This window comes from Lactuca sativa, chromosome 7, assembly GCF_002870075.4.
Source record: "Lactuca sativa cultivar Salinas chromosome 7, Lsat_Salinas_v11, whole genome shotgun sequence".
NCBI lineage: Eukaryota > Viridiplantae > Streptophyta > Magnoliopsida > Asterales > Asteraceae > Lactuca > Lactuca sativa.
The window spans coordinates 175,137,822-175,282,000 of NC_056629.2; the positions used below are offsets into that span (position 1 = coordinate 175,137,822).

General features: G+C 37.0%; 8 protein-coding genes and 3 non-coding genes across 12 annotated transcripts; 5 read left to right on the plus strand and 6 right to left on the minus strand.

The window, feature by feature from the left end:
* The first annotated feature begins 12,514 nt into the window (after positions 1-12,514).
* Positions 12,515-13,163, plus strand: LOC111902846 (cytochrome b561 and DOMON domain-containing protein At5g47530). The gene has a single exon (XM_023898660.3). It carries the CDS (start codon positions 12,556-12,558, stop codon positions 13,129-13,131), a length of 576 nt encoding a protein of 191 aa, XP_023754428.1. The 5' UTR covers positions 12,515-12,555; the 3' UTR covers positions 13,132-13,163.
* Positions 13,164-13,444: 281 nt separating this feature from the next.
* On the plus strand, positions 13,445-14,547 carry LOC111902845 (cytochrome b561 and DOMON domain-containing protein At4g17280). Its single transcript, XM_023898659.3, has one exon. It carries the CDS (start codon positions 13,726-13,728, stop codon positions 14,311-14,313), a length of 588 nt encoding a protein of 195 aa, XP_023754427.1. The 5' UTR covers positions 13,445-13,725; the 3' UTR covers positions 14,314-14,547.
* A 1,123-nt stretch (positions 14,548-15,670) lies between these two features.
* Positions 15,671-21,260, minus strand: LOC111902847 (uncharacterized). Of its 2 annotated transcripts, XM_052765341.1 has the most exons (5): positions 21,080-21,260; positions 20,757-20,829; positions 20,390-20,596; positions 16,176-16,275; positions 15,671-16,065 (listed from the first exon to the last, which is right to left on the minus strand). In XM_052765341.1, exons 3-5 carry the CDS (start codon positions 20,570-20,572, stop codon positions 15,809-15,811), a joined length of 540 nt encoding a protein of 179 aa, XP_052621301.1. In that variant the 5' UTR covers positions 20,573-20,596; positions 20,757-20,829; positions 21,080-21,260; the 3' UTR covers positions 15,671-15,808. The 2 variants fall into 2 exon arrangements, with proteins under 2 accessions (XP_052621301.1, XP_052621300.1); XM_052765340.1 differs by lacking the exon at positions 20,757-20,829 and having other exon boundaries at positions 21,080-21,257.
* A 15,117-nt stretch (positions 21,261-36,377) lies between these two features.
* Positions 36,378-37,551, plus strand: LOC111902848 (thymidine kinase). The gene is made up of 4 exons (XM_023898662.3): positions 36,378-36,651; positions 36,774-36,918; positions 36,998-37,119; positions 37,203-37,551. Exons 1-4 carry the CDS (start codon positions 36,467-36,469, stop codon positions 37,408-37,410), a joined length of 660 nt encoding a protein of 219 aa, XP_023754430.1. The 5' UTR covers positions 36,378-36,466; the 3' UTR covers positions 37,411-37,551.
* Positions 37,552-40,545: 2,994 nt separating this feature from the next.
* Positions 40,546-43,978, minus strand: LOC111902864 (BTB/POZ domain-containing protein At5g48130). The gene is made up of 4 exons (XM_023898674.3): positions 43,848-43,978; positions 43,688-43,757; positions 42,023-43,117; positions 40,546-41,266 (listed from the first exon to the last, which is right to left on the minus strand). Exons 1-4 carry the CDS (start codon positions 43,946-43,948, stop codon positions 40,589-40,591), a joined length of 1,944 nt encoding a protein of 647 aa, XP_023754442.1. The 5' UTR covers positions 43,949-43,978; the 3' UTR covers positions 40,546-40,588.
* Positions 43,979-46,598: 2,620 nt separating this feature from the next.
* LOC111902849 (probable serine/threonine-protein kinase WNK11) lies at positions 46,599-49,635 on the minus strand. Its single transcript, XM_023898663.3, has 3 exons — positions 49,448-49,635; positions 48,368-48,895; positions 46,599-47,278 (listed from the first exon to the last, which is right to left on the minus strand). Exons 2-3 carry the CDS (start codon positions 48,869-48,871, stop codon positions 46,892-46,894), a joined length of 891 nt encoding a protein of 296 aa, XP_023754431.1. The 5' UTR covers positions 48,872-48,895; positions 49,448-49,635; the 3' UTR covers positions 46,599-46,891.
* A 12,212-nt stretch (positions 49,636-61,847) lies between these two features.
* Positions 61,848-63,793, minus strand: LOC111902850 (uncharacterized). The gene has a single exon (XM_023898664.2). It carries the CDS (start codon positions 63,515-63,517, stop codon positions 61,982-61,984), a length of 1,536 nt encoding a protein of 511 aa, XP_023754432.1. The 5' UTR covers positions 63,518-63,793; the 3' UTR covers positions 61,848-61,981.
* Positions 63,794-63,820: 27 nt separating this feature from the next.
* TRNAL-UAG (transfer RNA leucine (anticodon UAG)) lies at positions 63,821-63,900 on the minus strand. The gene has a single exon. It is a non-coding gene; the product is annotated as a tRNA-Leu (tRNA).
* An 18,400-nt stretch (positions 63,901-82,300) lies between these two features.
* On the plus strand, positions 82,301-82,395 carry LOC111902887 (small nucleolar RNA SNORD96 family). The gene has a single exon (XR_002853992.1). It is a non-coding gene; the product is annotated as a small nucleolar RNA SNORD96 family (small nucleolar RNA).
* A 1,994-nt stretch (positions 82,396-84,389) lies between these two features.
* On the plus strand, positions 84,390-84,484 carry LOC111902888 (small nucleolar RNA SNORD96 family). The gene has a single exon (XR_002853993.1). It is a non-coding gene; the product is annotated as a small nucleolar RNA SNORD96 family (small nucleolar RNA).
* Positions 84,485-94,704: 10,220 nt separating this feature from the next.
* On the minus strand, positions 94,705-96,824 carry LOC111902851 (scarecrow-like protein 21). The gene is made up of 2 exons (XM_023898665.3): positions 96,414-96,824; positions 94,705-96,304 (listed from the first exon to the last, which is right to left on the minus strand). Exon 2 carries the CDS (start codon positions 96,261-96,263, stop codon positions 94,797-94,799), a length of 1,467 nt encoding a protein of 488 aa, XP_023754433.1. The 5' UTR covers positions 96,264-96,304; positions 96,414-96,824; the 3' UTR covers positions 94,705-94,796.
* Between the last annotated feature and the right edge of the window lie 47,355 nt (positions 96,825-144,179).

Below are 144,179 nucleotides of genomic sequence, written 5' to 3' on the forward strand. Positions count from 1 at the left end.
CCTTCCTTTCATTATGAAACTAGCCTAGACTCGTACCCTAATGTATGTAGGACTTGAAAACACAAAAACACCATTTCCATGAGATATTACGGTCGTAATCTCTAAGGGATTTGGTCCTAGGGCCGTGAACTCCTCAAAGGAGTTGAAAGGTGCCCTAATCTCTTCCAAGGACTAAGCCATCAAGTAAAAATACTTCTAAGGGACATGTAAGGCTTCAAAACATCAAATGAACTAAGGCTTAGGAGATTACGGCCGTAAACTCAAGATTTTACGACCGTAAACTCATTTTGTTATGGTCTTGGAGAGTAAACTCAAGAATGGGGTTCTTTGGAACCCTAAACCCACTAGCCTTGTCCTACAACAACTTAGATGCAATCCTTAGGGATTATAACACTTATATAAGGTGTTTAGTATGTTCTAGGATGTCTTAACATTTTCAATTAGTATTTTAAGACTAATTAGGTACATATATGTGTGATTATATGTTAACTAGGATCTTTGGGTGTGTACAAGTTTTCACTTGACACTTAGCAATCCTACATCGTTCAGTTCATCCAAACCACCCTCTACAGGTGAGTTCATACCCCTTAATAAATGTTTTAAATAATTTTAAATGCTTTAATGGGGGAATACAAGTAGAAAATAGCATGTTAATGAATCAATCATATGTGATTTATAACTGTGTTTTCATCCAACAGATTTCACATACTTCAAAATGTGATGCATGAAATGGTTTTCTATCTTAAAAATACTTTGTTATCAAATGTATTACTTTTGAAATGTTATTAAAATGACATCAAGTCATTGTTAATTATTGTTCAAAACTCTTAAATGCCTTATAAAACCATTTTCATCTTCTTGATCAAAACTATATCTATACACTTATGTTCTTATATATGTATTGGTATGATAGCTTCCATCCTTCATTTAGTTCCCACACTCTTGTGTAGCAAGGGTGTATAAACCTTCTTGGACAATCAATTACCTTCCAGTTAACTATTATAGTGATAGTTAGGAGATACAAAACATTATTCCTATTGCAAGGAATTACACCAGAGTCAGTTCATTCATGAGTCTATACTATACATTACATGCTACATGAATACGTCTACATAGATACGCCTACATGAATACATTTACTTGTATACACTTACATGGATACTTGTACCTAGATTCTATATGATGAGTTACTAGTACATACCATACGTGTAAATTTGTTCTGCCTATCCTAGTGCTAAAGGATAACTAGACGGGACTAACCATTCCGGCACCCACCTGTTAGCAACAGAGGTAATGAACATCTAAGGATGCCTACGGTTGACACTTATATTAGGGGTACCTTTACGGGACTAACCATTCCTTAAACCTGCTGCCAGCTACAGAGGAAAATGAACAATCTACGGATGTTCAAGGTTAATAAATTTCGGCAGTCGCGATGTCGAGTTGATCCTAATACAAAAGGATAACACTTACATGGCTATATTTTTCCTACTACTTTATTTTGTGATACCTTCACATAAACGATGAGGTAGACTAGGTACTGTTATTAGTAGTCAAAAAGAGGAAAAACATACAGGTCTTGGTAGAAGACTACTTTCAAAACATACAAGTCTTGGTAGAAGACTACTTTCAAAACATTCGGGTCTTGGCAGAAGACTACTCTTATACTAATAGGAAATATAGGATTTTCTAGGGTTTTCATACTTATATCAAATGTTTCATTTAAAAGATTTACATGGCATTCATAACAGCTTTCCAAAACAAGCAATGACACTTAAATACTTATGAATTCACCAGCTTTATGCTGATACTCGCTTTCAAAATAAGTTTTATTCTCAGGTCACCAGTAGACAGGTACGATGGTCAGGTTTTTGAGAAGACGGAGCACAGACAAGACTCGTCTTTTATTTTGATTACATATTTTGGTGTCATTTTACTATCAATGAACACACATGTATTAAAACTTTACTTTTAATGCAATGGATGATGTTGTTGCTTGTTTACTACTTTACACTGTTATGATACTTCACATGACGTCCTTCACCCCTGAACGTTTCCGCCGTTCTTGGTTTTGGGGTGTGACAGTACCCTTGCCATGTAGGGAGGGTTGCTGACTTCAGACTCAGCTTCTGATTTTTCGTCCTCCTCAATCTCTTCTTCGTCCTCTTCCTCGACCTCCTCATCGATGTCTTCCTCCTCAAACTCTACCAACTCTTCAGTATCTTCCATGGGTTCCTCGGGGTCTTCTTCTGGGTCTTCCTCAATCCAACCCCCATTCCTCGGATTGGGAAAGTATGGGTCGCCAGGGAGGTGAAAGCCTGCCATGATGTCTGTGCGAGGATATATAAGTACGAGAAAATAGATAGGATGCCAAAATACTCCTATAGTATTTTAATTATTTTAGGTTTGGTTCTTAAAACTTTTGGATAACGAGTTAGGAGGCTTTAGGCTTGTTGCAACACTACTATCACTCCCAAACACATGTTGGTCATATCTCAAATAAATATAGTTGATCAGGCTATATTTATCCCAGATATGATTACATAACTTTCTAAGTTTGACTGTAGTATTCAACAATTTAAGTTATCTTATCTGTTCTTGTTATGATATAATCCTAGAAATTATGTATACTTTTAGTCAGAGTGTTTTAGTCCCATTGTATTTATATTTTTATATCTTGTATGGTTAGATATACTAGTTCACTATAAACAATGCTCTGATACCAATCTGTCACACCCCCAGACCAGAATGGCGGAAACGTCCGGAGGCGGGTGACTTCATTGTGTAGTATCATAACAATTGCATATAAATGAAACATGGCAAATCCAAAACAACATACATAAATATAACAAGCTTACATTGTTTTACATCATGTTTATGTTTTCAAGTGTACACAAAAGAAACATCAGTAAGCAAATTTCCCAAAATACAGCAAAATAAGCTTGAGTCCGCAATCCATAAACTGTTTATTGATTTCCTGAGAATACAAGTCGTTTAAAAAGCGTCAACATAAAATATGTTGGTGAGTTCATAAGCATTTGAGTATAAAAACTTTGATGATAGTTTAAAAATCCAGAAAATCCAATATTTTCTTATAAAGTGGTTGTAATTCTTGTTTCAAATCGAGTATAGTTGCATGTGTGTCTTAATTCATTATTTTCCAAAATCGTACGAATCGTTTTGTCCAGAAAATCCTATATTTTCTGATGTATAAAATAGTAATTTTCGTAATAACATACACGGGTGCGAAAAAGCCTCATTGAGGTAGTCAGAATAGTTGATTTTTAACCGAAGACGAAATCTGTATAATTACATTTTTGATATATTCTAGTGAGTCGTTATAACCATACGAATATGACGGAGTGCCTGTTATGATGTTCTTCAGGCGTCAGTTTTGTTCAAGACATTTGTCACTCTAGACTGGCCGGTCTAGCTGTAGCGAACAGCAAAGGTGCGGGTGTCAACCCCGTATAGATCTATACACAAATTCCCGCTCTCCCTCCAGGAGACTCTAGTTATAACTCTTACATGACTTAAGCTATACAATATTGTATATAATATGTGTACTGTGAAGATTTCGTCTGACTAGAATACTAGTAGTTTCACGCAAAGCGTTGAAATTCATTATTTACCAAATAATTAATACTAGTTGTACTTGTTGACTAGATATTCTGTTTCGTTTCATTTATTGAAAATGATTCGCTCTAAATATTTATCAAATCAATTCAATATTAGCGATGTCGGCTAAAATGGCTCTCCTCTCTATATGTTACTGAGTGAGACCCCATTTACTGGGAAAATGTCAAGTTATGATTTGTGTAAAACTTATGACTTCTGTGAAATTATGACAGTAGCTTTATGACATGCAAAATTTCATGTCATAAAAGCTCTATTTGCATATATTCTAGGTGAAATTACTTATATCCAATTTTTATAAATAACTTGACATGCAAAATTTCATGTCATAAAAGCTCTATTTGCATATATTCTAGGTGAAATTACTTATATCTAATTTTTATAAATAACCCCTTAATAGTTTGCAAATAGTCATTTATGGAACACCAAGTTCAAATTTCGAAGTTCTAGACTTAGTGTGAACCTTTCAAGGTCTATTTCAACAACTTTTATCTCTAAATATGAAGAGAATGGATACAAGGATGCATGTTAAACACCCCCAAAAACTTGTGAGGCTCCTTTTGTAAATTGTATTACTCATATTATGATTAAAATATTGTTTATTTTCATGGGTTCTGTGAGACTTCACGTTCACAGAGAGTTATAAATACAAAAAAAAAATATGATAATATTTCAACACACATATTAAACACACGTACACATGTAATCATTCAAGAATTTAGAACAAGAGGTGACTTGTACTCTCCCCCAAAATCAACAAAAACTAAGGAAAAAGGTGGGGTATGAAGCTCACCTTGGTTTAGTTTGCAGGAGAATTGAGGAGATGATGAGGAGCTTCCAAGTTTCCCAACACTTGAAAGGTTCTTGGGACTTCAGAATAATTTATGTGTGAGTATAGTGAAATCTTAGGAATGGTGAGGAAAGATCACTATTCAAGGAGGATGAACACTTACCAAAGATTCTGGAAATTTTCCTTGAAGGAATGAAGCTTAAGTCTTGAAGGAGTTTGAGAGAATTCCTAGGAGTTTACTGATGAGAAAGTAGGAAGTGGGATGGGGGAGGAAAAAAGATTCACGTATCTAAAGGGGAAGGATAAGGAATGACTTGACATTTGCATGGAAATCTGGTGGGTAGGGCTTATTTTCTAAGGTTAATGTGTGTTTAACTAGGATTTGCATGGGAAAATAGAGGATTTGAGCATCACATCACAAAGTCAAACCCCTTTATCTTCTTAGGATCCTCTTAAAATCTTGGGTGTTTATTTTATAAAAATTTATTTAAAATATTTAATTTTGGCATAAAATAGGAGTTTCAGGTGCTTAGGACATGAAAATTACGAGTTTGGTGTGATTTCCGACGTCAAAATGCCTTAAAATGGTGAAAAGTCCGAAAATGGTGAAAATCCGAAGTCATTATGAAATTTCCGGAGCAAAGGAGGAAATTCTGAAGCAAACAATGAAGTTCCGGAGCAAATCTCGCAAATTCCGGAGTGCTCTTCTCGGATCTGAAGTCGTCTGATCAATTCCGAAGCCATCCTCCAAATTTTGGAGTCATGCGAGTGAGGTCTGGTCCGTCCAGTAGCCTTCCGAAGCGAAGTTCCGAAGCAAGAAGGGGGGAAGTTCCGAAGTGGTGAGTACCTTCTGATTCCTTACAAGGGTGTCCGGACTAAGAGGGTTCCAGACCAAGAGGAGTCCTTTTGGGTTCTCTCTCCGGTTTTGGGCTGTTTTCGACTAAGGCAGATGTTTAGGGAGATTTGGGAGAGATTTCACATACTTGGAGAGATTTGGGAGAGATTTCACATACTTGGAGAGATTTGGGAGAGATTTCACATACTGGGAGAGATTCCATATTCTTGGAGAGATTTGATATTCTTGGAGAGATTTGAGAAAAGACTTCATTTTCTTGGAGAGATTTGGGAAAAGACTTCATTTTCTTGGAGAGATTTGGGAGCGAGAGAGATACAGTGGGAGAGATTGGGAGAGACTTTGTCGGGAGCCTTTATTAGTGTTTTTCTTCATAGTGCAAGGTCCTTAGACTTAGATACATTCTATTTTGAGTGTTATACACCCCCGAAGGGCACTCAATAGTGCTTTAAAAAGCTGTTACTTCCCTAAATCAAATTAGGGTTTTAAATTTTCGAACTTTTGAGACTTCCAAGTGTTACTTTTCATTAGGAATTATAGTTGAACATTAGGAAACATAAAGAATATCCTAACATATAAGCACTACTTGAGTTGACCATATGGTCCGTTGACCTTGACTTGACTTTGACTTTGACCAGAAGTTTGCCGATTGTCACAAAGGGGTAGGCCAGTACCAAGGTATGCTAGGTGGTAACCGGTTGAAAGTGACCGAAGGGGTAGACCGGCACCCAGATATGCTCGATGGTAACCGGTTGAAAGAGACCGAAGGGGTAGGCCAGCACCCGGATATGCTAGTCAGTATGTTTATTGTATGGTATGTGGTATGATGGGGGAACTCACTAAACTTCGTGATTACGGTTTACAGTTTTTGTTTCAGGTACTTCTACTTCGAAAGGAAAGGAACCGACATGATCGCAGCGCATCACACTATGATTTTCCGCACATGAGATCTTTTGGAGTTGTACTCTGATGTTGTTTTCTTATGACATGTTTTGGTTATTGAGATATGGTTTTTGATTATGATATGGGATGAAACTATTGATGTTTTATAACTATTGGTTTTTATAATTACGTAATTAAAAATGAAATTTTTGGTCATGAATTTTGGGATGTTACATTCACACTTGAATTCATGGGAGTACTCATAGGAAAACAATCATTGAAATTAAACTGTTTGAGAATTTTCTCAACATAATGACTTTGAGTCATCACTAAACCTTTGTTCAACCTCTTAATTCTTATACCAAGAATCACATCCGCCTCTCCCAAATCTTTCATGGAAAACTTAGATGACAACAATTTCTTTATTTCATCCACTTGTTCTTAGTTAGTACCAAAAATCAGCATATCATCTACATATAAGCAAATGATCACTCCTGCACCATTAGCATCATTGAATCTACTGTAAACACATTTTTTTGCATTAGTTTAAATTAAAACTAGAAGACAAAATAACCTCATTAAACTTTTGATGCCATTGTTTGGGTGCTTGTTTCAACCCATACAAAGATTTTACTAGTTTACATACCATATGCTATTTATCGGGCATAACAAAACCTTCTGGTTGTTTAATGTAAACTTCTTCATCTAATTCACCATTTAAAAAGGTTTTTTTGACATCTATTTGATGGATAATCAGATTGTTAATGCTTGCCAAAGCAATTAACAATCTAATAGTACAAATACGTGCAACCGGAGCATACGTATCAAAATAGTCAACACCGGGTTTTTGCTTAAAACCTTGAATGACCAACTAGGATTTGTACTTGTCAGTAGTCCTATTAGTATTCATTTTCTTTCTGAAAATCCATTTGCAACCAAGTGGTTTAGAACATGAAGGTAAATCAGACAACACCCAAATGTTGTTCTCAAGAAGGACATTTCATCATCAATTGCTTCTTTCCAAAAGACGACATCCCGAGAATCCATGGCCTCTTGATATCTCTTAGAATCATCTTTAATACTATACCAGTATGAGTATTCAAGACTTATTTTATCCCTTGGACCTTCCACCAAATACAGTTGGAAGTCGGATCCAAAAAATTTTGTAATTCGGCCTCATTTGCTTCTGCGAAGCTCTTGTGGTTCTTGACCATTACTACCATCTTGAATCTCTTTATTTTGCACTTCTTTAGTGCCAAAAGTCAGATCCTTAGGCCTTTGAATCGATGAAAAGTGCATCTCATTAAAATTGCATCTCGTGACTCGATAACGGTGTTAACCGGTACCAAATCATTAAGTTCTATTACATAAAACCTATAGGCATTGGAATGTTCAGCATATCCAATGAATATAAAATTAATTCTGCGTTCTGCCAAAGTTTTCCTTTTGGGCTCGGTGAGTTTTACAACTGACCGACATCCCCATACCCGCAAATAGCTCAAATTTGGCTTTTTCTTGAACCAAAGTTTATATGGGACTGTTTTGTTCCTTTTTTTGGAACCCTATTCAGCAAATAGTAGGATATTAACCTGGCCTCTCCCCATAATCCCTCACTCAATCCCAAGTAAGAAATCATCGAATTTACCATTTCCTTTAAAATTTCATTTTCACGTTCGGCGATTCCATTTTGTTAGGGCGGGTATGGTGTCGTGGTTTCATGAATGATAACCACTGATTGGAAGTATATAGGATCCATATATTCACCTCCCTAATTAGTTTTCAGACATTTAACCAGATTGCCCAATTGCAATTCCACCTTAGTTTTAAATCTTTTAAACTTTTTCCAATGATTCATTTTTAGCATTAAGCAAATACAAATAGCAAAACCGAGTACAATCATCAATGAATGTGACCATATACTTTTTATTTCCCAAAGATGGAGTAGTGTGAAAATCACACAAATCACTGTGTACAACTTCCAAAATAGCCGATTTAATTTCCTAGAAACACTGGGAAATGGTTGTTTTGTAACTTTCGTAAGCATGCATGTTTTACATTTTTCAAGATTTATGTCAAATGGTGGTATAAAACCATCTTTTGACATTTCATGCATCCTTCTAAAATTGACATGACCCAATCTAGCATGCGAAAACATGGAGTCTTTAATTTTAGAAGAAGTCGACACAAATGCAGAATTTTGATTAGATGACAATTTATCAATAACATTCAAATGAAGCATTCTATTATTTAAATATCCAAAACCAACAAATAATCCACCTCGAGATAGGATATACCTATCCGATTCATAAACTTGTTTATAACCATCATAATTCAAAAAACTACCACTAACCAGATTCTTTCGAATCTCAGGAACAAAAAAAACATCAAAAAGTTTAACAATATTTCCAAAAGTAAATTCAAGATTAATGACACTGACACCACAAATAGGTTTAAAAGAATCGTTTCCCCATGTGCAACACATATCCATCTTCCAACGGTGTTCATGTTTCAAACAACCTTTATCCTTGCATACATGGTTTGTTAGACCCGAGTCAATCCACCAAGCAACATCATCATCATGTACATAAAATGATTCAGGAACAAAGGAAACATGATAAACATAATTCTAATTAGAATTATCAAAGTTAGTCAGAAACTGACCTCCTTTCACTTGGTCCTTGGACCCGTTTCTACCTCTATTGGCTCCACTGTTTCCAGCACCATTATTGCCCAGATTCACATGAAAATCACGCTTGCAATGTCCTACCCTTAAACACCTCCAACAAACCATTTCATTTTTCTTTTTGTTGGGGTTATTTGGGACATGTTCCTGCTTGCATTTTCCTTGACCTTTTTCGTTCGGATTTCTTGGGTTGTTTTCAATCATATGAACTGAGGGTTGTCCAGATTCAACTTTTCCCTTATTTTTATCACTTTCCTATGCACAAAGGGATTCCTCAATGCGCAAATGACTACCAAGTTGAACCATGGACAGTTCCTCCTTTTGATGCTTCAGGTTATATTTGAAGTCTTTCCATGATGGTGGAAGTTTGTCGATTACACTCGACACACCAATGGTTTCATCCATATTCATGTTGTGCAGTTTGAATTGACCCAAAATGTGAAGGAGTTCATTGTATTGTTCCATGAAAGATCTTGAATCAATCATTTTATAGTTATTACAATCACTGACTAGAAACTTCTTGCTATAAGCATCCTCAGCCAGTAATTTGATTCAAGAGTGTCCCACAACTCCTTTTCACTTTTAGCCTTAGAATGGATATTAGATAAAGAATCAACCATACCATTCAGAATGTTTCCTCTGCAGATGTAGTCATCATTGTCCCGCTTTCTCCTCCTTCTGGTTTCTTCCAATATCTCATTCTCCACCACTTTTGGTCTTGGAGTACTTAGTACATACGCAGCCTTCAGCGTGGTCAGCATGGATAGCATCTTCTTCTGCCATCACCTCAAATCATTGCCTTCAAACTATTCCAGATTCGTGAACTTTTTGGTTAACTCACGGGTTGATTCTGGCATCTCCACTAGACGAAGATATCAGTTCAATTATTGGAGGATATTGAGTAGGGTGATGGTGGAGAACCGGAATTCTCTTGGATCGTGTAAGTTAACTTTCTGAACTAATACTTCCACCCTATGCTTGGGTTACAGGAAATCCAGTCTAGGATAATCCAAGGGGATACTTATGTATCTAGGCACAGAAACACAAGCCAAATCTCCAAAGAGAGCCAAGAAAAGGGTATATCACGGCTCAATTTAGGAGTCGTATTTATTTTAGACAGATTAGGGTTTTCGTCTTCTAAATTAGTTAGGTGAATCATGAATTTAATGTCATAATCAATGGTTACTAAAATTGATAATATTTATCAGTTTTACCATAACCACCCACTAGAATTTGTATTTACCATAATGTAACCAATCTAAATTTCCGAAGACCTTTTGGGGCGCTACCCCTCGACCCTACCCGCTGACTGGTCAGCAGGACCATCGCCAGGGGTTCTGTCCCTTAGACCCCACTAGGGGTGTTGCCCCTAGGACCCTGCAAGGGGGCGCGGCCCCCTTGACCCCCACATTTCTGTCATACCAACTTATAATTCGATCTTATATATGCATGCACTCCACATTCTCCAAACATATAATATAGAGTACAAATGATAAGCTCCTTAGCTCACATGTCAGTTCCATTTACATAAAATTCCTGGTGACACTAAAATCACCAACAGTTTGTATCACTTTTAGTAAGGTGGAAGATGTTGCAGGAGTCATCGGTTGTGATGTGACTCGGATTTTGTTTGTGTATCTTGGTTTGCCTTTGGTTTGCCTGTAAGAGACAATATGAACCACGCCGACTCTTGGAAAGTTGTGACAAAAAGTTTCCATTGAATTTATCAACTTGGAAAAACGAAAACTCTGTTGATTAGAGGTATATTAACCCTTACTAAGTCAGTGTTGGGTAGTTTGGCCATATATCCTTTGTTTCTCTTTAAGCTTCCTAATTTGGTGTTGAAAATGTTGAAATCCCTTAGGGGATCAGTTTTTTTAGGGTTTCAAATTAGGGGAAAGAAATTTTATTGGCTTAGTTGGAGTAAAGTCATGGAAAGCAAGAATGAGGGAGGTGTTTGAATTGGCAAACTTTTTTCTTTCAACCGGTCTCTTCTGTTTTAATGCCAATATCATTTTTAGCAACATCATGCTTTGTGGGTTAAAGTGATTAAAGTGTTGCATAAGGATAAAGGTATTCTCGGTTCTAACTCTATTAGAATCGATCTCAATGAGTTGTGGATTATTTTAGTTCAGGCTACTTCTCATTTATGTTTGAAAGGTCTTGATTTGGAAGATTTTGCAATATTAAAGTAAGAAACAATCAACATACCAAGTTTTGGTTTGATATTTGGATCGAGTGTTCTCCATTTACCCAAAAAATTCCTAGAGCTTTTGATTTAGATGTAAAGCATGATTGTAGGTTTCGGAAAGATCTAATGTGGAAGATTGGCATCTTTGTCTTATGAGAAATTTGATAGGTGGTGTTAAGGAGGGTCATTGGCATCAATTCACTTCCTTACTTAAATTTTTTGTTTTCTTGAATCAAAGGGATTGCTTGGGCTCGACTTTTGACCTGGGAGAGTTTTCTTTCTCCTCTATGAGAGTTGTTTTTGGATGGTGTGACTTTAGCTACTAGTAAGGTTTTAACTAGACAAAACAATTACATTCCTTTCAAGTTGAATATTTTACTTTGGGGGGTTGCTCTTAATTGGTCGCCTACACGTGCTAAGCTTGTTGATGTGGAGTACACGTTTTGTCCTTTATGTGACCTTGCTCTTGAAATTGTGTCTCGTTTGTTTGTTTTATGTTCGATGATTGTGGATATTTGGCACCTTATCGGAAAATGGTGGGATATCTAATACCCAATCAAACGGTACTTCAAGTGATAGTCGGATAAAGTGGGCGGACAACATACCACTTAATGGAGGGCAACACAAATGTATTGATGCGGTGATCATAACTATTATTTGGATAGTTTGGAGGTCCATAAATAACATTATCTTTAGAACATTAAAGCCAAAAAAAAAAATCAAGGATTTTCTATTACTTAGTTTTGTACACTTTTCATTGAGATTAGCAGTAGACGCCAACTGTATAATCTAAATTGGTCGGTGACTTTAAAACCGCTCTTTTGCTTATTTGACTTTGTAATATTTTTCTAGCATATTGCTAGTTTAATACAAATCTTCCGTTTTAAAAATAGTCAAAATTTCTAGTTAATCTTATGTTTATTGTAGACAAAACTGATTATATTATGTCTAGGACAAAACTTAATTGATTATGTGATGACTTCTTTATGGTTTTAACAAAATAATAGACCTGGTTCTTTCAGCACCGAGGATCACCCATGCACGTCATGCCAAAGCTACACCATCTCAAAATCCAACCCCAAACCTAAAAGAATATGAAGCAAACAGATGAGATTCATTTTCCTCAACACAATCACAAAGTGATCATTTATCACATTCTTTACAACTATGGAAGGTTTTCATGTTTCCAACTCAAAAACCAAGAATAACACATAGTAATAGCGCAAAAAAAAAAAACAAGTTTTCTAAAGATAACAAGTAGTATTAGAATTTTCCTCAACATACGATGGTTATATTGACAATAGCCTAGTAGGTTTATTTGCCATATTATCGAAAATGCCATACCGTTGGAAGGTAATAGCTCCAAAGAACCAATTTTTCTAAGGATTGTTTAGTGATGGGTGGGATGAATCATCTATGCACTAAAGTCCTTCATGATGTGAAATTACAAATATACCCTCTCTCCACAATAAATTAGAACACCTCAAGATTCTATAGTCAAAAGCTCAACAAACTCCACCATGGCTATAGGTTTAAGCTCTCCATCCATTCTATATATCTCCACCATTCTTATTTCTCTTTTCTTCTCTACATCTTCTCAAACTTGTTCAAATCACACTTTCACGTCCAAAAGAACCTTCACTTCCTGCAAAGACCTTCCATATCTCAATGCTCATCTTCACTGGACTTACTTCAAGTCCACAAATCAATCCAAGATCGCATTTCGGGCCCCACACACTCCAAAGGGGTGGATCGCATGGGCAATCAATCCATACAGAAGAAGCATGGTTGGATCACAAGCACTCATAGCTTTTCGGAATACTAAAGGCATGATGTCAGCATACACAACAACAATCACAGGGTACAACCCATCAATGCAGCCTAAAAAACTCTCCTTCCATGTTTCAAAGCTTTCAGTCGAGTATTCAAACAATGAGATAACCATTTTTGCGGTTGTGGGCCCACTTGCAAATGGGCCGGTTGTTAACCAAGTGTGGCAAGTTGGGAGCTTGGATCAGAATGGTGTTCCTATGATGCATGAAATGGAGTTTCAGAATCTTCAATCGAAAGATGTTATTGATTTTTCGTCTTTTTGATTTATTGAAATTTATAAAATCTCATACACTTATGTTGATGGTGTTCAATGATTGGTAAAATGCACATGTGATCATGTTAACGATGGTAAAAAGCATGGCATGCCATCCTTCTACTAAGATTCCCTAATTGAGTATATGCTATATAAAAGTGAAAATGCCTTTATCTTAAACTTTTTTGCCTTCCCAAAAGATCTTTTTCTTATAATTGTGCCACCATACTTTTACATAATATGTATACCCCATGTTTGTCTTAATGATAAGGATAAGATACAATAATCATAATGATACCAACCTGTAAAGAGTACAAGAGTTAAATTACAAGTACTTTTCATAGGTAAGCTTCGAAAGTATTCAACTTAAAAGTTAAAATAATAATAATAAAAATCTTTAAAGTTGACTTTTTTGTGATGAAGTCATGTAATTTTTCACACATTTACTGCTTTGATCACATCAAGTAGTTGGTTTATCACACATGATGCACCTCCTATGAGTAAATAAAAGTTTCATGACAACCTACATACACTTATTACAATCAATATAAGTTGTTATTAAACATTAACAAGATCAATAACCAAAGTTTTTATAATTCCATCAATGGCCATAACTATAACCTCCGCCTTCGTTATATTTTTTTATATTCTTGCATTTCATTTTGATATATCATATGCTCGAATGTGTTCAGAATACAAATTCACATCCAGAAGAAGCTACAGTTCTTGTAGGGATCTACCCCATCTATCTGCAGAGCTTCATTGGACATACAATTCATCAACGGGTATAGCCCGGATCGCGTACCGGGCCCGCCAGGGCCCACGCGGGTGGGTCGCATGGGCGGTTAACCCAAACCAAATAGGCATGGTTGGGTCGGAAGCAATTGTGGCTTTTCATAATGGTAATGGAAGTATGAGAGTGTATACGACATTGATAAATAGTTATAGTCCTTCAATGGTGCCGGGAAATCTTAGTTTTCAAGTTTCGGGTTTATCTGCTGAGTCATCGGTTAATGAGATTGCTATTTTTGCTGATGTGGGCCCGTTTGAAGGTGGGTCCGTTGTTAATCAAGTGTGGCAAAGTGGGAATTTGGTTTTGAATGGTGTCCCTCAAATGCATGCGGTTTCACAACAAAATCTTCAATCAACGGGGGAGATTGATTTCTTGTATGATCAAGAAAAGCATAGATAAGAAGTTTGTAAAAAAAATATGTCAATTTTCTGAGTTAAATGTAACGCCATATTCAACTACCAAATGTTGCTAAATTGAAGTGAAATTGAAAGAATATTCTATAATAACAAAGATGGGAAGTACTTGTAGGCATATAAGAATATGTAATCATTTTACCCACTACTTGATGGAGATTGTCCTACTTTTGCTTTTTCTTGTTGGTAGCTCCACAATCACTTGTTCAATAAATCAAGAAAAGATGGACGATATTTTCCAAGAAAAATCTTTAAGATTATTTATTTTCTTAATGATCGGAAATCAATTTGGATACCGAAATGAAAACTCCACAGGGTGGCAGTTAGGTCGGTATGTTGTACGTAGAATGATGGTGGATAAAAAAGATGCATGGGAATATAACTTGGAAGTTAGACTTGAAGGAGTTGACACTTTTAGAAAACATGACCTCATATAGGAGAAAGGAGAAAGTGGATTCTTAAAATTAGGGTAGTTATACTCATTTTACCTATTTGAGCATCAAAGTAAAGTATTTATCGGCTTATCTACTTATTTATTCCACTTTTTACTTTCAGTTGTATTGCTAACATCGTCTTTTTTTATCCCTTCTTTACTCGCCGTTGTTTAGCATGCACTTATTGTGGGAAATCTTATATAGATACAACCTCTATATATGGGCAAACATGGAGGGACCTAATTGTAATATTTATTATTTTTAATTTTGCACCCTATCTAGAATCATCTTTAGGCTAGCATAAATAACATTACTCTAAGGAGTATTGGATAATCGAGTATTCTTCATATTTTAGTCATGGCGTTAAGCTTGGGCTAGGGTCGTCTCTTTTGAGAGCCTTTCTGATTAAGGCAAGGAGAAACATTTGGTTTCTTTGATGATTTGTTTCTCTTTCTTTTCTAATGTATTATGTAATAAACAGCATTCACAATCTTATATTATAGTGTATTTTGATTTCAATTGAGATGCAATACCAGATGCTGAGAATCAAAATTAACTATATAAAGACTAGAAGGTTGCTAATTACATAATAGAACAGAAAAAAAAAAATCAGCAAAGAAACTAAATATTTCTCCCTGTCCTAATCAGAAAGGCTCTCAAAAGAGATGACACATGCTCAAAACTTAACGCGATGACTAAAATATGAAGAATACTCAATTATTCAATTCTCCCAAGACTAATATTACTTATGCTAACCTAGAGATGATTCTAGAATCTAGATAGGGTTAAAAACTGAAAATAACAAATATTACAAATAGATCCTTCCATGTTTGCCCTTATATTTATATAAAGAAACGTTCTTTATCAAGATCCAAGATTGTAAATCTCTCCAATGTCAAAAAGCAAAAAAGTCTGAATCTCATGAGGTATTACTACTCAAAAGTGGAGTTGTGTTTTTACAATGTCTTTTTTTTACGTTATAGATGTACGAGGAGTTCAATAAATGGGTATAACATAATAATATCAATACGAAGTTAATTTGATTGATCAATCAGCAGGAAAACCCAGATGCCGATTGATTAGTTTAGCGACAGGAGTGGCATCACCTGGGTGGTATGGAATGATGGATTCCAATTCCAATGATTGAATGACTTGGTAGAGTGTTTGAGGGTGAGCACAAAATAAATGTTTCCTTTCTGCTAATTCTTCTGCTAACTCACTTTGATGGTTGTCCATTAGGTCTTCATTCACTACCACTATTAAAGGTTTCCTTAGCCTTAATGTCTCAAATATGCTCCCTGAACCTGCCCCACATAAAACTCTAAAAATTCAAACACTCATTATTATTATTATATTAATTATTATTATATTGGATAATTGGAAGCATGAAAATTGTAAAGAAAAATAATAATACCTGCATGGCTTATAACAAGAGATGCTGATGTTAAATAGTCTGCAATGCTTGAAGAAAAGGTGAAGTAATCAACAACCAGTGATCCATCTTCACCACTAGACTGCATTTTATGATGCATCAAGATTATTTCTACATAAAACATATTTACTCTATATGTGCATGTTGCATCAAGTGTTCAATTTTGGAATCTTATAAACATTATAAAAAGTAAAAGGAATGAAACGTCAAAGCGAAAAAATATGTGTCAAAGAAGTAGATTTGTTTGATAACAAAACTATAGTTTATAAAAACAATTAAAACTGTCAAGGTTAAATGCTGAGTGATCAGCTGAAAGACTCAGCTGCTGAAGATTTAATTTTTTTTTCAAATTAAAATAATGTATTAAATACTTTATAGTGGGACCCTCGACAAGTATTGAGCTTCTCTCGATGTGTATTTTCTCTAACAAGAAACTCTAAAGGGATTCAGTAAATTTGCAACTATCTTAAAAAGTCGACCACAATCTATGTTCTGTTTTGAAAGAGCAAATGTTAGTTGAAGTTGATGAACAAACAGATGTAGCTTCCTATAAGATTGAAGTCTTAAGGTCTAAGGATTGCATTTTAAAGTTGGCATCTTTGATCTTTCATTTTCCGAAAGCGACATTTTCAATCTTAACATCCATAACTGTTTCCTTTTCTACACTACACATCAAAGCATCCTCATTCATTTTACTAAGCAATTCAGTCTTCAAGAGTTGTATTGCAGAAAAACATATTTCAATCGTTGCAATAGCAACAAGAAAACCAAAATTACCTATAGACCAAAGGAAAAGAGCGATGTTTCCATGTTTCCAACATCAAACCAGTATGGTACACAATTCCTTTCAAGCTGGCCAACAAGAGACACCATTTTCCGAATCATTAAAATCATTTTAGTGGACTTCAACAAATTTGATTTATCAAACCTAGAAAGTGAATCACAAAAACACAAAACCACAATCTTTTCTAAAAATTTTGTGCTTACTTTACTACATCGAATGAGTTATTTGTCCTTTTTTATGAATAAAATCGTTTCCAAAATATCTTGATCTTTTCTTTGAAGATGTTTTGACAAGGTATCCATTAGGCCTAAGATTTTCAACATCAAGTGTAAATAAAATATGAAATCAAGTGTCTTGAAATGTGACAAAAGAAAAATCATTGTCATATTTCAAGTCATTTGATTTCATGTTTTATTTACACTTGATATGGAAGATTTTAGGCTTAATGGATACATTGTCAAAACATATTTAAGAAATGATGAGTTTCATTCAAGTTTAAAGAATGTATATTATTTTTGTCAAAAAAAATAATATTAGAATTGTGGAATGTCGGAAGATTATGTTACTCCAAGAAGCCAAACATACGACCAAAAATTACTAACCGACATCACTTTGTAGTTATTTTTAACACGATTTTAGATAAGCAAAGTTCATGAATTTGATGATCGATGTAGTGAAGTAAGCACAAAATTGCTAAAAAACATGGCGGCTTTGAGTCTTTGTGATTCGTTTTTTAGGTTTGATAAATCGAATTTGCAGAAGTCAAGTGAGATGCACCAAAACTATTTTAATGATTCGTAAAAGGATGCATCTTAGTCAACTTGATATCTATCATCATTGTTTGCTACATGATAACAAAGATGTTTAACTTGAAAAGAATTGTCAGCCTTTCTCGTTTGATGGTGGAAACAAGAAAACAACCTTTTTTTTCTTTGGTTAATTATTTAAAGCTAACTATGGTTTGCATGTCGCGACCGTAGCCGTTGAAATATGTTTTTGTACAATAAAACTCTTGAAGATCGATTTGTATAATAAAATGAGTGACAACTTTATGACTGATGTTTTGATTTGTAGTGTAGAAAAGGAAACACTAATTGATGTTAAAGATTGAAAATGTGATAAGTCGCTTTCAAAAATGAAAAAATAAAGAGGTCTAATTTAAATTGCAATCTCTAGACTCGTCATATTTAATGAAATCGCAATTTCTAATTATTTTTATGTTATATATTATGGGGAAAAAATGTGTACCACCCAGCTCTTTTTTCTGGGTACGCCCTAATTTGATTTAAGTACATTCATACATGATTCCAAAATGAAAAAAAAAAAAAAAAAAAAAAAAAAAAAAAAAAAAAAAACCATCCTTGATAGCGATCAAGTTGCAGTTAGGAGAAAATATATGCAAACCTTGGAGGTAATATGAGTCCCTTTAATCCCACTTGATTTAATAAATATAATTGCTTTGAATAGTGTTGAAAAAGGTGCATTATTTTGTATTCCATGTAACTTATTCAAAGGACAAGGATGAATCTAGGGAAAGGTGAAGATACTTTTGTTAAGAACCAATTTAGAAGTTGAAATATATTATATAGGTTCATAATTTTAACAGTATTCATAGTTTGAGATGCTTACAAAACCTAACAAATCAATTCAAAGTGTTTTTGATCACCGGTCTATAAAAGCCAAAAAATAATATCATACCCACTTGCTTGCTTCTCTGTAATGTTTGGGGTGTCCTCTAAATCAAGGGTTGCGAACCCGAGACTATGATAAAAGTCAAGCTTCAAGGATCAAGTAATAAAGGAAATTATCTCAAACTTCTTGAATGGTTAGCGAAACATAATGAGATGTTGATAAGGTTGGGTTGCAAGGACAAGAATATGACGAAGTTAACAATATGAACGGTGATATCAATGGCCTTAAAACTCCAATCTTAAAAAAAAAAAACTTCATTTGCGTATTATGTTCACTGTTTTGCTCATCAACTTCAACTAACACTTGTTCTAATTTCAAGAAAAACAAAAGCATTGATTGTGGTTGGATATTTGAAATACTTGTAAAGTTATTGAATGTTATTAGAGTTTTTTGTAAGAGAAAAAACGTTGAGAGAAGCTCAAACTCAATGGTTTATTATAATGGTGAACTTGGAAGTGGCAAAGGATTAAATAAGGAACTTAGTTTGGGAAGATCACGTGATACTCTATGGAATCTCACTATAAACCGATTGTGAATGTTATTTCTTTATATATCATATAGGCGTGAGTTACTTGATAACAATGGAGGTGTCCTTCAAGTTCACATGATCAACTAAAACCAATGTCGTTGACTATGCACTTGAGTTTTCGATTTTATATTCTTAGATATATTTGATGAAAATTATTTTTGGTGTAGAAAATCATTTGAAGATTGCTTTACAATGAAAAGATAAAAACATAGTTAATGTCATGTCTTTGTGATGTTAACAAAATTACGATTGCGTCAAATAAGATATTATGGATGGGAAACTCTCTTGAGTTCACTCATATCTTTTTTGTGAGAAAAGTTCCATTGAAGCTCCCAAGATGGAAGATGTACATGTTATTCCCGGTAAACTACACACCACAAATCTTCATCATTTTAGAGTGAAATTCTTTTTGTGATCATTAATTTGTAACTTTAAGGGATAAAAGAAATCGATTTGAAGAGGTTAGTTTGAAAAAAATGCACAAAATAATAGATTCAATGGATTGAAGGATCTTAAAAAACTCTTTAAGGATTAAACTTATTACATACTTGTGGTTGGCTTTTTGAAATACTTGCAAGTATAAAGAATTTGCAAAATTTCATCCTAATAAGTTCCCAAATACTAAATTAGTTCATCCTGATGATGAACTTATTAACTACATCTATGCTATGAAAAAGGATAATAGATTCAAGGGACTCAAGGATCTTAAAGAACTCTATAAGGAGATGGTGAGATCAAACAATCATAAAGTGTTAGAACATCTCTATTTACTTATCAAGTTAGTGCTAAGTCGACTACTTTTTTATAATATTGTTAGCTTTTCATAATCTATATGTTTTCTCACTGCTAGCTTACTACTACTACTATTCATTAAATTTGTTGAAACATAAATTATTATTATTACTACCAAATCGCCTGTGACTAGGTGCTTCTTGATTGCTACTTTTTTTTAATTTGCTACAATTTGTTATATAACAAGGAGACTTCAATGATTTTTATTTTAAATATTGTATTCAATCCTCTTTCTACAATACTTGTGTGATATAGATATATTTGTACTCTAAAGTTATGCTAATACCTCCATATAACTCAATGAACTAAAAGTAGAATAATAGAAAACATAAGTATATATATATATATATATATATATATATATATATATATATATATATATATATATATATATAGTACCTTTTTCGGGATGTAGGATCCACGACCCATTTGAATGACAAGGTGAGTGTATCCTTTCTTTGACAATTCTTCTTTAACTTGTTCAGTATCCACACTTCTAACAAGAGAATCAAAAGATGTTGTTCCAACAGTCACAAAAACAATTCTCTTTGATTTAAAATTGTTATCACTACTAGTCTCCATCTTGTTATACTGTGTTCTTCACTCCTGTCAAAATAATAAAAAAGAAATAATAACAATTTACAATTATCCTAAATAGGAATTTAAGATAATAAGATATTTGCAGTGTAGTATCAAAACCATCAGTTATAACTTATGATTAGATTAATACTTTTATATAAGATTTTTTCAACAGATGAACACTAACACTATGAAGAAGCATGATCCATAATAATATAAATGAATTGCTGTAATGCAGCTCGATTCCACACAGTCAACTACTGAAATCAGATTGATCAGATAATTACTATTTGGGTTTTATATCCACAATCAAATGATGCAAAATTGGTTAACTTTGGCGATAAAAATCAAAATTGTGTACACGATGTTGATGAAATTAGGGTTTCAGAATTCAATTTATGCTTAAAACCACTTTCAAGCTCCGAATGCCCAAAATAGTAAGAAACCTTCAACGGTTCGACCATTCCCCAACATTAATACATCAAGAAAAACATCAATCTTGTGACTAACCTTATCTGTCCATGCTCGATTTCTAGTTGTAGGTAGAATCCTAGGCTTCAATTTCGAGTTTCTTCCCTTCGATTTTTTAGATTTGATGGTGTTGTTGAATGGTTGAAGAGAGAGGAATCAGTGAATTACCGATTACGATTTCCTAGGGTTTAACTTTTGACTAAAGTAAAAATAGTCAACGGGATGTAGCTGAACATTAACCTGATTAAAGCCAATACTGGGCTTATTTTGTTTTCAACTTAAGCCTAATAAATATTTCCAAGGTAAGTTGTATTATTAGGATAAAATTGAATTTTTTAATAGATAATTATGATTGGACTATTTGGTTTGGATAATCCAATTTTTGTATTGATTTGAATCAAAAGATGAATAAATATTTTGGATTTTTTATTGGTTTTGGATACGGACTAAAGAATCGAATAGTCCAAAAAAACAGAATAAAACTTTAGTATTTATTAATTTATACTTTTATGTTTAATATAAATCTTTAAATTTATTATCTGTAAGTTGTCTTCAATACTATATAGTAACTAACAGAGTTTGGTTGATTTAAACTTTTTTTAAATCATATCGTATAAAGGCATAAAGTTATTGGTGTTCGGTTGGATTGGATTTGTTTAATCCGATCCGATTAAGTGAATCCAAACTAATGTTGATTTTCAAAACGTAGATCCAAAATAGTCCAAATTAAATTAAAATCTAATATAATTTGGTTGGATGGGTTTTTCACAATTCGGTTTTAAAGAATTAAGACATTCTAATAAATATCATTTTAGTATTAACTTATTCTATAATACAAACTAAAAAAAATGTTTAATTAGGTATGAATTAAAATTTATAAATAACTATCAAAGAAAAGTATATTATAGTTTAATGATTTATAGACAATTTTTTTATAAGTACATATTAAAAGTATTATAATATATGAAAATTTTTAATCAACTAAAAGAATAATTTAGTAAGTTTATAAACTATTAAAAATATATATTAAAAGGAATAAAATAATAAATTGTTTGTAACGACCGAAAAATTCCAACCAATTTAAACTTTTCAAAAACAACCCGATTTTATTAAATTATTACAAAAAGGTTTTCAATACAATTTATTTAGACTATTCCCAGAATCACATCACAACATAAACATGAGGAGCGGTACGATCACGCCTTCGCCTTGCCACGGTCTTCTGAAGAACCTGAAAAACATTAAACCACAACTGTAAGCCCGAAAGCTTAGTGAGATATCCCCAAAATACCAACCACACATACGCCCTTCCAGGCTACGACCTTCCGGTCCAAAACATAATGCCTTCCGGCCCATATCATACATAGCATACATAACATAACATAACATAGAACAGCCATGCACTTCGGGTCTACTGTGAGACTGGTTCGCCGCACCGGCCAACAGTCCACCTGGTCCACCCTCCGAGTCTAGCCATATACATCGAGTCTACAGTGTGATTGGTCCGCCCGCATCGGGCCTACAACCCACCTGGTCCACTCTGAGTCTACAGTATGACTGGTCCGCCCGCACCGGGCCTTCAGTCGGCCTGGTCCACTCTCCGAGCCTCGGCACGTCTGGTCCGCCCTCTTGGGGCCTACAGCCTATCCGGACCGCTCGCTGGGCCTTTGGGACAACCGGTCAGCCCTGGGTATCTTGGCCTACAGCACAAAGCAGGACCCGCCTCAACCCAACTCCAGTCCAAACAACCATGTGCACATAAACATACAATCATAAGAATTCACAGTCAACAAGCCGATCAAACAGATCACATAACATATCATCATCCTAACCATGATACCGACCTAACCGGTCACCAGCATAGCATCACCCTACATATCAGGGAACCGACCTTAACCAGGTCTCTAACATATACCATTCTAGCTACCAGGATGCAAACATATCAAAGCAATAACATAACAACAAATACTCGGATCTCAATCCGATAAAAGGGTCGGCCTTGGTGCCTTAGACCCTGTCGATATAGTGAGGATAACTCACCTCGCACTACCGAAACTCTGAACTGAAGAGCAGATTCTCGAATCACCAACTCACCGCAAAATCCCGAACTAGCCATCATAACAAAATAAACATTAGGCCAAGCATACATCCACTTATCGTGCCAAGGCCAAAGTCCAAATCTTATACAAAGTCCAATATTGGCCCAATCTACCAAATTGGGCCCACCTCACCAAATGGGCCTAGATCCAAGGTCCATTACAATAATTGGGCCCAAAACACTCTATCCAAAATTTCCAGACTTGGCCTATAAACCAACTACCCACAAACGGCCCAAACTCTAAGGCCCAATATTAAGGTCCAATCAGGGGGAGTACGCTGGGCGTACCCTCCTTGATACGCGGGGCGTACACACATAAAACGCAGCTGAGGATCGGGGCCCTGACCCGCTACGCGGGGCGTAACTTCGCTACTCATAAACTCCTTATAACCTCTTAACGGCTTAAGCTCTTAAGCCCAAACTTCAGATCCCTAGGCTAAATACGCCTAAGATTCATAAAGTCTCAAACTTTATCACTTGGGACGTCCAAAAGCTCTTAATCTAAGGTCTTAATCCATTAAGACCTATATATCTCACACATGGAACAACTACAGCCCTTGGGACCTCATTTTTCTCACTCAAGACCTCTCCAAAGGTCTGAAAGGACAGATAATCTCGGCCAGCACAAAGCATGAATCAAGATGAGAACTTTGGGACAAGAAAGATGCTAAAACTTCACAACACTTAGATCTATGCAAAATAAATGGCAAGCAAGAAGCTTTATACCTCAAATAAGCTCCAAAGGATGATATCTCTTCAGATCTACAAGCTCCAATCGTTCCTTTCCTTCTTTGACAACTTCTCCTTTCTTCTTTTAGCTTTTCTTTTGCCAAAATGAGCTTTCCAAGGCCAAACACGCCCAACAATGGAGGGAATACGGGTTTCTAGGGTTTCTGAGGTTAAGGGAGAGCTTATGGAGGCTAGGGTATGAACCAACATGTTCCTTATATAGTGGCTGACCCTAATTTTAGGGTTTTAGAACTCTGAGAGTACGCTGGGCGTACCTCTAGTACGCTGGGCGTACTCAGCCTTGCACCCGCGTCCATATACGCCTTACGCTGGGCGTAATCCCAGCTTACGTTGGGCGTACTCGGCGAGTCCCCAAATTTCATACTTGTCCCTCATTTTCCACTTTTCCCACAAGATGACCAAAATATCATTTCTCTTAAATCCCGGGGACTCACAATTAGGTACTCTTAGGAACGCGGCGTTACATTGTTATTCAGTTTTTTTGGACTATTTGGTTTCTATTTAATAAACCAAAATCAATCCAAAATAATAACTCCGTTCTGCTAAAAACGAATCCAAGAATCCAAATATCCGAATTGTAATTTGGTACGTTTGGATCTGATTTTAATTTAATTTGTACTGTTTTGATCAACATATTAAAAACCATAATCAATTGGGATTTAGTTGATCATATCAGATCGAACCGATCCATCCAAACGAACAACCCTAAATGTAAGAAACATCAATAGACTATCGATTTTTTAACCAATCGATTGTAATTGGGTAAAATATTTACCAATTACTCAATTGTTTGGAAAATATTTACTAAAATATATTAAATTAAATTGGAACTCAATTTTTAATTAAATAAATAATAACACTAGGGAAAGTAGTCCCTCCCCCTCTCGTTCGTCAATGCTTATCGTTGCTAATTAACCCTTCTTTTTCGAATTATGATAGACTCGCTATTAAAACAAAACTACTGAAGGACATCGTTTTTGCTTAATGCAGAAAAACGCAAAGGTTATGAAGATGTTCTACTCAATGACGAATCAGCCATAAAAAATTCGTCGTAACCAGCCTATTTTTGTCACCATTTAAGACGTTTACTGGGATTTTCAGTTGAATATGCTATTGTAACATCCAAAATTCTGGTATGTCTTGAAACCCTAAGGAATGATAAGTACTTAAGAGTACGCTTAGCGTACTACATGGTGGTCGCGGAGGAATCAGGGTACGCTGGGCGTACCTTGGGTTACGTGGGGCATACACGACAGGGACGCAAAACCCTAAATCCCGGACTTGAGGCCTATTTAAACATCTTTAAGTCCCTTGGACTAAACCCCGGAGAGCCTCCCCAGCTATAGAACGTTCTTATACTCTTGGAAACCTTGTGAGATCATTCTTGACCCTTAAAGAGTGCATTTATGGCCTTTTTAGTGTGTATTTCAAGAAGAAGGGGTGGACAAGCAAGCTTGGATCAAGTGGGTGCTTCAAGATCCTACACCAAAATCATCTTGCAAGGCTACTGGAGGTAAAAAGCTTGCATCTTTCCTTTCTAATCTTTAGATCTAGCTAGGATTTTGGTGGTTTGTCCCTTTTGTGAACTTTGGACCTATTTTGTTGAGCTAAGCCTCCCCATTCGACATGAGAGGCATATATGAGGTCCCCTAGTCATGTAGAAGTATAAAAATGGAAGCTTGATGAGAGATTTGACCTCATGCTTGGGTAAAAGACCTTGGAAAGGTCTTAATGGGGTAGTTGGGTGTGTATGAAACATGCAAGGGCATAAAGTTGCCAACTTTATGCTTTAGGACATCTTGTTATACTTAGATCTAGCTTTTGGACGTGAAAGAACCGGGCATTAAGCACTTAATGGAAAAAGTGCTTAACATGGTTGTACGTTGGGCATAACTGGCTGTACGCGGCGCATAGTCCCTAAGCCTTCATTACGCTGCACGTACCAGGGTGGTATGTTGGGCGTACGCAACTCAGTTGGGCCCTAATCTATTTTGGGCCTTTGGGTCTCATTTGGTTGTTGGGCTTGATTGGATTCTGTGAGTTAGAGGCCTTTTCATCTATTTGGGTCATGGGTTGGGCCTTTCCTGGAATAATTTAAGGTCTTATCATTGACTATATTATTATTGTTATTATTCAGCTCAAGAGGTTGCGGATTTTTAGGAGGACAGTATTCATATTCATCGGACGGAGGTGAGTCTTCTCACCATACCTATGGGTCTACAGCACCAAGGCCGGCTCATTATGTGATCATGTTATGTGTCTGTTATTCGTTTATGAATTGATATGTTATGTGATATTATGTTGGTATGGAAGACCCGGGGGGAGCCCGTGACATTGGATATAAGACCATGTGGGGTAGCCCATGGCATTGGATGTAAGACCACATGGGTAGCCCATGACAGTCCTAGGTAAAGACCATGTGGGGTAGCCTTTGACATTCTTGCTGGATTATATTGCATGGTTTATGTGGCATGTGTATAGCTTTATTAGCTAACAGGATATGTGTATGTGAATGTGTGTGGTATGCTCTGGGAAACTCACTAAGCATTTCGCTTACAGGTTGTTGATTTGTTTCAGGTGCTTCTGAGACTAAGGGCAAGGGCAAGGCGTGATGACGTGGCGCGCACTCTCTCTTTTTAATGTATTTGGGACCCTCTGATGTTTTAAAAAGGAAAACAATGATGTAATGAATGTTATTTTGAAAACATATGTTTGGGAATCTATGGTTTATGAGATTGGTTTTGATTAACTTAAAAATGAAAAGTTTTCTTTGTAAAATTGGGTCGTTCCAAGTTGGTATCAGGTTTGAGGGATTCGTGCACATCCTCGGGTGTGTCAGGAATCAAACTAAGGAGGTGATAAAATGTTTTCAAAAGTAACCTAAAAGGAATTTAAAAGAAACCCAAAAGATGAGAGTGCGACGCACGTGATCAGCCGAGTCAGGTAAGAAGTTTCCCAATTTAAATAACCATGTGATACTGATATTGAGCTTTGTTGATTATATGGAACCTGCTAAGTGTATGTTTTAAAATTGTATACGGTTAGGAGCTTATAGCCTCAGAATGATTGATTTGGCCTTGTTTTTTTCTCCTCGTTTGGATATAGTCTTAGGGTAGAATCTCTTATTCGAAAGTCTATTTGATCCTTTATGTGTATAATTTACATGCATAAAAGCAGTCTGTCATGGTTGGTTTGGTTAATATGAGTAGAGCGAGTCTTAGGACAGCCTGAGGCTGATATATTCAGTAATTGCGGAGCATAGTTGGGTTGTGGGATGAAGTGAAGTTATCAAGTAGAGCCGTGGGGAAAAGGTACAAGTAGGTGTCGAAGGTGGTATTGGGCCCGTACCACTGGAAGCACAGGACCTGTACCCGAAGCGTTGCTAGATCTGACGACCTCAAGAAGGACCAGTGTGGGAAGATCCTTTATATATAGAAATCCAGATCATTTTGATTTATGATATTTCAGTTCAACATGGTGATGACACGCTTATGAACAGGAGGATCAGGATCGGGATATGGATCCGGGCTGGGTCAGGCAGCATTACTGATGGTATCGATGAGAGGCTGTGTGAATTGATTGCGGTCGAGGTTACGATGGGCATCCTTGACGCTACCCCATTCATCTTTAGGACGGTCAAGGAAGGTATGATGGAGATCATGGAGGAGAGACTTAGGGCATTTAGGGCTGATGTTGTTGCGGGTCAAGGTGGAGCCCGAGCTCCCTCGTTTCGGGAGTTCAAGGCATGTGGAGCTCCAAAGTTCTCTGAGGTTAGGGACCCCATTGTGAGCAGACGCTGGGTAGCGGACATTGTGAATGCCCAGCGCACGAGTTCTTGCCCAAAGGAGGCAAAGGTTGGATTTGCTTCCTATATGCTGAGGGACTGGGCCTGAGATTGGTGGGGCGAGGTTACTAGCCAGGTGGGAGCATTTGGTGTGGCTGAGATGTCCTGGGCTAACTTTTTTGACATTTCGATGCGGAGTTTTCACCACCTATTGAGGTGTAACGGTTTGTAAGGGAGTTTCATGGGTTGCAGCAGACCACCGAGACTATGGCGGAGATCACCGCCAAGTTTTGAGAGCGAGCTTTGTTGATTCCTCAGTATTCTACGGGATGAGGAGATGAGTCGGAACCAATATCATGCTATGTTGAGGGACGATATCCTGGAGTTTATGAGCTTCACAGGGTGCAAAACCCTGGACAAGATGGTGGAGAAGGCCCGTGAGAGGGAGATGGAGTTGGAGTCCCGCACGAAGCGGAAGACTGAGCAGGTATAGGCAACAAGGGTTCAGGATAAGAAGCCTAAGACCTATGATTCTTTGGGTAGGAGCCAGCAGGGCCGGGGTCGGTGTGCCAAGTACGGTAGGTTTCATAGTGGGGCTTGTCGGACAACCGAGATATCAGGATGTTACTCTTGTGGCCAGCAGGGCCACATGAGTAAGGATTGCCCCAAGAAGGGCTTGATATCTTTCAACTGCAACCAGACAGGCCATAAAAAGGCCAATTATCCGAGGTTGCAGGGAGGAGGATGAGGATCAGTGGCGGCGCCCGTGCCCACCACTATGAGGATTACTGACGGCCGCCCTGTCAAAGCGGAACCTCCAGCAGTAAAAAGTCGTGTTTTTCAGCTGACTACCGATGAGGCTCGGGTAGCACCAGACGTCGTGGTTGGTATGTGTTTATTCTTCTCTATCTTGTGTTTGATAATTGCTTATATGTATGTATTATGTTTTGCATATGGACCTTTTTGGTCAAGGGTATGTCGGCTCATGTTTTGTTTGGTTTGGGTGCTACCCAATCGTTCGTGTATCTTACGCTTAGCAAGAAGTTCCGAGACGCGCCGAGGACTCTGGATACCCCGCTCGAGGTGGAGATTGCAGATGATTACACTGTGAATGTTGCGAGTGTATTTTATGGTTGTGTCTTGAATGTGTATGGCAAGAGGTTTCGCGTGGATTTAGTTCCCATACCATTGCGAGGACTGAAGGTGATCAATGGGATGGACTGGCTGGGGCCCAATAGGGTCATGATCAATTGTGAGTGACATTTGGTTCGAGTTTGAACCCCAAGTGGGGGAGAGCTGGTTATTCATGGTGAGAGGGCCTCGCAGGGACCGACCCTCTGTTCGGGTGCGAGGGCAAGGAGGTTTCTACAGCAGGGTTGCTAAGGATTTCTGGCTTATGTTTTGGATACGAGATCGGAGGCTGTAACGGATTTGGGCAGTGTGTCGGTGGTGTTGGAATTTCGGGACGTATTTCCTGAAGAATTGCCAAGAGTGCATCCAGAGAGGCAAGTGGAGTTTCGTATTGACTTGGTACCGGGTGTCGCCCCGATCGCGAAGGCACCATATCGGTTGGCACCACCCGAGATGCAGGAGTTATCTACGCAACTTCAGGAGCTGCTAGACCGGGGGTTCATACGTCCGAGTAGTTCACCGTGGGGTGCACCGATTCTTTTCGTGAAAAAGAAAGACGGATCGCACGGGATGTGCATTGATTATATGGAGCTGAACAAATTGACGGTGAAGAACCGCTATCCTTTGCCAAGGATCGATGGTTTATTTGATCAGATTCAGGGTGCATCTTGGTTCTCCAAGATTGATCTTCGGTCCGGGTATCATCAGATGAGGATATACCGAAGACAACTTTCATGACTCGTTATGGGCATTATGAGTTTGTGGTGATGCCATTTGGGCTCACCAATGCCCCGACAGTGTTCATGGATCTCATGAACCAGGTGTGCAGACCGATGTTGGATCGGTCAGTGATCGTTTTTATTGATGATGTCCTGGTTTACTCCAAAACAAGAGAACAACATGAGCAACACTTGAGAGAGGTGTTGGAGACTTTGAGGGCGGAGAAGCTTTATGTAAAGTTCTCCAAATATGATTTCTGGCTACGGGAAGTGCAGATTTTGGGGCATGTCATCAATCAAGAGGGTATTTTTGTGGACCCAGCTAAGGTGGAGGTTGTGATGCGATGGGAGGTACCGAGGAACGCTTCGGAGATTCGTAGCTTATTAGTTTTAGCGGGTTACTATCAGAGATTTATCCAGGATTTCTCCAAGATTGCTACGCCATTGACCCGTTGACCAAGAAGAATGTGACTTTCCGGTGGAATGAGGATCAACAGAGGGATTTTGAGACTCTGAGGCAGAGGTTATGCGAGGATCCAGTCCTAGTACTGCCTGAGGGGTTGGATGATTTAGTGGTATATTGTGATGCAACGATTTCAGGGTTGGGTGCAATATTGATGCAGCGAGGGTATGTGATTGCTTATGCCTCGATGCAGTTGAAGCCTCAGGAGGCAAATTACCCCACGCATGATCTGGAGCCGGGGACGGTGGTGTTTGCACTCAATATTTGAAGGCATTATTTGTATGGGGTGCGGTTCATTATTTATACCGATCACAAGAGTCTAAAGTATTTAATGGATCAGCAGAACCTTAATATGCGATATAGGATATGGTTGGATGTACTGAAGGATTATGATTGCGAGATCATATACCATCCAGGGAAGCCCAACGTGGTGGCCGATGCTTTAAGTCGCAAGGCGACGAGGTCCCCGATTAGGGACATTTATATGAGGATGACAGTGATTTCGCCTTTGTTGGATATGATCATAGGGACTCAGGATGAGGGGGTGAAGAAGGAGAACTGGAAAACAGAGAAATTAAGGGTCAGTATCCTTTGTTTGTCAAGGATAGTTGCGACCTTTTGACTCAGTGTGGCCGAGTGTGGGTACCATTGGCAGGGGGAGTGAGGCAGAGATTGTTAGAGGAGGCGCATAAGTCCAAGTTTTCTATACATCCAGGTGCAACAGAAATGTATAGGGACTTGAGACTGAGTTATTGGTGGCCCTAAATGAAGCGGGAAATTGTCTGGTTTGTGGAGCGGTACATGACCTGCAGGAAGGTCAAGGTCGAGCATCAGTGGCCGCATGGAAAGGTTCAGCCGTTACCCGTTCTCATGTGGAAGTGGGAAGAGGTCACCATGGACTTCATTACGAAGCTACCAAGGACGGCGAAAAGAGTGGATGCCATATGCGTTATCGTGGGCAAACTGACGAAGAGTACCCATTTCATTCCAATCTCCGAGAGTATATCCGCAGAAAAGTTGGCGTACATTTATGTTCGAGAAGTGGTGGCTAGGCATGGGGTGCTGGTGTCAGTGGTTTCGGATAGGGGTGTTCGGTTTACATACAGGTTTTGGGGAAAGTTCCAAGAGGAACTAGGTACACAGCTACACTTCAATACAACATATCACCCTCAGACGGACAGTCAGAATGAAAGGACGATCCAGACATTGGAGGACATGCTGCGGGCATGCGTGTTGGATTTTGGAGGAAGTTGGGATACGTACCTTCCACTAGCAGAGTTCTTGTACAACAACGGTTATCATGCTAGTATCAATATAGCTCTTTTTGAGATGTTATATGGTCGGAAGTGTAGGACCCCAGTATGCTGGGACGAGGTTAGACATCGGGTGATGGGGAGCACGGAGGTGGTACTCAAGACCACCGGGTTAATCCATGAGGTGCACGATCGGTTGCGAGTCGTGCAGAGCCGTCAGAAGAGTTATGATGATCAACGACGATCGAACCTTGAATTTTGGGGGGGGGGGGGATTTCGTTTTGCTGAAGGTGTCACCCTGGAAGGGGATTATCAGGTTTCGTAAAAGAGGCAAGTTGGGGCCTCAGTTTATAGGCCCGTTCAGGATCATAGCCCAAGTGGGCAAGGTAGCCTATCGTTTATAGCTTCCAGAGGAGCTTAGTCAGATTCACAACATCTTCCACGTTTCTCAGCTTCAGAAGTGTGTTGTTGACGAGTCTGCAGTTATATCCTTGGATGATATTCAGGTGGATGGGGGCTTGAATTATGTCGAGAGGCTGATTGCCATACTAGACAGGAAGACGAAAGGGACTTCAGAACAAGGAAGTAAAGTTAGTAAGGGTGCAATGGCAGCACCGAAGGGGCTCCTAATGGACTTGGGAACCAGAGGATGAGATACGGGAGCATTACCCATAACTGTTTTTAGCCACAAACTTCGAGGGCGAAGTCTAGTTCAAGGGGGGGGGGGGAGAGTTGTAACATCCAAAATTATGATATGTCTTGAAACCCTAAGGAATGATAATTTTACATAATTAGTCCCTTGAGTACGTTGGGCCTCTTTTGTTGAGCTAAGCCTCCCCATTTGATATGATAGGCATATTTGAGGTCCCCTAGTCATGTAGAAGTATAAAAATGGAAACTTGTTGATAGATTTGACCTCATGCTTGGGTAAAAGACCTTGGAAAGGTCTTAATGGGGTAGTTGGGTGTGTATGAGACATGCAAGGGCATAAAGTTGCTAACTTTATGCTTTAGGACATCTTGTTAGACTTAGATCTAGCTTTTGGACGTGAAAGATCCGGGCATTAAGCACTTAATGGAAAAAGTGCTTAACATGGTTGTACGCTGGGCGTAACTGGCTGTATGCGACGCGTAGACCCTAAGCCTTCATTACGTTGCGCGTACCAGGGTGGTACGTTAGGCGTACACAACTCAGTTGGGCCTTAATCTATTTTGGTCCTTTGGGCCTCATTTGGTTGTTGGGCTTGATTGGATTCTGTGAGTTAGAGGCCTTTTCATCTGTTTGGGCTGCGGGTTTACCGGTTGGGCCTTATTGGGCCAAGGGGCCCATTAAGGATGATGGAATTGGACTTGGGGATAAAATTGGAAGGTTGGGCCTTTCCTAGTATAATTTAAGGTCTTATCATTGACTATATTATTATTGTTATTATTCAGCTCGGGAGGTTGCGGATTTTTAGGAGGACAATATTCATATTCATTGGATGGAGGTGAGTCTTCTCACCATACCTATGGGTCTACGATACCAAGGCCAACCATTATGTGATCATGTTATGTGTGTGTTATTCGTTTATGAATTGATATGTTATGTGATATTATGTTGGTATGGAAGACCTCAGGGAGGGGTGGCATTGGATATAAGACCATGTGGAGTAGCCAATGACATTCCTATGTAAAGACCATGTGGGGTAGCCCATGGCATTCTTGCTGGATTATATTGCATGGTTTCTTTGGCATGTTTATGGTTTATTAGCTAACATGATATGTGTACGTGAATGTGTGTGGTATGCTCTGGGAAACTCACTAAGCATTTCGCTTACAAGTTGTTGATTTGTTTCAGGTACTTTTGAGCCCAAGGGTAAGGGCAAGGCGTGATGACATGGCGTGCACTCTATCTCACTTTTTAATGTATTTGGGACCCTCTTATGTTTTAAAAAGGAAAACAATGATGTAATGAATGTTATTTTGAAAACATATGTTTGGGAATCTATGGTTTATGAGATTGGTTTTGATTAACTTAAAAATGAAAAAATTTCTTTGTAAAATTGGGTCGTTACAACTATCCATCTAAGATGTTCAAATCATTATAAATGGATTTAACTTTTGATAGATTAACAACGGATGTGTTTAGTGGTCATTGTAATTATGCAACAAATTTGGACAATGGGATGCTTGGAGTTAGGTACGGAATTGAACTCAAAATAGAAAATATTATTGAATAGTGTAGACCACTTGTGGTGTAGACAATGGCGGATCCAATGCATCACAAGTGGGTGTATGGAACCACTTAAAAATGGCTCCCAATAAATTTTTAGTAAAAAAAAATTTGTTATGTAGTTGAACAATCGACCCCAGTTAAGTTTTATTTGGTACCCATTTGTAACGTCCCAATTTCCAAACTAAATTTTTTATTTTGAAAATAATATAAACACCCATTTTTAATAAAGTTACATTCAGATCAAACCATTTGTTTGTAAATCATAGTGATAAGGAAGACAATGTGGAATCTCGAATCATAAAATTGTTGATGTGTGTGTACAATCTCGCATTCGCAGTCAGATAAGTACCTGCAAAATATTTAATCCACAACTATAAGCATAAATATTAGTAAGTTCCCCAAAATATCATGTACAACACATCATAATAATCAGTTATGGGTTATCAGCGAGCCTGAGACTATCAACAGTCTTGAATATCACATACAACACAACAATATAAACAACTATGAGTTATCAACAACCTTTGGGACTATCAACAGTGCCAGTGGGCTAACAGCATGCCTTGTGGATTAACAACACACCTCACGGATTATCAGCACCCCTGGAGACTATCAGTAGTCCTATAATTCACATAAGGCCCAACCAAAGTATCCATAATTCATAATATTAACAATTATCATTCCCTTGATAATGGGCCTAAAATCCAAGTCCAAAATTATTAATGGGCATCTTGGCCCAATAAGGCCCAACCAAATTATCCATGGCACATACCAGATGAAATAGCCCATAATTCACATAATGTAACCAATCCAATAACCAAAATGAAGCCCAAAAGCTCAAAGGCCCAAAACAGATTCAACCCAATCTGTAGCGTGTACGCTCGACGTACCATTCTGGTATGCGCAGTGTACTGGGGTCTTAATGACTACGCGCAGCGTACATTGAGTACGCCCAACGTTCTTCCAGATCAAGCACTTTCTCCATTAAGTGCTCAATACCAGATTCCTTTACGTCCAAATGCCAACTCTGAGTTGTTTAATACGTCCTAAGGCATAAAGTTGCCAACTTTATGCCTTTGCATGACTCATATACACCCAAAACCTTCATTAAGACACTTCCAAGGTCTTTAACCCACACATGAGACCAATAATTCCACCAAGACTCCATTTTTATGCTTCAAAACGACCAAGGGACCTTAGATCTACCATTCTCCTCCCATGGAGTTCCTTAACTCGCCAAAAGAGGTCCAAAATCCAACAAAAGGGACAAAGCTAGAAAACCCTAGCTAGATCTAAAGATTTAAATGGAAAGGTGCAAGCTTTTTACCTCCAGAAGCCTTGCAAGATGACCCCAATGCAGATTCTTGAGGCACCAAACTGATCCAAGCTTGCTTAACAACTCTCCTTCTTGAAATAACTCCAAAATGGCCACCAAAACCTTCTACTTAGGCTCCAACTCTCATTCACACACTAACTCAGCTGTAGGAAGACGAAATGGGGCTAAAGAGACTAATAGGATTTAGTCCAAGAGGCTAAGAGGCGTTTAAATAGGGGACAAGTCCGGGATTTAGGGTTTTGACCCTCTGATGTGTATGTCTGGTGTACCCTCATGTACGCCCAACGTATGTAAGGCTCCTCCACGATCATTCATGCAGAGTACGCTAAGCGTACTCATAGGTACGCCCAACGTACTCATGGGACCAATTATGCTAAAACTTAGATTCTCGAGGGTTATAAGACGTACCAGGTTTAGGGTGTTACATTAACTAAGGTTATTACCCACTTACTTCTCATGTTACTATAAGAACGATCGAGTGTGGGAATGAAAGAGATTGTACAACTATTGTGAAGTGATATGACAATGCGTGATCTTCGGTAACAGTGTTCTACATAAGTCGACAACAACGAAGTTAACAAAAAGTGCAGTCTTTTTGAACATTTTGGAAACTTCGTTTACCTGAAGTACCGGTTACCACAAAGTTTTATTTGAACACATGCGTACTTCGTTGGTATTTTGTGTATAAATAGTAACTTTAATGGTATTTTTTGTACTAAAAAACAACAATAATATTTTTTGAACATTTAATAACCAGGTAACATGATGGTTATCTACAATAATCGGTTCAGTGATATTTTGTGTACTTAAAAAACCAATGGTCTTCTTTAATATATATTAAAATAGAAACCTTATGATATCATCTTAAACAATCTAGGCCCTTGACTGTATTTCAATCATATGTTTTTCACACTTAGATCAAATTGCCGACATCATTTTCTCCAAATGGAATGTATTTAATTCCGATAAAAACTTTTCAATTGTCAAAAAACTAATTTACATCTATTGAAATATTTTTCATATCCTTAGATAGTGACTATCCAAGTAGATAATGTGATTGTATATATTTTAAATTGCATTCGAAAACCATTATTTTTTTCTCACGAAGATATTTACTATTTTATATCAGTTTATGATTGAATATATATATATATATATATATATATATATATATATATATATATATATATATTTTTTTTTTGATTTTATAGTTTTAATCTTCAAGTTATATTTTATTTTGTTTTATAATATTAATTTTTTTGTTGTGTCGATTTTTCATAACTTTATATGTATTTTTTTATATGTTCTTTTACGTTTAACTCGGATCATAATCTAGTTTTTATATATTTTGGAAACTTATTTAATTTTCAAGTCGTTTTTCCCTTTCCCTTTTGTAAATTACGTCAACACAACTCAAGAGAGAGACGTATTGAATCCTCTAAATCTAAGAGGCAAAAATGGCATAAGGTAAAACTATAAGGGTCTTAAAGAAACAACAGCAATACGCTCCCACTTTTTCAATATCTTCTGTCGTACTCTTCAGTCTTCCCTCCAATAAATTCATCTTGTTCCCAACGAAAATATTTCGAACTACTCTTTCGATTCCCTCCAAACTTCAAAATCAAAATCCAGACCTCCATTAATTCATCGTCTATTTATACCTGATCAAGGAAACCGCATGATTCACATCAATACAGTTCCCCAAAAGATGTCGCTAACTCCTACTGTTAATCACAGTGATCGCGATCTAATGGCGCAGCCTCTTCGTCCTTCCGGCGAGATTCACGTAATTGTCGGGCCTATGTTCGCCGGTAAAACCACGGCTCTTCTTCGCCGGATCAAATCCGAAGGCACTAACGGCAGGTAATTGAAGTGCTCTTGTTTTGATCTACTCAATTGCTGCATCTTAATTTGATACTTTTAGGTCAGATCACACATGTATGTCGATGATCTACTCAATTGGTGCATCTTAAATGAATACACAGGAATATAGCGATGATAAAGTCAAGTAAGGATACCCGATACGCCGTTAATTCAGTTGTAACACACGACGGGACGAAATACCCATGTTGGGCACTTCCTGATCTGTTGTCTTTCAAACAAAAATTTGGAGAAGAAGCTTATGAAAAGGTGGGTTTTCCAGAAAATCTTTTAGATCAATTAAGCAGAATTCTATTTTAAATCCTCATATCCTTTTTGGGTTTTGCAGCTGGATGTTATTGGAATCGATGAAGCACAGTTCTTTGATGATCTATATGAATTTTGTTGTAAAGCTGCTGATACTGATGGAAAAACTGTCATAGTTGCAGGTCTTGATGGTGATTACTTAAGGTACATTCCATAGCTAAATCATTAATCATGTATTTGTTCATCATCAATCATGCTTTCTTTTTCTAATTACTTGCAATTTACAGAAGGAACTTTGGTCCAGTTCTTGATATTGTCCCACTTGCTGACACCATAACCAAATTAACAGCTCGATGCGAAGTATGTGGGAAAAAAGCTCATTTCACTTTCAGGAAGACGAAGGAGACAAAAACAGAACTTATAGGTGGGGCAGATATGTATATGCCTGTTTGTCGTCAACATTATGTTAATGGGCAAATGGTGATCAAACACTAATACTATTTTTTTTTTAATGTTTCTATAGTTATTAAACATTAGTACCTTTTGATTTCAAATGTTGTTGACGTGTTTACAACTATGTTGTTGTTGTCTTGTGTGTGTATATATATGAGAAGTTGAAAGAATTATGTTCTTGTTTGTCTGATCTCTTTATTGTGTCCTAACTTGGAGAATCAAGAATAGCATTTGATTATTTTGACCATGGATTCATGTGGCATCTTTTTCTTATAAATGATGATGTGATAATATACATGTCAAACAATTATATAACAAATACCTATGGAAAAGATCAATTTTCAAAGGATTTGAACCTTACACCTACTACACCATTGACAAATGTGTAAATACATTTTTTAAATAGGTTTAAAAAAGTTTGAAAAAATAGCAATGCCAAAAAGTAAAAGTAAATACAAACTAGACAGTTTAATAACATTTAAAAGTTTAGGAGAATAATAAGGTCAACACAAAATGCAAAAAAGGCATTGGTATGTTTTCCCTTTGGGCAACTTTTTAGAGATTTTAGGTTTAGTTTTTAAGAAAAAAAATTTGAAAAAAAAAATCCTTGGATAAGAAGAGTGTTTAACTTTTATTTTAGACAAAACATCAAAAATAGCCCCTGTGGTTTTTGAAAATATTAAGTTTAGTTCTTAAATTCAAAAAACCTTGCAGATGGTTCCTATGGTTTCAAAACTTTTAACAAATGGTCATTTTCAAAACTTTTATTACCATAGGGACCATTTATGAAGTTTTTGCCTTATTTAATAAAAAATATAATTATTTAATATTAAAGCTCTCTCTCTCTCTCTCTCTCTCTCTCTCTCTCTCTCTCTCTCTCTCTCTCTCTCTCTCTCTCTCTCTCTCTCTCTCTCTCTCTCTCTCTCTCTCTCTCTCTCTCTCTCTCTCTCTCTCTCTCTCTCTCTCTCTCTCTCTCTCTCTCTCCAGTTACCGACGATCATCAAGAACCCAACCACACACTCTCTCTCACTAAACTTTGGAGGGATTCGTTCACTGGAAAATCCGATGCAATGTCTTAAGATTCTAAATGTTGGTAAAGATGTTCTCTCAAGCAATTCGTCGAACACCTTCAGTGCACGACTTATCTTCCCCACTTTCCAACCCATTTATTAAACTATCAATATCCAGAGCATGCGAATTAAACCTTCCCCTTATACATCCAGTTCAGCAAATAAAAAGATCATGCATAAGGGGGAAATACGAAATTGAGGAAATAGAGTCAAATAAGAGAAAGATTAAACACTAGAACGAGAATAATAAGAAAATACAGAACTCTAAGAACAACAAAGAACTCAAAAATCAAAAGATATGAATGTGATTTATGGATTTTAGAAGTGATTTGAACAGAAAAGGGAGTTGGACTCCTGTTCGTCGGGTTCAGTTCGTCTGATGCTAGAGTGTTGTTGGTGACAGAGAGGAGGGAGATGGAGGGTTGTCGGGGACATCGACGTTTTCTGGCAAGCATTGAAGGAGAGAGGCGGCGACAACTTCTTTTCATTTTTAGGTGTCTTCGGTGATCTTCACGATCAGATCTAACCCACTAGAACGAGAAAGGCATGGAGTTGGGCAATTGACTGTAGTGGAGGTTGTTTGGGGTTTCACTCTAGGGAAGGAACAGGGAGAGTGGTAGAGAGATATAGAAGAGAAGGGTAGGTTTGGCCATTTGGGTACATACTGGTTTCTTAGGCGATGATGATGGTGGTGGTAGCCCCAACGATGGTGAGGCCAGTGAGATGGCGAGACTTGATGAATGACAACGTCGATATATGCCGGAGACGAAGGGGTTTGCCGGAATATAATTTTTTGTGTATGTTTGGACTTTGGATGAAGTGTGGTGGTGGCAGATCTGGATGAAGTTTAGACTTTTAATTTGGAGAGAGAGAGAGAGAGAGAGAGAGAGAGAGAGAGAGAGAGAGAGAGATGGGGTGGGACCCCTTTAATATTTATTTAAAAAAAAAGTAATTAAAAACCTCATAAATGGTCCCTGTGTAGTGAAATGACAAAAATGCCCCTGACTTAATGGCTAAATGGTAACGGAGTTAGCCGGAAGGACCAAATGTTAAAAGTTTTGAAACCACAGGGACCATCTGTGAGGTTTTTTAAACTTAGGGACTAAACTTGATATTTTCAGAAACCATAGGGACCATTTTTGAAGTTTTATCTTTATTTTAAATAAAAACTTCTGATACAAAATCATTTCAAATAACTTTTGGGTGATTTTAATTTTTTGATTTTTATATTTTTACTCTTTCAAAAGTTAAATTTACTTTTATCGAATATACATGCATAAATAAAGGATTTAACTTCTAGTTTCCAACTAATAACTTTGTTTTGCCAAAAGCGCCATTTGTTAGGTTAAGAGGAGCTTTTAACACTTTGCTACGTCATGTTTTTTTTAGTGTCATCTCATTTTTCTCTATTTAGCATAATATCTTAACATTTGATAGAGAGTGGTAACACTCTTAGCACTCCATTTTTTTATTTTCTTTTTCTAATTTAATTTAATTACTTTATTTTAATAAACAACCATTTTTTTAATATTACACAAACATTTTTTTGATTTAAATAATATGACATAATAACACACAAACATTTATTTGACATTTTAACAAGTTCTTAATTTTTTAACTTTTTACAACAAAAACATATATTTTATCTATATATTTCAAACAAAAAGTGAACTATTAAGAAAAGATAAGGATGTGATTTTGAAACTTCCATCAAATGGAATAAAAAAGAATTGAAATAACTTACACCTGATTGATTGGTTAAGATTTTAAAGAAAAGTCAATAGCTAATAAGATTTAATCAATGTTCTCTCTCTCTTCCCTCGTTATGCCATTGACGAGCTTAAAGGTAGCGAGCCCCCTAGCGAGAGCTAGGAGGCGATGTTCTTTCTTCTTAGCGAGTGCTAACGGGCTCCTTAGCACCTCCACTCCCATCAGCCTTAATGAAAGGTTGAATCTCTAAATTATTTTTTTCATTTTATTTTCAGTTGGCATTATTCTTTCATTTATATTGTCACATCGTCATTAAGAGTATGCCACATAATCTTAAACATTGTTATAATCAATAGAAAATTATAAACAAGTTATACATGGCCTATAAACAAAAAAATATATATTAAAGAAGCAAATTGCGTTGCTAAAAAGGGACATTTTTACACTGATTTTGGCCGAATGCTAGTTACACTTTGTTTTCTCTTGGGTTTTGTTCTACCAAACAAACTAAATCTTCTAAACACTTTAAGCAACCTACTAGCATACTTCCTTTGTGAAGCAAAATTCACTGTCCCTATACAATTAGTCATTTGACCAATTGGGGTTCTCCTTTTATTCATTGTTCTTCCCTCTAACTCGCCTTTTGTTGAAACCTGTCCACCTTTCTTGGACGTGTTTTGTAATTGAAGGGTTCTTTTCAATGTCATCAATTGTTGTTCAAGTGATTGAATTCTGAAACTTGTAGACTCATATTCTGTCTTGTGTAACTCGGGTTTTTGAGATGATAAATCTTTTTGTATCAAGAAACTGAGTGGTTTGTTTCTCGTGTCTTGTAAATCACATGGACTCTCTACAAGATTTTGGCTTTTTGAGTGTGCGTATCTTGAGCTTGTGAGACTTCCCGAAAAGTCTCCATTGTGTGTGTATCGAAAGGAGTCCGAACATTCTTTTAAGGCTTTGTGTGTGTTTAGTTGTTGAATGAAAAGTGCTTGGACTATTAACCGTAGAGGCATTAATTCGTTTTGGACGGCTTCGACACAAACTTCTTGTGATAGTTTTTGACAGTTGATGTATTTGCATACCGTACTCTTTTCGTCTTGTGACAATTCGGGGTGCATCTGCAAAAAGAAAAAGAAAAAAAAGCATCAATACACATGTTTTTATATATAACAATAAAAAAAACCAAGTAATTATTTCTAAAAATGTTTATTTTTATGTAAGATGTAAATCAAATATGACAATAGTATGATAAAATCATCTCCACTCAATTAAACTATTTTTTTCACCAAAATGATCAAATATTTGATGTAAAGAAGGATGTGTGCAACCCATTACACCATTTTAACACCCAAAAGAAATATCTAAGATATATTTTTATCACTTATATTTTTTTATAAAATATATTTATCTTAATTAGCTTTTATAAATTTAATAAAGATCTTTTTTATTATAATAAATCACAAATTATATTATTTGACAATCATAACCAAATTAAATTACTTGTATATATGCAAATTATTGTTTTATTTAAATATTATGGTGTAATAAATTATTAAAACGACTTAACATTTCAAATAAATTATACCTATAATAAACTAAAAATATATAGAATCCAATGTTGATGAACTAAATTGTATAAAATGAAGTTTAACATCAAATTTGGTATAAATGAATATTATAACCCATTTGGTGTTCTATTATGGTGTCTTACTATTTATCAGCACTAAAGAGCTCAATCCACGTTGAAATTGAAACTCTTGGAGTTTAAGACTTGAACTCCTGACCATTTCTATAAGTATATCACCGTATTTGATACACCTTGAGGTCAAATTCAAGAAAATTATGATACCAAAAGTGAAAGTAAAAAAAGTTACCTGTAGAAAAATATCCAAAGCTCTATAAAGATGATCATGATTTTGCCTACAAGATACGGGTACAATTTCAATGAGCTCCATAAATCTTTTCAACTCCATTTTCATGTCACTAGCTACACGAGTAAGATATGAGTCCCATAATTCCGCAACAACAAAATTATAAGGTGAAGGACTATTATTTCCACACATGTTAAACAAAGCATAAGTCGAAAATATATTCTCTATTATCTCCATCTCAATGCCACCTGTCCCACTTTCCGTTTCAACAAAATCTTCAACTTGCGCCATATGTAACACCCCAGAAATCTGATTTTGTAACTTTAGAGTATACTCCTTGTCTAAATCAAGTTTCAACGATTTAGATAGCAAAATGAAATAAAACCCAACTGGAATTACCTTACTACCCTTTTCACCCATATTAAGCAAATCAAGAATCCCTTTTAGCAACATAGCTATATCTTCTTTCCTTCCATTTTCATCAGAAAGTATAGAGTTCGCATAGAATAATACAATCGGTGTAACGTATTTTTCTTTCATCCCTTGTCTTCTTAAAGACGCGATTACCCTTTTGAAATACCCAAACGGAAGGGCGATAAGGTCTTTTATCCACACATCTTGGCTCAAGACCTCTTGAACCATTTCATCACTCCATTTTTGAAAGCTTAAAGCTTCTAAAGTCACAACGGGTTGATCTCTTCTTCTTTCTGGATCAAGAATCTCCATGCAAGCCATGAAAGCTAAAGATTCAATGCATCGACTCACAATCAAAAGCTCTTCAGCCCATGGGACAAGATTTTGACATTGTTGTAGGACAATTAATGTGTCTTCCCAACTTTGTAATACTACTTGGTTTAAATATATATCAAAACGTTCACATAAGTTGCCTGAAGTGTATTCTTCAGTCATTTCTAGATATTCGGATGCACATCTTAATGCTGCAACATTAAAAGGGTCGACTAATGTGGATGATCCATATATGAAAAGTGAGATCATTTCAAAAGCCTCGGGTCCACCTGGGAAGTTATCGGGTAACTTAATTTCGTTTGATTCGGTTAGTTTTCTGTTGAAGTATCCGCTTTTGGAGAATAAAGGATACTGTAATAAAGATCATGAGAAATGATGTTAAAAAATTTTTAGAATATAAAACTTTTGATAATTTTTTTTTATCTAATCATGATGTGACATTTCATAAATTGATTATCTTTTTGTTATGAGGACCACCAATTTCGTAATTAGTCGAACCATAACTTTTTTTTAAATGGTATACACCACAAAAAGCCTTGAAAGTTAAAAAAGAAAATGAAAGTTATATTTCGCAATTAAATTGCAAAATTGTTCGTCATTTAGGAAAGAAAAAGAAATAGATTATTTTTTTTTCTCAGCATTTAGTAGTAAAAAGTAATCTTGTGAATTTTTGCAATCTCACAATTGACCCACTAAGACCTTACAAAAATAAATCATTTTTTTTCGCAATAAAATTACAAAATTGTTCATATTTTGCAAAAAAGATTGAAGCTTTTTTTTGCATCCTTTTATCGATAAAAAGTAGTCTTACAATTCTTTCGTAATTTCACAATTGCTTGTTGTCATTTTATTGCGAAAATATGAACAATTTTGTAATCATGCATGTTTATGATTATGATGATCCTTTTTTATCCAACTTACCTTGTGAAGATTGAAGATTCTGTTAGCAACATGGACACAAACTGAAGCGGGTAAACCTGTTTCTTGACTCCTGATTCACAAACATGAAAAGGGTATGATTGAATTCAATTAAAAAAATAGATAAAGTTGTGATTTTTTGGAATATAATTTGATTACTCACCATGAAATGATCTTGATCTTGAGAAGAGCAGTGACATTTGGAGAAGACAAAGGACTTGAAAGTATGGAAGCAGAAAGAGAAGTGGAACCAGAAGCATTCATTTGTGAGTATGCAAACCTTACAAACAAACTCAGAATTTAACCATCTTTTTTGAGTCTTTTAATGATTATAATTGCTTGATCCGGATTTTCTGATGTTATAAAAATGAAAATGGTACGGTGTTATTAGTTCTAGATTAATCCAGAAAACCAGATGATTTTAAAATGGATTTCAGCCGTTGGATGAGTGGGATTGTGTTGGTCAAAGTAGAATGCACACGTGTGTTAGTAGAAGAAATGGTGATTTTTTTAAGGTTTCGAAGTTTGTTTCTTGAATTTTGGGAAGGTTGAAAATGTGATCAAAGGGTGTTAATCTTAACCTTTTTAAACTTCTCACATGTGACGTTTTTGATAATCTATACACTTTTTGTGTCCTAATTCACCTACAAACCCCTCCAACTTGTTTTCTTTTGTTTTTATATTAGAGACTATTTTTTTTTCTTATTTAAAAATATATTTAGTTATATTAGTTGAAAAGTTAGTTGTTATCTGCTAAATTGATAAATTAGTTGCGGCATGTCAAACACAACCTAAGTGAGTAATGATGTTAGTCTTAATAAAATTTTATATACAAAAGGTACGTTTTCTTTTGTAGACCGAATGAACCGTTCTCTTTCATTATAATATAACAATAATCATCAATATTAACATGAGATAGTTTGAAGGAAAAAGAAGACAAATAAGTAAAAAGTTAACATCTTGAAATATAACCCAATGTTATTTATTTATTTTGTTTGTTTGTTTGTGTAAGTCATTGTGTATTGATTAAGAAAAAAAAAACATTCACGTATAACTGTTTATATTAAATCTTTAATATATTAAACTTATATTAAGTAAAAAAACATGTAACAACTAATAAGTTTTGTTAATTTCTAACTTTATGCAAACTCCTTAAAAATTTGGAGATTTTAATTGGTGAAATTTATTATTTTAAATTAAAATGAAGTGTGAAAGAAAGGAGATGAAGTGAATATGAAGTCTTTCGTGTGGATTGTAGCATAAGTTAACAACCAGGACGGCACGGCTCCTGAAATCCTCCTCTGACTTTTTAATTCCTTATTCTTTGCATTGTTTCCTCCCACACTACTCAATCCCCACAAATCCTTTAGAAAATTTAATTTATTGTAGAGTAAATTACACTTTTAGTCCCTATAGTATAATGGTTATTATGAGTTTAGTCCAATTTTTATTTTTATGTTTTGCCATGGTAATATTTTGTCATGCTTTTTGGTCACTAACCCTTGCACCATGTACTTTCAAATCAGTAAGTACATATAAAATAACTATGCTGCCCTCTGTTAGACCATCCGGTATGGTTGCCACGAAGAGGAAGAGAAATTAACACAAGCATGAGTGACGGTTTCAGAAGAAGGCGTCGGTCAAACTTCTAGTTCTTTTCGGATAAATGTTGAAAGTGTTTTCCATGGTTTAATGGGTTGTGCAATTCGAAATATTGATGAAATATGCTCGAAGTGGCGCGATATGAGGACCAAATCTTCTAAGTTCAATGGAATTTACAATTTTGTTATAAACAACATACACGAAGCCGATATCGATCCAGTTAATTTTGCCATGGATCCATATGAAAACACAAATCATAATCATTTTAGACATGTCAAAGCTTTGTAAAAATTGAAGAATTCCTTAAAATGGAATAACCTTACTTAACACAAATTAGAAGTTTGGTATTTGTAGGTTTTTAATTCTTAATTCTTAATGTTATTTTTATTTGTAATGTTATTTTTATTTTTTATTTTAATTAACGTAGTTTTTATTTAATGTAATTTGGTATTTTAAATTAATGAAAACTTGTATATAAAAAAATTATATGATTTTTATGTATTTTTTTATTTAAATTAAATTAAAAAATGAGGTGGAGTGGTGTGTTTAGTGTTAGATATCTTATATGTTTAGTAAAGGTTAGTGGTGATGATGTGACATCCACCATTATAATGGTTAGTGGTGGATATTACGGATGACCTTACATATCCACTTTTTGTTGCATTTTTTTTATCTCTATGGTATTGGTTTGTCACTTGCTTTGTCATGGACTCTTACACCACATAATTTCGGTTGTTAAATACATGTAAAATGACTATTTTTTCTATTCTCTGCATTCACTTTTTCTTGCTTATGTTATCCATGTGTTACCATTTTGTCATGTTTTTGGTCATTACCCTCATGTCACGCCATGTAGTTTTGGAAATAAAATGCATATAAAATGACTATTTTGCCCTCAGTTGCATCCCAAATTTTTTGCATTTTTTTTTATCATTTTGCAATGGTAAGATTCTAGTTGTTAAATACATATAAAATGACTATTTTGTCCAATGTCATTTATATACCTAGATTTTGTTTGCACTTTTATCCATGTGGTGTACCACTTTGTCATTGCATTTTGTCTATAATCCCCACGCCAAGCCGTTAAATGCATGTAAACAAATTATTTTGTCCTCATTTCATACTCACTTTCGTTTGCAATTTTACCCCATAGTACCATTTTATCACACTTTTGATCCCTAAACCTCACACTTGCATTTTTCTCCATGGTGTTGTACCACTTTTCACACGTTCACCTCATGCAACTTCATATAAAATTCACTATTTTGCTCTTTATTATATACACATTTTTTATAAATAAAACACACAAAAATATGCTATAAACTTTTATAAGAATCAAAAGCACTTGAAACTTGAATGAATACAAGTACAAACCCTAGCTTTATAAGCCCTAATTTCTAATAAAATCCTTACATTCATGAATCGACCTCAAACCATTCGAAACCCTTCTTTCTCACAAACATAAAACAACTAATCGGATGTGAATCCAATACAAAAAATAAAAAAATAAAAGAACACACGATATTATACATAATATATACACAACATAACAACATATATAACAGGAAAAGGTAAACTGTATCCCGACAGACAGTCTCTGTCACATCAAACACTACAATCACTCTCTTCGCTATTAGCCTCCATAAGAAACGGATCCTTAAGAAGATCCGAGGCTGAGGGTCTAACCCGTGGTTGACCAATGCATCTTTCAATGAATGATTTTAGTTCAAGATCAGTTACTTTGTTAAATGCTTGAGGCATTACACCACTTGTAACCTTTCTGTATATTTTAGCAATACTGTCACATTCGCTATAGGGTATTTCCATTGTAGCCATTTCTAGAAGACACATGCCAAATGAGTAAATGTCAACTAATTCGTTGTAGTCTTCTTCATAAAGCTCAGGAGCCATGTACTCGGGTGTTCCTAGTAGTGTATGGGCGTTGTGGTTTTTTCCTACTACTGCTGCTAAACCTAGGTCACCGATTTTGACCTGAAAGTTTGTGTATGTATGTGAATATATGTATGTGTATGTGTATACATGAGTATTTTTGTGTATGTATATACATATATGTATTGGTATTTGTACGTGTGTATGTATTTATGTGTACATGCATATTTGTATGTGTATGTATCTATGTGTATATTTGTATATATGTATGTGTATCAATGTATGTATATGGATGTGTATGTACGAAAGTATATGTATGTATTGTATGTATGTAAGGAAGTATATGTATGTATCATGTATGTGTATGTTGTATATGTATATATGTTTAGGTATGTATGTATCTATATATGTAAGAAATATGTGGAGTCCTTGGTTTACTCTCCAAAAGAGTTATTATGGAGAAAGAAAACTCCAACATATATGCATGACTATGTGTGTAAACATATGTAAATATGTGTAAATGTATGAGTCTCTTATGCATGTATGTATGTATATGTTTGTGTTTGTATATACATGTATGCATGTATATATCTATATAGAACATATAAGCGATAATTTTATAATTATCCTTTAAAAATGTCGCTAATCATTCCCTGATGCTTGGTTTTATAGTAGTGATCATGAAAATATTTTTTCTTCCTTCTGTAAGCCAAAAAGAAAAGAGAAATGAATCTTTATAGCTATTGGTTCATAATATATATCACAAGCAAGTACTTTAGCAAAAAGTAAACTAATTCTATTATTATTATTATTATTATTATTATTATTATTATTAGTATTATTATTCTATCACTAACAAATGCCATATGTTATTCAGTCTCACATTTCCATTAATTTCATTTCTAATGATGATCATGCTTAACACAAAATTAATGATGAACACACTTTCCGTCCCACAAAGAACTTTTGACCAAAAAAGCAAGTCATGTGCTAAATTATTATAATCCTTCATAATGTCATTAATTAAAGAAGAATTTACAGATCACCCATTTATTTGATGTTAGTCTTGTATTATTAATTCCGGTTAATGCTAGTTCATGGAGTTTAGATGCATCATATATATATTCATATACCAAACTTAAAATGAGCTCCAATGATTTAACAATGCTTGAGATAAAAGAAAGTACTTACCTTTCCAATGTTTCCATTGATGAAGATGTTACTGCAATTAAGATCTCTATGAATGATACATGGCTCATGATTATGAAGATACTCCAAGCCTCTTAAAATCTGTCTTGACCAATTCTTCAATGCCTTCAATGAAACCCGTCTATGTTTCTTCCTGTAATCCCTTAAATTACCTGAAGCACATGCTTCTGTGATGAAATTCAAGGTGCTGTTTTTAGTATCCCTCCAGAAACTGTAAAGAACAATGATGTTTTCATTCTCTAATGTCTGTAACAGTTTGATTTCTGAAAACAGTCTCTTGAGAACAGATGGATCTCCACCGAAGCTTCTTAGTTTTACTTGGTTCCATGCCACATCTCTTCCTTCTTCTTGATCAAATCCCCTGTACACCTTCTTTACTGCACCAGCTCCTAACAGATCACTGTATCTCCCAAATCTTCCTGATGGATCAACCTCAACGAACAGTTCTCTGTCTTGATCAGATGTCTCAGGATCTGCAGTTGGCATTGTTCGGAAATTTTTTCTCTGAACCTGTGATTTCAAACAGAATTCGCAATATTTAGCTAAAAGTTCAAACACCGTGTTTTTTTTCTTCCCAAAGCTGATTAAAGAGATTGAACAGGCGTAATTGAGTCTCGTAAGTCGTATCATCTATCAGTTATCGACTCTAGCATTGTGAATTAAGCAAAATTAGTAATGATCCTATACAAACACGAATCATCTACAGTTAGTGTATTCATGAATTCAACATGAACAATAGTTAAACCTCTTCACCAACGACGTAATCAACACCTTACTCGAACATTTGACATGAATTATCGATTGATCGTTACACAAAGAGTCCTCAAGTATGATCACCGTTTACGCAAATCCATTGTCAGCACTCAATCAAAATGAATGAGTACAAAATTCAATCGAAACATCGAAATTCTAAGACCTAATTGAATGTATTCAGTGATATAATTACATCACATCAAACTTTAGGGATTCGAGATTAGTCGTAGGAGAAAAGCAAATAATGATCATAAGAAGAGGAAGAAGAAACAACTGAAAAATTAACCTGTAAAACTGATAGTTAATTACCTCGACGAATGCAGAATCAACTAGAAGTTCTTCAAGATCTTCGATTTCTGTAAGTGTTCCAGAGATTACGCGAGCATGAGAGAAGGATGAATGGTTAACCGGCCATGGCTATATATGGGATTGCTTAACGAGGAGAACTACAGAGGTGCACGAGAAGATTATGTGCATTGACGTAGTGTAGTATTTTTTTAATAATATGACGTCGTTTTGGAATAAAATCTAAAGATAAGCTTTGAACGTTTTTCTAAACAATATGGTGAGTCAAAAATATAATGATGTTTGAAAATAGAAATTTATTTTGATTTTTAGAAAACGGTAAACTAGAATGAAATTAAATATTATTATCTTTTACTATCAATATAATAAAAAATGGGTTTTGTTTTGTATCAAATATTAATAATAAAATTACACTTACTTATGTTTAAATTCCATACTTCTGTTACATTGAAATCACAAAATTCCAAATAATCTTTTCTTTAGGTGTCCATATAAGAATTCAATGAAAAAAGCAAAGCAAAATTCATGTGACACCCGTGCACACCATCCCACTTGAACACACTAATAATAACTTCCATGGTTTTGTTGTTGGCTAAAAAAGTGCTCCCAACAATACATTGAATCAAAATATCAACAATGAAAATATCAACGAATCACACTAAAAACGACACCTCCCCCTCATATGCAAAATGTGACAATCTTGAGCTAATTGATATTTACACAAGTATCAAAAAAGATTTGGAGTTAGCAAGACATTTAATACCAACTTATGTAACCTAGTTTGTGATAGAGGTGAATATAGACATATATCTGTCTTAATTGTTTGGAACTCGAACCGTTGGTTTTTGAAACTTTGAAACCGAAATTGAAACCGAAACTGACTTCAATGGAATTGTTTCTAATTAAGTTTCATAAAATGCAATCATTAAAAACCATAAAACCAACAATCTTCTCTATATATTAAAAGAGAAACATAATGACATCACCTTCAACAATCAGAGTAATTTATTGTTTTTTCTTGATTAATATAAACCATTGGATCATTTTGATGATATCATCCTAAAATAAAAAAAATAATAATTATTGACTAAATTTGAAAGCTTGACTAACTGATTTAATGTTAACGTCATTTATAAAAAGAATATATATTCAATTTATTTAGATCTTATCATAATTTTTGAAAGTAAATTTCGTTCATTCTTAATTAAAATCACGTTCTTAGCTTACACCATTTTTATATTCTTTCAATTCAATCTATTATATGAAACTTATCTACAAGATTATAGGATATCGTTGCTCAATTTCAAAGAATCAAAAATTTTGAAATTTGATATCCTTTCCATAATTGTTGTTGAAAGTTATGTATAAATCATGTGATGTTGTTCGTACATTATGTTTTCTTCAGATCCTTTGCAACATCATGTTCAAACAACATCACATTTTGTAGCATCATGTTCATCATTCAGGTTTCTTCTTTAGTATGATGTTCTTAACTTTTATTAATTGTGTTCATTTTTTTTTATTCTCATCAGTGTTGTACTTGAATGCATGAATTATCTTCAATTATAAATATTAGTATTAATTTTTCAATCTTCTAATTTTGTCTTTTTAACCTTGCATTTGATGTTGCATTCGACATATTTGATAAAATGCCTATGAGAAAAGTATAATGACTTTTGATTAACTGTATGTATGTATGTATGTGTGTCTTACATAAGTAAATTTTTCTGAGATTGTTTGGATTGCACGGTAATTGATGGTTGAAAACTACCATTTACCCTTCAGTGTTTTTAGTTATCGATATTATACTTGATTAATTTCAACAATCAGGGTCATTCATTGTGTTTCATTAGTAATTTCAACACTTTGATCATTTTGATGATGTCATACTAAAATAAAATAAAATAAAATTAATTTTGACTAAATTTGAAAGCTTGACTAACTGATTTAATGTTAATGTCATTCATAAAAGGAATATATTCAACTTATTTAAACCTCATTATAATTTTTGAAAGTCAATTTCATTCATTTCTAATTAAAATCATGTCACCTTTCATATGTCCTTTCAATTCACACCTATTATATGAAACGAATCTACAAGATTACGAGATATCGTCACACAATTTCAAGGAATCAAAGAATTCGAAATTTGATACCCTTTACATAATCATTGTTGAAAGTGATGTATAAATCATGTGTTGTTGTTCGTACATTATGTCTTCTTTAGAGCATTTGCAGCATCACGCTCGAACAACATCACACTTTGCAACATTACGTTTGTCATCCATGCTCCTTCTTTAATATGATGTTCTTAATTTTTAGTTATTGTATTCGATTTTTTTATTCTCATAAGTGTTGTATAACTCTGATCTTTGAATACATGAATAATCTTGATTATAAATGTTGGTATTAGTTATTCAATCTTTTATTTTTATCTTTCTAACCTTGCATTTTGATGTTGCACTCTACATGTTTGATAAAATGTCCATGAGAAAATCACATTAACTTTTGATTAACTGTATGTATGTCTTACGATGATTGTTTTGATTGCACGGTAGTTGTTGATTGAAAACTACCATTTACCATTTAGTGTTTTTAATTATCAATATTATACTGCTATTAATTTGACATATTTACCCATAATTCTTGGTTTTTAACCCCTTTAGTTAAAAGCAATGTACTTTGACTTTAATCTATAATGTTTTGAATTACAATTTTTAAATTTCTTTTGATTTGTTGTAACTGTGTTCAGTGGATACAAAGTGCATTGTATTTTCTATTTTGTTTTTAACATATTTAGTTAATAGCAATGTGCGTATGTGGGTTTTTTTTTTATTTAAAAAGCTCAAGCTCTTATTTCAACATTTTTCCCTAATTTGTGTCTTTGAAAGATCATATATCGGTCATGAGAAATCGGAAACCTATGATTTTATTTGAATAAATGAAATATTTGTAAATATTTAATACTAAAATTAAATCTATATAACATTTAATATTCCATAAATTATACTCTATGACGTTATTTGAATAAATGAAATAGTTGTCAATATTTAATATAGTAAAAAAAAGTACATTGGTTGTTAGTATAGAATTAAATTAAGTAACATTATTATGGAAGGAATGTCTAATTAGAATGTTTATGCTTATATAACAATATAATTAAGTAACATTTATAAATAATTGAAAAACATAGAATAATGACAAATGGAAAATAGTTAATTCAAAAATGTCATATGGAAAAATGAATGACAAAATAACATCTGACAAAATGATACTTATTTATTAGGATAGATTTTTATGTTGCATTATTATTTTTTTATTGTGTAGGTTTTTTATAACTTTATATGCATTTTTTATATGTTCCTCTACGTAAAAAAAATTATATTTTGATGGCTTACGCGTTTTCTTTATCAAATTCAAATTTTCCAAAATCGGATTCCGATCGTAACCTACCAATTTAATCATTATTAATTTCATCTAAGATATCACCCAATTTAAATTTGTATTTACCTTATATAAATTTTTTTAATGATCCCGATTTTCCCTCCAAAAATATTTCAAACATTTATTTTTTATGTGTTTCTTTATAAAATTTATATTTGTATTTTTCCTTATATCCATAAAAAAATTATTTTGATAACTTACGTGTTTCCTTTATCAAATTCAGATTCGGTCATAATCTACAAATTTAATCGTCATTAATTTCATCCATAATTTCACCCAATTTAAATTTGTATTTTCCATATATAAATTTTTTTAATGATCCCGGTTTTTTCCCTTCAAAAATATTTCAAGCATTTATTTTTAGATAATTTTGCCCCATTATAATTATTACTTTCCTTATATAAAATAATAAAACTTACAAATATGCATATATATATATATATATATATATATATATATATATATATATATATATATATATATATATATTCGATTTATAAGCAAAATTAAAACTAAAACAAAGTGATTAAATTTTTATTTTTGTATAACATACCAACCTACTTTCTTTTATATTTATATAGTAACAATAAAATTTATAAATTTACATAACAAATATACATATTTTGAATTTTGTCATAGTATTATACCTTATAAAATACAATTCTCTCCCAAATAATATTCGTCAGTACTTTCATCCATAACTCACCAAATCTAAATTTGTATTTCTCTTATAAATTTTTTTTTAATGATCCTGATTTACCTCAAAAAATATTTCAAGTATTTATTTCTTAGATAATGTTTCTTCATTATAATTATTGTTTTCCTCATATAAAATAATTGAACTTACCAATATGCTTATATATTTATATTTAACTTTTATAAATAACATTATAACTAAAATAAAGTGATAGGTTCAAGTGATGATTCATCTTCCTCAAGAAAAAAAAGAAGTTAAAAGTATTGTCCCTATTGTTTTACTCATCAATCTTTCATCAAATTGCACTAATGAAATTATCTATTATTTTGAACGTACTCATATGTGACGAGAAATGTCGTTCAACTAATAAAACAAAAAATGTTATCTACAAAGAGGTCTTTCAACGATTATAAATATTTATCGATATCAATATATCTTTTATACATTTCAATAATAATAATAACCATAATTTTTTTTAATAATTATTATGCAATATCTGTAGACATTTGTATATTTTTTAATGTGTTTCCTTGTGTTCAGCGGATTATAATCTAATTATCAATTAAAAAGCATTTATGAGTGTTTACCAATAAGTATTATTGATTCACGGACATAAGTTTAGTATTATTCTCACATTAAAAATACTTGTATTTTTTGGCAACTTTGTTTCTATCTTAAATATGAAACTGTATAAAAAAGGAAAGTTTTAAAAGCCAATCATGATGTTGTAACCATTGTTGATGCTTTACGTATACAATTAGATACAATTAGGAATAATACTAGTAATCAAACATCTAATGGCATAATTATTTAGATATCGTTTATAACAAATTGAAAATTAAATTTTTTATTTAACATTAATCCATGATTATATGTTGCTTGGCCTCTCAGATAATCCAAAACAAATGAGTCTTAAAACATCTACAATGAAAGATTATTTTATAGCTTATTTCTATTTCAATTAATCTGTGTTGATGTTAATACCATTAGAATGAAGAGTTTTCTTTTATCCTCAACCTCTGAATCTTATATTGTGTTATCCCATCTCAGTATCATTTTCATTTGCCCCCTTCATCCTATTTTAAATTTTATTATATTTGACTAATTAATCTATTTTGTTAAACATATAATATAAAATTGAATATTTTTTATTGTTTTTTGAGAACTACATAGTTGATCAACATCAAATATAACTTGAGTTTGAAAAAGATAACTTAGATTAGAGGCATTTATAAAATATCTAAAATCGGTGGGTCTACATATATAATTATTTTAAAAAATAAATAAAACTTGTGCATTGAAGATGATATTTAGAGATAGGGTTTTCTTAAATAAAGTTAGTAGATATGGAAAAAAAAATAACAGGCTGTAAAAAAGGGTTAACAATAATCACTAAACTCTATAACACAACCCCCCCCCCCCCCCCCCCCCCAACCCCACCCCCCCCCAAAAAAAAAAAAAAAAAACGATCATGGCTACTTCCTTTGTGATAGAAAATGTGATACATATCAGAGACCTCTATTATCACACAAGTGGTTACAAAGTCCATTTGGGTTTTAAATTTAATCTATATGTGGGCATGTGATCATTATAAGAAATACAATAAACAAATAGGAAGAAAAAAGAAAGGTGCATAGGATTCGTCTTTAAGTAAAAGCAAGAAAGAAAGAAATGTAATCTTAAAACACATTTCCATCATATCTTGAAGCAAACTGTGAATATGAAAATAAGAAACCTTTTTTTTGCTCATTTGAATGAACCCATGTGGAGTCATGTGATATTGTGAACCTTTTTTTGGTGAACGTTTCTTGTAGAAATGCACTACGTAGACTACTGTTTTAAGCATAGAAATTGTGATCCCAACTTCTCTTTTGATAACGCCTTAGTTACTGTTTGTTTTTTCTAAGACAAAATGTCTGCAGTCTGCGGATTACATCTGTAGAACTTTGCAGTAGAAGAGGTGGACCAAACGTCTGCAGTCTGAAAAAAGAAGACTGTTTGTTTTTTTAACATCTGCGGGCTACTAAAATAAACTGAAATATAAATAAACTGATTTTTTTAAACTTCAAAGTGATTTTTTAATATTTTTATAACTTTGTTATAAATAATTAACGAATCTATATCAACTTTAATGTATTATTATATAAAAAATAAAAATAAAAATGGTATGAATTAACGTATATATTTAATAAAAACCAACAACTTTAGTTGCAAAGTTATAACTAAAGATTATAATTAGTGATCAAAGAATTTGATACAAAAATAGATGAAAATAAACTTCGATTTTTTCAATTAAATCTATTAAAAATGTACCATAAATATTTTCTCGAGAAATTGACGATGTTGTATTAAATAATGTTTTACAAAATTTGGCAAAAAAATATCAAAATATATTATGATTTTTTTCATATTTATATAAACAACTTCAACGACTATTATTGTAATAAATCTTTATTTATAAATTTGTCAAAAATATCATGTTTGTATCGTTGAACGTTTTTTTTAAGTTTTGTATTTTTTTTCAAATTGTTTATCATTAATAAAGTTGGAAAAAAAACTTTAAAAAAAAATAAAAAAAATAAAGATATATATGTTTTTTAGGCTAGAAGATGTCTGAAGATGTTAGAAGACTTTAGTCTACATCTGCGCCAATAAGAGGGCGCGCAGACATTTTTAGGTCTGCAATCTTCAAAAAAACAAACAGTCTGCGAAGGTTAATGTCTGCGCGTGGTCTGCGCGGCGCAGACAGAAGAGGCCACACATATCTGCAAACAAAAAACAAACACAACCTTAGTGAACATATATATGTATAACTAGTTTATAACCCATGGGAACCACGGTTACAAAATTAATTAATTTTTTATAGTAAAAACTCAAAATTATTAATTAATTGTTTTAAATAAATTATTAATTAAGAGTTTTTTTAGTTATATAAATTTTAATCATTGATTTAAATAAATATGTGAAATTATATCATTTGTATTATTTTTATTTTAATTTTTATTCTAATGTTATTAATTTAATGTAATTAAAGTGGAAATTTTAAAATTTGAAATTTGAAATTGAGTTGACAAGTGGCATACATTAATTAGAAGACATAATAAGGTAAACACATGGCAAAAGGAGAATAAAATATGCATTAATTAGGAGACCTAATAGGATGACACATGTCAAAAGGAAAATAAAACTATTCTTTTATTAGAATAGGGATTGTGACAAAACTTCAAAAATGGTCCCTGTGGTTTCATAAAATCTGAAGTTTGGTCCCTAATTTACAAAAATCTCATGGATGGTCCATGTGGTTTTAAAACTTTTAATGGTTAGTCCTTCCACCTAATTCCGTCAGCTTTATACCGTTAAGTGAGGGGCATTTTCGTCATTTCAATACTCAGTGACCATTTATGAGGTTTTTTTTTCTCTCTCTCAATATATATATATATATATATATATATAATTATTAAATTAAAGGGCCCCACCCTCTCTCTCTCTCTCTCCAAATCGAATAATCGATCAAAGGAAGGAAATGAAAGCGAAAAATGAATACAATCGAAACAAATGTGTGCCTCCGGTGGTTCATCTTTTGTGCAAAAGGGAAGAGGAAACTAGAGGCCCGATCAGATGGATCCATGGAGGGATTTAATCGCAAAGAGGAGGTAGCACCTCCATCGCTCAGTTGGTCCGAAGAAAAGAGAATGGACGAAGTAGCGAGGCTTCTCTCTTTCTACCTCGGAAAGGAATGCGAAATCGGAGGGGAAAAGTGGTCTGGTGAGGCGTTTTGTTCTGGCTTTTTGGGGAATCGGTGAAAAAAAAGGGAAAACAAGATGGGTTGTTGCCTTGTGATTTCGTAGGAGAATCTCAACTGAAACTCGATGGATGAAGCAGGATATGGCGAGGGATCTGCTTGGGATTCGAAAACAGAAGGAAACAGGAGGGAAGTCGGAGTTTCTCGGCTGCCTTTATTCTCTAGCGAACAAAACTTACTACCTTGTCCTAACGGGTGAAACAAATCACAAGTCGTCTTCTTCGCTACTGTTACATAATCATTCACATGAGGTTTACAAAATCGAATTAAACAAAGTATAGGTGAACAAAGCATAATTTGAATCAAATGTTGTCTATTATCATGTACCAATTTAGTCAATGGGTGGTGCAGAGCAGGTAAGAACTGGTCATATAACTCATGCACACGATGTGTTTGTTGAAATGCTTAAGCATAAATCAAACCTAGTGCATATAAATATTTTTTACTTAGCCAAGAAATCATTTTCCTGACTGATTTAAACTTAGTTCCCTTGTTTTTGTTACTGTAATCATGGATTCATATAAATATTTTTGGAGATGATGTTTCGTCATTCTCTTCTTGATGATCATTCTTTTGCTGATGAACTTGTAATCGTGGGTTTAAACAAAGATTCATTGTGTTAAATCGGTGGCTTTGTGAAGGCCTGTCAAGTGTGTATGTGTGTGAAAGATGCAGGTGAACACAAAGAAGAAGACCATAACGATAAGATGCAGGGAGAAAGAGAGGGTGGGGCCCTTTAATTAAATAATTATATTTTTTCTTCTTTTTTCATAAATGGTCTCTGGGTATTGAAATGACGAAAATGCCCCTCACTTAATGGTAGAAAGCTGACGGAGTTAGGCGGAAAGACTAAACATTAAAAGTTTTGAAACCACAGGGACCATCCGTGAGGTTTTTGTAAATTAGGGACCAAACTTCAAATTTTGTGAAACCACAGAGACCATTTTTACAGTTTTGTCTATAATTCTTAGTATAAAGGATCTCTCCTAATAACAGTGTGTTTTTACTTGCTAATTCCATGATAAATATAAATGATATCTTAATATGAATGTGTTTTCTCCTACTTTCATTGTGATTGTCACAATAAAGAGTAAAGAGCATTGCATACCCAATTCTTGTTTCATGCCCAAATAAACAGGAAGTTCTTGGGACATGTTTCTTATTAATAAATAAAAAAACAAAATAAAATAAAACCAATAAATAGTGAAATGAATGTTATCTTAGAAAATAAATTTTAATAAAATAATTTGTATATAAACATATTTCATTTCATTCGGAATAAGTATTATATATTTTGTAAATATTTAAAAATATATCTAGACCTAAATTAAACTACAAAATAAAAAGAACTAGATACCATAACATATTAAATTATAATTATGACAAATCATATTTTATTTTAAAAAGATTAATTACTATTCAAAATTATATAAATAAAAGTAACTTATAGTTATATATGAAAAAATTACAAAAATGGTCTCCGTGATATGACATAATAGACATCTATAATCTAACTTCAATAAAATAGACAAACTCAATCTTTATTTGGATATTACAAACTTTATCCCTCCGTTAGACGGCGCCAGTCACTTGTCGTTCTTATTTGGATATTACAAACTTTGTTCCTCCGTCAGACGACAGTTATTTGTCGTTTAGTGTCCATCACATGCATAGCATGTAAGGGTATTTCCATCCTTTTATGTAGCTCGTTTAATTAGCCTTATATATCTTTTTGCCCAATTTCAGAGGAGAGTACATATTTTTATCCGTTTTCTTCATCATCGTCACCTCTTCTCCATCTTCAATTCTGACATTTGGTTGTTGCCAACGCCACTATAACCACCATTATATCTCTCTTGTCAACCCAACCACTTATTCCTTCCCTCTCTCGTTGAAGTCAATCATCACCGCCTATGCCACGAGAGTAAATTATCACCGCCACTGCAACCGGAAAAAAGCACCCCAAAGATTCATGCCAACTCGTAATCAAACAAAGAAGTGAAATCGGAAATCAAACTCTGAAATTCATTCCAACCAAAAAGCAAATTCAAAATTCGATCCTATAAGTCAAATATGTTCAAACCCATAAATGAATAAATATTTTGCCAGATTTTTGGAGAAGTAATCAAATCTACTTCCGACGGAGGCAATATAAGAGTGAAAGAGGGCGATAGACGTGTGAAGGTTGGGGAAAAATGGGGTCTAGGTTTTGTTCGCCAGATACAGCCAAGGCAGCAATGATTTTTGTTGCTAGTCTTCCAAAAGGATAGGGCTTGAGACTTTTAATCGTTCATGGAAAAGCACAAAGGTGGGCAGTAGAATGGGTGAGATGGAAAATAGAGTGGCGAAAGTATCACCAATGATCCTATATGCCGACTCATGGTATTGATTAGAGAGAGTTGCTAGATATAGCGATTGAGGAGAAAGAATAAGGCCTCAGTTTGTTTTTCTACAAAAGTACTTTTTGAGCACTTTTCTCTTCTGGCGGGTAGACGTTTCGCAACACGTCTTCTTCCGCAAACTTGGAAAAAGGCAAAAGACATTTAACCACTTCCAAAACAAACAACACCTAAGAGATGTGGTGTCTGTGTTGTGTTCGTGTTCTTCACGTAAGGCTTTGCCTTCTCTAGCGACTTCTTGATTCAATACGTCGATGATGTGTGGCCCGGTGAGGTAATTGGTAATGGTGTGATGGGAGATTTTGGAACAAGGAAATGAGTGTGAAGGATAAGTACGATAAATAGAGAAGAGGGAAGAGAATGGATCTCTCGCCAAAAAATTAGAGTGGTCGTCAGCGACCTATTATCGTAAAAAGGGTTTGGGATAGACAAAAAAAGGAGAGATGGAAAAGATGGGTGGGGATGAAATGTGGAGTGGGGTGTTTATTTACTTTTTCTTTTTAATTTAAAAATAATAAATATCACAAAATTAATATAAAATATAAAAAGAAGGGAAAATTACAAAAATGATCGTTGTGTTATGGTAATAGACACATAACTCGTAAAAGGACAAAAACACCCTCACATGCTATGCACGTGATGGGCGGTAAACTGCAAGTCTGACGGAAGGACCAAGTTTGTAATATTCAAATAACACAAGGACAACGTTTGTCCATTTTATTGAAGTGGTAAACTGCAAGTCTGACGGAAGGACCAAGTTTGTAATATTCAAATAACACAAGGACAACGTTTGTCCATTTTATTGAAGTGGTAAACTGCAAGTCTGACGAAAGGACCAAGTTTGTAATATTCAAATAACACAAGGACAACGTTTGTCCATTTTATTGAAGTGGTAAACTGCAAGTCTGACGGAAGGACCAAGTTTGTAATATTCAAATAACACAAGGACAACGTTTGTCCATTTTATTGAAGTGGTAAACTGCAAGTCTGACGGAAGGACCAAGTTTGTAATATTCAAATAACACAAGGACAACGTTTGTCCATTTTATTGAAGTGGTAAACTGCAAGTCTGACGAAAGGACCAAGTTTGTAATATTCAAATAACACAAGGACAACGTTTGTCCATTTTATTGAAGTGGTAAACTGCAAGTCTGACGAAAGGACCAAGTTTGTAATATTCAAATAACACAAGGACAACGTTTGTCCATTTTATTGAAGTGGTAAACTGCAAGTCTGACGAAAGGACCAAGTTTGTAATATTCAAATAACACAAGGACAACGTTTGTCCATTTTATTGAAGTGGTAAACTGCAAGTCTGACGAAAGGACCAAGTTTGTAATATTCAAATAACACAAGGACAACGTTTGTCCATTTTATTGAAGTGGTAAACTGCAAGTCTGACGAAAGGACCAAGTTTGTAATATTCAAATAACACAAGGACAACGTTTGTCCATTTTATTGAAGTGGTAAACTGCAAGTCTGACGAAAGGACCAAGTTTGTAATATTCAAATAACACAAGGACAACGTTTGTCCATTTTATTGAAGTGGTAAACTGCAAGTCTGACGAAAGGACCAAGTTTGTAATATTCAAATAACACAAGGACAACGTTTGTCCATTTTATTGAAGTTGACTATAGATGCCTGTTATGCCATACCACAAAGATCATTTTGTATATATCATTCCATTCCCCGAATCCATGAAAAAAAAAAAAGGCACTCCTCCCTCAGTGGAATGAAAATCCACCCGGGAAAAAGAATTACATTCCATGGGTAATGGTCAATTCCATTCTTTTATGGCAACCCAACATGATTTTTCACATTCCGTAGTAATACTCCATTCCATTCCCTCTTCAATGACTTTAGTAGATAACTACATACCGAAATATAACATCAAGATTTCCTCATTAAACACAAATCATGCTCAAGAAAATATTAAAAGGGAATCTTAATGTTTCAATCTGATCTTCCCAAAATCAACAAGCTCAAAGAACAATTTAATACATTCTTGAGTAAACCCACATAGCAACCAAATTAGAAAAAGCATATTCAAATACACAACCTTTAAGAACATAAGAGAGAGTGATCATATATCAAACTTATGCAAACTTAAAGAGAATCACATGAGACTAAAAGTTGTATATCATTCAACAAAAATCTCAAATCATTGATGAAAACAAAAAGTCAAAGATACATATTACCAAGGAGGATTAGAGCCTTCCCCAACAGATGGTGATCTTGAACTCATGCTACCATCTCTTCCTAACCTGGACACACTTCTTCCAGCTTTTGGTGTAGACAAACCAGGGCTTGATCCACGATAACTTGCACGAAGTGATTCATCAACATTTGAATTTGAAGATTTAGCAATTGCATTTCTCACAAATTTTTGGGCAGCAGGGGAAAGAGTTCGGGCACCTGGACTAGCACTTCCTCCTCTATGCAATGGTGGTTTCTTAAACATCTTAGACCTGTCCCTAAGTTTTCGGGCAGCTTCTCTTGATAAAGAATGAGCTTTTAAGTCTCTTGAAGGTGGAAGTGGGATCTTGAATTGAGGCCCATTACCGCTACCACCAATGTCAATTGGAGTATCTTCTGGTTCTAATCTTAAAGGTGTTCCTTCAATTTCTCCCCATGTAATGAAAGGGGATTCATCTACACCTGGTGCAGGAGATGGAGTTCTAACAAAGGTATACCCGTTGTCTGATTTCTTGTTGGATTCAACGTAGAATGGATTTGGGGTTTTTCTTAAATCTTCTAAATCGTATCTTTTGAACTTGTCTCCATCTCTATCTGACATGGACCATTGAACTGGTGTGCCACCTGCAACAGGGTTGTAAAGAACAGACATGGGGTCGTCTTCTTTAGGCTTTGAATCCATCATCTTTCCATGGAAACGTGTGTTGGGTTTGCTGATTTCCTTTGTCATTCCTTTCAATCTTTCAGCCAATTCGTCTTGAGTTAATGGGGCTTCTCCTCTATCGGCTGGATGATACATTAATAGATTCTTTGCAGTGTATTTCCATCCTTCTAATGTTGCTAATGGCTGATCAGATGTCCCGTATCCATCTGTGATTCTGTCCTTTTTGGCATCCTCGATCAGTGCTGTGTCTCGATTCTCACCTTCAAGTAAAAACGCATACCTTTCTCGTTTCTTTCTGTTAACCTTCTCGATGAGTTTGGAAAAACTATCGTTGTCTTCACTTGTATACTTTCTAAAAAACTCATCAAGTGTTAAAGAATCAGCGTCTACAGACCCATCTTCCTTAACAAGTTCCCTAGCGGCATTCAAGAGCTCATCCTTCACAAAACTATCGGTACCAGGAGTCCTATCGAACTCCAACGGAGTCGTATTTCTAAAAAATGTTGAACCAGGTGTACGAATTTTACCTTCTGTATCCGTAACCGAAACTTTCCCAGAGCGTCTCTCGATAATCTTCAACTGCGCATCACGGATTTGCATAGGATCACCGGTACGAGTAGCTTCCAGCCAATCAAGTCGGTCTCGGAGCTTAGGTATATCAGGGAAGAAGTCCCGCTCGATGATCTTCTCGATCGCAGCAACGTAGGTGTCCTCGTCGAGGACGGTGGAAGAAGCGCGTTTTCTAGGGTTTTTGGTGGTTGTGGTGAGTAAAGAATTGGAGGATCCAACGCTTTGATGAATCGGTGTTTCAGAGACCGAAGGTGACGGAGAAGAGAGCCGACGGGGGGAGTGGCCTGGTGATAACAACATGATTTAGGGTTTGAAGAGTTTGTGAAATTAGGGCAAATATATTTCTGTAGATTAGGGGTTTGGGGATGGCGATTTGTGCAAACAGGGGGCGAAAAGGTGGAGGTCTTCGGAATCTATAGATCGGCAAAAGAAGAACGCGGTTTTGTGTACGGCGGTGGAAGGCGGCGATATGGCTAAAAATGCAAAACAAATCAAAGAATGATTGCGTCTGATCCCTTTCTTGATTGAAATCGGTGGTGTTCAGATTTTTAATTCGATTTTGTTATTTTAATTTTTGAAAGAAAAAAAATATAAAGATAAATATGACAGCTGTGGGATTTGAACCCACGCCCTTTCGGACCAGAGCCTAAATCTGGCGCCTTAGACCACTCGGCCAAACTGTCTTGATGAAAATATTCGTGAGTTAAGGAAGGAAGTAATTAACATTTGTTGTTTTTCACATAAGGAACTTTTGACGCTATTGAATCATTTTAAATAAAACAAAAACGTAGATAATGGTACAAGAAACAAATATAACACAGTAAATTACACGAATGGTCCCTATGATTTAGGATAATTTGCGTGTTTGGTATCTAATTTATTTTTTTAACTTGAAAAATCTCTACTGTTTGCTTTTGTTACATGCTTAGTCCATGTCTTACCTAAAAAACTATTTTTCCATTGATTTTTTAATTTATTTAAATAAATACACCCTCAACCCCACTCCCCTCACCTTACCTTACCTACCCCACCACTTTTCCCTACATAAATAATAGTCTTTTTAGGTAAGATAGGGACTAAGCGCGTAACAAAAACAAACATTAGGGACCAAACGTGTAACAAAAACAAACAGTAAGTACTTTCCGAGTTAAAAAAATAAGTTAGGAAACAAGTAAGTAAATTACCCCATACCATAAGGACCATTCGTGTAATTTACTCAATATGATATATCTTTGTTATTCATGGTATTTCATCACAAATTTGATAAATTTATTGTAGATTATGGTTCCATTTTTGACACATGACATAAACAAATTATGATAACGAGATACAAAGAACTTGTATTTGCAACATATCAGCTTTTGAAAAATATTTAATATTAGAATATAATATAATGGGGATTGACTCAGACCGTTGGTTTAGACCGGAGTTGGATTGTGTGGTCTTAAATTGGTTAGGTTGAAGTTTTTTTTGTTAGGTCGGTATGATCCGATGTGTATAATAGATGAAGAACAATATTATGTATTTCTTTAATGTCATGAATTTCTTTTAGTGTCTAACTTGTTTTCACGTGATCTATAAAAAAAAATGTTAACATTAAGTGGAGGTTGTGAAGGGAGTTTAGTCTCTCGACATGATTTTGAATGGAGTTCTAAATATCTCCGACAAAATACAAAAATTTATAAAACAAATGAACGACAATCAACAATTCTCCAAATGATTCAGATGTCAATGTGACTGTCTAAGAAATAAATTGAGGTTGATGATTAAGGGGGGACTATAAACCTCACTAGACTAGATAGAAGATGACCGGTTGATAAAAAAAATATCAAGTGGGTCCATTTTGAGTATATGGAATGATATTTTCCTTCAAAAAGTGAATATTCTAGTGGGAAAAATTAGACGAAATAGATTACCAACAAGAAGAAACCTTGACCAACGGAGTATTGATATTCCAAATACTTTATGCCCCATTTGTAATTTGGAAGCGGACCAATTGAATCATTTGTTCATTAGATGTGAGGTGGCTGGCAGAACTTTGAATACAATTTTCAAATGGTTAGAAATTCACGTCGATTCTTTTGATTGTATTAATTCTTTATTTGATCAAGTGGGCACGTTCAGATGTAGTGTCATTAAGAGAAGAGTGATAGTTGCGATGGCTAACACTACTCTTTGATTACGTTGGAGGTTTCGTAATGACGTCATTTATAACAATGATAAGATAAGGAAATATATTATTTTTAACTCTGTTAGAGAGCTTTCCTTTCTCTGGATTAGCAATAGATCTAGACAATTCTTTGTTAATTTGGAATTGTTGGTTACAATTCTCTCTAAACAACTTGTAAATCTCTTTTTGTCTCTAGTGTTTTGCTAGAGTTTTTGTTTATATATCTTTGTTGTTGACGGTTTCAAAAAAAAAAAACAAAAACTCACTACATTATACGGAATACATGTGTGAGCAGCTCGTGAATGGCTTGACAAAGCCAAGTCACGCGTGAGACGCCAAGGAACACCGTCCCCAACCTACGTAATTGGTTGAGGATCTCTTGGGATTTATTTATTGTTGCTTTTCTGAATGCCAAAATTTGTTAATAAATCTCTTGAGACATTTAGATTGGTTTTTTTAGGTAGAGGATTGTGAGCGAAATCTCTATTAGGTGAAATGGGATATTGTCTTGGCTAACAAAATAAGGTGGGGTGGGAATTTGTCACACCCCAAAACCGGAACGGCGGAAACGTTCTGGGGCGGAGGACATCATGTACAGTATCACAACACAGAATAATAGTAAACAAGCAAACAACATCATCCATTGCATTAATAATGTATTTTAATACAAGTGTGTTCTCTATAGTTTATAAGACACCAAAAATATGAATCAAAATAAAATATAAGTCTTGCATGTGCTCCATCTTCTCAAAAGTTGGCATCGGTACCTGTCTACTTATGACCTGAGAATACAAGTTATTTTGAAAGAGTTTATCAGCTTTAAAGCTGGTGAGTTCATAAGCATTTTAGTGTCATTGTTTGTATGAAAATGTTTGTAAGTGTTTGAATGTATAAGTTTGTAAATGTTTGTAGTAAATATTTGTATCTCCTAGAAAATCCTATATTTTCTACTAAAAGTAGCCTTCTACCAAGGCATCAAATGTATTGTACGTTTGTTATTGTAAAAGTGAATATTCCTCCCAAATGTGACTATCATTAATAAAATATAGTTTTTACATTACCATTAAGATCATAAAGTGAATGTAATGGGAAAAATAATGAAGTACTGTAGTATTATGTTATAGTAACTACTTATGTACTGACTACCTTAAACCAATTGTTAATTAAGGTATAATGTGATATAATTGTAACCATACTTGATCGACCTAGTAAAACACGACGCTCGAAGACATCGAGATGGTATGACATTCATCACCCGAAGACCTGCAGGTCCTACTGTAGCTAGCAGCAAGGTGTAGGACGGTCAGTCCAGTATAGATCTATACACAAATTCACGTTCTCCGTTCAGAAGACTTTGGTTACAAGTCGATCCATGACAGAGATGCCATGCCCCGTAGTAGTGCCTCATATTTATGTTATAGTATGTATGTATTGTATGTACTAGTGTAGTGTATGTTCTCTCTAATTCCCATCATAGTATGTTCTTTTGTATAGTATATGGTGTGTATGTATTATATGTACTAGTGTAGTGTATGTTCTCTCTGTATAGTGTATAGTATGTATTGACTCATGTGTGAATTGACTCTTGGTATGTTTCATTGTACTAGAAAATAGTAAGTAGTATACCTCTAAACTATACCTATTATAGTTTACTAGAAATGTTGTTTGAATGACTTAGTAAGTTTATACACCTTTGCTACCCAAAGGTGATGGAACTGAGGTAAAAGCTTTATATATATACATATATACATAATATATAACTAAGGATCAAACGACACTCGGACAAACAACATGGTACTCTAAGTCCACAACCAAACAAGGAACAGGAATTAAAGTGAGTTATCAGTCCTAAGTCCTTCAAACCTTACTTGTATAACTATATTTGTATTAAACATGATTTTGACAATGTATTTGTTTAAAGAATTGAAAGTAAAGATTTGGTAACTAAGATCAAGTTTTATAAAGAGTTTAACATGTAAAAGAGTTTGATAATCATTTTAAAATAGTTTTTGTTGACAAAAACAGTTAAAAGTATAGTAAATCCAATTGTTTGATAGTTATAAATCACATGTGATTAATATTATAACTATAATGATTCAGCTTGTATTCCCCCCCCCCCCTCCATAAAAGCATTTAAAAACATTTAAAAGGTTAATTAAGGGGTATGAACTCACCTACAGTGAGTGGTTTGGATGAAATTGATGTATAGGATGCTAAGTGCCAAGTGAAGACTTGAATACACACACGGATCCTAGTTAGCACATAATGACACACATATGCATCTAATTAGTGATTAAACAACTAATTAAGCAAGTATAGACACCTTAGAACATGGACAACACTTTGATTCAAGTACTAGAAGTACAAAAGGGTTGCATCTAAGGGTTGTAGGGCCTCACTTTGGAGTTTACGGCCCAAGTGTAAACTCCCCATGAGTTCACGACCATGGGTTTACGGACCTAATGAGTTTACGGCTGTAAACTCATGGTGACTTGTACCATTTTGATGTTTAAGGTCCTTAACTCAACTTGGAAGTGTTATAGACCTAGTTCCAATGCTAAGGAAAGAGGTGTGGCAACCTTGCACACATCATTAGGGTTTACGGCCAATGGAGATTACCTTGGCCGTAAACACCCTTTGTTCTTGATTTCTTGGTGTTTTCAAGTCCTTGATTCATCAATCTAACTAACAAACATGTATAGGAGGTAGGGACTTACATTTTGAAGGCTAATGGAGGGTGTTTTCGGCCCAAAACACTTAAGTGTTCTTGGTTTTCTTGATGATCTTGAAGATCTAGTTTCCAAAGATGAAATTTGTTGTGACAACCCGAAATTTTCATTCGTACAAACCTATAGTCAAGCACTTCAAATAAAATTCAAATACATTTATACTAATTTTTAGTCAGTTTAAAGTCCGTTTGGGTGTTTTCAGTATTTATTCTTCAACGAACGAAAGAAAGGAAGTACTTTCTCGGGTATTGGAGTAGCAAACCCACACTTAGCACCCTAATAAGGAGTTCACAGTCAAACTTTTGGATTTTGGGCCGTAAACTCCCTTGAGGCCGCAAACTCATGATTAAGGCATGAGTTTACTCTTCATTCTTTGATTCTCCAACATTCCACCTCAAGAACCCCCACCATTCTCTCTCAAGTATCATCCCACTCTTCTCCCAATCTTCCGAAAATGTAAGTGTTTATTCACTTGATTTGTTGTTATGACATTACATCTAGTTGTTATACATCATTTCATCCATACATTCTTGATTTTCACTTAGGTCTTCAAGTGTTCTTCAAAACACCAAGAACACACACTAATGTTCTTGGACCTTAAACACCCAATCAAGCTTCTATCTTGTAAGTACACTTGTCATAGCTTGTCATGTACTTAAATGAACTTATTTACACTTAGAAAACACCTAAGAAAACATAAGATCAAAGGTGTTTACGGCCAAGGCATGTTCTTGGGCCGTAAACCCTTAAAAGAGGGGCAAAGTGCACCCTAGTCCCTTGCTTGGCCTTGTATACTAGTCTAGATCACTTCCTTGAAGTGTTTAGGACCTTAAACATCAAAGAAACCAAGTCCACATAGAGTTTACGACCATAAACTCATAAGGAAATGGTCCTTAGGTCGTAAACTCTATAAAGAGGTGATATTGTGCCCCTAATGCTTCCTAAAGCTTGGACTTGATCATAGAATGCTTACTCATGACTTATAAGACCTTAAATCACCAAATGACACTTAGTACCATGAGTTTACGACCGTAAACTCATGGGGGAAATGACCTTAGGCCGTAAACTCCATAAGGAGTGGTCCTTGGGCCATAAACTCCAATGCCATGCCATGCAACCTTTAGATGCAACCCTTTGGTACCTATATCACTTGAATCAAAGTGTTTCCATGTACTAGGGTGTATTAACTTAGTTAATTAGTTGTTAAATGACTAATTGGATACATATATGTGTTATTATATGTTATTTAGGATCATTGTGTGTGTTCAAGTCTTCACTTGACACCTAGCACCTTGTCCGACACTTCCATCCAATCCACTCACTACGGGTGAGTTCATACCCCTTAATTAACCTTTTAAATGTTTTTAAATGCTTTTATGGGGGAATACAAGTTGAATCATACTAGTTATTATATCAATCATATGTGATTAATAACTAGCATACAAATGGATTTACTACACTTTTAGCTGTTTTACTCAATATACTACTTCAAAATGATTTCTCAAAACGTTTTTACATATTAAATTCTTTATCAAACTGTCTTACAACTATATCTTTCCTTTCAAAATCTGTTATAACTACGTTTCAAACAAAGGTTTTCATGTACTTCAAGATGTGTTTCCAACAAAGGATTCTTATACTCTATACTGTTCTTATCAAACAAACTGCTTTTAAATCATTTTATAGACTGACGCCAAGTCATCAATTCTTATTTATTAAACTTTTCAAAGGTTTTACAAAACTTCTTTTAAACTTTTATATTGTCAAATGCATGCCTATATATTATGTATACATACATAGACATAAAGGTTCTATCAGTCAATTCAGTATCTTTGGGTAGCAAAGGTATACTTTCGGTTATACACGTACATTACTAGTAACTATAATAGGCATAGTTAGGAGATACTACTTACTATTCCTAGTACAAGAAATCACAAAAGAGTCAGTTCATTCATGAGTCTATACAAATATATTACATACTATATGAAGAGATACTATTACATACTATATGAAGAGATACTATTACATACTATATGAAGAGATACTATTACATACCATATGAAGAGAAACTATTACATACTACATGAAGAGATACTATTACATACGATACGGGACTGACCATTCTACACCCAGCTGTTAGCTACAGTGGGAAAATGCACATCGACGGATGTCTACGGTAGTACTGTTCGACGAGTTACCATGCCGTGTTTATCCTAAGACAAAAGGATACGATTGCAATAATTATATTATTTTCCTTATTACCTTTATTTTGTGACACATTCACATAATCGATGAGGTACACTAGATTTTAATAATAATAGTTGTACAAGGGAAAAACCTTCATTTTTGCAGAGGTTCAAACCTTCAAAACAGTCGGGTCTTGGTAGAAGACTACTTTTTATACTAGTAGGAAATATGAGATTTTCTAGGATTTTTATACTTATACAAACTTTTTCTCAAACAATCAAGTCTTTCATTACAGTCTTTACAAATCAATGACACTAAAATACTTATGAATTTACCAACTTTATGCTGATCTATGCTTTCAAAATAACTTGTATTCTTAGGTCACTAGTAGACAGGTACGATGACCAGGTTTTGAGAAGACGGAGCAGTCAAGACTCGTCTTTATTTTGATTACTTATTTTCATGTCTTTTTCTATGAAAGAACACACATGTATTAAAATCTTACTATTAATGCAATGGATGATGTTGTTGCTTGTTTACTACTTTACACTGTTGTTGTAACGCCTGTGTTTTCGGGCTTGCCATTTTTAGCAATGTAATAGTCTAGGTTAACCTTTGTAACCCGTTTTGAAATAATAAGAGTGTATTATTTGAGTATTATGTGTTTTGTGCTTAATTGCTTAATTATGTGGTTTGATTAATTAAGAATAAAAACAAGCGTCAAGATTTAAGTGTAAAATAAACTTGATATCTTTGGATAATGTTGTAGTAGTTGAAACGAGGTTTCCAAATATATATATATATATAGAACGCCCAAATCTGACTTCGTATGAGGAAGTTATGATTGATTGAAGTTTCGACTTAGCGATATGCAGCCTGATATACTCGATTTGAGATCGAGCGGTTTTTAGCCAAAGAAATCTAAATGAGAATCGAATATCTCGTTGTTGGTATCGAAGCAATGAAAAGTTAGGCGAGAACGGACGTCAAACGAAGAAGTTATGAATTTATAACGAAGTTTTTCTGTTCCGTCCTATTAAAAATAAATAATAAAAATAAAGTTAAAATTAGCCGACGGAGTCTAAACGAAAGTTGTAGAGCATAGTCTCACCTTCGCGTGGATATAAAGAACGTCGAAAACGGAGTTAGTATGAAGAAGATATGAATTTCCAAAGTTTATTAAATAATTAATATTTAAATTTAATTATAAAAGTCGGCATTATCCGAAGAGTAGTCACCGATCTGATCCGAAGTACGCCCAGCGTACCGCGAAGCATGACGCACCTCGCACTCAAGTGACTTCGGATGACGAACGCCATGACGATTTCGGACCAGTACGCCCCGCGTACTCCGAGGCTCCAGCCTCCTATAAATAGGATGCGAGGGAAGCCGACTCAATTGCTCTTTTTCTCTCTTCTCTCTCCCGTTCTGCCTCGATTTGCGTGCCAAAAGTACCCCGAAGCCTCGGTAATATTCCCGAGTCCCGAAGCAAGTCCCGAGATCCCGAAGATCCCGAGAAGTGCGATTCCCGAGCCGAAGCTCTGCCCGCGAGGAGTCCGGTTTTTGTGAAGATCTTCCAGATCTGCTGAGGATTACTACTTCTGCAAGCCGTAGTGCTATCCGATCCTCTTATGATCAAGTGAGTGTATACTACCTTTCATAAACACGATAATAATACAAGTATGGTTTGAGTGTATTAAGTATATTGTTGTTTATATGTGTGAATGTGTATTCACTTTCTTCTATCTTATAGATCTGATTATTTCTCTATGAAATACGTGTTATGTGTGTGTGCCTCATCTGTTATGTGGAGTATGTATTGATTAAAACATGCTATACAGTTTTTTGTAAACTATGTATAAAAATGTATATTTTTATCTACTAATATGTTGGGTAGAACATGGGTAGATAGTTGGTGTGTAATAAACAGATGAGAGGCCTCGTTGTTGTTTGATTTAGTCATCTAGTGGAGTTTAGATGACGACCACGGACTTTTCTAGACAGTCATGTGGAACATTAGCAGGCTCGCCGCCTGTAGGTGTTAATGAACTTGGGTCCCTTATGTTAGTTATTTTAGGGACATAAAGTGAGAATAACGGGAATGGGTAATTGGGTTATTGTTGGTTGGTGGAAATTAAATATAATTATTTATTGTGGGTTGAAAACCCTATATGCTCACCAGGCTCCCAAGCCTGACCCACTCAGTTTTATTTGTATTACAGGAAGTGGCGCGAGGGCATAAGATGGATGAACCATCAAGTTGTTTTGTTTACAAGTCTGTATATGTATATATTTGTTGAATGACTTGTAATGTTATCGTTTATGCTTATTGGTCTGTATCGGAACATGACACCCCGAGTTTTGATTATATAATGAAAATACATTTCTTTTATGAAATGCTTTGGTAAACATTGTTTTATCATGTTTTGTTTTTGGGAACAAATTTCGCAACTCTTTCAAATCAAAAGGATTTACTCTGAAATTATTTTAAAAACATAAATGAAAATCGGTCTTTTCTGGCCGAGATTTTGAGGATGTCACAGTTGTGATGCTTTACATGACGTCCTCCGCCCCAGAACGTTTCCGTCGTTCTTGGTTTTGGGGTGTGACAGTTATGGATGGATTCAAGCATGAATCAAGAAGAAGTGATGTATAACACATAGATGTAGTGATTTACTTACATTTTTGGAAGATTGGAAGCAAAAGTGTCAAGATCCTTGAGAGAAAATTCTGAATTCTTGGGCTTGGAAGGTGAAAAGTGATTAAAACTCACTAAGGATCATATATATACCCTGGAGTTTACGGCCACCTTGAGTTTACGGCCGTAAACTCAATGGTCTTGGTCGTAAACTCCTATTTCGAGGGCTTAAGGCTTTTTTGGTAATTTACAAATCCAATAGACACTTCCTTTCACTCATTCCTTTGGTTTATTAAGCTCAGAATGCTCATACAGACTCAACACAATGCTAAAAGTTAGCAGAAGCAAGTTTGACTTTTATTGAAATGTAGGGTTTGTACAAATAGAAATTTTGGGTTGTCACAAAATTGATTTTTGTATATTTGTTTAATGTTTTTAAATGGAAGTGGAAATTCTTAAATAATTCGAATGGCTTATGGTGCATGGTCTTTCTAACATCCGAATTTTCAAACCAATTTTTTTCATTTTTAAATCCATAGAAAACAGTTTTCATAAAAACCATCCCAAGAAAAGTCATGATGTCAAATACAATTTCACATCAAAATATCAGAGTGTCCCAAAATATCCAATAACAAAATCTCTCATTTAATGTGTACATCAAGCCTTCATCTTCCCGCGATCCTCAAAAGTACCTTAAACACATTTAATCAACAACTGCAAGCACAAAGCATAGTGAGTTCCCCAAAATATCACATACAACACAACACATAAAGCAGTTATGGGTTATCAGCAACCCTGGAGACTACTCGAAGTCTCAGTACATATAAACAACACAAACATGGTAATAACATTTAGACCCAACTGGTCATCACACACACACACACACACACACACATATATATATATATATATATATATATATATATATATATATATATATATATCTTCCTATTCTAATAAATGAATATGTTTAATCTTCTATTGACAAATGGCATTATATTAGAACTACTCATTAAAATTATATGTTCCATATCATGCCACTTGTCAACATATTAATTATCTATTTCAAAATTCAAAATTTAAATTCCCACCCTAATAACATTAAATTTTAAATTTTTTCACTTTAATTATATTAAATTTATAACATTAGATTAAAAAATAAAATAAAATTTATACAGATTAGATTATAATATAATATAACTTCATGTACTTATCTAAATCAACGATTATAATTTTATATAACTAAAAAAATATTTTTAAGTAATAATTTATTTAAAATAATTGATTAATAATTTTGATTTTTTAATATAAAAATTTAATTAATTTTATAACCGTGGTTCTCACGGGTTATAAACTAGTGTATATATATATATATATATATATATATATATATATATATATATATATATATATATATATATATATATATATACAACTATTCTACCACACATGTAAGAATAAGTGAGGAGAATCACCTGGTACTGATGATTGATACTACTCACACCCGAACTGCCATAACTATACCTCGCCTAATTAAATACACCAACTAACCCTAATTAATAATTAAGGTATTCACACACACACACACACACACCACTGAACTCATACAAGTCTAGTCCACACCTAGAGTAGAAGACTGCTTTGCCCCTACAAAACCCCTCACAATCCATCTAAGACACAAATGTTCCAAGTTAACAAAAGTGAACAAAAGTTAATAGTCTCCCATAACCAGTATGTTGGGCGTAATCACTCTACGTGAGACGTAGAACGCAAGGCAAGAGGGATGGGCTCGAATCTGGCTATGTTGGGCATAGCCAGGTGTACGCTCAGCGTACATAAGCTAATATCAACACTTCTGATGCAAACGTCTTAATCATTAATACATCCATTCCAAACACAAATCTAGCCCCTAAAGAACTTCTTAAGCTATAAAGTTTTTGAATTTAAGCCTTTGCATGGATACAAGGAGATAAAGCCCAAAAACCCTAACTTCTTACCTCATTAAAACCCCGTATCTCTTGCATGGAGGAAAATGAATGACCAAGATAACATTTTTATGACTTTATACATCTTAGAATCGCTGGAAGGATGAATTAATAGCTCTGGATTACTCCATACTCGTAAAGATCAAAGCTTTGGGACATAAAGAACCAAAATGCAAGGCTAAGAAATATCTAACTAAATGAGCTCCAAGATTTGAACTTTATACCTTGAAAATGTGCACAAAGAGATGAAGTTGTTGAATCTACAAGCTATAATGCACCACCACCACTTGAATGATCATCCTTCTTACACCAAAACACTAAACAATCACTTTCCAAGCTTCAAAACACTCTCACAAGGTTAGGGTTCCGATATAGTGTTTAGAGGCAATAAAGGCTAGATAAGATGATGTCAAAGGGAGGGATAAGATGATTAAATATGGGTCACACCCTAAAATTTACGATTTAGCATCTGCATGAGTACACCCGTTGTACTCACACGTACAACTAATGTACCCCCTCTTCCGCCTTGACTACCTCGAAGACCTACGTTCGACGTACATGGCTAGTACGCCCAACTTAAGTGGCCAAAATGCAAATTACATTAACTTCAAGGGCTGAAAATAAAATACCTGACAACGGGTATTACAAATCTCCCCCACTAGAATCAAACTTCGCCCTCGAAGTCAAGCATCTCCGCCTCGGGCTCCCAAGTCCACTCTGAGCCCTTCCGATGTTGCCAATGAACCCTGACCAGGTTCACTACCTTATTCCTAAATGTCTTCACCTTCCTATCCATAATTGCAATCGGGCTCTCAATATAGTTCAGGCTATCATCGATCTGAATGTCCTCCAAAGGAACCAAAATTGTCTCATCAGCTATACACTTCCTCAACTGGAAAACATGGAAGGTATCATGGTTATGACTTAACTACTCATGGAGCTCCAGCCGGTAATCCAGCTTGCCCACACGGACTAACACTCTTAAAGGGCCAATAAACTTGGTCCCCAACTTGACCCGCTTCCTAAATTGAATAACGCCCTTCCATGTTGATACTTTCAGAAAAACCAAATCACCAACCCAAAATTCCAACTCAGAGCGTCGCCGGTCCGCATAACTCTTCTGATGACTTTGAGTCGTTAGTAATCTCTGTCTGACTTGCTGAATAAGCTCAGTCGTCTTCAACACTATCTCAGTGTTCCACATGACTCTCTATCTGACTTCTCCCTAACAAATAGAAGTCTGACACTTCCTCCCATACAAAAGATCAAAGGGAGGCATGCCAATGTTGGCATGATGGTTGTTTTTGTAAGAAAACTCAGTCAAAGGGAGGTAAGAGTCCCAACTCCCACCAAAATCAATGATGCACGAATGAAACATATCTTCAATCGTCTGAATAGTCCGCTTACTCTGCCCATCAGTTTGCGGATGGTACGCGGTACTGAAATGCAATCGGGTGCCCAATTCTTCGTGAAACCTCTTCCAAAACCTGGAAGTAAATCGAAGATACATATCCGACACAGTAGAATTCGGCACCCCATGTCGAGCCACCACTTATCAAACATAAATCTCATCTAACTTATCGGAAAAAAAGAGCCCCTCACTTATGTCTAAGAAGTGAGCGCTCTTCGTCAAGCGGTCAACTATCACCCAGATAACATCAACTCCTTTTGCAGTATTTGACAATTTTGTGATGAAATCCATTTTGATTTGTTCTTACTTCCATAATGGAACCCCTAAAGGCTGCAAATTGTCATGAGGACGTTGGTGCTTAGCCTTCACCTTCCAACCGATCAAGCATCGCTCTACAAACCAGGCCACATCCATCTTCATACACGACCGCCAATAATTATGCTTCAAGTGAAGATACATCTTGGTAGCCCCCCCCCCCAAATGAATGGAGAATATCAACTTGTGGGACTCCCCCATCAACACCCATCAAACCCTACCTGCATGCGGTACCCAAACTCGTCCATGAAGAGTCAAAAGCCCTATGTTGTCGATATCAAAGGTTGAAACCTGACCGATCACTCGCTCACTCTTCCGATTCTATTTTTTATGGCCTCTGACTGCGCTTCTTTGATCATTTCCAAAACTATGGTCATCACAGTCATCCTTAAACACACATCGTAAATCGGGGTACTGACCGCCCTCCGAACCAAGGCGTCGGCTACCAGATTGGCCTTGAATGGGTGATATGTGATCTCATAGTCATAATATTTCACTACATCCAACCACCTCCTCTGCCTCATGTTCATGTTAGGCTAGTCCATAAGATATCTCAGGCTCTTATGGTTCGTATAGATAGTACACTGAACTCCATAAAAGGTAATGATGCCAAATCTTGAGATCAAAAATCGCCGCCCCCAATTCCAAATTATGGGTGGGATACTCCGCATAATGAGGCTTCATTTGCCTCGAAGACTATGCAATCACATGCCCATTTGCATCAACACAACACCCAACCCTAAAATGGAGGCATCACCACAAAATCCCCAACTCCCTCCGAGAGGGCAAGTACCGATGCCTTACAAGTACCAGGGCCCGATGCCGGACTTCTTCTGGTGCCAGGGGAGGGGGTGAAGCGGGCAAGGCCTTCGATTTTTCTATTATGTGATTATGTGCATGGTATGTGGTAGTTTGGGGAGACTCACTAAACTTTGTGTTTACAGTTTTCAGTTTTGGTTACAGGTACTTCCGGTAGCAAGGGGAAGAGTTCAGGATGACTACGATGCACATACCATTTGTTTAGTCTGGGATGTTTTACTATGATATATTGACATGTGTGTTTAATATGATACTCTGATTTGATATGATGACTTATGTTTTTGGATAAAATGTTTTGATAACTATGGTTTATTTAATAATTAAAAATAAAATTTTTGGTCATGATTTTTAGGATGTTACAAGTTGGTATCAGAGCCTTGGTTTGAGGGATTCGAATACACTCTCGGGTGTGTCTGAACTCAAACTGAGGACTTGGTATAATTTTTTTTATAAAGAAAACCATTTTATAAAAAAGATCTAGAAAAGAGAAAAGGGTGTGGTACATGCAATCAGCTGAGCTTAAGTGAGTTCTCCCAAATTACCCATACAAGTTATGTTATGATATGAATTGTGAATATATGAATTGCATCCTAGATTAGGGCTAAGGATCTAGGAAGGATGCCTTATATGCCTGCTATATGAGCTTTATGAACTGCATGCTAGTACTGAGCAATCAGTGATATGATGGCCTGATTAGGATATGCTTGGTTATGTTTACTTAATGCTTGAATGTTGCTTGCTTTGTACTTTTAGAAGTTTTAGTTATCTTTGACTAACTATTAAACAAATATGTTAAGTTACATATTACAATGGCTAAATAATTTCAGAAGGTTAGGTTTAGCTCTATTTCACAGCTCTTGTTTGAGTCTAACCGTTGTAAGGTAGGACCTCTCATTCGAAGAATTATCTGGTCTTAATGATATGTAATGGTATTCGCGAGTTAGTTAGGGGAGATAGCAGAGACTACTTATGCAACTGATGGCAGAGAGTGGGTCGGAGATTACCCTAGGGCAAGCCTAGGATGAGATTAGCGTAGAGAGCAGTAGTAGCGAAATGTACTTGGTGGAGTCAAGGCAGTTCTTGATGAAAGTACGGATAGATGTGGAAGGTAGTATGGGCCCGTACTACTGAAAGCAGAGGATCCATACTCGAATCAAGGAAGGCTAAGATGAACCCATGGAACATGTAGTGTGTGTGATCCCTCGAGTTATGACGAGTGTACTGGTGTTTGTTATGGTGTATTTTCAGTATGGTGACACTACGTACGAGACCAGTTGGCAGCTCTGGCACCGGCGAGGGATCAGGCTCGGGATCTGGAGTCGGGCATCCCGATGATCAGATGAGTGAGTTCATCTCATCATTACTTATCTACATCATTACCTAATATACAAAAGATTATATAAAATAACTACTATATGTACTGAAGCCGATAAGCTTTATATGTTGGCTCTAGTTGTAGGGTACACGTTGATGCTAGAGAATGTGTAGAGTGTTTGACTCATCATATCATAAGGTGTGACCTTATAATCTCCCACTATCTGATGATGTCAAAGCTAATCTTCAATGAATTCTTCAGTTCGTGCTCCCTCTAAGACTAAGAATGAAGTTTTAATGTTTCAACTTTAACTAATGCTCCCCCCTGAGAATATGAATGACTTATTAAGTAATCGAGGCATCATTTATGAATCACAACGGACGAAGGATGAATATGTAAAGGTGACGAGTTGGCAACTCTGGCACCGATGAGGGATCAGGCTCGGGCTTTGGAGCCGGCCAGCTCGATGATCATATGAGGGAGTTCATTTCATCATTACTTATCTACATCATTACCTAACATACAAAAGATTATATAGAATAACCACTCTATGCACTAGCTTTATACGTTGGCGATGGTTGTAGAGTACACGTTGATGCTAGCGAATGTGTAGAGTGTTTGACTCATCATATCATAAGGTATGACCTTATAATCTCCCCCTATATGACGATGTCAAAGCTAATCTTCAATGAATTATTCAGTTTGTGCTCCCCCTAAGACTAAGAATGAAGTTTTAATGTTTCAACTTTAACTAATGCTCCCCCTGAGAATATGAATGACTTGTCAAGTAATTGAGACATCATTTATGAATCGCAACGGATGGAGGATGAATATGTGAAGGTGACGAGTTGGGCTGAAAGTGTGGATCAGCTTGACCCAACTAGCTGAGAATATTGATATTAGCTTGACTCGACTCCCCCTTAGATTGTGCTTTTATGTATAGATTTTCTCCCCCTTTTTGACATTAGCAGTAAACACATGAATAAAGTTGTTGTAGCTTGTAGTTTAGTAAGATTATGACGTCTCTTGATAGTATTGGCTTAAACTATCATTCACTAACAATGTATTGCGAGATTCATCAGCATGTGGTTTCATACGCTGACTCATTAGTCACTTTTATTAAAAGAAAAAGAGCAATGATTTTATGTTGTGTGTAACACATTCCGATATGAAATGTACAAATCGACAAAGAGTGTCGAAGTTTTATCAGTGTATGGATGAATTATTGGGAAAGAGTAGGTAGGCGCGTGTAATATATCACGCACAATGATATACCCATCGGCACAAATTTTCGAATTCTCATCAGTGTCTAGTATCATACGCTGAATCATAAAATTCTAAATAAGAATTTATGGAAAGAATAGTTTGATGCGTGTGATAAGCTGTGGTGTTTTAGCTTAACCATCGACATAGATTTTTCAAGCTCTCATCAGCGTGTGTACATTACATTGAACCATAAAACTTCAAAGAAGAATATCAAGGCAATAATGGGTTGGTGCGTGTGATAGCCTACAATACATAGACTAACCATCGACACATTGTTTCAAACTTTTATTAGTGTGTGGTATATCACAGTGAATCGTCGAGTTTTATTAAAAAAATTAAGGAAATAATAGATTGTTTAAGTCACAATGATGTGGAATCAACGTGAATCATAAACGGTGTTAACTCATCAAAAAAAAGTGGTTCAAACTTCCGTATCATATAGTTAAGTTGCAGTTTAGAACTATAAAGTTCACCATCAATTCTTTAGAATGGTATAAAAATAATAATAAATAATATAAGAATACAACAAAAAAAGTTAGTCAAATAAGGAAAGGAATATACAACCTTGTTCAGAGGCTCTCTATATAGCCTTTTTCAGAAGATGTTTTGTGAAAAATAAATCTTTTGAAGTAATTACTCATTTATTAAATTTCTTTGTTCGAGATATCTACCCTTCAAGATTGGCTATTAATCACTGAAATATTCCAGATGAACTTCAACCTTCATATTTATCAAAGAACAAAAGAGAAGTAGAGATCAGTCTTTGTAACCAACAAGTTAACTGACTCAAATCCATGAAACCATTGTGTCCTCAAGATTAACATGAGGGCATTTGAGGTTTTATCAGATCAAGAGTCAGTAGATGAAAACAAGACCTACTACATTGATGGTTGCTCTTTGCATCCATAACAATTAGTGGAGGAGAAAGAGTGTATCCTCAAGAGGAAGAGGATTTTCTCCTAACTATCCCTATTGATGGCCCAGACCAGCATATGTCTAATGTGGAGTACCAAACTATCCTTCGTTACCGCCTCATGATTCCTCTATTCTCGATTGACGAGATATGCCTAGTTTGCTGCAAGGCATTTTGGATACATGTAGGGAACATGCAGTTCTTTGTACCTACATGATGTGGTTAGGGATGTTCTCTTTGATGTTTGTCGGCTGCTGATATTTTCGTGAAGAAAGAAATGTTAGTGAACTTTTTGACGGACCCACTGGATGGAAGATCCACACTCAGGCCGACTGACATTTTGGTCTTTAGATATGTAGGAGGGAAGCACGCTTGTGTGGATCTTATTGGGGTCTCCCCTTTCGTCGGTTTGAGATGCGGGGGTTTCACAGTAGAGCATGTCGCTTTGAAAGCTGCTGCATGCAAAGTGGCAAAGCACGAGAATGCATGCATAGAAAATCACATGTGCTTATACCTTTTGCATTTGATACTTTTGGTTTTATCGAACCAAAGACGATGAAACTCCTCAACAAAGTTTAACAGATCATGCATTATAATGTTATATCTTCAACATCCACGTATGTTGTTTTCAAAAGAATTAGTTTTGTCATTCAGAAAAATTTAATAACACAACTTATTGTCCATTTGCTTTCCGTCTATATGCAATGATTTTTTTTTTTTTTTATCATCAATTTAAATTGGAATTTGATTTATTCAAATGTATTATTTTCAAAACAAATCAAATGGTTAACATTGATTTACTCAAGTAAGCCGATACAAGCCCATTGGGTCAAAAGAACGGGGTTCATCCATTGATTCCATTCTATGATTATATCCTAACACCATCTGACGGCTCACAAAGCATCACCATCATCACAAAGACCTCCATCCTTCTCTTATAATAAGCCTCTTCACCTCGCCACATCAACAAGTAACCCTAGCTAAACATACAACCATCATCAAGTCACACCCCCTTCAACCCTCTCAAATCTAGGGTTTTTTTTTTGTCTAAATTTCAAATGTCAAGACATCATAGATTTGTAGCTCTCGTAGCCGACGATTTACAAAAATTTGGGGCGAAATAGTTGATGTTCGTAAAACTCAATGGTAAATCGTCGCAAATCGAGCCGTCTCTGTGATCACAGCGGTTGAGCCGCCCTTCGCCGGGCGGTTCCCGTTAACCGGAGAAGGCGTTGTCACATCCTATCGCCTTGGGGAGCGGAGTCTCTGCAATTACCTCTTGGGATTGGCCGTGAGAAAGACATTCACTAATCGTTTGAATTCCATACTTGAAATCGGCCTGTGATGAAATCTATTTAAAAGAACACCATCTTTCGGGACTGAATGGTCTTTCTCGAGATCTTGATGTCAATTCTGCAATTCTGAGGCCATTTTTCTGTGATTTTTTTTTAATTTAAAATGTTGTAACAAATGCGTACTGTATTTGAATTCGAATGTGGATTCAAGTACCAATAATCATCATTCATCAAATTCCTTTTGCTATCAGAATGAAGAATTTTTTCAAACAATATGAACACTTTCCTGAATTTCTGTCTTTCATAAAATGCATCGATGAAACTCTGAATTCTCAATTGATAGCTTGTTTGTTACCGATTATTTACAAAATGTTTGGGGCAAGTTAGTTTATATTAGAATAGTATGTCCTTTTGGGCTATTAAATGATCCCATGTTAATATTTTAGAGCACAATGCACAAAATCAAATTTATGCATGAACAAATCCGGTGTCGTTTTCCTCAAGCTTTCGTGATTTCACCATCATATTACATGTATATCAAAGTGAATGTTTCCATATCCATTTTTGATTAAATGTTTATTGCATAATAGCATTGAAAATGTAGACACTGTGTAGAAAATGGACTTTTAGGTTAAAAAGCATTCCCAAACGCCACTAAAAGCAAATACTTTATTTAAAACAAAGCCTAAAACATATTCATGCTTTAAACAAATACTTTTACTTTAATGAATCAGAAATATTATGAATTTAAGTAGGCATGTTTACTTGTATATATAACTATTAACATTTTAATAATATTTTTATTTGTTCACTTTGGGTTTAGCGGCCTTGAAGGTTGTATCTTTGAATATAGTTGTATTATCTTTTTTAGAATTTTGTAGCTTTGTTTGTGGTTAATGGTGCCATTAGAAATTTGAAGTATACTACCTAAACAACATTAGGAGTTGGATCATTTTTTGTTAGAATGTCTAATAACCGTAGATCACAAACATCTCTTACCATCTTTTTTGCCATAAAAAAGGTTGTTTGTGATTTGGAGTGGTTAGACATGAAAGACGATCAATTCCATGTTTGCTTGATTTGAAGTCTATATATAATTTCTAAGACCATCCATATGAAATCAATGAATGAGTTTAATGAGTTGAAATGTCTAGTTATAATTTCTAAGACCATCTTATTGTGATGTAATTTTATCGTAATGAGATTTTATCTCGATAGATTTGGAGGTTAATGGTCATTGAGTTATTTAATGAAAAAAGGAAAAGTTTTTTAATTTTAAATATTTATTATAAATCAATTTTTGTATCTTTTTATTGAAATTTGTAGAGTTTAATGCATAATAGGATAAGATGATAGAGTTATATGGAGTGTAAAAAAATTATGTGATATTCCATTAAGTTTTATGGACTTCAATGCATTGTGGATACCATAAGACTTCAAAGCAAGTGTGAAAGTCTATGTGGCATCCCAAGGGAAGCTTCAAATCAAGTGTGGATAACTTGATGCTTCAAATCAAGTGTGAAAGTCTATGTGGCATCCCAAGGGACGTTGGAACCCCCAAGGGTCTAGTTTGGCATCTCCATGAGGACGAATGAAAACACCTTATAAGAAATTAGCGGCAACATCGATCATTCTTTTTTTTTTCTTTTTTCTTTCTACCTCTTCACCACCAATCTACCGGCGAACATCATTTCTACTACCTAGTCGATTAGTTGTGGAATGGTAAAAAATCTATGTGACCGTAGGGTTGTGCCATTTGCGACTTCGGCATTTGAATTGTGAAGATACAAACAAGTAAAGTAGGGTTGTGCATTGTGGGTTGTATGTTCGCAGATGGAATTCAATTTGTTACTATTTTTTTGTACACATAAAGATAGTTCTTGTAGCCGACGATTTACAAAATATTGGGGCGAAATAGTTGATATTCGTAAAACTCAATGGTAAATCGTTGCAAATCTAGCCGTCTTTGTGATCACAGCGGTTGAGCCGCCCTTTGCCGGGCAGTCCCCGTTAACCGGAGAAGGCGTTGTCACATCCTATCGCCTTGGGGAGCGGAGTCTCTGCAATTACCTCTTGGGATTGGCCGTGAGAAAGACATTCACCAATCGTTTAAATTCCATACTTGAAATCGGCCTGTGATGAAATCTATTTAAAAGAACACCATCTTTCGGGACTGAATGGTCTTTCTCGAGATCTTGATGTCAATTCTGCAATTCTGAGGCCATTTTGCTTTGATATTTTTATTTTATTTAAAATGCTATAACAAATGCATATTGCATTTGTCTTCGAATGTGGATTCTAGTACCAATAATCATCGATTCCTATTTCTATCAGAATGATGTGTTTTTTCGAACAACATGAACACTTTACTTGATTTCCATCTTTCATAAAAATGCATCGATGAAACTTTGAAATCTCAATCCATTATTTACAAAATTTTTCAGGCAAAATAGTTGATATTTGTAAAGATTTCTTAAAATATAGATTACTAGTTTATAACCCGTGAGAACGTTATAAAATTAATTAAACTTTTATATCAAAAAATCAAAATTATTAATTAGTTATTTTCAATAAACTATTACTTATGAGATATTTTCTTAGTTATATAAAATTATAATCATTAATTTAAATAAATACGTGAAGTTATATCATCTTATAATATGTATTAATTTTATTTTATTTTTCAATTTAATGTTATTAATTTAATATAATTAGAGTGAGAAAATTTAAGATTTGAAAATTAAAATAAACAACAAATTATTATTTTAATGTAGTTAGAGTAGGAAAATTTAAATTTTGAAATTTGAAATGGATAATCAATTATTAATGTAATGTAATTAGAGTGAAAATTTAAAATTTGAAATTTATAATTAATAGGTTGACAAGTGGCATGATAAGTGATATATAACATTAATAAGGAGTTCTAATTATATGACACTTGTCAATAGGAAATTAAACCTATTCTTTTATTAGAATAGAGATTTTACCCAAGGCGGGTCTCTAATTACTCAATTTTGAAAGGGGATGATTATTTTAATTTCGATTTACATTTTTGAAACTTTGGACTTATGGTAATTTCATCAATAATTGATAATTTTTGTTGCCTTTGTGTCAATATCCACTCTGTTTTTGGTTCTTATGTGATTTGGAATGGTTTTCGATGTGGTAGTAACATTTTAACACTAAAATGTCTTTTTGGCCTATTAATTGACCCCCTGTTAACATTTTTGAGTACAAAATCAAATTTCCAAGAAGTGATGTTTTAAACACGACCAAATCCCGTTTCGTATTCCTCAACCTTTTGTGATTTAACCATCCTATTGTAGTGTTTATCAAAGCGATTGTTTCCTTATCCTTTATTGATTAAATGCTTAAAGCGTTTGTTATGGATTCTAGTAAAAAACAAAAGAAAAATGCATATGATAATCTTAACAAGAAATACAGTATATTATTTTAAAACAAAGCCGACAGTATATACAATCTTTAAACAAATACTTTTACTTTATTGAATGAGAAATAAGAAGTATTTATGTAAGCAAGTAAACCTGAACCTAAACAACATTGCGGATGAAATCATTTTTTTTATCATCTCCAACCATTATAGATCAGAAACATCTCTTTACCATCTTCATCTTTTATGCCATGGAAAAGAATGTTTATGATCTAAAGTGGTAGGACATGATGAGAGAAAGATGATCAACCCCGTAAAGCTGTTTGGTTTGAGATTTATTTGTAATTTCTAATGTCACTATTACACTATCAAACAAAGTTGCATAAAGTTCTAGAAAGGGTAATGAAACAGTTTTTGAAGATGCAGCCTTTGAATCTTTATGCAAACTCAATCTTTTTGTATAGACCATGTTTATTTTTTCAATGCAAGTTTGCTATAAGCATTTTATATAAACACTTGAAATTGACCACTGTTGTTTCTCTTTCATTTTTGATTGTCAATAACATATAAAAATTAGGTATGAACGCTATTTCATCAAACATTTAATTTAAGTTAGAATGTCATTTTCATCAACAATAACATTGGATTTTAATTATTTAGAACACCGTTTTAATATTTCAGCAAATCATGTACATTTTTAACATATTATTTTTTTTGCCTTAGAAGAGCTTAGAAGACTTTAGAACCTTGACCCATATCTCTTTCAACAAGAGTATGCACATACCATTTTTGGTCTGTAGTCTTCTAAAAAACATATATTTTTAGGTCTGTGGTCTTCTAAAAAACAAGCGATAGGCAAATTGAAATGTTTGCTCGAGGTAGACATAAGGGGTTTAGAAGCTTCTCTGGCAATATATATATATATATATATATATATATATATATATATATATATATATATATATATATATATATATATATATATATATATATATATATATATATATATATATAGGGTTAGGTTCATTTGAGACCACTTATATTTTGTGAGACCGTGAGACGCATTTGTTTATTTATTTTTATTTTTTTTAGTTAATTCATGTTCCGAAAATAATATTTAAAAAAAGAATTTTTTGATTTTTCCATTTATTTTGCATTTTAAAATTATTTTTAGAATATGTACAGTGTAATATTCTATTTAGAACATTTCACGTATTTTTCAAAAAAAATAGAATTTTTTTTTATTTATTTTTATTTTTTTTATATTTTTTTTAGTTAATTCAAGTTCCGAAAATAATATTTAAAAAAAGAATTTTTAGATTTTTCCATTTATTTTGCATTTTAAAATTATTTTTTAGAATATGTCAGTGAAATATTCTATTTAGAATATTTCACGTATTTTTCAAAAAAAAAAAACGGAATTTTTTTTATTTTTTTTTTTATTTTTTTATATTTTTTTAGTTAATTCAAGTTCCGAAAATAACATTTAAAAAAAGAATTTTTGGATTTTTCCATTTATTTTGCATTTTAAAATTATTTTTAGATTTGGTCTCACGGTCTCACAAAATTAGAATGGTCTCAAATGAACCTGAACCTATATATATATATATATATATATATATATATATATATATATATATATATATATATATATATATATATATATATATATATATATATATATATATATATATACCATCATCGGAGGAGTTTGTAGACATTGGATGGACATGGTGAAATTGCATCTTTTTATATTAGGAAAATATAGTCATGATGTTTAAACCGTTGCTTGTTGCAAACGTCTCGCAACATGCAAATAGTTTTTCTTGAATGGTTGAATTATGTTAAAAAGTAACTAGGAAGCTACTAGAAATAGTAAATCAGCAGAATTCAAAGCTAACATTATGTTAACACTACAATAATATTCGTAACATTTTCTTGGGTCTGCTCTCCAATAAAGATAACGTGATGAACAAAGAAAAATAAAACGAGATATAACAAAATCAGAACTACCAACATTAGCACCACAATGGCAAATGTATAGGCCTTCCATAATCAATGGTAGCATGCAAACAGTTTGATATATAACTTTTGTCAGAAAATTTGTAACATTTGAAAAAAAGTTATATCCCACGATCCCATTTACCGATTCACGATATACATAGCCATTTTGAGATAATTGTTAAAAAAGAAATAAGGAATATTGTGATTTGACACCTCATATTTGATCATTTTTATGATTAATTCTTTATTTATTATGTAGTTTTGCTTTGTATAGACGAGTGGTCTATACAGTTTAAGAACTTGTAGCATATAGTGGCAGGGAAGCTAATAATCAATTTTAGGGGTTAATTTTGGATTATTGATAGGTTTATTCACTCGGTTAATGTTTAGTTTCCTAGGCCTTGTTTTTAATCATTTGGATAGTGAAATCATTGGGCCTTGTTTTATTTCTTTGATCATGTGATTTCATGAGGGAAAAGCATGATGCATTTTGAAGAAAATATTGGTCCTTGGACAATACTGATCATGTAATCATTTTTAGGGGTTAATTTGTTTATTCACTTGGTTAACGTTTGGTTTCCTAGGTTTTTTTTAATCATTTGGATAGTGAAATCAGTGGGCCTTGTTTTATTTCTTTGATCATGTGATTTCATGAGGGGAAGGCATGATGCATTTTGAAGAAAATATTGATCCTTGGAAAGTGATTATGGTGTATGTATTAGTGGAAAGAAGATGTTGCTTCAAAATGGACTTTTATATGGGCATTATGAATCTACATTCTACCGTCAAGAGAATCTAAACCATTAGATCTTTGATATTTTTATGATATCATTTGTAAATTTCCAAAACAAAATAATATATTATCACGAAACTTTGAATAATTTTAAAAAGATAATTGAATATTATTTGAGCTTGACACCACTTCCAAATGTTAGAAATGAAAATTAAAATGTGATGTATACGAAAACAATTTTCTTAAGAAAGCACTAATAGACCACTAACCATAACATCTTGGATATATACATAAAATAAAATTTAACCTCAAATTATAGACAAAGCGATTCGTAAGAGGTGCCATATAAACTAAAATTTTCACAAAGTTTGCTTGATATTTAAATTCTTATAACCCCAAAGCATTATATAAATAAAATTTATAAATCCTTTGAGTTTTCATTTGTTAGAAGTGATAAATGATATCATCACGAAAATGACCAAAGAACACATCATAATAATTCGTTTTTGCTCTCCTCATCCTAATAAATGATTAAAAATGACAATACCATCATTTTTCTCGGACTAAGTAAGATTGGTAGCTAATATAGATATGATACATAAAAAAGGTATCTATTAGGTTGTTCGTCTGTATGGTGTCACCCATTCAATCACATTTGACCGAGACAATAAGTGTTTGGCTTACATTTGGTTAATTCCTTGGCGATGTTTTGGTACTTAACTAAACTTCAATTACATTGCTTACCCATAATATGATAGGTAAATCGAAGTTGTCAATCGAACACTTGAGAACATGTTTGGATGCTTACGTAAGCAGAAACCAAAAATATGGAATGTAACCCTAGATCAAGCTTTATTAGCCTACAATAATTGGTGGCGAATCTAGAGCAAAAAATATGTGGTTCCCAAATTAAGTAAAGCCAATAAAAAATCAACAACACTTGTGGGGGTTGGGTCATGTACCTTAAAAAAATGGACCAGCCAGTTCAACCTGTTAAAACCGATTAGGCACCACCGATTTTTTTTAAACAACTGAAATATAGTTGAAAAAAACCGTACGATTTAATGAAAAAAAATTGATTATTAGTTCGTTGATAAAGTGACGAACAGAAAGTGAGAGTCTTTGACAATGTTCGACATCAATTATAAAGCAACGAAAGGATGCGAGAAAGGCACGGTTGGAGTTTTTATTTTTCACTTTTAGTTTTATTTATTTATTTTCTCTGGATTTTTAAATGTTAATGAATCGGAAGGAGTTGAGGCATGTGAGCTTCCTTTTATTAGAGCAATTTATATATTTATTGATATCTTGAGAGTGTCGATAAAGATTGGTTAACGTTTTTGTTATCAATCCCATAATTTAAAATAACAAATTGCCCCTAGTAACATATTTTTTACTCATTTTAAAATGATTTTTAAGACATTTAAAAAAAAAATTTTCTACTATATATATTATAAATAAATTTGAAATTTTAGATAGGTCTTAGGACCTACCTTTAGTCTTAGTAGATACGTCTCTCACACCAATGTCATTCATAGTTCAAAGGAGCTTCACCTTTTGTTGTGGTATACAAAACTCCCCCACAACAAGTTGCAGACTTCGTCGAATTTCCACGGAAGATTAACAACACAGATAACAAACTTATTGAAGACATAAAGAAAACTCATGAAGAGGTGCGAGCAAAGATTTCCCAAGCCAATGTAAAGTATAAGGTAACGACAAATACAAATGTGCGTTTAAAAATATTTTGAAGCATGAAATGAGGTAATGGTACAACTATATAAAAAGAGTTTTCCAGGTAGGTACATTCAACAAGCTAAGTCAATGGATGAATGGTCCTTACAAGATTTTGCGGAAGATTAATGATTATGTTTATATCGCTGACTAGGTTTGAGCATAATAACAAAAAAACCGAAACAAAACCGAAATAATCGATAAGACCGAACTATTTTTAAAACTGTTTGTTTTAGTTTTTTTTGATATCCGAAATCTAATGGTTCCGTTTTGGTTTTATGGGGAAACCAACCCTATATTAACCGAACTGACTATAACATAAATAATATATAAATTATAAATCGATATCTATTGAACTTTCTTTACAGAATATATAGTTCTAAATTCTAATTCAAAAAAAAAATGTGCATTTATTTGGTTTTTATGTGTTTTCTTTATTTTAGTATAAATAACAAAATGTAAGGATTAATATTGAAAACTAGTTATTAATTTTAGAAACATTGAAACAAAAAACAAATCCAGCATCGTGCTAAAGCACAGTACACTGTATCGGATCTTTTGACAGGTAGCCAAAGGCAGTTTATCATCATCAATTCCTCCATTTATGGTCTTAATATTAATTCCCCTTAATCTTGGAGCTTTTACTTTTATTTTTACTTTTTATTTTATTTGTTATGTTTTTATGGCATTACTATATATTTTTTTTTCGAGGTTAATCGGAGAAAATTGATGGTCAGTTTTATTTTTTAGAAATTGGGTAATATGAGACAAATTTAGCCCCCTTACAGGTGATTCACATTTCACTATTAGGATAATGACTTGAAAAGGTAACGAATTTTCCATTTTGTTCATATTTAGTCACTAAATTTTTTTTGTTATCTATTTGCCACTGAACTATTGAAACTGCTCACATTTTACCCTTATGACCGGTTGTTACCGGTCATAAAGGTAAAATGTGAACAATTTCAATAGTTCAGTGACAAATAGATAATGAAAAAAAGTTTAATGACTAAATATGAACAAAAACGAAAGTTCGTTTGCCTCTAAAAAGTTCAATGACTAAATGGAAACAAACTTCCTCTTTTATTATGTTTTAGCAAATTATTTATTTTTGTTAAATTCTAGCAACAATGCAACATTTGTTGATAAAGAAATCTATGAAATAAAAAAAACAAAACCCCGAAAATATATTAAAAAAAACGAAAAACCAAAACCGAAATAAAAAACCAATGGTTTGGTATTTTCCAAAATAAAAAATCAAAATTTCCAATCTGATTTTGGTTTTACAAAAATTCAATTTTCGAATTTTCATTTCTAAATCTCTTTCCCTTTTTATAATCGAATTTTGGGTAATTTTTTGGAGAATGAGAAACTCCTAATTAACTTTTGATGCTCGACTTGTATGGTCTCACATTCTAGAACCCAGATTGAAAAGTCATGGAAGAATTGAAGATTTGATGTTCATCTCTATATGTGTCACGTTTGAGGCTCGGTTTCTGAAGTTGCTCGAGTTTGGAACATTTGAAGCGAATCATCCATTCCTAACTTTGAGGGGGAGAATATTGGGTACAAAGTTATCCATGTATGACTTTGTAAATGGTTTGACTTTTGTAGACCTACTTGCTCGATATTAGGCCTAAGCATGGGTCGGTTTTGACCCAATTGGTTTCAGTTTTAAACCCAAAACCTGTTTGAAATTTTACTTAGTAGGAATTAGTAGTTTTTATTGCATTATATAAGAGGTGAATAGGAAGAATGTTTGATCATCGGTCAATGTGGGATAAAGTTTCGAATAAGAAATAGAAGAAACAATGGGAACTGATAATGGTAAACAAAATAAAAGCTCCACACGTCGAAAGTGGGGATCGAACCTTGGTATTTTGCCTTATAAGTCAGCCGCCTTAACCAACACACCAACCATATGTTTGTGTTTACAAGTCAAGGAAAACATATATATATATATATATATATATATATATATATATATATATATATATATATATATATATATATATATATATATAATAATAATAATAATAATAATAATAAATCGTAGAATTCATATTTTTTGTAAAATTCGGTTCGGTTCGGTTTCTCTCGGTTTTGCACATTCCTAAAACCCAAACCAAACCGAATTTTTTGGTTTCTAAATAATACAAACCCAAACCATCAGTTTATGCTTCAGTTTCGGTTTCGTCGGATTTTGTCGGTTTTTCGGTTTCTGGGTTCGGTTTTGCTCACCACTACTCAATATAATGTGGGTTCATACCACATGTAGATGTGTGCTTGAGAAATGTAACATTGAGAGTGTTAGTGTGTGTTAATTATGTAGATTTAGATCTAGATCTTTTTTTGTAAACACATTTCATAATTGAATGCATTTCTTAAACACCCAAATCACCGTGTTCTTTGTATGTTCTTTAATTCCGCATGCTAAACCAATGGTCATAATTCACATCAGTGAAAATGGTTTATTTTTTTGTAAAACCAAAATCAGATTGAAAATTTTGATTTTTTATTTTGGAAAATACCAAACCATTGGTTTTTTCATTTCGGTTTTGGTTTTTTGTGTTTTTAATTGTTTCGGGGTTTTGTTTTTGTTTTTGTTTTTTTTATTTCATAGATTTCTTCATCAACAAATATTGCTAGAATTTAACAAAAATAAATAATTTGCTAAAACATAATACAAGAGGAAGTTTGTTTACATTCAGTCATTGAACATTTTTAGAGGGAAACGAACTTTCGATTTTGTTCATATTTAGTCACTAAACTTTTTTTTTTCGTTATCTATTTGCCACTGAAGTATTGAAAATATTCACATTTTACCCTTATGACCAGTAACAACCGGTCATAAGGGTAAAATGTGAAAAGTTTTAATAGTTCAGTGACAAATAGATAACGAAAAAAATGTTTAGTGACTAAATGTGAACAAAATTGAAAGTTCGTTACCCTTTCAAGTCATTATCCCTTCACTATTCAATTATTTCAGCTTCAAATACTTGTAACTTGTACTATATGACTAACTTCACCTTTAGCAACCTGTACCATTTTATAGTTTATTTCATTTAAATAGTTAAATAAAAATTTATTTAATTTTAGCAAAAAAAAATGTGTACCTTCTAAAAATCACCACTCTATATTATCATATTATGTTTAGGATCCATAAAAATATGATGTGTTAATGTTTTAACACATGCTACTACATACTACCACTCCCTAGAGCCTAAGGTTTCATATAATCATTTATAGACATTTTGAAAATCATAAATACATTTCCTTTTGGTTTTCTTGAACAATTGTATTGTTCTTTCTTCCATTGTGTGTTATTTCTAGAATGTTCTTAAGTAGAAGATTTTCATAAGTTTACGTTGATCTTTACATGTGACACTTAAACTTGACGGGTCATGACTCAGTAATAAAATACACACTAAACTTGATTTTTAAAAAGAACAGAACCTATATTACTAAACTTTAACGTCAAAACACAATCTTTTTAGCTCACCCCGGCTACATACAAGCCCCCAATAGGAGCCCACTAACGACCTTTAGACCATAGGCCTATTTTCTACACATTATCAAGTCATGCAACTTGTACATACACTATTAAATTCTTTTTTAATAAAGAAGAATATTTTAACCAAAGAAAGGGTTGGGATTGCTTATCTCTTTATCATCCTTTTTCAACAACTAAAACAAACCCTTTATCAAGATTATTCTATCACACATATAATATAACTAAACAAACCTTTTTTCAAGATTATTTTATCACACAAATAATATGTCCAATCGTAAGCATATAGCAAAATCAATGGGAGATATATCATATCACACTACTAACTTGCTTTTAGTGTACCCATTGGTAGGTATACATCACATTGGTTTACAAGTCATAATCGTGACATTCTAATGACTTGTCATGTATTGCTATAAGATTTCTAGTTTTTATATTAATTTTAAATGTTTATGAAACCATGGACCATATGGTGGTTCTAGGTGGATAGTGTTGACCAATTTGGCCGGCACCGCCTGGTTTCAGATAGATAGATACCAGTCAACAAAACATTCAAGTCCCCAAGAAGCTCACACATGGGTTTGTCTTCAAATCTTCATGTTGACCTTTTTCTGGTCAACACTTTACTGTGTTTTGTGTTCTTACGAATGTCCTCCTCATGCCAAACAATGCCAAACAACACCAGAATAAGGCTGTAACCTTCTCTTTAAACCCTTCTTTTGTCCCCCAAACACTTTTGTTAACCAACAAGGAAACATTATAAAAAAATAAAAAATATTTCACAGTCGAATCGCGAATCGCGAAACAATAACAATATTTTAGATATGCGAGAGTTTTAAACCCTACCTATACCACTCCTCGGCCATTAGACTCTCATCACTTACGAGTTACGACAAAAACATTATAGTGTGTGGAATACTAATATTTTACTTATATGGTTTTCTTCTATTTTCATAACACCCTTTCATGTTAAAATTAATGAATATTGTGAAATTCGTTTTTTAATGTAAGGGTAAAATGGTCATTTATCCCGTTCAATACAAATAGAGTTGAAGTATCATAGCTCAAATATAGATCAATATATAATCATTGATTCATTAAAAAACTTGTCTCGGTTACATTTCGTTCTAACTTACCGAAAACTATAAAAACGAGACATTCGATCACTTCCAAGCACAAGAAGCGACTAAATCACGATTCATCCATCCAAGATACAAAGCTCCATCTCTTTCTTCAAGTCTATATCTCTCACTATAATTCTTTAACAACCGTTTGATCGTTTGGTTCACCAAGGGGCTCATCGGGCTCGGGCTAAACCCCGCCATACCGAATCGCAACTTCCACTTCCCCAAAAGCTCATGCCTTTCAACACGTTCACCCCCCTCACACGCTATAATGTTTACAACATCACGGGCCAAACAATGTTGCTCGATATTTATCCTTTCCTTGTGATGACGTGGCAACGTGATGTCAATCGACTCAAACATCGCGTTATAATAATCGAGAGCTTCAAGAAACCGAGGATAAAACGGGGCAGTATTTGTGTTAGATTCTTGCTCGACTAGGGTTACAACCTTCGGCTTCATACTCTTAACAAGCCTCAACACCCGGTCTCTATGATTCCGGATACTCACACTTTCATCGGGCATTTGATGTAAAACAAAAGCGAAATTTACTGCTAGTGATTCACCTGGTCGGGCCTGAAAATTTTCAGGTCCGGATTCAGTGTGAAACTCAAAAGGCACATTGTAGGCTTTTGCAAGCTTACATAGCCTTTTGCCAACGGGACCCAACTCACTTGTTGAGTTGTGGAATCCCGTGATCCGGATATGCGGGGGACCACCAGGTCTCTTTGCAAATGCCTGGATCAGTGGGACCCATTGGGTCCCATGTGCGATGTGGAAGTCGATGATGTGGACATGTTTTTCGTCTTTCATCGCTTCTGCTATTGCACCGTTTGCGGACATGTAACCGAATTTGAAGTACGGGCAGATTTCATATAGTGTGTGGGTGTTTAATGGAGGATCTGACCGGTAGATTGTGCTGCCCGAGGAAGAAAGTCTAGCTACTAGTCCTTCCAGCATGTAAGCACCCAGCCTCTGGATTGGTTCTCCGGCGACTGACACCATTTGCCGGAGCTCCGATATTAACAATTGAGCTTTTGAGAAATCGTTATTGGAAACGGATTTAGCACAAGCAATGAGGACTTGTTTCAGGTCTCGTCTTGGAAAACCCACCATCATCTCTTTCCAAATTTCTAAATCCGGCAAGTCTACTACACCGCCGGTGAATGATCTCCCGTTTCCGGCATCATCTTCGAAATCTGAATCTCCGAGCATTACAGTCTCTAACTGGCGCAATTTATACCTGAAATTGCTTACGTCAGGGGAATGAGGTTCGTTCTGCGAGGAAGAGAGAGTGGAGGGCGAGTAGTACATGGTGGTGCAACTGCCGTTAGCGGAGGAGGATTCGAGGGTGCAGTAGGGTTCCGATTTGGCCAAGTAATTGGTTCCACGGCTGAGATCATTTAAACATTGAGCTTGGGGCTTACAGAACGAATCGAATTCTTGCATCGATTGACAGTAAAAAGCGTTGGATATAGCGGATCTATTGTAATCAGATGCTTGCATTGCAAAATTCGTTATAAAACCCAGTTGCAGAAAGCTTCAATCTTCAATATGCACAAAACCCAGGTTGAAATCGTTCAATAAAATTAGGTAATCAACAGTAAATCATTACAAAATAGGTCAATCAACGAATAAAATCCCATAAAAACTTACCCAAGTCGTGATTTGGGCATGGGGACCATATAATCTTCAATCAAACAACTGACCCACCTTTCCAGACACCATTAAAGTTGAATTCCGAGCTCAGAGCTGTGTAAACAGGGGAGTTATCGAGGAAGACGAGAGAAGAAAAACGAGACATTTAGAGTGTCAAAAGTCAGAAGCAGCAATTATGGAGGATGAAACCAATTATATGGAGGTGAATCGATGATTGACAGATGAAGGAATCTAACATGGCTCTGAATTACACTCAAACCATAGTTGAGGGAGAAAGGGGACAAAGGAGATAGGTACTTTGAGAAGGAAAGAGAAGTAGCAAACTATCGTATGTTTATAAAAAGAAGAGTTCATGATAGTCCTCCATTTTTATCACTTTTTAAAGAAAAAAAATTCTCTCTCAAAATCAATGCTCAAACAACTATATTTTGTTTTTTGTTTTTTCTGCTGTCAAAGAAATAGATTGTTGTTTTCTCACGTTGCTAAATACCAATTACCAAAATAATATTGTTTGGCACTAAGTGAGGACATGCTAGACATTGATACTTTTCTTTTTCTTATATTAACATAAAAGGTACAATCTTTGTCTTGTTTGGATAACATCTTAGATCTATGATACATTGTGAGTACTTTAAGTGTTAAAAATTCTAAAATTTAAAATAGGAATCAGAACCGATTCCAATTAGAAAATTAGAATCGGAATTGATTCCATTCGGTTCCCAACTTTAGAATTAGGAACCGAAACAAATAACATTGGTTTCGTTTTGAAACTGATAGGTATAACTGTATAGCTTAAGTTTCAAGTATATAGTCGTGATTCTCACCCATTTATCTATCGTTTAGAAAACATGTATTTCACTACCCCTAAACTCATAAAGAAATATACAATTGATAGGGTGGGGACATGCTTCATGATCGATGACATAATCCCGAAATAAGTTGGCGTGTATGTTCATTTTTGTTATATGAATATTTTGTATTTTGATAAAGATAGTTATCATATATATGCATACATGTTCGTTACTTTTCTCATCCACACAATTATTAATGGTTATAGGTACTTTATGAATCTATAATACATCATAATGCACAAAGGTACACATGCATGACATATAATATGATTGCCTTTTATTAGTTACTCTTTTATTAAAATAAAAAAACTAGAAGTAGTTGCATTTATATATGTATATAATGAGGGCAACAAACATCATCATTTTAAAACATTTCTTTATATTTGTATATTTGTGATTGTGAAAGGCAAAATAAGGTGCGTTTTGCTCTAATTTAACACATACGTACGTATATAATATATATAATATAATGGATATATTTAGGCTGAGTTTTTTCGGAGTTTCATTATTACATGTACGATATTATGTTTATGGTGTATGTATTTATGATGCATGTGTATGGGTAAGAAATGCATGCATATTTAGAAAAACTTTTGGTTTATAGTGTCCTGTTAACATATAAAAATATATCTTTTGTATATCTATATCTAAATATTTCTTATTGCAAATCAATTTAAAATAACATATTTATGGATAATATGAACATAAAATTTTAAAAAATAGATATGTAATCAAACAATATCACTTTAATTTGCCGTCACCAAATGTGTCCCTTTTCCCTTAGTGGACCATTTTAGAACACAACTTGTCATTACTTATTCACTTTCAAGTGAACCCCCCCTTTCTATTTTATTCCATCTTCAAAATTTTCTCTCTTTAGTTTACTACACTTTACAATAATTTAATGCCTTTACATATTCAGGCAAAAAATATCTTACGTAGGACATTAGGACGTATCGCTCAACAAAAGTATTTTTACTACACTTTTTTGCTATTTTCTTTATGTCATGCAATAATCTTATTGAATATTGAAGACCTTACTTACATTTGAAGGCTTTTAGTGAAAGTCGACTAACAACACCAATAATCTCATGTAACCGGTTTTAGCCGAAAATATACCAATAATTTCATATAATTCTTATAGGCTAACAATCTTAACGCACTCCGAATCTTAAACTTTAAGAACGAGAGCTTAAAGACTGGATTACAATTTTTCGGAATAAAACTCAAGTCTTGAAATTTCATCACCAACCTAGCTACATCCACCTCAATAGTTAACCCTCATAATTAATCTTATAATTCTTCTTTAGCTAAATTAAAAAGTGGCATGAATCAAAACTATGGATCATGATGTTCATAAATATCTTCCTATTAGTTAAATTGCGAGTATCATAAAAAGGTATGATACTGTGATAGTCTTTGTGCCTTCTTATGCAACTACCACTTCGGGGTGGATCTAGTCACGTTTGTACTTATTTGTATATGGATTTTATGATCCTATTTTCAATACAATCGAATTTAAAATAAGAAATAAAATTTATTGATTACTATAATATTATTGTTAGTTTATTTTATAAACACGGTTTTATAAGTGACTATATATGTTGGAGTCTTCTGTCTCTCTACAAATGTTGTTTGGAAAAATAATCTTGGGGGTACATATGTAACACCGTAAATTTTCAAACAAAATTTTCATTTTTAAAAATCACATAATTCTCATAATCATAGTTCACAAATCACCAAAATGACAATTTATCAAAAACACATGTTCATAAATTGTTTAAACACAATCCAGGATCCTCAAAACATAACTCCGATTCGTGTGTACAATCAAGCCGGCGCCTTCCCGTGATTCTGAGAAGTACCTGAAACACATAACACATAACACGGTAAGCACGAAGCTTAGTGAGTTCTCCAAAATACCACACACATCTCATTAACCTCTCATGACCATACTCAAATAAGACCATCCGGTTAAATATGTCTCAGTGGAACCCTCCGGTCCCACAACTCGGGTGGACCCTCTGGTCCTAACTCAGTAAGTTCAGAATAATACACAACATAAATCACAAAGACATAATGCTGGATATCGCAATACTCAATATAAGCATATAAGACCCTCCGATCACACAAAGATTACCACTCTAGGTAAGTATAGTGAGAAGACTTACCTTGTAAGCAAATAAATAAACCTCGTACACAAATCACCGATCTAGCCTCCACCTAACACATATGATAATTATCTCTTATTAACACTCCATTCAAAACTCTAAATAACCAAATGCCATTCTCTTTCTCCCAAACTCTTGGAATGGGTAAAAGACTATTCTACCACTTCATAGTCTCCGTACACCCTTTCTTGACCAAACCCTACAGTCAACTGAAGTCAACACTCGAGTCAACAGTCCATGTTGACTCGAATCGTCAAGTGCATCTATGTGACTCGTCAAGTCCCTTCGTTCCTTCAGAAAAGTCGTGAAAACCCAACTTAACTCGTCGAGTTATCTCATCAACTCGCCGAGTTACTCATGTCCATACTCATCGGGGAAAACCCTAGCCGACTCGTCGAGTTGGCTCATCAACTCGACGAGTCTCTTAAGTCCCATTTCTCATTCAAACATTTTAAGGCAGATTTACAGTCCCAAACTCCAGATCTAGCCTCCTAAGGCTGAAATACCACGTAAAGCTACAATCTTTACGTCCATGCATGACACTTAGGGCTTGAAATGCCAGAACAAACTCCATTTAGGGTCTTAAGCATAAAAGCTACTCTATAGCTGGATAAAGCTGGGACCTTTGGACTCTAGGGACCTTACAAGGTCCAGATCTGAAGTCTCAAACTCTTGGTGAGTTCAATACACTCAAAGCCTCAAGGAAAGATGGAATAATCCCTAAAACTCCATAACATGAGATCTAACCAAACTAATGAGCAAGGTGGAGACTTTTTACCTTCAATAGAAGCTCTAGACGAATTAACACCAAATCCAACAGTCTCTTCTCGATCCTTGCTTTGATACTCCACTCTTCTCTTCAAAAAGTGCACTAAAATGCTCAAAGATTAGCTCTCTTTCTCTCTTAGATCACTATAGACGATTAGTGTTTCACACAGGGGAGTAAGGTGGCCGATGAGGCGGAAATGAGGGATTAAGGTCCTTTAAATAGGACCCAACCCCGAAGAATTAGGGTTTCCTCTCACAGCGCCAACTCATCGAGTTGGTCTCTCCGACTCGTCGAGTTGGTCATAAAACCCACATGGTCAATCCGCCTTTACTCGACAAGTTGGGGCATCCAACTCGTCGAGTTACTTAAACAAGTCAAAAATAAATGCATAAATATTATACCTGGGAGTCGAGATGTTACAATTCTCCCCCACTAGAATCAAACTTCGCCCTCGAAGTCATGCTTCAAAAACAAATATGGGTACTGTTCGTGCATCTTGGACTCCGGCTCCCAAGTCCACTCGGATCCCCTACGGTGCTCCCACTGCACCTTAACCAGTCGCACCTCCTTGTTCCTCATGGTCTTAACTTTACTATCTAAAATTGCTATCGGTTTTTCAAAGTAATTCAGGATAACATCAACCTGAATGTCCTCTAAGGGTACCACCTCCATCTCATCGGCCACACACTTCCTCAATCGAGACACGTGGAAGGTGTTGTGAATCTGGATCAACTCTACAGTTAGCTCCAACCGATAAGCTACCTTCCCCACTCTAGCAGTCACCCTGAAAGGACCGATATATCTAGGACCCAACTTTCCCCGCTTCATGAATTGGATCACCCCTTTCTATGGGATACCTTCAGGAGGACAAAATCTCCAACCTGGAACTCAAACTCGGATCGCCGCCGATCTGCGTAACTCTTTTGGTGACTCTGAGTTGTCAGTAACCTCTGTCTGACCTACTGAATCTGCTCAGTCGTCATGAGCACTATCTTGGTGCTACCCATCACTCTCTGCCCTACCTCTCCTGTAACGACCCGTCTCTGGTATGTTGCTTCCATGATATTTATTTAGAAATTTTCAAGAGGGACTCGGCGAGTCTATAGCCCGACTCGTCGAGTAGGGACGGGATTTCGAGCACGTGTAAGTCGACGACTCGGCGAGTCCATATTCGGGACTCGGCGAGTCTGCCTGCCAGGAAGAAACCCTAAATCCCCGGGTTGCTTACTATTTAAGCAATGTTATGTGCCCCAAACTCGCCTCCTTCACCCTCAGAGAGCTGTGAGAAATCCTAATCCATCCCTTGATTGATTAAAGTGTTTTTGTGTGGAATCTTGAAGGTTTGAAGAAGAAAAAGAAGAAAGAACCAAAGAGAAGAGGTGTAGAGCAAAGATCCAAGGTCAAAATCAGAGTTCATTGAGGTATTTCTCGGATTCCTTCTGCTTTATGCTTTAAACCTCCATTAGAACACTTCTAGGGCTAGTTTGATGTATTTTCCAAACCTTATAGTTGTATGGATGTGTTAATAGGTCGAGATATCCCTAGATCTGTTCATTTAGGAGTTGTAGAGCCCGAATCTATTGCCTTTTTGAAGATGCTTTGCATGAGAACCCTAGATCTAACCTTTATTATGCTTTTTGAGCCTTATAATCTTCATGGATGCTTATGGGCACGTAAAGATAGAATCTTTACGTGCTAATCGAGCTAAGGGAGCCCAGATCTATAAGTTTTATACGCTGAATTCAAGCAGAATCGAGTTTAGAGTAGCTGCATGCAAGCGACTCGGCGAGTCAAGTTGCGAGTCCCCGATTTTCCCCTTTTTGAGTGATGCCGAGTGGGGACCAGTGAGTAGTAGAGTGGACTCAGTGAGTTGGAGGTCAGACTCAGTAATGGAGGGACTCGACGAGTTGTTCATACAACTCGGCGAGTCCAAGGCAATCTTCTTAGCTCGAAGAACAAGTCGTCGAGTTGTTCATACGACTCGGCGAGTCGGATGCAGATTACCTGAGTTTTAGAATCAAAAGGGAACTCGTTGAGTTGATGCCATACTCGACGAGTAGCCACGAGTAGGGTTAAGAAGTGAGAATAGAGACTCAGCGAGTTGGCGGCCCAACTCGGCGAGTCAGGTCAACTATAGGTTGAATTTGACCGGGAGAGTTGACTTTGTCCAGGGGTAAAAGAGTCATTTTACCCCAATGCAGTGATTAGTATTTGATTGAGTGTGTTTATGGAATTGTTTCCGGGGAGATACCGGAGCAGCAGCAGATAGCTTCCAGAGCCATACACACAGCAGCCAGTTCACGAGGTGAGTTTCCTTTCAGTAGGAACGGGTCTACGGCCATAATGCCGGCCCGTTTAGTTAGCAGTAGTTCCGGATTTCAGTCAGATGCAGTAGTTAGAGTGCTTAATGTCTTTGTGATTCAAGCATGTTTTGTGTTATGTGTTCCGGACTTCGGTCCGATGTAGTGTATGTGTTATGTTAGCAATTACGTGTTTATGTTATGCTATGTTCAAACAGTTCCGGACTTCGGTCCGATGCAGTTAGTTCCGGACTCCGGTCGGATGCAGGGGACAAGGTCCTAGTCAGTTCCGGACTTCGGTCCGATGCAGTCAGTTCCGGACTTCGGTCCGATGTAGCTAGTTCCGGACTTCGGTCCGATGCAGTCAGTTCCGGACTTCGGTCCGATGCAGTGGGCAAGGCCCAGTATGTGCTTTATTTGTTATTGTGTGGTATGTGGTAGTTTGGGGGAGCTCACTAAGCTTCGTGCTTATGGTTTCAGTTTTTGGTTTTAGGTACTTCCGCAAGTAAAGGGAAGAGCTCGGGATGATGGCATCGCACACACCACAGCTTTAGTTTTTGTCCTGGGAGTTGATACAGTTTTCTTAGATTTGTTTTGATACAGTTGTGACACAGCTTTCTCACAGTATTTTAGTATGGTTTGAGATACATAGCATATGGTTTTATTATATGATACTCAGTTTTATGACTTTTGGTTATATTAAAAATGAAATTTTCGGGTCGTATTTTTGGGTTGTTTCATCTCCCCAATAGATGGGTGTCCGACACCTCCTCCCATATAAGAGCTCAAAGGGAGGCATACCGATACTGGAATGGTGGATGTTGTTATAAGAAAACTCAGCCAAGGGAAAATAGGTGTCCCAACTCCCCCCGAAGTTCATAACATATGCTCGCAGCATGTCCTCAAGTTTCTGAATCGTCCGCTCACTCTGTCTGTCATTCTGTGGGTGGTATGCGGTACTAAAGTGCAATCGGGTACCCAACTCCTCATGAAACCTCTTCCAGAATCTGGAAGTAAAACGCACATCCCAATCTGACACTGTCAATGTCGGCACTCCATGCCGTGCCACCACCTTTCTCATATAAATCTCGGCCAATCTCTCTACAGAAGAGCTCTCACTGATAGCAAGGAAGTGAGCACTCTTTGTCAACTGGTCCACAATTAGTCAATTACCCATATCGCGTCGACACCTCGCACGGTTCTCGGTAATTTGGTGATAAAATCCATGGAAATCTGCTCCCACTTCCACTGGGGAATCTCTAGAGGCTCTAACGGGCCATGTGGACGCTGGTGCTCTTCCTTAACCCGACGACAGGTCAAACACCTCTCAACTACCCATGCCACATCCCTCTTCACACAGGGCCACCGGTAATCTCTCTTCAGATCCAAATACATCTTAGTGGCTCCTAGATGGATCGAGAATATCGATCTATGTGCCTCCTCCATCAGTAAGCGCCGAGCTCCACCTGAAGAGGGCACCCAAATCCGCCCACGGAAATTCATAAGCCCCCAACTATCTGTCTCAAACTCGAAAACTTGTCCGATCAATCCAGAACTCCACCTACCTCTCGGGAGGCATACCCAACAACTCCTCGGGAAAAACATCCGAAAACTCGCACACTATCGGAACCTCGAAGATAGAACTCGACCCCTCTGTAGCAACCCGCATATCCATCACGTACGCCAAAAGCCCATACATCCATGTTGTAGACTCTATCTTTCCCTGACAGCAGAGTAGAAAGATGATCTAGATCTGGTACCCTCGCCATACACCATAAGCACTCCCCCACTAGGGTCTCGTATGGTCACCATCTGAGTATCTGGTGCTCACATTCGATCATAGCTCCAAACCGACTCAACCAGTCCATGCCCACTATGACACAGACATCTCCCATCGTGATCGGTACCAGGTCTATCGGAAACTCAACACCAAAAATCTCTAGTACACATCCTCGGAATACATCAGTAGCGAAAACCACATGCTCGTCGGCTACAGAAACCCTCAGAGGTCAACTCAACGCCTCACGTCGGATACTAATGTGACAACTAAAAGCTAAAGACATGAAGGATCGACTCGAACCCAAGTCAAATAACACCAAAGCAGGTATAGAACTCACAAGAAAAGTACATAAATACAACACAAAATAAGCACAACAAATCTCAAAATAATATAAATAAGGAAATACGTACCGGCCACGACATCAGGTGCTGCGCGGATGTCCTCCTCGGTCAGCTGAAAAGCTCTCCCACGAGCCCTCGGAGCCTCGGCCTTCACCAGCCGACTATCAGTAGCACACAAAGCAGCAGTAGTGGAACCCTAGGATGATCCGTGAACGATTTGAGGGCACTCGGCCTTCCGATGGCCGGTTTGGTTGCAGTGAAAGCAAACTACAAACCCCTTGGGGCAATCCTTCACCATATGCCCCTCTTTGCCACATTTGTAGCAAATCCCTGTTCGACATGATCCCTTGTGACTCTTGCCACACTTGCAACAAGTGCGGCCCTTCTGGCCCTCAGCTCTCGCATCAGCGAGCTTTGTCCGCTTTGTCGCCGACTGCGACTAAATTGGTCTCCGGTCCCTCCCGTGGACTCTCCCTCCTCCCTGGCCTGTAACTCTAGCTCAATCTCCCTCCATCGGGCATTGGTCTGCAACTCGGCCAATGTCCGATAAGACGAGTTCGCCACGACCTCCCGTATATCCCTCCTCAGTATAGTTAGATAACATCTCACATGTGCCTACTCAGTAGACACATGCTCAGGGTAAAACAACGCCCTCTCATGAACATCCTCGAAATCTCAATCACGGTTTCTATCTTTCACTTGAGAGACAGAAACTCCTGGTCCAACCGTTCCCTCTCCACCTGGGGAACATACTCGTCTCGGAAAAACTGTGTGAACCTCTCCCACGTCACTACAGCATGGTCTGCAGGAGTAAAACTGGCTGTCACAAACTTCCACCAGTCCTTCGCTCCCAAGCGAAGCCGGTTCAGCGCAAACCAAACTCTCAAGTGCTCGGGGTGCGAACACATATAAAACACCCCTCGATATCGGAGATCCATCTCATAGCAGCAATTGGATCCTGTGTCCCATCAAACTCTGGTGGCTTCGTGTTGTTGAACTCCCGGAACAACACCGAGTCACCTCCTTGTGGCCTAGCAGCGGCTATGGCTACAGTAGCTGCAGCGGCAACAACCTCAGTAACAACATCATAACACTCATCAAATGTCTCAATCAGTGTGGTCTTAATAGACCCAAACATCTCCGATATTGCCTCTCGAATAGCTGCGACCACCTCCTCATGAATGATCCGACAGATCTCCTCGTCGTTGGCACTACTGCCCTCGGGGTTGTGGCGCTTACCCACCATGATGTCTCTGAAACACAACACAAAAATCATCAGAGACTCATTCGAGCATACTCACACTCGATTTCCCGCCCCTACATGCTCCTTAGGACCCTAATGATTCTTACTTGGTTTGCATACATATCCGGTGTTTTCAGTAGTATGGGCCCAATACTACCTTCCACACCAACCTGTAGTCACCCCAAGTCCTCCTCCTAGGATTCCAATACACAAGTACTATATCTCTCATGGATATCAGATTACTCTCTCAGGAGACTCCTCATATACTCATCTAGATATCTCTCCTAGATTATCCCTCGACTCAGAACTCTTTCCAAGTGATTCCTGCTAGATACTCCTACTCAGCACATATTCAAGGCAAACAACAGATAGCAACAACTACTAGGCTAAGGCATCACAAATCAGGAAATTCTATCCCTAAATATGAAATACCTAACCTATCCTCTAGCATGCATCCCTAACATCTCATAAATATCTGATAACACAAATAAGTAAGGGTATTTTGGGAAATCACCGTTTGGGCTCTGGCTGATTGTACACACTGCTCCAACTCGTTTTTCTCTTAGACTCTTTCTCATTTTGAAAAAATCATTTCTTTGAAATTTTTTCTCAAATCCTTTGTTTGAGTCTAGACACACCCGAAGGTATATCCGAATCCCTCAAACCAAGGCTCGGATACCAACTTGTAACACTGGAATTTTTTAAACAAAATTTTCATTTTTTAAAAATCACATAATTCTCATAAACAAAATTCACAAATCTCCAAAATGACAATTTATCAAAAACACATGTTCATAAATTGTTTAAACACAATCCAGGATCCTCAAAACATAACTCCACCTCGTGTGTACAATCAAGCCGGTGCCTTCCCGTGATCCTAAGAAGTACCTGAAACACATAAAACAGTAAGCATGAAGCTTAGTGAGTTCCCCAAAATACCACACACATCTCATTAGACTATCATGGCCATACTCAAATAAGACCCTCCGGTCAATGTGTCTCAGTGGAACCCTCCGGCCCCACAACTCGGGTGGACCCTCTGGTCCTAACTCAGTAAGCTCAGAATAATACACAACATAAATCACAAAGACATAAGCAGGATATCACAATACTCAATATAAGCACATAAGACCCTCCGGTCACACAAAGATTACCACTCTAGGTAAGTATAGTGAGAAGACTCACCTCGTAACCAAGCAAATAAACCTTGTACACGAGTCACCGATCTAGCCTCTACCTAACACATATGATAATTATATCTAATTAACACTCCATTCACAACTATAAATAACCAAAGGCTACTCTCTCTCTCCATAACTCTTGGAATGGGTAAAAGACCATTCTACCCCTCCATGGTCTCTGTACACCCTATCTTGACCAAACCCTAAAGTCATCTAAAGTCAACACTCGAGTCAACATTTGATGTTGACCCGAATCGTCAAGTGCATATATGTGACTCGTCGAGTCTCCTCGTTCCTTCAGGATAGTCACGAAAACCCAACTTAACTCGTCGAGTTGTCTCAGGAACTTTCCGAGTTACTCATGTCCAGACTCATAGGGAAAACCCTAGTCGACACGTTGAGTTGGCTCATCAACTCGGCGAGTCCCTTAAGTCCCATTTCCCATTCAGACGTTTTAAGGCATATTTACAACCCCAAACTCCAGATCTAGCCTCCCAAGGCTGAAATACGACATAAAGCTACAATCTTTACGTCCATGCATGGCACTTAGGGCTTGAAATGCCAAAACAAACTCCATTTAGGGTCTTAAGTATAAAAGCTACTCTGTAGCTGGATAAAGCTGGGACCTTTGGACTCTAGGGACCTTACAAGGTCCAGATCTAAAGTCTCAAACTCTTGGTGAGTTCAATACACTCAAAGCCTCAATGAAAGATGGAATAAGCCCTAAAACTCCATAACATGAGATCTAACCAAACTAATGAGAAAGGTGGAGACTTTTTACCTTCAACAGAAGCTCTAGACGAATTAACACCATATCCAACAGTTTCTTCTCGATCCTTACTTTGATGCTCCACTCTTCTCTTCAAAAAGTGCACTAAAATGCCTAAAGATTAGCTCTCTTTCTCTCTTAGCTCATTATAGATGATTAAGGTTTCACACAGGGAAGTAAGGTGGCTGGTGAGGCAGAAATGAGAGCTTAAGGTCCTTTAAATAGGACCCATGCCTGGAGAATTAGGGTTTCCTCTCACAGCGCTAACTCACCGAGTTGGTCTCTCTGACTCGTCGAGTTGGTCATAAAACCTACGTGGTCAATCCGCCTCTACTCGACGAGTTGGGGCATCCAACTCGTCGAGTTGCTCAAAAAACTCAAAAATAAATGGGTAAATATTATACCTGGGAGTCAGGATGTTACAACATATATTTACATGGTATCAAAGCCAATATCCCGTACCTCATGACTCAACACATCTATATCGATAAATTAAGTAAAATTTAGATTAATTCAATTTATTGTTGGTTGATTGGATACTCACATAATTATGAAAATTAACCACACAATTTGTGGAGGATCGATATTCATTATATAATAAGGAGTACAACACTAATTTAGGATAATTACAAAAATTAATGGGATATACACAATCCTTTACTAAAATATAAATTTTCATCTAATACCTCTCCCCCCCAATAGAAAGGGGGGTGGGCTAAGACGAAGCATGGTACAAAATGTTTTAAATTGTGTCCTTGGCAAACTGTTCGTGAAGATGTCAACAGCCTGAACATTGGTAGGAACAAACTTAGTGTATAATTTTCCAGATGTAACTAGTTCTTGGATGAAATGATAGTCAATATCGATACGTCTTGCTCGTTTATGAGAAACTGGATTTTGAGTCATAAATAAGACACTTTTATTATCACACAAAAGTGTTGGCCGATCAAGTGGTAGAGTACACAATTCTTGAAAAATATGAGTTATCCAGACTAGTTCAATAGTAGTATTGGCCATCACATGATACTCAAACTCACAACTAGATTGAGATACAGTGGGTTGTTTCTTTGCACTCTAGGAAAAAAGACTGCCACCAAGAAATATAGAGTACCAGTAAGTAGAATGACGAGTCTGAAGACAGCGTGTCCAATCAACATCAGAGTATCCGAAAAGAAGATTCTTATGCAGACAAGTAAAGGTAAGACCGAATGATACAATGCCTTTGACATAATGCAATATCCTCTAAACTAATTGAAAATGAGTAACGGTTGGAGCATATAGAAATTGACTTACTTGATTAACAGAGTAAGGCAAATATGTTCTGGTAATGGTCAAATATTGCAGTACCCTCAACAAGTGATCGATAAAGAGTAGGATTGGAAAATAAAGTACCATCAAAACTGAAAGACTAATGAGGAGCAAGAGGAGTAGGAGCCGGTTTGGAGTCAACGAGACCATCACGCAGAAGAATATCGCAAGCATATTTAGACCGAGTCAAAAATAATCCATGATCAGTATATGCAACTTTGAGACCCAAAAAATGATTGAGGTCTCCAAGATCCTTAATTCCAAACTGTAACGCCCAGATCCTAGTATGTACTTTAAATCAAATCATTCATTTTTGTAAAGGGACTCGACGAGTTGGAGTCTCCAAACTCGTCGAGTAGAAACGGATTTTTGGACGCGAGACTTGAAGTCTACTCGACGAGTCGAGAAGCCTCAACTCGACGAGTAGGGCTGCCAGAGTGAAACCCTAATTTTCAGGGTTTGTATAATTATACCCTATTTAAGCACCTTAACACTTCATTGTAGCCTCCCTTAGTCCAACGAAACCCTAATTCGTGATCTTGAGCCTTTTGAGTGTATGTGAGTGAAAAGAGAGTGATTCTTTGGTATTTCCTTGAAGGAGTGGAAGCCTGAAGTGCTTGGTTGAAGGAAGAAGCCTTGGATCCAGAGATTTCATGGTCAAAGCAGCCTTATTGAGGTATAATGTCTATACCTTGACTATTCATTTACTAGATCTTTTTATGGAGTAGTTTAGGGCCTTAAGGAGCCTATTATGGAACCATTCATGGATGCAAGCATGTTTTAGAGTCATGAATTCGGATCTAGAGCCCTTGAGGGACTCCATGGCATAAAGGTGCCAACTTTATGGCCATGGGAGTCCCAGTACAACATGTGAACCACTTTTTAGGGCTTTTTGAGCTAAATAACCCATGCATGGACGTAAAGTTAGAAACTTTACGTATTATATCGACACTAGGGAACAAGATCTATGATTTAGATGCATTAAGCCCAACAGAAGGTGACTTAATGGATATAGGCTGGGGGTGGGGGGGGGGGCTCGACGAGTTGTTCATACGACTTTGCGAGTTGGGTCGTGTTCCCCCAACCTTTTTTATTATTGAGTAAACTCATTAAGTCTAGGAGATGACTCGGTGAGTTGGCCATGGTTTTAGGTTATGAAGATTGAGGAAGTCGATGAGTTCAAGGAAGGACCCGACGAGTTGTGAGTGATAGGTCCTGACTATGTTATGAAGATTGAGGAACTCGACGAGTTCAAGGAGGAACTTGACCAGTTGTGAGGAAAATATCTCGATTCTATATGAAGGAGAACTCGACGAGTTCAAGGAGGAACTCAACGAGTTGTGAGTAAAAGGTCCCGACTATGTTATGAGAAATAAACCGACAAGTTCATGAAAGAACTTGACAACTAGGATCGAGATTTCAGGGTTTTATAGATTATGGAACTCAATGAGTTGATGGACCAACTCGGTGAGTTGAGTCAACCAGGGTGTTGACCTTTACCAGGATGTTGACTTTGACTTTGACTATTGACCAGAGTTGACCCTTTAAGGGGTTATGAGTATGAAAGGGTGATTAAAGGAGTTTTTTATGTGTAGGAGTTTGAGAGGAGTTGACCCCAGCACCGAGTACAGTTCAGCTACTACGCAACATTGAGGTGATTTACCTTCCAGTAGAAGTGCGTCAAAGGCACCAATGTCGGCCCACTAGTAAGAGTTATAGTAGAGATGATTGTCTTTGTGATAATTATTTGGTATGTCACTATCTGTTATGCTTTATGTGCTAGTATGCTATGATATTATGTGACAGTGGTAGGAGGGGTATGATAGACCCCAATACCGGCCGATAGGACCGAAGGGGTATGCCAGCACCCGCATAAGCTAGGCAGTATATGATTTATATGTTTATGCACTAGGATGATATGTGGTAGAGTAGGGGTGAAATAGTCTCCGGTACCAGTCAAAAGGACCGAAGGGGTAGGCCAGTACCCTGAGATGATAGGCGAGGTACCGGTCGAAAGGACCGAAGGAGTAGGCTAGCACCCTGATATGCTAGGCTAGGTACCCGTCGAAAGGACCTAAGAGGTATGCCAACACCCTAGTATGCTAGGCAGTTACCGGTTGAAAGAGACCGAAGGGGTAGTCTAGTACCCGTATATGTTAGATAGTATGTATGTTGTATGGTATATGATATGATGAGGGAACTCACTAAGATTTGTGCTTACAGTTTTCAGTTTTTGTTTCAGGTCCTTCTTCTTCGAAGGGAAAGAAGCCGGCACGGTAGCAACGCATCACAGACAAGATTTTCCACATATGAGATTCTTGTGATTTGTACTCTGATATTGTTACTATCTTATGACATGCTTTTGAGACATATGATCTACGGTTTTTATGAAATGAAATAAATTGATGATGTTTTTTTATAAATTGTTTTATGAATCGTTATATCAAAAATGAAAATTTTGGTCTTCAATTTTGCTATGTTACACATACTCATGATGGAGCTGTGAAATAAAAGTAGAGATAATGGACATATCCTTGCCAGTGAGGATGAGATCATCAATATAAACGAGTAAGTACATGATGTATGAGTTTCATGCATATATAAAAAGGGACGTGTCAGCATGACTACAGGTGAAGCCGTAGGTGGCCAGGAAGGTACTGAGTCATTGAAACCAAGAACAAGGAGCTTTTTTTAGACTATACAAGGTTTTTAACAACTTGAACATGTGTTGTGGGAACTAGGGATTTACGAAAACAGGAGGTTGCTCCATAAACACTGTCTCATTTAAGTATCCATTCAAGAAGGCATTCGTGACATTAAGCTAGTGTAGTTTCCATCCATTTAACACATTAAGAGATAGGACAATACGAATAGTTGTGGCCTTTACAACATGGCTAAAGGTATGCGAATAATCAAGTCCCGATATTTGAGTAAAACCTTGGGCCACCGAACGAGCTTTATAACATCGAATGGTTCCATCATAATTGTACTTGATGCGAAATATCCATTTTGAACCAACAACATTAGATGAATTTGGACGAGGTAACGATTTCCAAGTGTTGGAATGTTTCAAAGCATCCATTTCCTCACACATGGCAGCCATCCATTGAGGATCCTTGGCAGCTGATTTGAAACCTCTTAGCTCAGTTGTAGAAAAGAGCAATATGAAGAGGATTTGTGGTAAGAGATTCAAGATCAAGCACATGTTTAGGTTTGAAGATACCTGTGTTTCCCCGAGTAACCAAAATGTGCAAAGAAGATGAAACCAATTGGGAGGTGGCTTGAGTAGACACTGATGGTATTGGGGTGGATGGTGGTGAAACGGGCAAGGATTGAGAGGTCGGTTCAGAGAAAGTGGAATGAACAGGGTAGAGGCAGGTGTATTCTAGACCAAAGGAATATCCGTTGATGTTAGAGGTGTCTGGGATAAGGTGACATATTCTGTTTGAGTCAATGGGGAGGTGGTAGTCATAGATTGTGGTGTGTCAGGTAAAGGAGTAGTAGGTCGGCAGGGAGAACAATGAGAAGTATTGGTGGGTTGAAAGGATTTAGTAGGAGGAGAAGGAAGCGATGAGGTCAAGGCCATTTTGGGAAAAGGTTGATCTTCCATAAATGTTGATAAATCCAACGCATATATATTTGGTGAATGATCGGATCTAGCAAAAGGAAAAACATTTTCATCAAACCGAGCACGTCGTGTTATGTAGATAGGAGCGATGATTGGATTAAGGCACTTGTAGCCTTTGTATTGAGTTCTATATCCCATAAATACACACGGGATGCTTCGTGGTGCAAGCTTATGACGAGAATAAGCATGTAAATATGGGAAAACTCGGCAACTATATGCATAGTGTAGGGTCTGAAAGGTGTTGCGTCTTGGGCTCGCTCATTAGTCCATTTAGTCTCCGGATTGGGCCTGTCCATCCGAGAGTTATATCTAGGGCTTTGTATTTGTAGGTGCTTGCATGCATCTTAGTACGTAAGGATTTGGAAGGCAATTATTATCTTTATCATTTTGTAACCCTAACAGCCTCTACAATGGAAGTTCTTTATCGAGCTCTGCTGAGGCTTGAATCTATTGAATCATTCGACATATTTTGATTCATTCTTGTGCTTGATATTACTGTTTATCGTTTTTGTGATTAATCTGTTCAAAGATCTAAACAATCAAAGAGTTTCTTAACTCTTCAATTGGTATCAGAGCAGGAGACTGTGTAATTCATACACATCTCTTCTGTGAAAGAAGTGATTAGGGTTTATTCCGCATTTACTAATATTTATTGAGCCGTCACTCCATAATTGACGTATCTCATTATTTATTCATCTTGCCCTAATATTACGTATTACAAGTCTGATCTTACAACAGGTTAAACGATCAAGCATGGACGATTCTCAATCCAATCCTATCAACATCTCAAACAGTATAGGATCTACAACCAAGATTCCAATTCTCTACACTCAAGATTACGAGGTTTGGACGCACCACTTTGAAGACTACGTCATTGGATCTGAAGATAATGGGTATCTGATATGGGAAGCTATTGTGAGTGGACCATTTGCTCATTCAGGAACATCCAAAATTGTTAAAACTAAAAAGGAGTATAATGATTTGTTGAAAGATGTGAAAGATGTTGCTCAGGACGAAAAGGAGAAGTTTCAGTGCAACATCAAGGCACTGAGACTAATTCGATTCGCTCTTCAATCTGAGACGTTTAGATTGGTGAGTTCCTGTAGCACAGCTAAAGAAATCTGGGATCGGCTGCGAGAGCTGTATTCCACAGATGAAGATCTGGAGCACTCAATTCAGACCTTACTCCTGTCTGAATTTGGAGAGTTCAAGCAAAATCCTGATGAGTCTGTTACGCAGACATTTGATCGCTTCAATCATCTTCTCAGCAAGATGATCAAACATGATATTGAAAGGAAGCTCATTGAACATAAGGTCACTTTCTGAATGGTCTAAGATCCGAATGGAGAGCTGTTGTGTCAACGGTCATAGCACACGAGCAGTTCAAATCATACTCGCTGGCAAAACTGGTGGGAATTCTGAAATCCCAAGAAAAGACAGTGCTGCAAGAGAAACGCGTGGTTTCAAATCTGGGGTCTTTGGCGCTTTTGTCCAAGGGTAAAAGTGTAGAAGAAGATGAAGAGGATCTAAATCTGGGAGATCACGATCTGACAGCCGAAGACTATGCAATGATGGTGTCAAATCCTAGAAGGTTCATCAAGAAAAAGTTCCCTTCCAACAAAAATCGTAATTGGCAGGGGAGCTATAGTTCTGAAAAGGTGAAAGACGAACTGAAGGTTGAGGAATCGAAAAATGAAGCAAAGGGTGAAGCTGACTCTGGTGTCAGTTGCTTTTACTGTGGTGGGAAGAATCACTACGCAAAAGATTGCGTGATGAAGAAGATGGCAGAGAAAGATGAAGAAGCAAGTTTTTTGAAAAGACTGGAAGAGATAAAAAGGAAGAAAGCTACTACTAATCCCTCTATGAATGCTCTTATTGTGCAGGGTTCGGTAGATGATGATGAGTTCGGTGGCGTGCAGGTGTGATCGACTGACTCTGAAGATGATGAAGTGAGAAAGCCTTTTCATGGAAAGGCTTATGTTGCGAAAGGTGGTGAAATAAATGGAAGATGTCTGATGGTGACTGATGTATCTCAGATGAGGGGATACAACACTGATGGTGGAAATGAAGAGTCCAAGGAGCGAGAGGACTTATGCTTTACAACAAAACCTCTCAGTGTGCAGATCAGTGAACTTGATGAACTGATCAAGAAGGTACAATCTGTTTTTTTTTTCATTTAAAATTCCACAAAAATCATATGAAAAGGAATTAAATAACTTGAATTCAAGAATTTCAAATCTAGATAGTTGTTTAACTCAAACACGGGTTACAAATTCTAATCTGAATGACCAAATAAGCAGGGTGTCATCCAAGAGTGAGGAGCGAAGGATGTGGATAGAGCAGAAGGAGTTGGAGCTGATTAATTCTAGGGATGAAAACATTTATTTACAAAGAGACAATCTCAAATTGTTAAAACAAAAGAATGTTTTTGGTTTGATCGCCAAAAGGCTTTATGCTAACATTACTCAACTGCATCTAAATTGTGAAATAGGGCAGAAGATACATCGCATGATTCTTCCTTTCCTTGAGTTCAAGGAGGATGAAATCGATGCCGAAGCATACAACTGTGAAAGTGTTGTATCTTCCAATGATGTTAATCCCACTTACATGTATGGTCTGGACAAAATAGAAACTTTTATAAAGTCCAAAGACCATAAGGACATGCTTAAAAATCTTTTGGATGAAAATGATAAGTTGAAACTCCGGACCGAAACCATACAAAAATTCGACTCATTGAGTACCAATTTGAGTTCAGAAAACAAAATTGATGTTGAAAATGCATCTGAACTTAATGAGGACGATGATATGAGTGTAATTTCTGTAGAGGACGAAGTTGACTGTTCTGAGTTCGCCAGAAGCGAACCCGAAAACCACAAAAATCTGATTTCTAAAAATTCTGTGGAATTCGCTCGCTTGACCAAAACTAAGTCCCCAGTCCTTAAAGAAAAGGTCGTTGTGTTTCAGAAGGTTAGAACTACTCCCAATCAAGTGTATAAGGTCACAGGAGTAACCGAACATCAGACAACCGGATTCACTGCCATAGTGAACGAAGATAATGCTGATGGCTGTGATGAGTTTTTCGGGTCAGCACCGATAGATAACGCGGACGAAACAGTTGGTCTGTCAGAGCGAACATCCTGGAAGGCCAAAGGTAGATATGTGCCCGAACCGCTGAATAAGCCTACCAACTTTGACGTACCAAGTACCAGTGGCACAAAAGAGACTCATGTAGAAGAAGTCACCTCCACAAGCGAAACCTCATCTATGAAGAGTGAACCGGTTGCTAAGAAGCTGAAACAAAAGGCTAATATCCACAAACAACCGAAACAGGTGAAAAATCAAAAGCATCAGAGAAACCTGAGATATAAGAAAAATCTCTCAAAGCGAAAGCAGTTTTGGCACTCTTAAAATCCTCACTACTCTTACCATGATAAAGATTCTAAGTCAGAGAGAAAGACTTTCGGGCCACACGAAGAACAAAACCGAAAGGATAGGTTCGGTCCCGAAAGCAACAACAACCGAAAAGCTAGTTTCGGTTCGCCAAATAACAACAGGCAAAGATCTGATTTCAGTCCATCAAGCTTTTACAATAAAATACCCAGTTTCGGACCACCAACCAACAACACCCAAAAATCCAACTTCGGCTCATCATCAAACGGCTACCGAAGGTCCAGGTTCGGTCCCCCAAATGATCACAATCGAAAGGGTCATTTCGAATCTCGAGTCAGAAAAGATTCTCATTCTAATTTCTTTTCCTCTAATTCTACTCGTTCTCAATCTTCTTCTAAGCCTAATTATGTTCCTACACAAAATTCAAGATCATCAAGGGATTTGAAAGGAAAAAGGAATATTTCCTCAGCTAAAGAAGACTGAAAGTAGGCTAAAGTCCAAACACCAGAATCTGAATCCAAAACGCCTGCAACTAATTCTATTAAAATCAAAATGTTTACTATTAAAAGAAAAGATGAAACAACCTTAATAAAACGAACATATCTTGTTGATGTTTCTCTTACTATTCCTGTTCCTGTGAAAGGCTCACGTGGACCCAAGAAACTTTGGGTTCCTAAATCTGCTTAATTTTTGCAGGTTATTAGTGACGAGCAGTTTGACAAAGAATGGTACATTGACAGTGGCTGCTCACGTCACATGCCAGGAAGGATGGAAGAGCTAAGGGAGTTTCGATGACTTCAGAATGGTGGCAATGTCAAATTTGGTAACAACTCCTATGGAACAATAAAGGGTTATGGGATGATAACCAATGGAGACTTCACAATAAGAAAGGTGGCATACGTAGAAGGGTTGCAGCATAATCTCATTAGTGTATCTCAACTGGTGGGAGGTACCGGTCTCAAAGTTTCATTCGACGACGAAGGTTCAGAAATTATAGAGAAGAAATCCAACAAGTTCATTCTCAAATCAGATCGAAAAGGCGAAATGTTTCCTCTGAATCTCAGACCAATCAAAGGAAATCCAGCCATATGTATTTTGTCCAAAGCTCATTCAGACGAAAGTTGGTTGTGGCACCGAAGACTCTCACATCTCAACTTCGAAGACATCAACAAGCTTGTCACCGGCGGTCATGTTTGGGGTCTTCCATTGCTCAAGTTTGACCGGGAACACTTGTGCGCTGCATGCGAAATGGGGAAACAGAGTCGTCAAAGTCATCCATCGATTATAAACACAAAAGTTGTTGAACCACTTGAGTTGCTTCACATCGACTTATGTGGTCCATCATCAATCGAGAGCATTGGCGGTAGCAAGTATATTCTTGTTATTGTTGATGATTTCTCACGTTTTGCATGGGTATTTTTTTTGAAGCACAAATCTGAGGCCGCTCCTAAGCTGAAGATGTTTATCAAGCAGGTCGAAGTACAACTAAGAAAAGTCGTTCGAAACATTAGGAGCGACAATGGACTGGAATTCAAGAACAAAGAATTCGAAGACTTCTTGGCAGAAAAAGGAACCAGTCATAACTTCTCAGCCCCTTATACACCTCAACAAAATGGTATTGTCGAAAGGCGAAACCGATCCTTGTGTGAGGCGGCCCGTTCTATGCTAAGTTTTGCTTATCTTCCCTTATATTTCTGGGCTGATGCTATTGCTGCAGCTTGTTTTACGCAGAACAGGTCTTATATCAACAAGAGTTTCTCTCTCACTCCTTATGAGATCATCAACAACAGGAAGCCGAATGTAAAATTCTTCCATGTGTTCGGTTCAAAGTGCTTCATCTTCAACTCCAAAGAACATCGTAACAAGTTTGATGTTAAAGCTGACAAAGAAATCTTTCTGGGATATTCTCTTACTTCAAAGGCATACAGGGTTTTAAATAAACATTCTAGAAAGATTGAAGAAACCTATTATGTGACGTTCGATGACAATTTCGTCAAGAAACGAAAGACTACTGAAGAAGCAATTGGAGAGATTTTCTCTCAAACAGGTCAAGTCACAGCTACGATTGCTAATTTATTTGATAAGTTCGTAGACTTATTCGATGAACCTGAGAAAGCCACTCTCTCGGAAGCCAAGGCAACAGACAACAAAATCGATCATCTGAAGCAGATTGTCGAAGATGCAGCCAAACAAATGGGAGAAGGAGAACCAGTTCGAAACGAACCTCCTCAGCACGACACTTCAGTTGAGGGGGAGAATCAATTCTCATCAAATCAACAGGACTCACACTTTTAGGGGGAGAATCCAATCCCTGTAGCACCCGAAAGCCCGGCTACACCCGAAAGTCCTGTAGCACCCGAAAGCCCGGCTACACCCGAAAGTCCTGTAGCACCCGAAAGCCCGGCTACACCTGGAAGTTCAGTAGCAGCCGAAGGTCCAAATCAACCTGAAGATTCAAATGAGTCATCATCTGTCGAGGGGGAGAATTCCGATATGTTCTATGATGATGATATTCAATAAGAGTTGGAAGAAATGGTCAATGCTGAATTGGATCCATCCTATGATCCAAACTTTCCTCCTCTCACCAAATGGACCAGAGATCATCCTATATCTTAGATAGTGGGTAATGTGTCTGAAAAGGTCCTAACCCGATCTCAAGTGAAGGCAACGCAAACCTCCCTATTCTCCAAAGTAGAGTTCTGTATGTATAATTCCTTCGTATCTAAAGTTGAGCCAAAGACCGTCAATATTGCTCTTCATCATTCTGATTGGGTTCAGGCAATGCAAGATGAACTCAATGAGGTCTGGCGTTTCATTCCAACACCGAAAGATGCCTCAGTCGTTGGTCTCAAATGGGTATTCAGAAACAAAATTGATAAAGAGGGTAATGTGATTCGAAATAAAGCTCGTCTTGTGGTGAAAGGATACTGCCAGGATGAAGGAATTGATTATGAAGAAACATTTGCTCTGGTAGCAAGGCTGGAATCTGTTTGAATATTTCTTGCCTATGCTGCACACAAGAACTTCGAGGTCTACCAAATGGATGTGAAATGCACTTTTCTGAATGGGGAACTTGAAGAAACGGTTTACGTGGAGCAACCTCCTGGATTTGTGAATGAAAAACATCCAAATCACTGCTATATTCTAGACACGACATTTTATGGTCTGAAACAAGCAACTAGGGCATGGTATGAAACACTAACTAAGTTTTTAAAGATGTCTAAATTCAAACAAGGTTCGGTTGACCCAACCTTCTTTCGTAAAAAGGAAGGTAACCACCTTATGATAGTTCAGATCTATGTCGATGATATCATCTTTGGCTCAACGAATCCTAGCTTAACAGTTGAATTCAGAAAGCTGATGGAGACTAAATTTGAAATGAGCTCAATGGGTCCGATTAACTTTTTCCTTGGTTTAAACATTAGACAGGGACCCGAAGGCATCTTTATCAACCAGGAAGCATATACCAAGTCTCTTCTTGCTAAATTCGGCATGATGGGAGATTCAAAAGTCAAAGTTCCTATGACATTCGGCACCAAGCTCACACCATCCTTGGAAAAACCGGCAGTCGACATAACGCTATACCGCCAAATGATTAGTTCCCTGATGTACCTCACAGCTAGCAGACCTGACATAATGTTCTCTGTGTGCTATTGTGCTAGGTTTCAAGTGAATCCCCGTGCACCACACATGCTAGCAGTGAAAAACATACTCCGATACCTGAAGCGAACCACCTCTCTCGGTCTCTGGTATCCCTCAAACTCAGGTTTCTTTGTTCAAGCCTACTCAGATGCAGACCTTGGAGGATGTGGTTTAGACAGGAAAAGCACCACAGGAGGCTGTCAATTCCTCGACGGGAAGTTGGTAAGCTGGCAATCTAAGAAACAAACATGTGTTTCTCTGTCTATAGCCGAAGCAGAATATATTGCAGCCGCTTCTTGCACATCTCAAGTGATTTGGATCCAAAGCCAACTCTGGGATTATGGACTCAATATGAAAAAGATCCCTTTATATTGTGACTTAGAAAGTGCAATTAGGATCTGTCATAACCCCGTGCAACATTCCAAAACCAAACACATTGCATTGAGGTATCACTTCATTAAAGATCACGTAGAAGACGGAAACGTAGAGATTCATTTTGTTCGCACTACTGATCAACTGGCTGACATCTTCACCAAAGCTCTTCCTGAAGCAAGTTTTAATAAAATTCTACAAGGGCTAGGTATGATGGAATCGGAGTCAGTACCAAAAACTACTTCTCAAAACTAAAAGTTGGAAGCGAAATGAACCGAACGTTCGGTCTATTTCGGGTTCGGTTCACGTAAGTACAGAATTGAACCGAGCGCTCGGGTTCGGTCCTATTCACTTGTCTTCGCTTATCACTTAAAGGTAGTTTCTTTGGTTGTAAACTTTTCTGTACTCTTATTTCTCAACTATTTCTCACTTATTTCCCAATTCTTTTTTTTAAACATTTTTTTTAAAAACCGAAATGAACCGAGCGTTCGGTCTATCTCGGGTTCGGTTCCAAATTTTTTTTGTTTGTTTTATTTTTGTTTTTCTATTTGAATCAAAAATTTCCTAAAATCCAAAAATATTTTTCTTTACTTCCGTTCGTTTTTACCATTTGTGGATGATCAATGGGGCAGGTATTGTTCTCACACTTTTTAATAGTTAAATGTCCCTAGAAGCATACTGCTGTATGTTGTCCAAAGCCTCAACTGATTCTGAATAAAGCCTTCCTGACTTGGTATATACAAACTTTGTCTTCCCAATTAGGCTATTATATTTATTCTAATCATGAGCTACCTTACTCTCTTTTCACATGAGATAAGAGTTTTCTGCTTGGTCCTTATTTTAACAACAGAGGTGCTTTGGTTTCTTTACACCACCTCCAATATTTTTCTCCATCCTATTCGCTTCATACACGTAACCCTTGAGACTCTCAGAACTTACCACTGAGGTTTATGGTTACACAATTTCTGTGTTTATGATCTTAGCTTCGTGCCACTACGTGCTAAGTGAAACCCATAATTCAATACCTACTATGCATTGACGGTGAACAATTAAATTTGCTCTAGTTTTCACTAATGAATTAACGAATTCACCCCAGTGGTTGTACCTTGAAATCTCTAATTTTTATTTTTGTGTGATTCTTATGAAATTGTTAAAACCCATAACATTTCTTCCCTTAGAATCCAGTTTCAATTTTTTTTGAGATTTCACCCAAATATATTTTCAACATGTCACTTATATTCTGTTCACACCTACGTGTTCAACAGACCACATTGGTCTCACAAGTACTTTAGTCGATTTTTGTCTTATGTCAAGATCAGAAATTCTGAACTGAAGCGAAAGCCTCCCAAATTAGCCTTATTAAATGATGCCTTTCAACACTTCTTAATTAGTGTATGATCGTAATTCAATGGGAAACCACACAAACACTTTAAGGTCTCTCTTGACTTTGAAGGAGGAGATTCGTGCCCGGGATCCACTGTTTCGTGTCTTTATTGACAACACAATTTCCCACATATGTGTTGCTTTATTTCTTTTTCTTTAACACTCTATGCACGAAAATCTTTTTGATTTTCCGTAAATCTGGTTTCGTTAATTACAAGCAATTTTTGGCTATGGGATTTAATGTTATAAAAGAGATGTGGTTAATAATGTTACACGTGGTACTTTTGATCTATGACGACAACTCATTCTAAATGGATAAATTGCTGACTCGGCCGAAAGTCTAATCGTTTTAATATTTCAAACGGCGCTTGATGGGAAGGTGTGTGAAGCGGAATCATTTTTGATTTTCAAACGGCGCCTGATAGGAAGGCGTGTGAAACGGGACAATCTTTCTCTCTCCTGCGTAATCATTGGGGTTCTAAACTGTCACACATCAATCACCTAAGGAAACGCTTCGTATTTTCTTTGAAGATTTGGGAACATATTTTTCTCTTTCTTCTCACCACGGTATAAAAGGTAAACTTTACAGTCAATTACCTCTTTACTGCACCAAATATTCAGAGAGCAAGAAAAGATTATTTTCTCCTACTATTCATCATCTTCCCCAAAAACTTCTCTTCAATGGCGGACTCCTCTTCAGTTCATGCTACTTCTCCCATTCTGCCAATCCGTCCTCAACAAAGCCTGATCATCGATCTTACTCCACAAGTTTATGATGCTTTCATGTTCCCAATCGTGGAATGTCTCAAGTATTCGCCACTGGTTCCAGCACTCACCAAAGTCGAACCTGTTCCAATGGAGTGTCTGTCGCAAATCTTCTCCACAACCCACTATGACAAGTCTGTCGATCGAATCTTCTTCGACATTCTTGATAACAAGTCCTCCATCTCCAAACAACGATTATGTTCGCTTTTAGGGCTTGAACCTGATGCATCTAGGGTTAACCCTGAATCCATTCCCGTGGGACAGTTATTCTCCATGTTTTATAACATGGGTTACACTGAAATTCTGACGACCGTTACAAAGTTCAAGAAATCCTGCTTACCTCCTCAGTGGAATGGCTTCTTCATTGTGTTGTTCAAAGGGCTATCAGAACGAAGTGCAGGTTCAGATGGGGCGAGCCGTCTGTTTATGAGCATTCTCTATGGGTTGTACCACGACATCAATCTCGATTATGGATTGGTTTTATGGCAGCAGCTGATTTAGAGCCTAGCGTCTACTTCTCGCCATTCAGAGATCTCTTACGCCAGATTTTGGACGCTGGTTACAAAGTGGGTGATGGACAAGTATCATGTTCCTATTGTTGCTGTTTCTCCACTCGCTTTCATAGGATCTTTTCACACTACGAAGATCATAGTGTCTGATTCCTCCAAATTTCAGTTTGTTGTCTCAATCCCTGAGTCAATGTATGGGTGTGTTCCAAGCGACAGTCGCATCATCAGAACTTACAAGGAGTTTCGTCGCTCAGGTCCCAGAGAGCTTACTCCTGAAATGATTCAATCAATCCATGATGCTGATAGGCCTGCTCCCAGCGGAAAGAAACATGACAAGGGCAAAGACAAGAAGGTTGTCAAAGGTGCGAAAGGTCCTTGTCCAAAGAAACGCTAACCTTCCAAGGCAGCTCAATCCCCTCCACCAAAGAAGAGGAAGAGTCAACCCAGGTGAAAGCTTATTCTTGCCTCCTCCTCTAGTGAATCTGAGGAAGACAATTCAGACTCCGAAGAGTCACTTCGAGGTAATACTCCTCCACGTTCGCCTACCCTTGAGGTACCTGTTTCTTCTAAACCTGTCTCTCCTCCCCCAGTATCCATCTCTACTTCTATTCCCCCCATAACCTCCACTACTCAAATACCACCCACCTCTATTCCTATACCACCTCCCATTTTCACCGAAGCTACCACAACAACCACCGCTGGCGTTCGAACCAACGTATCTGATACGGGGGCTCCTACTATAACACCCGAACCTACTCCCACTACCGAACATACATCCGCACCCGAACCTACTACCACAATTGAGCCTCCACCCTCGCCCTCATCTCCAGCTCACTCAACAGAAAATGAAGAAACTTTTCTTGGAGGAGAGGATATGACGTTTGACTCGGTCTACTACAGTCCGTATCAAATGCAAAGTGATGATGACGATGATGCTCCTGTCACCAAGAAGCATCTCAAGGAGCTTCATGAGAAAATTGATTCTCTCATTGCTTCCTCCTCCTCTTCCTCTCAATCTACTATCTCAGAGGCTGCTATTCAGGGGCTTGTTGATTCCTTCACCAAGGCTCATGAAGCTTCTATCAACTCTGCCACTGCCGCTATTGACGCCTCTACCAAGGCGTGTGTGCTGCGACCGAAAAAGTCGAAAAACTATTTGTTGTTGCTAATTCTCTTCTGCAGTCTTTACAGGGAGCCACTGACTCCAATGCAGAGAAGCTTGACTCTTTTGTCAACAAGCTGGCCATTTCAGTTGCCTCCGAACTGGAGTCCTTTTCCAGTGTTCGTCAGTCTCTCAGCGATGACAACAAATTATTCCAGGCGACTGTTGAGGAGCGCCTGACAAAGCTGCAAGAAGATCTCGCTTCAGAGAACTCAGTGATGGATGCTCTTGCTCGCAAGACCACTGCTCTCAAGGTCAAAAGGCTTCACCTTTTCCAATCTGAAAAGGAAGTTGCATCTCTTCGATTTGAGCGTGCGGCTATTTCATCGTGTGTTTCGGATGTTCACGCTGCTCTCTCCAACATCATTGAAGCACATGATCCTATCCTGAATGACTTAGTGAGGCGCACTCTCGCAGAGAAGCTTGCTCCTGCCCTTGCCCTACTAAGCAAAATTGAAGGGCTCCTTGAGTTCGTGTCCTATCCGAAACAAGGGGGAGAAGATGTGTCTCAACCGCCTCCCACTTCCACAGCAACTAAAACAACCGAACCTCCTCCAGCATGTCAAGCCTCAGGTTCGGGTGTCAAAGACAAAGGAAAGAAGATTGCTGATGACAGTGATGATGATGATAAAGAGACCATCGCTGATCTCTTAAAGAAACATGGCTGGGATAAAGATGCTGACATGAGCGCTCGCGTTGGCAGAGAGTTTGAGGCGAACGAACGAAAAATGAAGGAGGCTCATGATCTTCTTGAGAGTAGGAAAACTCTTTTTCCCCCGTGGACTCTCGAGAGGCTTATAAAAGAAGCAATTGAAACTCCCAGCATCCTGTGGCTCGAACCAGTGATTTCATTGGATCGAATCAATTCTGTCGATTCTCAGTTCGACATGCCACTGACCCGAAAAGCCTTCATATTCCATGCATTTGATAATGTTCCTGATGTCCCTCATCCTCATCCAAAGGTTGATAGGGAGCTTGTCGAATTCTATCTGAATTCTGCTCAACCTCAGTATCAGACATGGAGTGCTCAGAAGATCGTCAACGTTCGGGTCCTCAAACCGTTTCGTGAGGGGAACTTCACAAACGTTCGGTTCAAAGTGCTGAGGGGTTCTGCTAAAACCGAACACGCTATATCACTTTCTGATCTTCCCAACCTGAAACCACATGATTGGATTATTTTTCATAACATCCTCCTCACCAACGAAGCTGAGTATGGTCCGATCATTGATCACTTCAAAAGAATGCTTGTATGCTACATCATGGAGGTTGCCAAGATGGATCAGGAGATCGCTAGTATCTCCAAGAAAAGCCTACTATCTCTCCTGTGGGATCTGCTAGTGATTTGAACATGATGCAGATGGGAAGAATTGACCCGAAGCGGAATTCTATTATGTTCACAAGGAACGAAGGCCAAAAATGCCCATTCGCCTTGGCAGATAAGCACCTTTACACCATTGCATGCTTGGAACATGTTCTGGAAATCATTCATCGTTGCAAGCAGAATTCAGCAGATGGCAAGAAGTATTTTGATGACTTGATCCAATGGTACATTCGCTTCAGACAGACCATCCTTGCTCTCATCCCACGTCTGTTTGAAACCACTAAGAAAGTTCCTGCAGCTGGACCCAGCAAGCCGAAGTAATAGTCTCGCTCCAATTGACGCAAAGGGGGAGATTGTAGGGTCTGAAAGGTGTTGCGTCTTGGGCTCGCTCTTTAGTCCATTTAGTCTCCGGATTGGAGCTTTCCATCCGAGAGTTATATCTAGGGTTTTGTATTTATAGGTGCTTGCATGCATCTTAGTACGTAAGGATTTGGAAGTCAATTATTATCTTTATCGTTTTGTAACCCTAACAGCCTCTACAGGGGAAGTTCTTTATCGAGCTCTGCTGAGGCTTGAATCTATTGAATCATTCGACATATTTTGATTCATTCTTGTGCTTGATATTACTGTTTATCGTTTTTGTGAATAATCTGTTCAAAGATGTAAACGATCAAAGAGTTTCTTAACTCTTCACATAGAATTGAGCATATTGAGGTGCTTTACAATAAAGCAATTCAAAAGGACTTGTATTATGTAACATCCATAAAATTCATGAAAAATTGAAACTTTTTAAACAACCCAAAATGCATCATTGTTTACAAAATAGTTTTCAAAACATGTCTAATATGAAAGTTTGCCCAAAATCACAAAAACACACACGAGGAAGTGCACGATCCCACCTTCTCCTTTCTGCGATCCTCTGAAGTACTTGAAACATAATCCATAAATGTAGGCCCAAAACTTAGTGAGTTTCCCCAAAGTACCAACACAACACATACTCATAATAATAACATCAAACAACATGCATAAAGAACCTTCAGTATGACTGGACCGCCTCACCGGGCCTTCAGCATATCTAGACCGTTCTCTAAGCCTTCGGCCTGATTGGTATTCCCCTCTGACCTGCAGTCTATCCGGGCCGCCCTGGTCTATTGGCCTTCCGCACAAAGCAGAACCGCCTCAACCAAACTACACATATACCATGTCGACACACACACATATATATAACAAACAATCATACAATAACCAACCAATAACAATCAGACCGATCTTGCATATCACTAAGCATAACATCATCCTATCTACCAGGATACAGATCTAATAGATCACTACATTATACGATAAACCAAGATAGTACTCCAAAAGGGCCGACATTGGTGCCTTCGACCCGAAAGTATAGTGAGGGCAACTCACCTCATATAACTGAATCCAACTGAGAGTCTCTGACTACTGGCTCACTAAAATCCCCCCGCACTATCATAACATAATAATAATCCAATTAATACTTGGATTACAATTTAAGCTAACAGTCCATCATTAGGGTAAATATTTAGTTGGGCTAAGACCCAGACCCAATCTTGATCCAAAAATGCCTAGTCATAATATAACCATCCAATACCCATAATTGGCCTAATTTTCCAAATTGGGCCCAAATCCAACTTGGACCCTACTCTAAAGTCCAATCCTTCACGTGGCCCAAAACATCAGCACTCAGATCGTCCAAAGAGAACCCAAGCATCTAAGACCAAAAAGGTGGCCCAACTTGAAGCCCAAAACCGCAAAGCCCACAGACTGAGTACGCGGGGCGTACCCAGCTGTACGCAAAGCGTACTAGCATTAGGGACTTGGTGAAGGCGGGGATTATGGGGGACATGGAGGGGTAAAATGGTCTTTTACCCATCCCAAGAGTTAGAGAGGGATTAGCATGAGTTTATATAAAGTTGTGATCTTTAAGTGTTAATTAGAGATGCTTATTGCGTGTAGACGGAGATTAGGCTGTTCAATGGGTATCCAGTTTCCTTGCTTGCTTACGAGGTGAGTCTTCTCACTATACTTACATGAGTGGTAATACCGAGTGACTGGAGGGTCTTATTTGAGTTATCGACCGGAGGGTCCTATGTGCTTATATTGAGTTTTGTGATATTGTGCATTTATGTCATTGTGATATATGCTATGTTATTCTGTGTTTTACTAAGATCGGACCAGAGGGTCCAAACCGAGTTGTGAGACTAGAGGGTCTTCACTGAGATACAGGATCGGAGGGTCCAACCCGAGCTGTGATGCCAAAGGGTCTTCATTGAGCCTTGAGACCGGAGGGTCCACACTGAGCCGTGAGACCGGAGGGTCCTCACCGAGACGCATGAGACCGGGGGGTCCATGCCGAGTTATAGCCATGAGAGGCTTATTATTTGTGTATGTGGTATTTTGGGGAACTCACTAAGCTTTGTGCTTACCATGTTGTGTGATATGTGTTTCAAGTACTTCTTAGGATCACGGGAATCCACCGGCTTGATTGTACACACCGATTCGAGATTATGTGGATGATTCTGGGATAGTGACATTTTTATGGATTTGTGTTGAGACTTGAAACAATTATGTTTTTGAGAAATATATTATGAGCTTTTATGTGTTTTAAAAATGAAAATTTTGGTTTGAAAATTTACGTTGTTACAAGTTGGTATCAAAGCCTTGGTTTGAGGGATTCGGGTGTACCTTCGGGTATGTCTGAACTCAAACTGAGGATTTGAGAAAATTTTTCAAAAGAAATGATTTTTCTAAAATGAGAAAGAGTTTTAAGAGAAAACGAGTGGAGTAGTGTGTACAATCAGCCAGAGCCCTAATGGTGATTTCCCAAAATACCCTTACTTATTTGTGTTATGAGATATTTATGAGATATTAGTGATGCATGCTAGAGGATAGGCTAAGTAATTCATATTTAGGGCTAGAGTTGCCTGATTTGTGATGGCTTAGCCTAAGAGTCGTTGCTATCTATTATGTGCTTCGAGTATGTGCTCAGTAAGAGTATCTAGCAGGAATCACTTAGAGCGAGTTCTGAGATAAGGGAAAAATCTAGGGGAGATACGTAGATGAGCATATGAGAGATCTACCGAGAGGGTAGTCTGTTATTCGTGAGAGTTAGAGTACTTGTGAATTGGGATCCTAGGAGGAGGACTTGGGGTGACTACAAGTTGGTGTGGAAGGTAGTATTGGGCCCGTACTACTGAAAGCACCAGATTTGTATGCAACCCAAGTAAGAATCCTTAGGATGCTAAGGAACAAGTAGGGATGGGTGATCGAGTGTGAGTATGCTCGAGCGAGTCTTTGATGATTTTTCATGTTGTGTTTCAGAGACATCATGGTGGGTACACGCCACAACCCTGGGAGCAGTGGGGATAGTGATGAGGAGATCCGCATGATCATCCATGATGAGGTGGCCGCAACCATTCGAGAGGCGATACTGGAGATGTTTGGGTATATTAAGAACACACTGATTAAGACATTTGACGAGCGATACGCTGCCATTACTGAGGCTGCTGTTGCTGCATCCACTGCAGCTATTGCCGCTGTTAGGCCACAGGGAGTTGACTCGTTGTTGTTCCGGGAGTTCAGCAACACGAAGCCACCACAGTTTGATGGGACACAGGATCCGATTACTGCCATGAGATGGATCACTGACATTGAGGGATGATTTTATACGTGTTCATGTCCTAAGCATTTGAGAGTCTGGTTCGCGCTGAACCAGCTTCGCTTGGGAGCGAAGGACTGGTGGAAGTTTGTGACCACTGACTTTACCCCTGCTGATCATGCTGCAATGACTTGGGAGAGGTTCACTAAGTTGTTTCGAGATAAGTATGTTCCCCAGGTGGAGAGGGAACGTTTGGCACAAGAGTTTCTGTCTCTCAAGCAGAAGACATATTCGGTGACTGAGATTACGAGGATGTTACACGAGAGGGCAATGTTCTGCCCTGAGCATGTGTCCACAGAGTAGGCACGTGTGAGTTGATATTTGAGCATCTTGAGGAGGGATATACGGGAGTTTATAGCGAAATCGTCTTATCGGACATTGGCTGAGTTGCAGACCAATGCCAGGAGGAGAGAGACTGAGTTGGAGATTCAGACCAGAGAGGAGGGAGAGCAGCAGGGGAGAAATAGGAGACCGACACAGTCGCAACCGATGGCTAAGCGGGCTAAGCCCGCTGATTCGAGAGCTGGAGGCCAGAAGGGCCGCACTTGTAGTAAGTGCAGCAAGACCCACGAGGGATCTTGCCGGGCAGGGATTTGCTACAAATGTAGAAAGGAGGGGCATATGGCGAGGGACTGCCCCAAGGGATTTTCTGTTTGCTTTCACTACAACCAGATAGGCCATTGGAAGGTCGAGTGTCCTTAGCTTACCCAGGGAACCACCCAGAATACCACTCCTATTGCTTTACGTGTTACTGATGGCCGACTAGGGAAGGCCGAGCCTCCGAGGGCTCGTGGGAGAGCATTTCAGCTGACAGCGGAAGAGGTCCGCGCCGCGCCTGGTGTTGTTGCTGGTATGTATCTCGTTATCTATGTTGTTTTGATATTTGTTTATACTTATATTGTGCTGTGTATAGTTACTTTTCTTGTGTGTTCTGTACCTGCTTTGGTGTTGTTTGACTCGGGTACGAGTCGATCTTTCATGTCCTTAGATTTTAGCCGCCACATCAGTATTCGACGTGAGGCGTTGAGTCGACCTCTGAGAGTTTCTATATCCGACGAGCATGCAGTTTTTGCTACTGATGTATTCCAAATGTGTGTACTAGAGATTTTTGGTGTTGAGTTCCCGATAGACCTAGTACCGATCGCGATGGGTGATGTCTGTGTCATAGTGTGCATGGACTGGTTGAGGGTATTTGGAGCTGTGATCGACTGCGAGCGTCAGATGGTGACCATACGAGACCCTAGTGGGGGAGTTCTTATGGTGTATGACGAGGGTACCTGATATGGATCCGCCTTTTTCTCTACTGCCAGAGTGAGACGGAGTCTACAGTAGGGTTGTATGGGCTTTCTGGCGTATGTGATGGATACGCGGGTGGCTATAGAGAGGCCGAGCTCTATCGCCGAGGTTCCGATAGTGTGTGAGTTTCCAGATGTTTTTCTCGAGGAGTTGCCAGGTGTGCCTCTCGAGAGGCAGGTAGAGTTCCGGATTGATTTGGTTCCGGGAGCAGTGCCTATTGCCAAGGCACCTTATCGCCTTACTCCACCAGAGATGCAGGAGTTATCCTCACAACTCTAGGAGCTGCTGAGGAAGGGTTTTATCAGACTGAGTAGCTCACCATGGGGAGCGTCGATCCTTTTTATCAAGAAAAAGGATGTTTCACACCGGATGTGTATTGATTACCGGGCGGTGAACAAGCTGACGGTCAAGAACCGTTATCCACTACCGAGGATCGACGATCTGTTTGATCAGTTGTAGGGAGCGTCTTGGTTTTCCAAGATTGATTTGAGATATTGATATCATCATATGAGAGTCTGCGAGGAGGATATCCAGAAGTCGGCCTTTAGGACTCGTTATGGGCACTACAAATTTGTGGTGATGTCTTTCGGACTCACCAACGCACCGACAACATTCATGGACTTCATGAACTAGGTGTGCAGGCCTATATTGGATTGATCGGTGATCGTTTTTAGTGACGATATCCTGGTGTATTCGAGATCTGGAGAGCAGCATGAGGAGCATCTTAAAGAGATTCTTGGAGTTTTGAGGACGGAGAGGCTTTATGCCAAATTCTCTAAGTGTGATTTTTGGTTACGAGAGGTCCGGTTCCAAGGACACCTCGTGAATCAAAATGGGATATTGGTCAACCTAGCCAAGATTGAGGCAGTTATGAGGTGGGAGGTGCCGAGATCACCATCTGAGTTCAGGAGTTTTCTAGGTTTGGCCGGCTACTATCGGAGGTTTATCGGAGATTTCTAGAAGATTGTCGTTCCTCTAACCAGGTTGACTCAGAAGGGTGTTACTTTTACTTGGGGCCCGAGCAGTATGCCTCATTTGAGACTCTTTGTCATAAATTGTGTGAAGCCCCCGTGTTAGCACTTCCCAAGGGAGTGGAGGACTTTGTAGTTTATTGTGATGCTTCTATATATGGGATGGGTGCGGTGTTAATGCATAGGGGACATGTGATAGCATATGCATCGAGGCACCTGAAGCCTTATGATACAAGGTATCCCACCCACGATCTGGAGCTGGGGGCGGTGGTGTTTGCCCTAAAGATCTGGCGCCACTACCTGTATGGAGTCCAGTGTACCATATATACGGACCACAAAAGCCTGAAGTACCTCATGGATCAACCCAACCTGAATATGAGGCAGAGGAGGTCGTTGGATGTGGTGAAGGACTATGACTGCGAGATCTTATATCATCTGGGATAGGCTAATGTGGTGGCCAACACCCTGAGTCGTAGAGCAGCGAATGCTCCGATCCGAGATGTGTACATGAGGATGACAGTGATGACTCTAGTCTTAGACATCATTCGAGAGGCCCAGGTAGAGGCCGTGAGACTGGAGAACCGCAAGAGGGAGCGAGTGATTGGGCAGGTTTCCGAGTTTGTGACGGACAGTCATGGGCTTATGACTTTCCGAGGGAGGATTTGGATGCCCTATACAGGTGGAACACGACACATACTGATGGAGGAGGCACATAGATCGCGATTCTCGATCCATCCAGGGGCCAATAAGATGTATTTGGACCTGAAGAGAGATTACTGGTATCCCTGTATAAAGAGGGACGTGACATGGGTAGTTGAGAGGTGCTTGACCTGTCGCCGGGTTAAGGCGGAGCACCAGCGATCACATGGCCCGTTACAGCCTCTAGAGATTCCCCAGTGGAAGTGGGAACATATTTCAAAGGATTTTATCACCAAGCTACCGAGGATCGCGCGTGGGGTTGACGCGATATAGGTGATTGTAGACCGGTTGATGAAGAGTGCTCACTTCCTCGCCATCAGTGAGAGCTCTTTTGCAGAGAAACTGGCCGAGATTTATGTGAGAGAGCTGGTAGCATGACATGGAGTGTGTTGTGTATTATGTGTTGCGTCATGGGCTATTCTTTTGTATATCCGGTATTGGGCCTGTCCAACTGTGATTATGGATTAGGGTTATGTATTATATATAGTGCATGCATGTATGCCTTAGTACGCTAGTCATTGATTATCTTTTTCATTGTAACCCTAAGCACCTCTACAGTCGAAGTTCTTCATCGAGCTCTTCTGGGGTGTTAAAGTTTAATCATTCGACGTCGTTCAAACCATTCTTGTGTTCTTTATTGTTTCATTTATTGTTTTTCTGCTTGAATCTATCGATCATTAAGGAATATTATTCCAACAATTGGTATCAGAGCCGGAGACTGTGTTACTCATACGCATTCCTTATGTGTGAAGAATTATTTAGGGTTTCCGCTTTTATCAACTATATAAAGGTCCTCTTCTTTCAGTTGACGACTTTGTATAGTGTTTGATAAAAACCCTAATCTTTAGATTACAAGTCTGATTCTAGCAGATCTGAAAACAAGCTCATCATGTCACACGACGAATCTCAAGCCAATCCCATTAACATCTCATACAACATTGGATCCACTAAAAGGGTTCCTATTATCTACACTCAAGACTATGAAGTATGGGCGCATCACTTCGAAGATTACGTGATTGGATCTGAAGATAATGGCTATCTCATCTGGGAAGCCATTACGATCGGTCCATTTATCCATTCTGGAACAAACAGGACAGTGAAGACTCAAAAGGAAGTAGAAAAGATACCACAAGACAAAAAAGATAAGCTGATGTGTAATCTCAAAGCTTTAAGGATGATCCGGTTTGCCCTACAAGCAAACACCTTCCGTCTGGTAAGTTCATGCTCTACAGCAAAAGAGATATGGGACAGACTGAAGAACTGTATTCAACCGATGAAGATCTAGAGCACTCAATACAAACCTTGTTGCTCTTTGAGTTTGGTGCCTTTGCTCAGAAACCTGAGGAGACTCTTCTTCAGACGTTTGATTGTTACAATCATCTGCTTAGCAAGATGATGAAGCATGGTATTGAAAGAAAGAAGATTGAACAGAAAGTCACGTTTATGAATGCCCTGAGACCTGAGTGGATGGCAGTGGTCTCAACTGTAAAGGCTCATGAACAGTTCAAGTCTTACTCGCTGGCAAAACTGATGGGCATCCTAAAATCCCATGAAAGCACAGTAACAAAAGAAGTGAAGGTTGTGTCTAGAATGGGCTGTTTAGCCCTTATCTCGAAAGGGAAGAATGTGACAGAAGAAGAAGATGACTCAGATTTGTCTGAGTGTGACCTTACAGGTGAAGAATATGCGATGATGGTCTCTAATCCTAAGAAGTTTGCAAGAAGGAAATTCCCTGCCAATAAGAACAGAAACTGGCAAGGAAGTTACAGCTCAGAGAAGGTGAAAGAAGAACTAAAGAATGTCACTCAAAAGGATGATGATAAGAAAGAAAGCAAGCTAGCAGGAGATTCTGGATACGATTGCAATTATTGTCACGACCAGAACCACTTTGCCAAGGACTGTATGCTGAGAAAGATGGCTGAGAAAAAGGATGGTGAAGATGATGAAGCCTATTACCTGCGAAAGTTGGATGAAATAAAGAAAAAGAAAACAACAAATAGTTCAATGGACTCTTTAATTGTGCAGGAGAATCTGGATGATGATGAGTTCGGTGGTGTTGAAGTCTGGTCAACCGACTCTGAAGATGAAGAAGTAAGAAAGCCCTCGCATGGTAGAGCATATGTGGCTAGAGAGGGAGTCAACAGTTCGGCTGGGAAGTGCCTGATGGTATCTGCAGAAACACCAACCGAAGGTGAGGATAAGGAGCCGAATCTGAATAGAGACAAGTGTTTTGCAGCCAAGCCTGTGAGGGAAACGATCTACGACTGCGATCGATTGATCAAAAAGGTACAATCCATCCTAGATTCATTGAAAGTTCCTGTCACTAATTATGAATAAGAACTAAACGAACTAAAATTTAAATTTTCTAACTTAAGTGGTAGTCTCATGCAAACCCGACTAGCAAATTCTAACCTAACTGATCAACTCAGCAGGGAGTCTTCCAAGAGTGAGGAAAGGAGAGCATGGATACCACTAAAGGAGCAAGAGTTTGCTAGGGCTAGTGATGAGATTATTTATTTGCAAAGAGACAATTTAAAGTTTTTGAAACAATGAAATGTTTTTTGTTTAATTGCAAAACGCTTATATACTAACATAACTCAACTTCATCTAGATTGTGAAATAGGGAAAAAGATTCAGAAGATGATTTTACCCTTCCTTGAATTTAAGGAGGATGAAGTTATTGCTGAATGTGAATCAATAATGTCCTCTGATGAAATTTCAGTCACTTACAAATATGGACTGGACCAAATTGAGACCTTTATCGACTCCAAAGAACACAAAAGTATGCTTACAAATCTGTTGGATGAAAATGATAGGTTGAAAATTAAGTCCGAAACCATACGAACATTTTACTCGTCAAATGCCAAACTTTGTTCAGATCATGAAATAAATGTTGAAAACCCATCAGAATTCGATGAGGACAGTGAGTTAAGTGAAATATCCGTGGAAGATGTAGTTGATTGTTCTGAGTTCTTAAAAAGCGAAACCAAGAAAGAAGAACCCCTTATATTTGAAAACTAGGTTGAGTATGCTCGCTTGTCGAATGACAAGTCCAAGAAACTTAAAGAGAAAGCAGTGGTTTACCAGAAAGTTCAAACCGTGCCAAATCAAGTTTATGCAGTCACAGGAGTCACTGGAAAACAAACAGCGGAACTAAAAATCTTGGTTGACAAAGACAATGCTGAAGGGTGTGATAAATATTTCTGGTCCGCTCCTATCGATACTGCAGACGAGACCGTCGATCTGTCAAAGCAAACCTCATGGAGGGTAAATGGGAGATATGTAGGCGAACCAATCAACAAACCCTCAAGCTTTGACAAACCAAGCACAAGTGGAACCAAAGAGATACTGGAAGAACCGGGAAAGAAACTGGAAGATTCAAAGAAAACTTCGAATTTATCTCCTAATTCAACCGAAGCTCAAAAGGAGAAGCAGAAGTCAAGCTTCAACATTCATAAATCTCAACAGCAATTGGCTGAACAAAAATGGGAAAGAAACCGGAGATACATGAAAAATCTGAGTGAGCGAAAAAGGTTTTGGCAGTCTCAGAACCCTAACCACATCCCTACTCAGAAAGAAACAAATGTCAAAGGAAGTGACAGGTTTAAAAACAAACAACAGTCTAGTTTCGGTCCAAACTCTTACTATTCATGAACCAATAAGCCCAACTTCAGTACCCATTCAAATCAGAACCGAACTTCAGGTTTTGGTTCCTCTACCAAGAATGAGAACCGAAAGTCAGGTTTCGGTTATACTCCAATTCGTCAACAGACTCATTCAACGAAGGATGTTAAAGGAAAGGGAAAGCTTGACTCGAACACTAACGTAAATAATACGAAAAAGTCTGATAAACCTACAACTCAAAAGAGCATTTCAAAACCATCTAACATTACATCATCTGAAACACTAAAATTTAAACATGACAAGAATAAAATTAAAGTGTACACCTTCAAAAGAAAACATGAAACAACTTTAATAAAAAGAACTTATTTAGTTGATCTTTCTGTTGTTATTCCCTTCTCTGTAAAAGACTTACCCGGGCCCAAGAAACTTTGGGTTCCTAAATCTGCTTGAATTTGCAGGTTATTAGTGACGAGCAGTTCAATGATGAATGGTATATAGACAGTGGCTGCTCGCGTCACATGACAGGGAGAAAGGAGGAATTAAGGGAGTTTTGGTCCCTTAAGGATGGTGGATGTGTTAAGTATGGCAACAACTCTTATGGTACAATCAAAGGTTATGGGATGATAACCAATGGAGATTTCACAATTCAAAAAGTGGCATATGTTGAAGGATTGCAACATAATCTCATAAGTGTATCTCAATTGGTTGTGGGAATAGGACTGAAAGTCTCCTTTGATGATGAAGGTTTAGAAATTATTGAAAAACAATCAAATAGAGTCTTGTTAAAATCTGAACGAAAGGGTGAAATGTACCCCCTTAATCTCAGTCCAATTAAAGGGAAACCAACTATATGCCTACTATCCAAAGCTAATTCTGATGAAAGCTGGTTATAGCACCAACGATTATCACACCTAAACTTCAAAGACATTAATAAGTTAGTGCTTGGAGATCATGTTCAAGGCCTCCCTTTGCTCAAATTTGACAAGGAACACCTATGTGCAGCTTGTGAGAAGGGCAAACAAAGCTGAAAGAGCCATCCTACACGTATCAACACCAAGATCATTGAAGCTCTTGAACTTCTGCATATTGATTTATGTGGACCTTCGGCTATTGAAAACATTAGTGGTAGTAAGTTCATACTTGTCATTTTCGATGATTTTTCTTGTTTCACCTGGGTTTACTTTCTTAAACAGAAATCAGAAGCAACTCCCAAGTTAAAGATGTTTATCAAGCATGTGGAACTGCAGCTACAAAAAGTGGTAAGGAACATCAGAAGCAACAATGGGCTTGAATTCAAGAATAAAGAGTTTGAAGACTTTCTGGCCGACAAGGGAGTATCTCATAACTTCTCTGCTCCCTATACTCCACAACAGAATGAAATCGTTGAAAGACGGAACCGTTCCTTATGTGAAGCAGCTAGAACCATGTTGAGCTTCGCTTCTCTCCCATTATACTTTTGGGCTGATGCTGTTGCTACTGCTTGTTATACTCAAAACAGATCCTTACTTAACAAGCGATTCTCAATCACTCCGTATGAGATTCTGAACAACTGAAAGCCCAACATCAGGTTCTTTCACGTGTTCGGTTCCAGGTGCTTCATTTTTAACTCTAAAGAGAATCGCAACAAGTTCGATGGTAAAGCAGATGAGGGAATCTTTATGGGCTATTCACTCACTTCAAAGGCTTATAGGGTTTTGAATAAACAATCCAAACTTATTGAAGAAACTTATTACGTAACCTTTGATGACTTCTACATAAAGAAAGCATAAGCAAAAGAAAGTGCCATGGGTGAAATTTTTCCTGAATCAGGACAAGTCTCGGTTCCGATTTCAAATTTGTTCGAAGAATATATGAGGTTATTTGATGAACTAGAAAAAGCTATACACTCAGAGGCGAATGAAACAGACAACAAAATCGACCATCTGAAAAAGATTATCGAAGATGCTGCGAAAGACATGGCAAAGGATCCTTCAAACCAAGCTAACGATCAACCCTCAAATGAACCTCCAATAATAGCGCAATATTCAAGGGGGAGAGCTCATTTGTGTCTCATCCAATCGAGCAAGAGAATCCAACTTCAACCGAGCAAGATAATCCAACTCCAACCGAGGGGGAGGATCCTGAACCTGACAGGGAACACACTTCGCCATTTGAGGGGGAGAATGAAAATTCAAATGAGGAAGATGATCGATCAGAATTTGAAGAAGAGGTAAATACAGAGTTGGATACTATCTATTACCCGAACTACCCTCCTCTAACAAAGTGGACTAAAGATCATCCCAAAACACAAATAATAGGAGAATCATCTGAGCGCATTCTCACACGTTCTCAAAAGAAAGCGAAACAAACTGCGTTATTCTCTCACGTTGAATTTTGCATGTTTAATTCGTTTGTCTCTAAAATCGTACCAAAGACGGTCAATACTGCACTTGATCATGCTGATTGGGTACAAGCAATGCAAGATGAACTCCATGAGTTTGAACACAATCGAGTTTGGAGACTAATACCCACTCCAAAGGATGCGTCTGTGGTAGGATTGAAGTGGGTCTTTAGGAACAAGATGGATAAAGAAGGAAATATTATTAGGAATAAGGCTCGTCTGGTGGTAAAAAGGATATTGCCAAGAAGAAGGAATAGACTATGAGGAGACCTTCGCTCCTGTAGCTAGATTAGAATCGGTTCGAATCTTTCTAGGATATGCTGCTCATAAAAACTTTGAAGTTTTTCAAATGGATGTGAAATGTGCATTCCTCAATGGAGACCTCGAAGAAACAGTGTATGTTGAGGAACCACCCGGGTTCGTGAATGTGAAATACCCTGATCATTGCTATGTATTGGATAAAGTTGTGTATGGACTGAAGCAAGAACCAAAGGCCTGGTATAAAACACTAACTCGCTTTCTAAATGTCTAAGTTTAAGCAAAGTTCTATTGACCCAACCTTCTTTCGCAAGAAAGAAGGCGAACATCTTATGATTGTTCAAATTTATGTCAATGATATCATCTTCGGCTCCACGAATCCATGCTTAATAGCTGAATTCCGGAAGCTGATGGAGACTAAATTTGAAATGAGCGCAATAGGTCCTATTAACTTTTTTCTTGGATTAAATATAAGAAAGGGATTGAAAGGCATTTTTATTAACCAAGAGGCTTACACGAAGAACCTATTAGAAAAATTTGGAATGAAGGGTGACTCGAAGGTGAAGGTCCTATGGCGTTTAGCACTAAGTTAACATCATCTCTGGAAAAACCTGTAGTCGACATAACTCTCTATCGACAGATGAGTGGATCGCTCATGTATCTAACTGCTAGTAGACCAGATATTATGTTCTCTGTCTGTTATTGTGCCAGGTTTCAAGCTAATCCAAGAGAACCTCACATGATGGCAGTGAAGAATATTTTTCGCTGTTTGAAGCGAACCTCGTCACTCGGTCTCTAGTATCCAGCAAAATCAGGTTTCTTTATTCAAGCCTTTTCTGACGCTGATCTGGGTGGATGCGGTCTGGACCGAAAGAGAACAACTGGTGGATGCCAATTTCTTGATGGAAAACTTGTTATCTGGTAGTCCAAAAAGCAAACTTGTGTGCCGAAGCTGAGTATATTGCTGCTACCTCATGCACCTCACAAGTGATATGGATACAAAGCCAATTAAGAGACTATGGACTAAGTATGAAGAAGATACCTCTTTATTGTGACTCTGAAAGTGAAATAAGAATATGTCACAATCCAGTGCAACACTCAAAGACCAAGCACATTGCACTACGATATCATTTCATCAAGGACCATGTTGTAGAGGGAAACGTAGAAGTTCATTTTGTTCGATCCTCAGATCAACTTGCTGACATATTCACTAAAGCCTTACCTGAAGCAAGCTACAACAAAATTTTACAAGGTTCAAGAATGATGGAAGCAGAATCAGTACCGAATCCTCAAACCTCTTTCTAAAAATTAAGATAAGCGACATGAAGCGAACACTTGGTCTATTTCAGTTCCGGATTTTTCGGGAATCGAAATTAACCGAACACTCGGTCTGTTTCTGCTCCAAAATTTTCGGGAACCGAAATGAACCGATCGCTCGGTCTATTTCGGCTATGGAATTTTAAGGAACGGAAATGAACTGACCGCTTGACTTATTTCGCTTCATTTCTTTAAGGTTTGTTTTCGGCTGTATACTTCGTAATTTTTTTCTTATTTATTTTCTCTGCTTTATATTTAAGACTTTCTTATTTGTTTTTCTTGTTTTAATTTCTTTTTAGAACAATCAAAAATCTAAAAATATTTTTTTTTATTTTATTATTTTTTTGAAAAGAGTTTTTTTTTTTGTTTATTTTGATTGTGTGTATGGTTTGCTTCTTTCTGTCCATTCTCTAGGCGTCGTGCATTTCATAGCTACAAAATTTGGGTTGAGGTAGGTATGATTTTCTTATCTTGAACTAGTTAAGCGTCCCTAGAAGCATGCTGCAGCATGTAGACTGAAGCCTCAATGACTATGAGTGAAGACTTAATGAACCGATTCTACCTATCGATTCTTCCCAATCAGGCTGCTAAACTTACTCCAGTCCTGAGCTACCTTTCTCCTCTCAAATGAGTAAGGAGAGTTCTGCTTTGTCACTCTTATATAGAAGAGGTACTTTCGGTTCTTTCAACCCCCCTCCTCTAAAAAATTTCTCCATCACATATCATTTCATAAAAGTAACCCTTGAGACTCTCAGACATAACCACTGAGGTTTATGGTTACACAAAATCTATGTTTATGATCATGGATGCGTACACCACGTGCTAAGTGAAACCCAAAATCCAACACCTCTATATAATTGACAGTGAATTTTAATATTCAAGCTTTAACTTGTTACCTAAAGAAGTCTCATTTTATTTTCTTGCGTGATCTTTATGAAATTGTCTAACACCAAGACCGTTTTTCCCAAAAGATCCAATTTAGTTTTTGTTTTTGAGATTTCTATTCTAAATTCTGTTACTTCCCACCTATCCGACCTAATTTTTCAACAGACCACATCGGTCTCACAAGTACTTCTTCCAACGTTCGTTCTTATGTTAAGCATCGAGGTTCGATTGAAGCTTAGTCACACTCTAAAGCCTATGATTAAATAGAAGCCTTTCAATGTTTCTTAACAAACATTTGATCGTATTCTCACGAGAAACCATACAAGCACTTCAAGTCTCTCTTGACTATGAAGGTAGAGATTCGTGCCCGGGATCCTCAACTTTATGTCATATTTGACATCACTCACATTGTAACACCGTAAAATTTAAAACAATTTTTCACATTTGAAAAACACATTTTAATTAAAACCATTCATTCATAAAGTGTCATAACATCATATTTTAGTTTCACAAATATCTCCCAAGATCAAAATACATCCAATCCCATATGTGTGTACGAATCAAGCCGGCGCCTTCCCGCGGTCATCACTGGTACCTGAAACACATAACACTGAACACTGTAAGCATAAGCTTAGTGAGTTCTCCAAAATACCATAATAATCACATAATAGCCACTCGAGGCTGTAAATCTGTTGACCCTCTGGTCAATGTGTCTCAGTGGGGCCCTCCAGCCCCAACTCTTTGTGGGCCCTCTGGCCCTAACTCTAGGGACCCGAAAGTCCCAACTCTGTAACTCTGAATCATGCATATCACATATCACAATAAATCACAACACATAATAACATGCAATCACACTGGCATATAACTCTATAATACTCTGTCTCTTAACTCTATTACCACACTAGGTAAAGTATAGTGAGAAGACTCACCTCGGGTATCTCGGTAAATCTCTAACTCGGTAAATGCTGGCCTAGCCTCCGCCTAATCATATGAAAATAACACTCTATTTAATATAACTCTCAAGGATAGACTATGCTCTCTTATGACACTCTCAGAAGGGTAAAAGACCATTTTACCCCTCCCATAGCTCAAAGGCCCCACAATAGACCATACCCTAAAAGTCAACCAAAAGTCAACTCTCCGGGTTACGCTGCGCGTACCAGATGTGTACGCTGGGCGTACCCGGCTGCACCACAGAATCGGGGAGCGCCTCCCAGTACGCGGCGCGTACTAGGAATTACACTCGGCGTACTCCCCTGCATCAGCCCTCTTGCTCTTGAGGTCTTAATCAGTTAAGACCTACGTCCATATTTTAGATCTGACCCCTTCTAATCCCCTTAATCCATAAAGTTGATGACTTTAAGCCTTTGCATGGCTGAACAAGTCACTAACTCCCAAAATGATCCAACCTTCCATTCTAGAAGGCTTAAAACACATGCATGACTCCATAGTAACATCGAAGATGGGAACTTTATGGCTCTACATCACTAATAACACTGAAAAGGGACAGATCTCGGACCATGGATCACTTTACACTCATAAAGTCTCCACCTTTGAGGTTTTTGGCCCTAAAAAGGACTCATACAACATCAACCAAAAGAAGAGGAAAGTTTTGAACTTTATACTTCCAAGAGTAGCTCTTTCCTCTGTAGATCTCAGATCCAAAATGGCAACTCAAGCTTTAGCCTCCAAGATCTCCTTTCCTCCTTCTTCACCAAGCCACTAAACACCAACAAGCTCAAATCAACACTCTCACACTCTAAGAACGACGGGGCTCTCTTTTAGGGTTTCACTCACTGATATGGAGGCTAAGGAATGAGCCATAACACCTTTTAAATAGTGCACAATGAGGATTAAGGTTTTTGCACCTGGGCCGGGTATGCCCGACGTAACTCTAGGTACGCCCAGCGTACCTTGGCGACTCCGCGTCCAAATTAAGTGCATGAGTACGCGTAACGTACCCCCTTGGTACGCCCAGCGTACTCACTTGCTATACATCCTCCATTCAAGGACTAAACATGACAATACAATAAAGAAAAAGGATGAAGGAAATGCACCTGAATCTCGGGGTGTTACAATTCTCCCCCATTAGAACTAGACTTCGCCCTCGAAGTCTCATTCCTCGAACAACTCTGGATGCTGCCCTCGCATCTCCGACTCTGACTCCCAAGTCATCTCGGATCCCTTCCGATGTTGCCACTGAACCAAACCAAAGGCACCTCTTTGTTCCTCAAAACCTTGATCTTCCGATCTCTGATTGCCACCGGTCTCTCAGCATAATTCAGGCTCGCATCCACCTGAATATCCTCCAACGGTTCCACTGCCGACTCATCGGCTATACACTTCCGCAATTGTGACACGTGGAAAGTGTCATGGATCTGACCTAACTCTGCAGGTAGCTCCAACCGGTAGGCTACCCTGCCTACCCATGCAATTATCCGAAAAGGACCGATATAACGGGGCCCCAACTTGCTCCTCTTCCTGAATCGGATCACTCCTTTCCAAGGAGAGACCTTCAGGAGTACAAAGTCGCCGACCTGGAACTCGAGCTCGGACCGGCGCCTGTCCGCATAACTCTTTTGACGACTCTGAGCGGTCAATAACCTCTGTCTAACCTGATGTATCTGCTCAGTCGTCTGCAACACAATCTCTGTACTACCTATAACACGCTACCCGACCTCAGCCCAGCAAATGGGAGTCCGACACCTCCTCCCATACAACAGCTCAAAGGGTGGCATACCAATGCTCGAATGATGGCTGTTGTTGTAGGAAAACTCTGCCAAGGGCAAATACGTGTCCCAACTCCCCCGAAATCCAACACACAAGCCCGGAGCGTATCCTCGAGCGTCTGAATCGTCCGCTCACTCTGTCCGTCAGTCTGGGGGTGATATGCGGTACTAAAATGCAGCCTAGTACCCAACTCCTCGTGAAACTTCTTCCAAAATCTGGAAGTGAAACGCACATCTCGGTCTGAGACAATCGAGATCGGCACTCCATGCCGTGATACCACTTCCCTCACGTACATCTCTGCCAACTTCTCTGCGGATGAGCTCTCACTGATAGCAAGGAAATGGGCGCTCTTTGTCAACCTGTCCACAATCACCCAAATTGCATCGACTCCCCTAGCAGTCCTTGGCAATTTGGTGATAAAATCCATGGTAATCTGTTCCCACTTCCATTCGGGAACCTCTAATGGCTGCAACTTACCATGCTGTCTCTGGTGCTCAGCCTTAACCCTACGACAGGTTAAGCACCTCTCAACAAACCATGCGACATCCCTCTTCGTACATGGCCACCAATACTCCCTCTTCAGGTCTAAATACATCTTAGTGGCTCCAGGATGGATCGAGAACTTCGACCGATGAGCCTCCTCCATCAAAATGGTACGCGTCCCTCCCACAAACGGTACCCAGATACGCCCCTGAAAAGTCATAAGCCCCCGATCATCGGTAACGAACTCCGATACCAACCCAACAACTCACTCTTTCTTCTGCATCTCAGGCTGCACAACCTCAGCTTGTGCCCCACGAATGGCGTCCAACACCGGAGCTATCACGGTCAATCTCAAACATACATCTCGCAACGGGGTGCTCTCCGCCCTGCGGCTCAGTGCATAGGCTACAATATTAGCCTTGCCCGGGTGGTACAAGATCTTACAATCATAATCCTTGACCACGTCCAACCACCTCCTATGTTGCATGTTTAGGTTGGGCTGATCCATCAAATACTTCAGGCTCTTGTGGTCCGTGTATATCGTACACTG

Coding starts and splice junctions, on each gene's coding strand:
- LOC111902864 (XM_023898674.3), bottom strand. CDS start 43,948: ATGAATGCTTCTGGTTCCACTTCTCTTTCTGCTTCCATACTTTCAAGT. Junction 43,118..43,687: donor GAATCTTCAATCTTCACAAG/GTAAGTTGGATA, acceptor TCTTTATTACAG/TATCCTTTATTCTCCAAAAG. Junction 41,267..42,022: donor CTTTGGATATTTTTCTACAG/GTAACTTTTTTT, acceptor TTCTTTTTGCAG/ATGCACCCCGAATTGTCACA.
- LOC111902845 (XM_023898659.3), top strand. CDS start 13,726: ATGGCCATAACTATAACCTCCGCCTTCGTTATATTTTTTTATATTCTT.
- LOC111902847 (XM_052765341.1), bottom strand. CDS start 20,572: ATGGAGACTAGTAGTGATAACAATTTTAAATCAAAGAGAATTGTTTTT. Junction 16,276..20,389: donor GATCCTACATCCCGAAAAAG/GTACTATATATA, acceptor CATAAAATGCAG/TCTAGTGGTGAAGATGGATC. Junction 16,066..16,175: donor TCTTGTTATAAGCCATGCAG/GTATTATTATTT, acceptor TATGTGGGGCAG/GTTCAGGGAGCATATTTGAG.
- LOC111902849 (XM_023898663.3), bottom strand. CDS start 48,871: ATGCCAACTGCAGATCCTGAGACATCTGATCAAGACAGAGAACTGTTC. Junction 47,279..48,367: donor TCAATGGAAACATTGGAAAG/GTAAGTACTTTC, acceptor ACAAACTTTCAG/GTCAAAATCGGTGACCTAGG.
- LOC111902848 (XM_023898662.3), top strand. CDS start 36,467: ATGATTCACATCAATACAGTTCCCCAAAAGATGTCGCTAACTCCTACT. Junction 36,652..36,773: donor TCCGAAGGCACTAACGGCAG/GTAATTGAAGTG, acceptor ATGAATACACAG/GAATATAGCGATGATAAAGT. Junction 36,919..36,997: donor GAGAAGAAGCTTATGAAAAG/GTGGGTTTTCCA, acceptor TGGGTTTTGCAG/CTGGATGTTATTGGAATCGA.
- LOC111902851 (XM_023898665.3), bottom strand. CDS start 96,263: ATGCAAGCATCTGATTACAATAGATCCGCTATATCCAACGCTTTTTAC.
- LOC111902846 (XM_023898660.3), top strand. CDS start 12,556: ATGGCTATAGGTTTAAGCTCTCCATCCATTCTATATATCTCCACCATT.
- LOC111902850 (XM_023898664.2), bottom strand. CDS start 63,517: ATGTTGTTATCACCAGGCCACTCCCCCCGTCGGCTCTCTTCTCCGTCA.